Source organism: Maylandia zebra, linkage group LG3, assembly GCF_041146795.1.
Source record: "Maylandia zebra isolate NMK-2024a linkage group LG3, Mzebra_GT3a, whole genome shotgun sequence".
NCBI classification, from domain to species: Eukaryota; Metazoa; Chordata; class Actinopteri; order Cichliformes; family Cichlidae; genus Maylandia; species Maylandia zebra.
In genome coordinates, this window is record NC_135169.1 from 56,451,579 (window position 1) to 56,573,474 (window position 121,896).

Genomic DNA, 121,896 nt, shown 5'->3' on the forward strand with positions numbered 1-121,896 from the left:
TGTTTTCCCTTACATACTTTCTTTTCTCTTCCAGAGGCGTTCCTTTAAACTCTGGACAACTATGTAGGCGGTGTTTGTTATCATGACAGAATGTACAAGGGGGCTTTAAGCTTGTCTTGGATGGTACATTCTTCTCATTCTCTGTAAGTGTCTGTGTATGGAGAACAGTAGATTTATTTTTCCTTTCTTTCAGATGATGTTTCTCTGCAGGTAAGTCTGATAAACGTAATGCATGGAGGGAAGTTACTGGGTTACAGGCAATCTCTGCTTCTAATGACATGAAGTTGACAAAGTCCTGAAAGGCTGGAAATTCCTGTCTGTCCTTCATAAACTGGGTCACCTTGCGGTTCCACCTTGAAGCTGCCCACTCAGGTAACTTTTGGACCAGCTTTTGGTTCTCTTCACAGTCATTCAGAATGTCCAGCCCTTTAATATGAGGCATGGCTTGCTGACATGCATGTAGGAAGTCGGCGAATGCTCTGAGTTGTTCTGCATCCTTTGAGTGGATCTTTGGCCAGCTAGCTAGTTTTTCTCTGAAAGCTCTCTGCAAGACGAATGGTTGACCGTACCTGCTATTAAGGCGATCCCATGCATCCTTATACGCTTCATCATCCTCCCTGTAAAAGATACCATCAAGTGTCTTTCGTGCAGGACCTCCCACATATCTTCTCAAGTAATGCAGTTTGTCAGCTGAACATATGTTCCTTTTATCTATGAGGGATATGAATGAAGATTTCCATTCAATGAACTGGATTGGGTCGCCGGTGAATACAGGTGGCTCTGGCATTGGAAGTCTGTTCATGGCTATGCTGTCTTGTACTGCTTGAGCTAAGTGGGACACATCTGTCTGTGGAGGTGAAGCTGGAAATCTTATGAGATGCTGAACTGGAGCCAGAGACACAGCTTGATGTGGGTGCATATGTTCCTGGTTCCTTAGTTTGCTGTTAGCAGAGCACAAGCTGCCCTCCTGCATTACATCTTGGTTGTAAATTGACAATCTTGCTCGTGCTGCTCTTATATCCTTTTCAGCCCTTAGTCTTTCTAGTTCATGTTTTTGAGCTTCAAGATCCCTTTTCTGTCGCTCTACTAAGAGCTGGATCCTTTCCTTTTGTTTTCCTTCCGCCAATAACAACTCATATTCTGCTTCCTTTGCTGCTAATTCTGCTGCAGCATCTGCTCTTTTTACTGCGACAATGGAGTCTATAGTGTGTTGACTTGGAGGTGAAGCTGTGGATCCATATATGGAATGAGCATAGTCTCTGTTAAGGAGCTCACGAAGGCGTTCTTTGACTGCTTCACTATCATAGTCTTCGTCTATGCCTGATATTCTTTCATATGCAATTTTAATAATGTCCTTTGTTACGGCCTCACATGCATCAACACGACGTCTCGTTTCACTGGATGGTGTGAGGTGATCTCTGATTTGTACATAAATGTCCGTAATATCATTCATGCATTTCTCTAAGATATCAATGAGAGCTGCGATTTCACTTTCTGGAATGTCTAGCTTTAGCTGATTTCTTGCCTTACGTGCCTGGATCTTCCATTGATCATAAAGGTGCATGAGCCGCTTCTCCCTTTTGTATGCCTCCTCTCTCTGAAATGTAAGCATCTTCTCCGTGGGATTTCTTGGGCGATCAGATCTGCGAAGTTCCTCATCCTTGCTTGCTTAACAGATGTCTTTTATTTGATCTGAGCCTTCTGCTTCTGCAGTTAATATCTGAGATGCTTCCATTTTGAGCGAGTGTCACATTTAGACCATCAAAATGAATCCCTCTTCTTTCATCATAGACTTTGGCAGTCAGGTGAAACTCGTGAGGCTGAAGCTCTTACTGTAGCATCCCTGGCTGAATGATGGTCTCTTATACTGATGCTTCACAGAGGTTTTATTGGAAATGTTTTTATTGAAACATTCAGTGAAGACACCGTAAGAGCTAGGAGCAAAACAAAACCAGCAATATTAATACCATAACATCAAAGGAAACAAATTTCTCCTGCTCACATATAGCATATACATCAAATTTACATCACTCAATTCATTATATCACCTCACTAACTTACAACTACACATAAAGGTCAAGGTCAAGGTTAACAACATAAACTCTATTAAACGACATTTTGATTGCATGTAACTTATTCCGTTAAAGGAAACATTAACAAACCTTGTGCCACTGTCAGCCAGGTACTAATTGGCAAAGTAAACGTACATATTTTTCACTTTAAGGCACACTATTTTACCATATCCTAAAAGAAACGTTACTAACAGCCCTTTAACGGTTTTGTGCCAGTTTCCTGTTTCAAAATAAAAGCATGGATTTCAAAATAAAACCGAAGTGCCTTTCAAACAATCGTAAAAATATTTACAAATTTAAAGGTCATTTACAGTTGCCACTTCTCCACACCCGCCTCTCTGCTCCGTGCTCCATCAATTCTTACTTGTGATTGGACTGTTATTGCGTGTGCTTTCTAATGATGCACCATAAAGTTTCGTAAAGCTTGTCTTCTCGTCTTTCAGTAACCATTTGAAGTGTCTCTCTAGTCCAAATGGTCAAGGAGTTACATTAGTATGAAGCGCACATGGTAAAACCTAGGCTGTGTTGACTTGTCTTTTTTCAGACAGCAGTAGCTTGTGAACACTGTGTGCTACCATAATACACCAAAGATCCCTGTAAAGCACAGCTTCTCTTCTTTTTGAAACTTTTCAATAAATTTATATCTGCACATCCTCTAAGAAGAGAAAATAGTTTGTTTGAGGGGCACCTTGTGTCCTTTGTTGGGATATTTATATATTAAAGCTATTTGTATTGTTAGAGCTACTTTGTAATTACAATGAACATGTGTTACACTGGACATTAGGCACACAAAGAACTACAAAACACAGAAGCATGTGACCGATAATATTGTATAAGAGTAATATTTAGACTTAGACCGTATTAATTACTTAAAATTAGTAACAGATAATCTCAAATAAAAATATTGTATAAAATAATCAATTCAAATTATTCAGTGCAAAACAATACTGAAGGTAACACAGCTGATCAACTGCAAGTGAAAAGTCACACAAACAATGACTATATGGCTAAACACTGAGTACAAAGTCAGTCTGCCTTTACCTAACTTGTAACATCTACAAAATGTAGCCTAAATTCATCACAGAAGTTAAGGTCACATCAAACAAAAAGACAGTATTCACACCTAGTTATCAGCTACAAGTATCCATAATATTTTGGTGTGCATGTACATAACAACGATGAACAACTAGAACATATTTGATTCACTCAGAAAATGAAAGCTATACGCTTCAAAAAGTAAACTGTTGGATTAACAAGAAAAATTTATATGTACATCAGTTGCACACAATAAGTTTTGTTTAGTCAACATTAATGTTCTGATTTATAGCTGCACAACTCTTTTACATGCTAAATGAACATGATTTTTATATGATATTTATTATGTTTTTCAGTCATTTACAGTTATCGCATGTAAATATAACACAAAATGTTTGTTTATGTTTAACCTTTTGATGTTCAGTGTATTTAGTTATCTTATGTTAAACCAATATAATGACTTAATTTTAATAATTATTATATATATGTATTTGTCTTGCTAATCTCAAATTACAGATAAATATCAGTTGGTCTACAGGCTCACATCTGCAGATGATAAATACATTTTGTACATCATTTGGTTTAAATAAATAGCTCTGAGATATTAATTCTAAACACTTTAATAACAGCAAGGCAATGAACAAAAACATGTGTCTTTAACCAGTTATCTGTATTTTCTCAGTATTGCAGAATTACAAAACTGGACTTACACTTAACACTGTAAGCATGTGACACTCTTTTTTTGAACTGTAATACAACACAGCACTGAGAAAACCTGCTGCTCTCGAGCAAGAAAAGCTACAACAGGAAAATTACTAAATTGTCTCATAGCAAAGTAGTAAAGTGGGACGCGGCCCAAGACCAAGCTGCCATAGTACCTCAAAAGTAACTTTCAGCTCAGGAGAGTATCCAGAGCTACAAGGTAAGTGTTCAATACGCCAAATAACAGCAGCAGCTATTGCACTGACAGTTTACTGTAACTAGTCAGTCATTGTCAGTCACTGTCATTGTGTATAAACGGTGGAAGATGTAGGTCCAGCAAGAAGTGAGCAGTTTTCTAAATGCTGTGCGTGCTGTTGGTTGTCCCACAAACTGGGGTATGCCCAGTCTTGTCTATGGTGAACATGCAGCTAGCATGGAGCAAGCTTTCATTTAATTTGATTTAGTATATTTTCAGTGCTTGCAAACAGGATACACAACATTTGGATAACTGTTACACTACATCTGGGGTCTGTGTAGATTCCCCTGACCGCAGAAACTACAGGGTGGGCCATTTATATGGATACACCGTAATAACATGGGAATGGTTGGTGATGTTAAAGTTCTGTTTGTGGCACATTAGTATATGTGAGGGGGCAAACTCCTCAAGATGGGTGGTGACCATGGTGGCCATTTAGAAGTCGGCCATCTTGGATACAACTTTTGTTTCTTCAATAGGAAGAGGGCCATGTGACACATCAAACTTATTGGTAATGTCACAAGAAAAACAATGGTGTGCTTGGTTTCAACGTAACTTTATTCTTTCATGAGTTATTTACAAGTTTCTCTTTGTTCACAGCCATTGACATGTCAAAGAGGTTAACACATGAGGAGCGGATCGAAATTGTGTTGATATCTGGTGAACGCAGTAACCGGGTCATTGCAGCAGATTTCAATGCAAGACACCCTACGATACCACCCATCACCCATGCTACAGTTAGCAAACTGCTTGCTAAGTTTCGTGAAACTGGTTCAGTGTTGGATTTGCCAAAATGTGGACGCAAGAAAACTGTCACTAATGAAGAAACATCAGTGGCTGTCCTAGCTTCATTCAGCAAGAGCCCACAGCGTAGCACTCGCCACATGTCACTGGAGAGTGGCATTAGTCGAACATCCCTTTGGCGGATATTAGCTACTCACAAATGGCACCCTTACAAACTCCAGCTACTGCAGCATCTCAATGAGGCTGACCCAGATCGGCGCACAGAATTTGCAGAATGGGCAAAACAAAAATTGGAACAGGACCCTCAGTTCCCACATTGGATGGATCCCTCCAAGACTGTTGGAACAACAAAAGTGATGGTTTGGTGTGGTATATGGGGTACAACGATAGTGGGTCCATTCTTCATCAATGGAAACCTCAAGGCCACTGGATATTTGAAATTGCTACATGATGATGGCTTTGCAAGCTCCTTTGACTACGATGACCTGGATGACTGAGAACCTTCACAGACATACATGATGATGTGTTTCCCTCTTTATGCACTGAAGCTGGCACGTTCCCTGAGTTTTTACAGCAAGATGGTGCACCACCACATTATGGGTGCCAGTTCCGAGCATTCCTAGATGAACAGTTTCCTGGAAAGTGGATTGGTCGTCGTGGGCCAGTTGAATGGCCCCCAAGGTCTCCCGATCTGACCCCCTTAGACTTTTATCTTTGGGGTCATCTGAAGGCAATTGTCTACGGTGTGAAGATACGAGATGTGCAGCACCTGGAGCTACGGATACTGGATGCCTGTGCTGGCATTTCTCCTGCGGTGTTGCTATCAGTGTGTGAAGAGTGGGAGAAGAGGGTTGCATTGACAATCCAACACAATGGGCAGCACATTGGACACATTTTATAAGTGGTCAGAAACTTGTAAATAACTCATGAAAGAATAAAGTTACGTTGAAACCAAGCACACCATTGTTTTTCTTGTGACATTACCAACAAGTTTGATGTGTCACATGGCCCTCTTCCTATTGAAGAAACAAAAGTTGCATCCAAGATGGCCGACTTCTAAATGGCCACCATGGTCACCGCCCATCTTGAGGAGTTTGCCCCCTCACATATACTAATGTGCCACAAACAGGACTTTAATATCACCAACCATTCCCATGTTATTACGGTGTATCTATATAAGTGGCCCACCCTGTAGTTTCTGCAGTTCTGCATGTTTATCGTGCCCAAGGCTGTGTGTGGATATTGTTACTGCTGACACACTTTCAAAGGAGCAGCTACATTAATAATAATAATTTTGTAATTGTTGCTGGTAACACCAGACACTGATAAAAGTTTATAATGGTCTGTTAATTTAGCTTTAAAAATGTAAATAATCTTAACTCACATTATATTTGAATATTTCTGATTTGATTCTCACACCAATTGACATTGGTTAACATTAGCTAACTGGTGCCTTACGTTGCTCCTGACCAGCCAACATACTAGTAAAAAAAATGTTACCGCCAAATGTTACCTATATATAAAGGGTCTACGCTCTTTCTCATTGGTATTTTAGCTTTAAATTTGTATTTACCTGTAAAGTGTAGATCTCCAGACCACAATAAAGTTTCCAAACAATGGTGGACTGAGCTGCTGTCCAGGGGGCGGAGCTTCCAGAGAAAACGCATATATATGACAATTACAAGACTAAATTATGTTTAGATGACAAATTTAAGTTACTCATCTCGGATATATGATGTTCTTATATGCAGATTCAACAACCACGCAAAGCAGAGCTGGCAGCAGCCTGCTTTGTACACTGGTCTCCCATCAGTGAAAGACCAGAGGTTATGACAGCTGTGTTTGAGATGAAAGCAAACTGATCGCTTTATTTTGGTACATTTTATTTTGTCTCTTTTTCAGATTTGACAAGGTAAGCACATGAGTCGTATGTGTTGGGTTGATGTTACAGCAGAGATGAGAGACAGAAGGGCAGTTTAGGTGATTCTTGGTGCATGCAAATCACGATAAAGAGTAGTACGCGTGAACCTAGACTGAAGTCACAGCTGCTGTTGCATACCAAATAGCAACTTATAGGGCACAGGGAATGGGGATGACTGATTCAGTATCATGAAAAGCGAGACTTGAAATGTGAGTCGATAGCAGACAGAGAAACAGTAGTGTGGAAACTGATAGCTAAAGTAGAAATGCATAATTGATGTTGTCATTGAGTAGGTGTATATGTAAATGCTTCACCCCAGTGCAGATAAGAAATGGTTACTTGACAGAGATTAAATGTAAAAATGATCATCTATCGCACTTACAAAACTACAAAATGTAGAAAGTAAAGAAATGCTTCTTGCCTAACGATGCCAGATCATGAAGAAAAATGCAGACAAGAATTTACATTTTGTAATTTGCACTGATGTTGCTCTGTTATGTTAGTTTTCTATAAAACAGAATAACAGTTACACATTCTGACACAGAAAGATATTCAATATGATACAGATAAAATATAACAGATGATATAAAGTCAGAAATGTGAAATGTGCAGACCTGCATCCAGGTATTCTATCAGGTGTGTCTAAGAAGCTGTTAAAATGAAAAATTGTCATGTATGATGTGACAGTTGGACATAGTGCCGCTCCATGCAGCTCTACGTAGTTTATATACAGCAGCCAAAGTAAAAGGGAAAGGATGCCGGATTTAGCCCTACCTTTGCTGCATTGTTCCTTCCTGAGAGCTTGTTGTTTGAGGACCTCAGCCATAGTGTGGAGCTGACAGGCAGTGATACTGAGACTAGTGTTACTTGAGAGCCTTAAATGTGGCCCTCATTGTTCAGTGCCTCTTGGTCAGAAAGTGTTTGAGAAGTCGAACTGCGTTTGTGAAAACAGCGCTGTTGCATTTTTCAACTTATGACAAAGTATTCAAGACATCATTGGGGGACTCTTGAAAATATGTTCCTGCGTGCAAAAATTGTGCAACAGTGTTACAGTAGAGTCCTGATCAAAAGTTTAGACCACATGCCTTTAAAAGGTCAAATCTGTGCAAAAATAAGGATTTTTGTGGCTTTGGAGTGGATTGGATCAATCCTTTTTAGAGAGAGGGACTTACCATCAAATAGATGATTTTCTTCTAAGCCCATTTCATTTAATTTAGAGAGGCTCACCTTGTGCATGTTTAAAGGGATGTCGAAACCCAGGATGGGGGGCACGGCAGACCCACGACCAGGCCGGCAAGGCGAGGAGCTGGCCCGAATGGTGGCTGAAATGGCGACTACCCAGTGGAGTTGGTGCCTGTACGGGGAAGTCTGTGCGACCGAAGGCAAAGGTCGACGCGTGGTTGTGGTCTTGTCCTGCCTTCATTATTGTGGTTTATGTGCTCTTGGGTGGTGTTTTTCTGTTGGCTGTGTGCAGGAGGATGGAGGCTGGCCTGTGCTGGCAGACATAGGTACCAGGCTAGTAGTCTAGCTGCACCTAGGTGGGTCTGGGGCAGGCTTGGGGTTCTGTGTGTGCTCCACCTCCAGGCTGGGGCTCTGGCTGGGCCTTGGGGGCATGGGTCCGGGTTGGTGTGTGGCACTTGGCCCCAGCGTCTGTGGGGCTTGGCAGTACCCCTGGTCCAAGGGCAGGCTGTTGCCCTTGGTGGATTCCAGGGAACGGGAGTGCCTACCAGGGTCGGCGGGGTTGCTGGGTCCAGGGAGGGGGGACTTTACATAGAGTATGAGAATGTTGGTGTGTGTACAGTGTTCATTTCTGTTTGTCTCCATGTTGGGTGCGTGCTGAGTATTTGCATATGTGTGCATGAGGGTGGCAATGCATGTTTGTGTCTGTGTGTGCCTGTTTGTCTGTGTTTATTGATGGATGGATGGATGGATGGATGGATGGATGGATGGATGGATGGATGGATGGGCTGACTTTTATGGTTTCTTGACTGACATTATGCTTTATATGATGGTGTCCTCATTGTTAGGGATTTTAATGTTCACGTTCTATTAATGAGCCAGTGGCAAAGGACTTTGTAAACATCACGGACACTTTTAACCTTGTGTCTCATTCCACACATAAAGGCGGACACACTTGATCTTCATTTATGTTCTTTTCTCAACTTGTGATGCAGTGTTCTCTGATCATGTTCCTGTGTTATTTGAAGTTCCTCTTTCCTGTACCACAGTTTTTTTTAAATATGTTTGATTGTTTGTGCTTTTCTTATTTGTGCCTATACCACAGTTGAACCGCACTCTCCTGCTCGCTGTAGGCGCCAGTATACCCTCTGTATTGCTTCACGACATCATCACAGATTCAGCCACTACCTGCTGCTTCTGGCCATTTGCACTCTACTCCTGCACTCCGTAGACATTGAGGGTTCTTGGGAGGGGTTGAGCTGACACCAGCTGTTGTCTGGCAAACGGTCATTGGCATCATGCCCCCCACCCCCCTTCGCCTCTCTGGGGCTGCAGGCTGGCCCGGTCGGGGGTCTGGTGGGCTGCTCTGCTGCTGCGTAGGCTGGGGTAATTGTCATGCTTAGTACTGGCACAAGATGGTGCTAAACATATTCTAAAAATTCTAACTTTAAGCACTTATTCCCTAAATCCAGTTTTTGAGAGCAGGGCTCCACGCTTCAAATAGTCTTCACACATGTGGAGTTTCATGTCCACTTTAACCCTGCATTTCAACATACAACTACTTGTATAGATGCCCTTCTCCACGTTAAACAGATAAGGGCATCTATTGCATTTTAAAACAGAGAGGGTAGACAGATACTTTAATATTAACATATCAATGAAAAAACATCGTTGGCTAAATGTACAACATATAAACAGCTTTTTTGCTAATACATAATTCATTTTTAATCATCCTGTAGATATATACAGTGAACCATGTCACACAGTGCTCCCTTAATTTCAGATGTGCTTTTATTTTAAAGTAAAATTTACTTTTTAAAAATATGATGTAGGCCTGTGTTTCTGAGCTGATTAAAAGCTTTGAAAAGCGTTGTTAATCTGTAGAGCCAGCACCCCAATACTGGAAATCTGAATCGGCTCTTTGTTTAAGAAATCCTAATGTTTGCTCCTGTGAGTATTACCGGTACCCAATAGTCTTTGAAGAAGTTAGATGGAGCTGCTGGGTGAGGGGACTCCCCCAGTTCTAACTGCCTCTATCCTCCAGATGTCTACCCTGCCTACTCTGATAAAAACCCAGTGGTCATGAATAGCTTTGCAGGCCCAGTATTTCACCAGCCACACTGTTGCAGAAGCTCCCTTCTACATAGGTGGACTTGGTGGATTCAATTTAGTGGCTTGGAAAACTAAGCTCCAAGGTGATACTGTTTATTTAAAGGCTAATACTCAGATTTTTAAAAAGGGAATGTCCACAATTTAGACTTTCTGAAGATTGTTTTAGTAAAGCAATTTAGCAGGAGCAAAGCAAACAACAAACCAAGTAATAATAATAATCACATAATAATCAAATGACTTGAATTATACTTATCTAATTAACCTACTCTAAGCTAACACTGATTTTGTTCTGATCTTTGAGAGGAGAGAGACTGAGGAGAGAACAGGCACGCCTTGGCCACCGACGCACTTATGTGTCTTTCATGCTGATAACAATAATAATCCAACAGGAAAACAGCAAAACTTGTAAATTCAGTCCATCAATAATAACATTGATAGAGTCACTAGCGTTTTGTTTTTATAAGGTGTTGTTTTTATGTATCTAATGATATTAGGATTCAACTGTATTGTATAAATACACATGTATAAATACGGGATAGTAAAATACAGTTTGCATCTAATCAGAAGTGCAAGAGCAGTAAGTGCAACAGGAGCAGATTATACACAGAGTGGGGGGATAACAGGTGGGAATAGTTATGAACAGATTATGTACAAATAAGTATACAGATGTTTATATAGAGACAGCATATACAGATGCACTGATATGTCTTTTGTTTTCAAATAGATTTTATATGGTATAGTTATGTGTGAAATAAATATAAGATCAGTTCCATTCCTATTTTCACTGAGTGCAGTGCATTCGTTTCCTGGTGCATGCTTTTGGCTTATAGTAATTCATGTAAACTCTGATATTGCTGCAGCTCTGTTCTGTGTCTGTCAAGTACCACGTGTCGAAAACAATACTTCCATTCACTCATTTCGAAACAAAATGGGTAATGAGCCTACATCCAGACAGCTATTCGGCACGAAATGCTTTTATTTTGAAAATACATTTCCGGCAACAGTCACGTTAAGTGAGGCAAACCTAACAATCCGACCGTCTCTCAGCACCATCCAAACATTAGCTTGCTAAATAGCTTCCAGCTACCCAAACTGAAGAAAACCGAGCGCTCCATCCAAATAATCTATGAGTCGCAAACGAAACCACAGTTTCACTGAAGCGAGCCTGTCTCCTGAAGCCCACGGCGTCTTCATGGAGCCTCCCGGGTCAGTAAGTGCAGCTGACGGTGATTTCGTGGAGCTGGAACCCGACGAAGAGCTTCTCTGCTCGGTTAGCGACATCACTGAGCACCTCGGGAGAAACATCACCGTAGTGCTGGAGACTGCGTTGTCCGAGATCCGTAAAATGGTCAGCATCCGGATAAGAGTATTGAAAATGGAACTTCGCGAGAAAAGCGAAGAAATCGAAATGTTAAAAGCACAACTGGATACAGTTCAGCGGGATGGTAGGGACGCATTTCCTGGCGTGGCGAGCGTAGAGCCGCCTGCAGAGGCTGGCTTCAAGAAACATGACTTCAGCTCTGGAGCCAAGCACAACAATATCGACCCACGGAGAGCCAAAGCGCTCATGTCTGGTGTGAAGAAGGAAAATATAGACGCCATTTGTCACTATCTGATGAAAGACAAGAACTCGAGAGGATGTGCTGAAATGGACGGAGACCAGAGCGACCAGGCCGGTGACAGGGAGGTGCGCCAAGGGCCAGACCCGCATTCCCTTAACTTGTGGTCGGACAGCGGGATGGCCGGGACCGTGTCTATGCACGTAGATTCCGAGTCCACCACAGATGACATCTTCAGCATGCTCCCTTCCGGTAGCAAGCGAATGTATGAATATGAATGGATGGCACCAATGGAATACACTTCAGACCTGAAAGGTAAACACACATAGACGTAGTCATAAATAATGCTTATTTACTTATAACTTGATGACTAATATGACTACAGAGCCAAGTACGTGTTTACCACAATATAGAAACGTATAAGTGCTTGAAGTAGTTCTCCAGGCTTGTTGAAGGGCATCCAAGGCTCTCCAACTCCAAATGCGTCCTAAAGCATGACTGAGCATGCGTTTCACACGCGAACCTCTCATGAACTCTTCTGTGCACATAGTGACCATTTTTGGCACTTTTTTTTTGTAGTGTTAAAATGGGAACAAATTATGTGTTTTTGCAGTTTGCTGCTAAAACAAAATAACTAATGACATCACAAGCCCAGCACGTTCAGGGTGCATCCTCCTGTTGTCCACGTGGGGACAGTGTTTATATTGCAAACTGTCTTTGGTAGATTTTTTTACCAGCGTCTGTGACATTCAACAGTTGGCTCACTGTTTGGATGCACAAAAGAAAATAATGACTACACTACACACTAACTACACACTAACTACACACTCCAAATAAGCAGAGTGTCACAAAACTTTTACCATCACGCTCACTCTTCCCCTGGTTGGTGTGGTGCATTTTTCCTACAGAAATGGGGAGTGACATGTTTGTTTTTCCTTTGTTTTTCTCACAAGCACTTTGTTTGTGAGGGCTTTCTTTAGAAAATCCCATTTTTACCTTTTCTTATTGCACTAAATGTGACGATGCATTCATGGAAAGCATCGTGTAAATCATTTATCATAAGTCTTATTGTGCTTTACCTATCAGCAAAATAAAAAAACTGGTACATATTGGTTCACACTTTGGACAAAAGTTGAAACGAGACACTGCGAGGTTGTGTCATTTTAAATCAGTCATGTGATTTGGGGGCCACTTACTTACTAGGGGTGCAACGATATTCGTATCGATATTGAACCGTTCGATACAGTGCTTTCGGTTCGGTACGCATATGTATCGAACAATACAACATTTGTAATTTATTTTATCAACTTTCCTTCTGACGATGCTGTCTGTGTTGAGCGCTCAGTGAATCTGCGTTCGACTACTCCGCCTAGGCTGCACTGTCGAGCGCAGATCCACTGAGCGCTCAACACAGACAGCATCGTCAGAAGTATGAGCGCAGGGCAAGCTAGCGAGACAGAAGTTAAGCTCTCCTTGCAACATTCAGATCTGGCGTTTGGAATTATTTTGGTTTTCATGTGACGTATGACCCTGAAGGTAAGCGAGTCATGGACTAAAGTAAAACAGTATGTTGGATGTGCCATGCAATGCTCAATTACATGGGTGGGAACTAGTGTGTTAGCGCAGTTAGCTCGTTAACGTGTTGGCCGTCTAGCCCCATGCACGGAGCGATCGGCGGTAGCTCGTTAACGGAGATTTGCCGTGTTGTGGCGTTAAGGTTATTTCAACTAGATTAACCTGAAAGCACTAGTGGGAACACAACGAATATGACTGCACATTTACGCCGACATCATCCTAGTGCAAAGACAAAAACAACAAGCATGCTACTAACTTTAGCCGAGTCATTTAGACAGCTGTTAGCACATGATTCTCCTTATGCTGCTGAGAATATAGCCCAGAAGAAGCGGATAGTATAGCTTTTATTTTGGAAAGAGCCATTTCTCTGTAATAAACTCTCTTTTCCAAAGATGAGTGATTCCTCAATCAGATACAGGGCTTGCAATATCGCTAGCCCGACGTCCTGGAGCTAGCGATTTTTTCAGTCGGGCTACCAAAATCTATCTCTTCCCTGCCCGTCGGGCTATTGTAGGAAGGAAAAATATATGTCAATGCTTTTGCATTCTTTCAGAAATGTAGCTGGGTAATTATGTCATTGGCATCGGTGAGCCACTGTCAATATGTGACATATTGAAATCGCGTTTGAATTTGCGCTTGTTTTTTTGCTTTCACTTTGCAATCGTGCGAACTGTGTATAGAGAGCGACAGTACTGATCTGTGAGTGATGATAATTTGTGCACCAATTCCTCTGACATCGTCTTATTAATCGTTAGCTTACTATGCAAACATGACAAGTGAAATCTCCCGCAGCTTAAACATGTGAGAGGTTGATCGCGCAGAGAATCGCTGAGCTTATGTGAGTGCGTGTGTAAAAGCAGCAGCATATATATTTTAGTTCTGCTGAGCCAAATAAGACAGGTCGGGGTGAAGAAGTGACAGCCAAAGAAAAGCTTACCACAAAACGGAGAAGTTATGACAAATCAGACTATAAGGCAAAAAGAAAGTGCAGCTTTATGGTTTCATGGACAAAAGAATTTCTGTGGCTGCAATATGACACCTCTCAGGCAGGAGGCTCCGGTCCATTCGCACCAGAACCTCTCGCCACAAGAACAGTTTCTTCCCCTCTGCTGTTGGACACATGAACAATAACCACATGACTGTCCCCGCCACTCACACATGACCCTACGCTGTGTCACTGCATCATTTCATGTCTGGCACTGATCATCACCTGCACTCATGTATATATCCTTCTACGTAGCACTCTTAATTCTTATTCTCATGTATATATCTCATGTATATCTCATGCACATATCTTTCTTTCTACATAGCACTTTAATTCTTATTGTTTGCACTGAAGCACCGCAGCAAATTCCTAATGTTGTAAACCTCAACATCTGGCAATAAACCCATTCTGATTCTGATTCTGATGACGAGCTAAATAACCAGGGGTGCACATAAGTGGTCCGCAGGTGCGCATTCGCTGTCAAAATAAAAAACGCGCACAAGGGTTAGGGTTAAATTTAAAAACTGTACTTTTGAGTTAAAATATATATTTATAATTTTAATAAATGACAAATTAAAAAGGCATGAACATTTTTTTTGTATCGAAAAAATATCGAACCGTGACACCAAAGTATCGAACCGAACCGTGAATTTTGTGTATCGTTGCACCCCTACTATTTACCCTAACCCTATACAGGCCTCTATGGGGTTAGGTTAGTGGTGCTGGCAGACCACCTGACTCCAGGACATCACCATCAAGCACAATCATTACCTTTTTATGAACAGCATAAAAATGTAATACAATAATGTATTCATACACTTCATGATAAATTTGATTTCCATTGTTGACTTTTACTTTTCTGCAAATTCAAGTTTTGTATTTTAAACTTAATTGTTCAAAAATATCCAATAATATATCAACATTTTAGATCTGGACAGTTTTGCAAGTAATAAGTCTTTATATTGATTTGATCTGTTGTATCAGTCTATTTATATGGTGAGCACTGGCTTGTAGAACATTAATATTAACCCTGATTTTTCTGCTATTGTGCCACAGTTATAAAGGAGCCTGATCATGAGAACGCCTGCACCACTGAGACAGAGAATGATGGGAATGAAGATGACTCGACCACGAGGGAGGGGTCGATACCTGAGCAAGCACAGACTCCGCTGTCACGTGCCCAGCCTTGCGACTTCTCTATGGAGCCTCAGAGCTCTCCAGGGGAGGAAGGGAATCCTTTGGAGGACTGCACAGACAGGCCTGAGGCAGGTGCGAATGTAGCGAATTATTTTAAAACCCCGTACTTATTGCATACAATTACAAGTGGCATATTGCAATACCAGGTCAGTGTATACAGCTGAACTATAATACTGGTGGTGACACATAGATAGGTTGTCTGTCATCAGTGACAGAAACTTTGATAAGAAAATAACTTTCATTTTGTGCACACTAATAAATGCAGCTGCCTGGTTGCTGCGCTCGGCGATGAAATTTTGTTTAGTGTTTATGTCATAAATGTTATCGTGAATTTATTTGAAACACTGTGATTTAATTTCAAGGCTAAATCACCCACCTTTAAGTGCCAGTTCACAACAATAATCAACTCAAGGCATGTTGTGTGGTGGACGTTTCAAATAACGACTGAAACCGACAATTTCAAACTAAATATTTACTTGATGAAAATGCTGATGTTGACGAATAGCAAGGAATACATAACTTTCATATTCTGCACATAACCTTCATAACATCAGCAAGAGGCTAGCAGCAGCACTAGGATAATTCCCTGCATTTCAAAATAAAAACACTTCCTGTCTATACCTTTCACAATAAAGCAAAAATTATTGTCACTAGCAGTTTAAACATAGCTGCAGTTTATATATTCACTGTAATAAATGACAAGAAGAATAAGCTGAATCAGCTGAACCCAATATCATAAAGTGTCATTTAATTTCAATTCACAACATCCTCACCCCCCCATCAGCAGTTATTCATCAGTATCCAGCTACCTTACATCTCTAATGGATGTGATAGCCGAACAGGTCTCTTCAGCAAACTTCCTCACAAGTGCGAACATTACATGAACAAATGCGTTCATCACTCCCTGGGAATAAATGCTATTTTCCCGATCCTCCAGGTTTGGGAGGGTCAGATATTGTCTCCAGTCAAGACAACATCTCCCACTTTCAACACTTCAGAGCAAATCCAGAGCAGTTCACTTCAGAGCCGTCTGTCAAGTTGTCACTGCCAGTGGCTCCATAAGCTGGTTAAGAATCTCTACCCATACTTCGTCCTCGACCAATGACCCCCCCAGCTTACGTTGATCGTCTGAGATAGGGAAAGTGTAGTCTTTGGCAGAATAGAAGTGAGTCTCCCCCAAACGGACCTCTGATGCATCACTGTATATATAAGAAAGAGGTCGGGAATTCAACATGGCCTCTACCTCAAGTAAAGTAGTTAACACCTCAAAGTTCAGGACTCATCAAGAATGGATGCTCTCCGATGCATTCATCGCAGTATGACTGTGTATGACTGTTAGATAGTAGGCACTTAACGACTTAGAAAACGTGCTTGTGTGGTGTGGATGTGGGTTTGATTGGGTGAAAGAATTAGTTGTATAAAGCGCTTTGAGCTTTGAGTGCTTTTCTACTCTATCTGAGCACTCAGAGTAGAATGGCGCTATATAATAACCACTCCATTTACCAGATGTGGGGTTCAACACCTGGCCCTGTGGTGCAGTCAGAGTAACAGAACTGAATACGCTCAAAACTAGAGACGGTTGCGGATAGAGCAGGGTAGGACTGGGCGATATATCGAGTTTTTTTTAAAAATATTGATATATTTTCATACGACATATAAGATGTGACAATATCGTTTATATGGATATAGTGTATGTTACATTATAACTATTCTTGTGGCACCGTAAGTTTGCCTCTCTTTCATCCACTTTTGTCTCTACGCAACGTTACTCGGCCTCGCCTCTCCTTCACTGAACACCACTCCCCCTCCTCCCCCATAGCTTCGCCTGCAGGCAATGACAAGATGGACACGGCAAATCTCCGTTAACGAGTTACCGCGGATCGCCCCGTGCATGGGGGTGGACAGCGTCAACATGTTAGCGAGCTAACCGCCTAACACCATGGCCTAGCATGGCCTAAAATCCTTTCATTTTCTCATAAATTGACAGCGCGCCTTATGTATGAATTCTGGTAGTGCTTGATGACCGCAAACTGATTTTATGTGGTACACAGCGCTCAGCAATCTGTCAAATGTTTCAGTACGACTTTGCTAAGCTACGGAGCTGCACCGCTTGATGAATTGTTGGAGCATTACGGCTACCGAGGAGCCTCGCGGAGTGTTACGTACTGTGCTTCAACGTGATATTACCGTACTGTGTATAAGGACCATAAATGGCACCTGTTCAGAGACGTGGTTATGAAGCGGATTTCAAACTCAAGGCTGTCAGTCACGCAGTAGAACTTGGGAACAGAGCAGCTGTGAAATCTGTCTGTTATTACGCTCAGCGTCTGTCAGTTTACATTTTGACTGCACAATTGTGAGCTTTTTGTTATGCACAAAAACAGTTTTCTTTTATTTATGGAACATTATTATTTAATAAATGCTCATAATTTATTTTTGAGTAATTTCTTCATGTACATCTACGCTCTATGTTAATAAAAGTGCCTGTGTGACATCTGGGACACAGCAAAAAGAACTCTGTTTTTGTTCTTACCTTATGGCTTTAAAACTAAAATATCGAGATATGAATTTTGGGTCATATCGCCCAGTTCTAGAGCAGGGCACTATGACCAAAAATATTTATCACCATATACATTTGAAAATTTGCGATAACGATATAACTGACGATATGATTGACACTAAACAAAATACTTTACAACTCCACAACTTTATTAGTGCAAAAAAAAAACCATCAGTGTATTTTCACTTAAACAAGCAGCTGTTTTTTATGTGCATTAAAGTTATATAAACATTTAACATTGCAAATGCAAATTCCTTCTTGACAGTTTAACCAAAAGGCATTTCCAGTGGAAATTGGCCGACTTATCCTCAGCATAACCATGTATAATATCCACTAAAGTTAAAAAGAGGTTATGCACACACAATACGGTAACATTATGTTGAAGCACAGTACGTATCACTCCGCGAGGCTCCGCCTACGATAGCCGTAATGCTCCGACAGTCCATCAAGCAGTGCGGCTTCGTAGCTTAGCAAAGTCGTACTAAAACATTTGACAAAATAGTGCTTTGTTGTGTATCTGACGGATGAAAGCTTAACCAGTTCCACACCACTGAAGTTGCAGCATTTTTACAAACCAATTCTGGTTCATCCGTTTCATTCAACGATCCGCTTTCGCCCTTCTCATTTTCCATCGCCGCCATGCTTTTTCCGCCATGTGCGTATGAAAACAAAGGCACTGCACATGCGTCATTTTCTTATTTTTGCCCAACATTATACCGGTATTACCGTGAACGGTATGATATGGCCCAGCCCTAGTTGTGGACTCTCCATTATCCCCCCTCACCTTACTCAAAAGCACTGTGTCTGCTGTGGAAACCTTCAGGTTTCTGGGATCCACAGTCTCGCCTCAGGAACTGTTGATCCAGTCTATAATCCAGTCTGTTCTCTGCTCATCCATTATTGTAGGGCTTGGATCAGCCACCAAACAGGCCAAGACCAGACTACAACGGACAATGAGGTCTGCAGAAAAAGTCATTGGTGCTGGTAGGCGCTACAGAGCACTGTATGCCAAAACAAGAAGACAGCGTCTTTCTATAGGCCATCACTTTGATGAATACTTACTACATTCACATAGTCCTGTACCAGTCATAGTACAGGACCATACCTGCTGAAATCAAAGCGTACTGCATACACTGTTTTGTTCTTTTGTATGTAATTACTTATCCATCCCTTATTTATCCCATAATTTCATTCCAACATTTTTGCTCTCTGCACCATACGTGTTGTTGTTGTCTTTGTATACGCGCGCACATACGTGGTCAATAAAACTGATTCTGATTCTGACATTTCCACGACCACCTCATTTGTGTGCACTGTCTGTCCACATAACTCTCAGATCTGGTGATTTTGTCCCATTTGCACAGATTCATGGCTGCGTTTGACAGAATCTCCTTTGCTGTTGTGGTAACCAAAAAGGCCTTCTCCACAAATGGTAAATGGACTGATTCTTATATAGCGCTTTTCTACTCTCCCGGAGTACTCAAAGCACTCTATACAACATGTCACATTCACCCACTCACACCCATTCTCACAAGCACTGACTCTAAACTGAGTGCTTTTCTAACTACATTCACACTCCGATGGATGCATCGGAGAGCAACTTGGGGTGAGTATCTTACCCAAGGATACTTGGCATGCAGACTGGAGGAGCCAGGGATCTAACCACCAACCTTCCAATCAGTAGGTGACCTGCTCTACCTCAAGAGCTACAGCCACCACATTACATGAACTGCAACGGAAACGCTTCATACTGCCTGAGATGTTTTCTTATGGTTGCAGCTAACAGGAATAGGCCGGCTAACACACCAAATACCACTCATTCACATGTCTGTGAAGGTTCTCAGTCATCCAGGTCATTGTAGTCAAAGGAGCTTGCAAAGAAAAGCGTCTGGACTTCTTTAAGTTGCTTGAAGACGGGTGAGAGGTGAAACGTCTTCAAGCAACTTAAAGAAGTCCAGCCGCTTTTCTTTGTAAGCTCCTTTGAACACTCATTCACATAATGCACAACTCAGTTTTGCAGCCTTTGGTTGGAGGTCCATCAAGCCACAGAAACCAAACAGCATGTGTGTCCTGTTGTCCTAGAGCAGGGGTAGGCAACCTTTTTGATGACGAGTGCCATCTAAAATTTCCTCAGAAGTCAATGTGCCATATAATTGCATTAGCAATAAATTTAATAACACTATATTAACAGTTGCTGCGCTGAGCGGACAGCTCCTGAAACATTTGAAGTGTCAGAATGTGGAAATTTCAACATTGCTTGAAAAAACTGACAGCTAGCAACGTCCCTCTCACCAGTAGGCTAAGTGATTTTTAGCCAATTACAAGTTGAATCTGGTAGTTGGGGTTGTTAGCTAAGATACCGTCATTAAGAAGCGGTACAACTAATGTGTCTATGCGAGCTAATTTGCAATGTGCACCGCTGGCCCGGCCATTTATTTTTTAATTCACTGCATGAAAACAAACGCTGTGGTGACAGTGATGTACAGTCTTGTTGGTATATGTATGATTTCTATACATTTTACATCAGATAAAAACTTTGGTTTAAGCTTCAGATAATTATTTAATAAAAGCTAGATATTTTAAATGAAAATAAGAAAGTATGTCTTTGTGCCCCCCTCTCCCTGTTAATGCCCTACCTGGCCCCCTGGCAAAACTTTCCTAGACTCGCCCCTGCACAGTTACCAGCTGTCAGCTACTTAGAAAAGGATCCTGGTGTTATTTCTCAGAAACAGTTCATAACTTCCCTTCAACTCATTCATGTCACCTAAAAGGTAAACCTGTTTCTCCATCACCTGCTCAGCTCTGATGATTCAGTAAGGACATCTCCTGGTTTCATCCTCATGTTTCCCTCTCACCACATATCCAAACCGATATCATGACCAGCAGCTTTACAGCTGTGGCTCCAGCAAACATCAGCTGATACTAGAAATTAATATTAAATAAATTCTAACAACAGCTGATCAAGCTTAAACGTGCTGCTGTTGTTTAGCGCGACATCCGCTGGTTTCCTCTTTCTGGCGCAAAGTCAGAGATAAACAAAGGAGAGACGGGACTTGCATCAGAAATACCGATCAGCTGATCATTGATCAGTTTCATGATTGAATGAGAGAAGAAAAGGCAGCTGACAGCGTAAAGATTCAGAATGACTCCAGCTTTGTGTCTTTTTTTCATTCTAGCTAAAGTACAGGACAAACTGTGTTCCTTTTCAGCTCAATACGAAACGCTTGATATTTTCTCTGAATACGTGACGATTCCGTTTTATACGGCATGGTTGGCAACCCTACTAACTAACCTTATGAATAAAATAAAGTTCACTATTAGTAACATCATAGCACCACCCAGCTGTATAGAAACTCCGTCATGCTAGCTAGTATGCAGTACGAGTTATTGTAACTGACAGTAAAAAGTCAGCACAAGGAAAATAAACTCCACCTAAACTTGGTTTATATCTGACCCAGATAGACTGCAGGTCATAACTTCTTACCTGAAGTTCAGTTCATTGATCAATGGTCATGAAAATTTGCATAATTAAGATTAAGGAACTGACCTCCCAGCTCATTGTTCCTTCAGTGGGCTGGTTTCAGTCATCATGCAAATGTACTGTTTATAAGATTGAAAGCTGCAGTCAGCTGAGACTGAAAATGCTACGTCCAGATGAACAGAATCAACTTTTGGAGAACAATGGAAAATGCATAACATGAGGAAAGACGAGGAGAAAAAATAACTCAAACAGGGAGATCAGTTTGAGAACAGAAAAAAACACCTCAGCACATGAATCAGCACATCTCACTACATAGAAGACATAAGCTTCGAAGGCATTTGGAGGAGGGGGGTGATTGTAGGTCTGTGTCAGTGTACATGCATATGTGTGCGTATGAGTGTGTGTGTGTTCCGTGTTCAGCCGAGAGAAAGTGTCCCTTCACCCAGTTAGACAAAAGTCAACAATCTTCGGTCGACGCGGGTGGCCTTGAATGAGGAGGGAGAAAGTCACAACACAGTCTTGTTATCCAAAGGAGGATTGTTATTCCCGTCAGCTTTTGCCTTGAGCATCCAGCTGGCGCCATGAGATGAAGATGGTAGTTGTTTTGGTTAGTGCGAACAAACTGCTTCCAATTTTACAGTTGGTCTAATGTCTGTCACTGGTCACCAGGTCTCTCAATTCGTGTTGTTCTTCTTCAAGATGTTATCCATATAGCAGAGCCATGAGCTTCTCCAAGATCTTATCCATATAGCATTCAAAAACACAGTCTGAGTACTCACAGCCCTGTCCATCGTCTATCATGTCGGCCAGCCTTGTGGGATTTTGAACAGCTGTAGCCGCTTCTTGTTCTTCAGTAAGCCAGGTCCAATCAGCCAGAACTCTGTTATCGTGGTTCCGAATTGGTAGATGTCGTTCACTGTCCTCCATCGAGAGTGTCGCCAGACACACGACGCAACTTACCATCAAGTAGCCGTCAGCAAACGTCGCCGCAGGACAATCAGGCTCTCCCAAGCCCAGGAAGGTGTCAGTTTCATTAAGGGACCAGTTGATCAAATCCATAATTCTTCTTTAGGTTTTTAGAGAACCAGTCTGGGAGACTCTCTTAGGGTTAGAGAATAAGCGAGACTATACAATAGACATGAGAAGCCAAGCAGGAAAGACAAGGGAGAGGGAGAAGGAGAAAGTGTGACCGCCTCCATCAAGAGCCAAGAGAAGAAGAAGAATATAGAATAGGGCAAATTATTATAAACCTTGTTTGTAAGGAGCAGGATTTTCAATGTAATTCTAGATTTAACAGGGAGCCAATGAAGGGAAGCCAATATAGCAGAAAGCTGCTCTCTCTTTCTAGTCCCTGTCAGTGCTGTCACTGCAGTATTTTAGATCAACTGAAGGCTTTTTAGGGAGTTTTTGGGGGAACGTGATAATAATTCATTACAGTAGTGCATTGAGAATATCCTGTTAAAAAAATGACTCCTAAATTCCTCACACTATTAATGCAGGCCAAAGCAATGGCACCCAGGTTAAAGATCTGGTTAGATATCATATCTCTAACATTTTTAGTGCAATGACCTCAGTTTATCTGAATTTAGGAGCAGGAAGTTAGAGGACATCTAGGTCTTTGTTTTTAAGACTTTCCTGCAGTTTAAGTAACTGGTGTGTGTTATCTGGCTCCATGGATAGACAGAGCTCAGGATCATCACATGGCATTAGAAATCTTGGAGTCATTTTTGACTATGATATGTCCTTCAGTGCATATATGTAGGACTGCTTTCATCCATTTGTGCAAAATCTCTAAAATTAGAAATATTCTGTCTCAGAGTGACATGCATTTATTAGGCTGGACGACTGTAATTCGTTATTATCAGGATGTCCTAAAACTCCCTGAAAAGCCTTCAGTTAATCCAAAATGCTGCAGCAAGAGTACTGACAGGGACTAGAAAGAGAGCAGATTTCTCCTTTATTGGCTTCCCTTCATTGGCTCCCTGTTAAATCCAGAACCCTGCTCCTCACATACATCTCATCAGTCAGTGGACTGGTTCATTCACACAAGCACTTTTTCTATATTGTTTTTAACAGCATAGTTTGTGTCTAACGTTCACCCTTACTTAGTATCTTGCACAAGGATATTTGGCATGCAGACTGGATTGAACCAACAACCTTCTGGTTTGTAGGTGACCCGCTCTACCACCTGAGCTGCAGCCACCCACCTTATAGGACCATATCACCCCATTAGAGCACTTCTGATTTGAGACTTTCTTCTTAGAGTAGTTACGGTATCCAAAGTCATATCCAGTGAGGATGCAACACTATTAACAACTAGATCTGGGGGAGCTCAGGTAGCTGCTCTCCTCTATGTTGGAACATGTCATCGAAGACGATAACAGTGGAGGAATTATATCTGTAAACTTAGTTACAGCACTTTCAGACTGTAATGCAATTTATTCCCTACTGCTGTGTTATTCATCATTGTAAATTTAACTGTCTTTGTTTCAGACCAGCAGTTATCCAGTCACACCTACATCTGCTCAATGTGTGGAACCTTCTGCCCTGACTCTTTCTTTCTGGAGGAGCACATAAAACTAATACACTCAGACTCTGCTGGAGCCCTGGCTCTCCAGGCACTCCAGTCCACGTCCTCCACTACACCCTCCATGGGAGATAGCAGTGGTGATTCCAGGAGGGCTGGTGGGAGCCAAAATGAGGGAAGCACACAATTTGGGTCTGTTGCAAGCATCAGTCAAGGAGGGGGTCCTATAAAAAAGGAGATAAAAATTGAGGGGGGGTATGAATGTGGGGACTGTGGCCGCCGCTTCAACTACCTCGGCAACCTGCGGCAGCACCAGCGCATCCATACTGGAGAAAAACCCTTTGTGTGTCCAGAGTGCGGGGAGAGATTTCGCCATGCAGCCCGCTTAAAAAGCCACAGGCTAATTCACAGCGGTGCCCAGAGCCCGTTTCCTTGCCCTCAGTGTGGGAAAGGTTTCTCTGTGCTGTCAGGACTCAAGAGACACCAACGGGTGCACACTGGTGAGAGTCCATACGCATGTCCTCAGTGCGGACGGCGCTTTAAAGAACTGGGAAACTTGTACACCCACCAGAGGATTCACAGCGGGGCCACACCCTACCGCTGTCAGCAGTGTGGGCGCAGCTTCCGACATCTGGGCACCTACAAGAGTCACCGCTGCACCCCGGGACAGTAATCGGCCTCTGCTTCTGCTCTCCACACTCCTAATACTATGAAGTCTAAAATGTAGATCAAAGATAGATTGTGATCCAGAGTTTGACTCATAAGTCGTAATTTCAGTGTTCTCTGATGACACCGTGAGGACGCTGGACATGTGAAGATTCGGTTTTATGAGATGATGCCCCAATGTTCATGTTCTGTTATATTCATGATGGAGATGTGCTTAATGAGCCTCAGTGTCTTGAATAAACTGACCTCAAGGCAAATACATTGAATTGTTCTTTAGCTTTCAACAGTATTGCAACGCCTTCATCACCAGATGAAGTCTGAAATTCTCTGAGAATAATCGGAAACCACCGGCAAAATGATTATTAAGCAAACCACTGGTACAAGTTACCTGTCCTGCAGTGAGATTGGTAAAGTTTTTTTCAATGTGTATACATTGAGCTTGGAAGTCCTATGGTGTATAGTGTATAGTATGGTGCTTATAAACATGACGGCAGGTGTGTCATAGCTAAATTCTCAAGAACCTGCTGTCTCTAAAGTCACTTAACTACTTCCTGAAGTAAAGCACAACATATTTTTTAAATTTAAAACTGCTTGAACAGACACAGAAACTTGTCAGCTTCTATGTGTAACAGGTAAGGTCCTAGATTTCTTCCTTTCTAATGATAAGAATATCATATTCACAGCCACATTTCTAAATTATGGCAAAATATTATATTTTTAAACCGGGTTTCATTTTGTCTGTTGTTAGTATTGCATCCACAAGGTCACATATCAGGCAAGCCTTTGGCTAATTCTTTTATTTATTTATTTTTTGCCATAATGACAAGTTCACCTGACATTGAGAATTAAAGCTAGAGTATAATTTCTTTCTGGAGTAGCTGCTGGTTCGCAGGTTTTGCTTATCAGGACATAAGAAATCATCTGGTCCTTTGCAGAGGGTTTGATTTTAGATTTGAGAAGTGATTCTACTCTACCGGAGTTGCAGCTCATTGAACATTGTACACACATCAAGAATACCTCTTCAGTCATTAAAATAATTTCATTTTGATCTGCTGACAAATTAAGGCGATTTACACATCTCTTTTATTAGCGTATAGTTAATATAGTTAGTATTTAAATATGTCCAAATGAAATCTTCAGAGCTCCGATGTGCAGCTGTCAATGTCAATATAAAAAGCAGCACTAAGGGCGCAGTTAGAGCTAAAGTTACTAACTCGAATTAATATTAATTGAAGCACTCTGTGCAATAAAACACCACATTAATAACTTTCTGCAGCATTATTCTCTCATCATGTCAATAAAAATGTTGCGTTTAACTTACATTTTGTATATTCTTTATATTTATCATCATCATCTGGTAACATTTGTGATTCGATTGGGGAAAAACCCAAGAGATCACTTTATGCGGAAGAGTCATATGACGTGCAAAAGTCCCATGTTTATATGAGCGCACACAGAGCTCGGCTTAACAGAGACAGCTGTTAATCACTATTGTGATACCTGTTATTCCCAACTTGGGTTTTAGGTTTGTTGAACAAGCAAAGGCAAAAAAAAAAGAAAAGCCTGTGTGTGTTTGTTTCTGGAACACTGAACTTTCTGCACTTATTTCAAAAGATCCTGAAACAACAACGCATTTTAATAATTTACCAAAAACGATGCCAAACTGGAGTAATGGCGTATGAAAAGCTAAGTACACTCCATGAACTCAGTAACTTGGAGAACCACTTGAAGAAGATGTTTTCTGTGTGACTTTATCAGTCTCCTCATCACATTGTTGTGGAGGGACTTTGGCCTACTCTTGTTTACAGCGTTGGTTCAGTTCAGTGTTTATGTACAGGTCTGCTAAGGCCCACCACAGCTTTCACGACATGGTCTGGACTTCGACTGGGCCATTGCAACACTTTCTTTTCTGTTTTTTTAACCATTCTGTTTGATATTTTCTGTTTTGTGGTCATTGTCCTGCTGCAGTATTAGAAAAGCTCATGACTGCTTCAATGACTATGTGGCTGCAAAACAGAACAAGCAGACCAAATAATTTTTTGTTTTGTTTTTTTGTGTTTGTTTACAGTTCCTTCATGTGAATTTGCTGTGACATCAAACCCTGGCTCAGTGATTTTGAATATTATCCACTTGTGAATAATTGTTCTCACTGCAGAATGAGATGCAATTGTTGGAAATGGCCTTTAACCCTTCCCAGATTAATGGGCAGCTTCCCTGAGTTAATGGCTTTCCTCCTCAGCATTGTGTAGACTTTTTATCTCCTGAAAATATGAATAAAAATAAATCTAACTACAAGTATTGGCTCCTCTATTATACACTATGTTACTCCTCATATTATTTAAGTAATAAAATGATCTTTGTTACCAGGCCAGTAAAACACTGGTCTTTTTTTATGCATTCAGAAACTTGATGACATGCTGGGATATTTCAATCAGCATTTCTTATTTGACCAACATGGTTGAAGTATGTTTAAATCATGAATCTTTGATAACTAAAAAGTAACAGTTTGACTCTCGTAGGTTCATATTAACTGATTTGTTCTTAAACCCGCTGAATCTCCAGGATCCCTCTTACATGTGTAACTAAATGGACGGACCTGACGAAGCTTTTGGACAGCACCACCCACATGTAGACTGTTTGTGTAACACCAACAAAACTTGGCTTTTGTGATATGTTTGCTGTCCTGATGCTACTTTGTGTTTATATTTAAAACCTAATTCTACAGTTTGTGTGTTTGATGATACAAAATTGTGAATTGCAGAAAAGTCATTAGCCACTGAAAGAAAAAAAAAAGCACATAAGTGTCAAACATGAGTTTGACACTTATGTGCTAGAGGGTGTGGGAAGCCATAGCCCCGCCCCCCAGAGCATGGGACATATCAGGAAGGAACTTGGGGTTAGTAGTAGTTAGGATATTTGGCATTCTGACTGGGAGCAGCAGGGATCAAACCACCAACCGTCTGATTAGAGAAAGACCTGCTCTACCTTCTGAGGTACAGCTGCTCCAACTTAACATGTGTCTCATTGGACTGTGGAAGAGCCTATAAACTCCACAAATATGCTCTAGCTAACCAGTTAGTTTAAACACAAAGCCCTCTTGCTGTAGGGCATCAGTGCCTGTCACCTCACGATCTCAATGTCAGATTCTATTCCTGCATTTTGTGTTTTAAGACAGAGTATTTTATACACCATTAAAACTGCCTGAAAGATATCCATGCAGTTAGCTGTGCTCTGTGTCAGCCCAACTGAAATCATAATTTCATGTAGTAGCTTCTTTTCCCTGACTTCCATCCACAGACAGATGTGCACAGATGTTCAGACCTCGGTCAGATAGTGGACCAGCGTCGCTGACGAGAGAACACATCCACTGTGCCAAGACATTTATTGTATTTAACATTTCAAAGTTTGGCACACTTTTGCTCTTGTCTGCAAACATTAATAGCCTCTGCAGTCCAGCTGGCCCCGTTCCTTTTTATTATTCTGCACGGGCGTCTTCTTCAGCTACAGCTGCTGTGAAACATGAATGTGTGATTGAATGTGTTTTAAAATATATCAAGATACAAAAGTATTCTTGTCATTGATTAAGTTTATGGTGTTCTACCATCTTCAGTGTTTTAAGGTTTTAAAATAGGTTATAGATTTGTATGGATTATTTTTAGCCCACACATTGAATTTTAGCGGTGTTTCCATGTTTTTCTTAATTTGTTTTCTTCACTATTATCTATTATAGGATAATGTAAGAATGTTTTCTTTTTAAAGCAACGTTAGATGACGGTTTAACAGAGGTGCTACATCATTTCAGTGTAAAAACATTTCACCCTTTTTCTTGGTGTAATGTTGGCCCATCAGCACAACACAACCCCTGTCTGTAAGTGCTAAAAGACAGGTAAAATACAGTGCTAAGCAATGTAGAAACAACCTCTTTCCAATAAATAAACACATGTTTCTGCAACATAGGGACTACCTATGTAACAGAAACTACTACCTACCCTATCCCCATTATTGTACGATCTACTGTACAATATAAAGCACCTTGAGGCGACTGTTGTTGTGATTTGGTGCTATATAAATAAACTTGAATTGAATTGAATTACCACTACACACACAGTGAATATAGGTCGGCATACATCGCTGTGCGGTCTGGAAAAGGCCTAAGACACTACTACAAAACTTTAGACACTTTTATTCTCCTTGTACAGAGGTGTGCATGGTCATGAAATATACAAAGCAACAATTGGTCAAGAAGGAGGTTTTGCCTACCAGGTATTCATCAGTGCAATTCTGGTTTCTAGTTACTTTTGCTGTTATTTATACAACTGGAACTGGATCTGGAAGACTGCTAAAAGTACAGCAGTGGTGAGAAAGCACTGCTGCATGCTGCATGGAGGGATACACATGCTGACAAATATGGCAATAAAATCCTTTAGACCCACTGTTTCACCAACCTTCTACTTGCCTTTCACTAACCCCTGTCTTCATGACTAACGCACTACTTCCTGTTATATTTTTGGAAGGTTGAGTTGGAGCGTGAGAATGCCTTGGGGTATGGCTGTCTTGACCTAGTGGTATAAAAATAATATTTAAAAACAAACAAACACATAGTTTAAAAAAGATCTGATGGCAAACCTCGCCCTTTTGTGAGGCCATGAGGGCTGGTATGTATTAGGATGCTTTCTTTTTATCACGATTAGAGCGAAGAGTTAAGTTTGGGTGAGTCCCATGAGAGCCTGTGGTTTTTAAGTGGGTTGTAGCACTCTTGACTTGGGGAATGGCTTGGTTAAACATTGCCTCCCAGAAAGAAAATGTGAAAGGAAGTTATGGGAACAGGAGGTGGGGTTCCAAAGGAGGCCCTAGACTGACCAATTTAAACTTGTTATTAATGACTGCCTGAGTTTTTGCATGGCAAACATCTGGATTTCTCCCACAGTTGGGCTGATGCACCTCCAGAACTCCCACCACAAGTCTCTTCCACCCTCGGCTAAATATTATCTCACCTTACAACCTGTAGAACTCCCATAAAGTACACTGGTTTGGAGGTGTGCCACAGTCTGTTTCGATTAGTGGCTGTCAGTGTGACAGCAGCGCTGTGCTATCTTAGTGGCTGGAAGTGGTCGATCTCTGCTCTGTAATGTTTGGTTATCAGCTTGGTCACAAAAACATGTTGTTCTGTCAGAAACAATGCTTGGTGCATTTTGCTATGTCAGTCTAATGCAGTACAGTCCCAAAACAAAGCTGAAACAGTTGCAGAGACTATCCAAGTATCTTTGGTTTGTTTCCCTGTCACAATCCAAGCTGACCAGGACAAAGACACAACACAGTGGAACTGTTTCTGGCCTTTTCTATATTTATCAACAGTCCAAAGCAATCTTTGTCTTCTGAGCATGAAGCTGCTGCTGATCACTCCCTCTCTTCTCACCCTCGCTTCAACTACGTCCATCAGCTTTATGCCTGTGTAGTTACTATAGCTCGGCACTAGCACACTTCAGTATTCCTCAGACATCCTTCCATTTTCCAAGACTGTGTTAAACAATCCAGTCAAAAAGTCCACTGTCTGTCCACAGGTATGTTATCTGGTCTTTTCTATTCTTCATCCTCTTCATCCTCTTCATATCTGCTCTCACTTCTTCTTTAGTAATGCACTCCACTCTCTCATTTACTATCCTCCATCTGTCATCCCTCATCTCTTATTTTCAGCATTCATCAGCTCCATAAAGAACTCTTTCTCTCTTCTCTTAGCTTGTACATCTGAAAAGTAAACATACTTTTTCAAAATGTTAAAAAAAAAATGAGAGAAATCAGAAAGGTCTGAAGTGACTTGTGAAAATGCTCTATTCTAGTCACATTATTATGACTGAACCAAGTACAAGTACCAAGTATAGTTTTTATATTTTTACTAGTGTGTCACACAAACAGCAATATTGTCAAAAAAAGTAAGAAATCTTTGGGGGTGCTTTGATTCATTTTTAGGGGGGCTTCAGCACCCCCAGAAATGAGCTAAACCCCCCTTTCCTAGATTAAATAAAGTTGAGACCCTAGCTAAACCAAATTTATCTCATAAATACGCTATCTGTTCATCAACGTTGTCTTGTTGTTTCCAAGTGTTCCAGTGTGTAGGTCAGTACATATTAGCCAGTCAGTAGGTCAGAGGTGAATCATCTCCGCTGACTCCAATAAACAGCAATGGTGAGTCACAGAGGCTTGTAATAGTTACTGGAAGTTAACAGCATACACAATCTGTGCCAAGAGATATAGCAGCACAGATGTTTGAGATGCATTTTTTAATTGTAAGAAGTTAAACAAGACTCTGTCATCGGCACGCATCAATCAAATGAATTTGTTCCTGATGACCAGGCTTGGGCAATCCTGTTAGCAAACACGTAATACTACTCAGTACCACCAAACTAATTACAAATTCTGTTCTCTTAATGTTATTTTATCAAACATATTTAGTCTTCATCTTGTTCATGGGGGTTGTTAGCCTGTGTTCGGTTCATTCTTGGCTGATAGTAAAAGCAGAGTGAACACAGAGGACCAAATTGACTAAAGTCGCGCAGTCTAATTTCCTCATATGTCAATTAACATTTCTCAGTAGATTTCAAGAACCTCAAAGTATTCTGTCCATCTTTTGAAGAAGCAACTTCTTCAATGATATGTTTGTTTTTGCCTGAAGATATTAGAGGATATCTTGATGCATGCTCAGTCATCCGGACGTTTTCAGTGGGAGAAAAGTTTCGTCACTGATTCAGGTGACTTCTTCAGTCTCAGCTGACTGCAGGTTTCAATCTTATAAACAGTATTCACAGAGAGTTGGGGAATGGCTGCAATCACAGAATTGTAAGATGGTGAAAGATGTGCCCTCAGGCCCCCTCCATGATTCAGAGATGGTCTTTCCCTTTTCACGTAAATGGCCTCCTTGACTCCGCGCTCAAACCAGCATTCCTCCCTGTCCAGGATGTTACATCCTCATCATTGAAAGAGTGTCCACTGGCCTGTAGGAGTAAATAGACTGCAGAGTCCTGGCCTGACGAGGTGGCTCTTCTGTGTTGTAGCCAGAGGTTGTTTGGTTTCCCCAATATATAAATCCTGGCAATCCTCCTGCACTTAGCAGCTACACTATGTTACTCTGGTTGTGTCGGGGGACCCGATCCTTGGGGCGGACCCATTTTTGGCGCAGCGTGTTTTGGGGTTTTTGGGGAAACCTGCAGTCAGCTGAGACTGAAGAAGTCACCTGGATGAGTGACGAAACGTTTGTCCCACTGAAAACGTCCAGATGAACAGAATCAACTTCTGAAGATATTAGAGGATGGTGATCATTTATATCATCTGGCTCAAGTATTTCAATGTCACATTTTTTCAGACACCTTCTGGTTTCTGAAATGTTGACTACATTGCCAACAAAGCTTTCTGCAGAGCAAAGAGACATTCTTAATGGCAGGATTTATACAAACAGTAACCAGTTCAGAGTGCACTGACCTGCAGATAACATCAAGTCTTCATGGAAGAGGACTCCATGCAAAAGCAAGTGATAGCATTTCCAGATGTGGAGATTTTTCCCACTATATTTCTTTCTTTCCGAGCTACATGTGCTGACTGTTTTGATGTTTCGCACTAACAAGGAAATGAGGCTTGAACTAGGGCTGGGCGATATATCGAGTTTTTAAAAAATATCGATATATTTTCATACGAGATATAAGATGTGACAATATCGTTTATATCGATATAGTCTATGTTACGTTATAATTATACTTGTGGAGCCGCAGGTTTGCCTCTCTTTCGTCCACTTTTGTCTCTACGCAACGTTACTCGGCCTCGCCTCTCCTGCACTGAACACAACTCCCCCATAGCTTCACCTGCAGGCAATGACAAGATGAAAGCGGAAAATCTCCGTTAGCGAGTTACCGTGCGTGGGGCTGGATGGCGTCAACGTGTTAGCGAGCTAACCGCGCTAACGACATGCAGCCCAGAGGGGCTGCACGGCCTAAAATCCTTTCCTTTTCTCAAAAATCGACAGTGCGCCTTATGTATGAATTCTGGTTGTGCTTACTGACCGCGAACCGATTTTATGTGGTACACAGCGCTCAGCAATCTGTCAAAAAATGTTTTAATATGACTTTGCTAAGCTACGGAGCTGCACCGCTTGATGGATTGTCGGAGAATTACGGCTACAGAGGAGGAGCCTCGCGGAGTGATACGTACTGTGTGTGTATAAGGACCACAAATGGCACCTGTTCAGAGACGCGGTGCAGCTGTGAAATCTGTCTCTTTGTTATTATGCTCAGCGTCTATTAGTTTACATTTTGACTGCACAATTGTGAGCTTTTTGTTATGCACAAAAACAACATTGTTTTCTTTTATTTATGGACCATGATTATTTAATATATGCTGATAATTTATTTTTGAGTAATATCTACGCTGTATGTAAATAAAAGTGCCCGTGTGACATCTGGGACACAGTGTGACTAAGAACTCTCTTTTTGTTCTTAACTTATGGCTTAAAAAAAAAAAAATCGAGATATATATCTTATATCGCCATCCAGCTAAAAAATATCGAGATATGAATTTTGGGTCATATCGCCCAGCCCTAGCTTGAACCACCCAGGTAGCCATTATTAACTCATGTTTGTTGGTTGAAAGCTTTTTTGGAAGCAATCTAGAGCAACAGCTGCAAGATGATCAGCACATAAACATAAGACTATTCAATTTAAACGTGACTCTATTACAAATATATGCTGCGAATCCACGTAATAAAAACCTAATTATACACTAACTAAGAATCTCAGAGCTCATGAGACCCATTAAAGGAAGTGCACATCATGGATTTGACCCATTAGGACTGGGAATGTGGAGGATGCATGCTACTGGTGACCACAACATATTTGATTATAACTTAAAATCTATTTTATCAATGTAATAAAAAGTGTTTCTTCCACTTAAAACTGTAGTATGCTTCATGCCTAATGTGTCATTTGACTTCTTAGCAAAAGTGGTTTATGTTAATGTTAAAAAATAAAGAATTTGATCATTTTGTTAGTTAATACTCAAAACCAAGCCATGATGTCATTAGGACCTGCTTTTAAATAAAGCACAGGAGTGTTCTACACAGGGACAACGACTGTCACGTAGTAAAGTGCACTGTATGATTTAATTCTTTAAAACAAAGTGTTATTAGAGGGTTTTTTTCAGGTCTTCTATTAAAATTGATATATATCAGCACTACTTGGTCTGAGTCATACTGCTACATGGTTTGTGTCACAGTCTTATAATACACTTAAAACTTTGACAGACTCGGATTTTGTGGTAGAAACAATGAGCATTGCTAATTAAGTAAACACTACAGGGACTAATAAGAGTTCACATGCCTGACGCGTCCAACCGACTGTAATCTAATTTGTAGAAACAACACCAACTTACAAAAGAAACAAAAAACATTCTCCTGTGCAGTTAGTGAATAGCCTGGGTGTGTGTGCAGATGTCTGGGTGTGTGCGTGGCTGGGCCTGGGTCTGGCTGAACCGTGGCTCCTTTGGAACATGGTTATGGATGGTGGGGGTTGCCCCTCTGGGCACTGGCCAGTATCCACACCCTACTTAGTGCCCTGTGGACCTGTTCTCAGCCTCTGGCTCTGACTGGGTCGGCTACTCGTTGCCTCTGGTTCTCTGAGACTTTGGCCACAGTTGTCATTAAGGCGTCGGGCTTCAGGTCTTTTGGGGTCTGTGGATGGGCCATCCTACCCCCAGCATGGCTCTAACGTCTTAGTTCAAGAAAGAAAGCAGTTGGAGTCATAGGATAGCTCAACTTAAATATACTGAAGTTTCTTCATTAAAAAAAATATAAATAAGATAATCACAAAACATTAGTGAATACTTCACTGGGTTTTTAACAACAACAACATAGAAACACAACTGATAATGAAGGAAAATGTCTATGGGATGTTTGAAATTGCTTTACTTCATCCACTGTTTTGTAGCCCGTTAGCTCGCTTTGGTTACATAAGTTAGTATCCAGTCAGGTTCAGCTCCAAAGTGCTCCTGAATTCTAAGCAATTGTCCAGGTGTTGGGTCACATGCCTCCACACAAGTGTACTCGGCTGCAATGAAAGAAGCAGTGGATGGTGTACACCACAGTGAAACTCAGAGCTGCTCCTTTGTGTCAGGAGGTGATCCGGTGGCTCTGCGTCATCAAGGAGAAACCCGAATCAATCGGCATTCCCATGGGATCTTTGAATCCCCTGCCTGTAAAACAGGGATGTTACTGCATTAAATCAATAAATACTAATATTTCATTATCATCATGAAAATCAAATCAGGCCTCTCAAAATATGCCAATGCTTGTATATATGTCACACAGTGGAAATTTGTATTTATCTTGTATATTGTTTTTATTCTGATTTTTAGTGTTTATTTATGAGTGTCGTTTTATTTGCATGGTTTTATTCTGTTTCTATTGCATGGTTTTTAATCCACTGTGGACTGGCTGCACATGGGACAAATTAGCTGATAGGGACCACCTGCTGAGGCAGGGGTGTGTCCAGAGGTGGCCTATCAGCTGTGTAAAGACCTTTTAAAAGCAGGCTAGCTGAGCACTGAAGAAAACAAAAAGGCCCCAGACTGGAAGGTGAATGCGAGATGGCCGGCGTGACACAGCGACCCAGTCCTGACCTCATGGAACAGCAACAGTAGGAGACAGCGCGTGTGATTGGCAGCAGGGCAGAGGTTTAGGGTCTCTACTGTTGTTTCCTGGGTGCAGCTGGATTGGGAGAGGGTCGCCATGGCCATGACCCAGGGCCGTTTCTGGGAACATTGTTCTGGCCCCTATTTGTTATTTTACAGGACACCGACGCAAGGGGAGCTGTGGCGGTGGTCGCATGATGGATTCAGGTGCAGAGTGCAAGCTGGGCTGGGATATGATGGGCCCGTGGAAGGACAAGAAGATGGGAGGCGCTTCCTTGTCTGCCGAAGACGAGGCTGGCGTGGACTCTGCTCTAAAGCTGGAATTCCTGGCCTGCTGATGGACCCATAATGAACATGTGGCATAATTATAGCAGGGGTTTTTAGTGAATGCAGAAAATGGTGGTTTTTAGTAGATTGACAACATTTTATTACGTACATTTTAAGAGGTTTTTGTTTTTATATTTGTGCTCCAAGGCCGTAATAAACTGTTTCTGATCAGACCTGCTTCCTCTCTGTGCCCTGGGTGTCTGACTCGCTTGCTCCCCTTGTATTTTAAAGAATCTTTAGCAGGACATTCTGGCACGACTGCTTTAGTGTCCCTATGTGTTACATATACATGGCTTATCCACACAGCTGATTATTAAGGGTGAGCATTTGTTTTCTGTGCGTTTTCTGTGCTTGTACAGCATTTGTCTATTTGCTGGTGTTTTCTTAAGCTGCAGAGCATTTGGCCTCCCAGTACTACAATGTGAATAACAGCTGGAACCCTCAGCTTTGTGTTTACAGAAGGGAAGGAGCTAACCTGAGGGTTGCATAGCTCTCTGATTGTCTCTCTGCTTCTTTGTAGAGACAGCAACATGTTCCCAGATCCTTGCAGCAAATGTGTACACCGAGTTATATTCATGCTAAATAATGGACAAACTATGACTGCTTTTATTTATCATATGCATCAGAGTTGTAAGAAGTGAGTAGATTGTGTCTGTATACTGAGACCTGCAGAAAAGTCGGTGATTTTGATAATTGGACAGACAGTGAGAGAAGAGACCCCCTCTGAGAGCCAAGCAAATACATCAGCTGGTTCTAATCTGTAGACTCTATTAGTCAGTACAGTCACAATGTGAGGTCCTGAATCATCCTGCTGTATTTTCTGTAAAAACACATTCCAAGGAAGGACTCTGCTGATAATAGTTATTTTTCCAATCACAGCATCCTTTTTCCCCTTTTCTGAGCTAATGACAGCAAATACTTCTAGGATTTTGAATACAGTAGTAAATGACAAGAATATCACAGCAATGACTGAAATAAATGGAAACCCTTGCTGCATATTTAATCTGCTCAGCAGCTTTGAGTGTTCAAATGCATTTAACAGATGCCACTTCCTGTCTCAGGTGACGTGATTGCCACTGCTCAAAGAAAGCTCTCCTCTAACTGAACTGTTATTTCCAATAAACTTTCAAACTCAACACTTTAACTTACAAATTCTTAACACAACCTGTTCTCCTCCCTTCTGGTACAGAGCACTGTACACCAACATAAGCAGCCATCTACAGTTTCTCTCCACAGGCTGTCACGCTGATGAACACTGTATTTAAACACACCACACCTGCTGCTGTATCACAGCATACTGTACATATTATTTTTATTCTGTTGTACATCTTTCTCTCATGTATATGCATTCATAGTTAATCCTTCTGTATATAGTAGGTAAGAGCCCAATTCCTTGTATGTGTACACGTACTTTCTCTGAGTCTGACAAGTGAACATCAGATAATGTCGAGGTGACTGTTGTTGTGATTTAGCACTGTTTATAAATAAAAACGAATGAATGAACAGATTTAGCTATAAAAATCATACCACATTTCATTAGTTTGAGTCGATTACTATTATTATCTTTATTAGTATTTTTAGTACTCTATACAATCTTCTTTCCTCCCGTGTTAGTAGTCAGTTTTGAACGCAGGATACAAATCCCTTGAAATCTCATTGTCATTTGGGAATTTAAAAATCGAAGCTCCATCGGCAGCTGCACTGAAAGCAGTCTGTACACAGCTGGATTTCATCCAAGGTGGCCAGAAATGATTTCTTTAGTGCATTCAGGAATTAGCAGTACAAAGGGTGACTGATGGCCATTTCACAAACAAGGCCAGTGTCACAAAACAGCTGCTACAGCCACTCTCTGTGTAACAGTCACAGGGTTTATGGAGTGTGACATTATTTCAATGAACTATTACAAGCATTATACCTTTAAAATGGCAACAAGAAACAAACATGAAAGAGGGTTTTGTTCAATCGCAGCTCCACAATTCTGCTCCAACACAGCGAACTTGTGTTCAGCATTTTTCTGTGTCTCCTTCTGGACATTTATGTAGTTTCCCTTCATTCATTGCTGACTGAGGCAACCACACTTATAAAACACAGGTAACAGTTATGAGCAGAGATGTGAAACTGAGTCAAATTCCATTACAAAACAAAGACCTCTGTTACCTTTATAAGCAGGAATTACTTCATCTGGGACATGCTGAAACGAATAAACATGTCAATAATCAGGACGGTGTGTGTGTGTGTGCGTGTGTGTGTGTGTGTGTGTGTGTGTATTCTGTACCACATAGAAAACATATTCACAAAAAGACTTTCTCTGTACTTTCCCTCCTGTCACTATGAGTTTAGATTCAAGAGTTATTTAACTGTCCCGTAGTCCAGAGTCAGAGGGACCAGATGCATTCGTCACCATTCTTTCCCTCTGACACAGGGTTTGTTTATGTAAACGTCTTCACAGTTTTAAACACAGCTCTGCGCCCCTGCTGAGGGGTCAGGAGCTCCCTGTTTCTCATGAGACCCCGAGATCCAGTGGTAGCAGTCAGCGGCATTCTTATCGTGTGCCGTAACTCTATAGCGGTTGCAGTAGACAAAACCGAGTGCCACCATTACGACAATGAAGATGCAGATGGGTATGAAGAGTCCCACCATGAGCCAAGTGCTCCCCTTTGTCTGGACAGAATCCGAGCTGTCGTCACCTTCCTCGTCCTCTGTTAGGGGCGGCTGGGAAGAAGCCAGCCTGGTGGGAAAGGCCAGGTTTTGACTGGGGGTAGATTCCACAAAGGTCATTTCCTCTTTGCTTAACTCCGCCTCTGTGAACTGAAAGTTTTCCCTGAGGAGATTCGTCTGTGTTTCTCCTTCTGGCTCTTTGTGGTAACTGGACTCTTCAGGCATGTCTGTGACAGAACCCTGTGGAATCTTGCTTGAAGTAACGAGATCCGCCCCCCAGTTCCAAGCTCCTTCTACTGTTGAGGTGGGGTATAAGCGAAGAGCTGTAGTAGCTTCACCCTCATCTTCCTTGTACGGGTCTGGGGTAGCGCTGGAGCTAAGGACATGAGGAGTATTGGAGGCAGTTGCTGACAAAACCTTCAGCTCAGTCTGAAATCTCTGATCACCGTTTGACCAGTCAGCTCTGTCTACAGCTTCTTCTTCATCTTTATCAGTTCCCTGTGTCAGGGGGTCCAGCACCAGTGGGGGACTGGTGGCCCAAATTACATCAGAATTCAAAACTCTGGTGGACTCTGTCAGCCAGTCCAGAGATTCCTCCTCCTGTGTAGGCCAGTCAGTGTGGCGCTGCTCTGGGTTCCAGCCATAGTCCCACAGAGGTCCAGCCTGGCCTGTGACCCAAAGAGAAGGAGGAGTGACAGCATATTGGTCGTCTGCTTCCTCTCTCTTCTCACATGAATAGTTATCAGACATGAGTTCAAAGCCTTCACTGCAATAGCACTCAAAACCACCTTCATAATTCACACACATCTGCTCGCATGTTCCAGGAATCTCGCACTCATTGATATCCTGGCATTGCCTGGGATGCTCAGGCACTAAGGAATAGCCCAGATGGCAGTGGCAGATATGAGAGCCTGGGGTGTTCTCACAAGCATGTTCACATGGGTCATTTATACACTCGTCAGTATCCTCACACTCACCCCCATCGTTTATATCATAGCCCTCGTGACACTGACATTCAAATGTCCCCACGGTGTTCACACAGATCTGCTCGCAAGGACCTCCGAGACACTCGTCTACATCGAGGCAAGTGCGTTCATCTGGTGCAAGCGTGTATCCATCAGCACATTCACAGTAGACATGACCACCAGCTGCCATGCAGAAATGCCCACATCCACCATTATCCTGGTCACATAGGTTGTGTGATATAGAGGAATGAGAACAAAGAGGAGTTTCTTTGGTCCATCCCACTGAGCCATCTTCCCTCGTCATACATGAAGCCGTCTTTTCTTCTTTGGCGCCTGAAGGACAGCGTACGGTAGCAACAGATCCAACGGGTACATGAGTCAGCAGTGCGCTTAGAAGGTTAAACGGTGTGGTGTAGGTAACATTGCCTTCTCCCTCACTCCACAGGGGAGGGCACATGCCTGCGTAGGCATAATGGCACAGATACCCATCTGCAGAGACTGCACAAGCACTGTCTATCCATTTAAAATTATGATCCTGGTCTTCAGTGCTGTAGCCCATAAACACACAGCGAGGCACTGAACACGAGTCAGGGGAGTCCGGGTTCTGCCAGTCGGTGTACTCTGTGTCCTGGTCACCGGTAGTCCAAGAGAAACCTCGCAGTAGGCGCGTGGTAGTGCACTGGCGAGGCTGGCGCTGAAGGCCAATCCATACTTGGACAGTAGTGCGTGAGTGGCGCAGATCCACAGTGGAAAAGAGAGTGGCAATAGCGGTTGCGTCCACCTTCCGCTTGATGGTGGCCAGATTGCCACCTTTTTCTTTGCAGGCCCTCCATGACTCCAAAAAGGTTTTGCGTTGAAAATAGACAACAAAGCAGCCATCTGTGTTACAGAGTGCATCTCTTTGTCTCAGGTTCTGGGCCAAGACTGAAGAACATCCAAAAAGCAAAGCCAGCAGGGAGGTTAAGAGGAAAGCACTGCTCACCAGGGAGCCCATTCTTTATTTTAAACCGGCTTTATAGATCCTCTCTCTGCTTGCCTCTCACCCTGATTTTCTTTACACTTTTATCATCTGCCTTTAAAAGATTTTTCTTAATGTGATGTTTTAGTCTTGGTCTGAAATGTCCTCCCTGAATTTTAACTTCTTTTCCTCTGTGGTCTTCACTCTATACTGCTGAAACAGATCAGCACTGGAGTGTTTGCAGGCTCAAGACTTCAGGAAGCAGAGAGGGAGGAGAGAAGAGGAAATAGGAGTAAGAAGGAGGGAGTTATAGCAACAAGCAGGACGAGGAGAAGGGCAAAGAGGGAGGGAGTTAAAGGGAGATTAATATGTTATTGAAAGGGGAGGGGTGAGAGGGAACCCTGTGAATGTGTATGTCAGAGTTGGGGGAGGAATAGCAAACTGATTTCTTTTTCAGAGTATGTCATATGGTTTTCATAAGTTCCATCTGTGGACATAGTTGGTACTCTGCCATTTGGACAAGCAGACAGATATGTATGTGCTGATGCATCCAAACTCGTTCATATACAGAGATAAAATCGTGACACTTATCTCAAATGAAGATTAAATGATAGTTTGAATAAATATTCTTTCTAGAAAAACATCAAACATATTCTGTCTTCTCTTCTATATATTCCACCTTCTGAAACCTTTCAGTATGATTATGATAACACATTAACATGTATGCCACTCATGGCTTCCATTATGTCTCTTGCCTTTCAACATGTTTAGTGGTTATGATTGTCTTATCTTTCCTTTTCAGTTCTTCTGAAACTTTCCTTCTGTGCAAAGAGAGCGTTTTACCTACTTTTACTGAGGGCTTGCTCATAAGAAGTTAATCGTTTTCATTCTATGGAGCTGTGAGGTCCTGACTTTACAATGTAAATGTGCTGAGATGCCTGTTGTGTGAACTGGCTCTGAGTGAATCCAACCTGGAATCAAATTTGATTCCATAGAGTCCCATGCGTTTATTCATGTATTTTAATGTGCATGTGAGTTTGTTGATAATTAAATAATTCTCAGTTATTTATTCTTAATTATAATGTGGCAATGCTGACATCATGCAGCTCAATTCTGTTTTACTTACACAACAACATTCACCTCAAGGTGCTTTATACTGTAAGGTAGATCCTACAATAATACATAGAGAGAAAAACCCAACAATCACATGACCCCCTATGAGCAAGCACTTTGGCGACAGTGGGAAGGAAAAACTCCCTTTTAACAGGAAGAAACCTCTGACAGAACCAGGCTCAGGGAGGGGCGGGGCCATCTGCTGTGATTGGTTGGGGTGAGAGAAGGAGGACAGGATAAAGACATGCTGTGAAAGAGAGACAGAGGTTAATAACAGATATGATTCAATGCAGAGAGGTCTGTCAATGCATCACACAACCCTTGGACACAAAGAGGATACTTAGTCAGCACGAATTGTCTTTACCTACATGAAAACAACAGCGCTCTCCTCCATGCTAATAATGCCAGGGCAGTAAAATGGAGACTAGTGCTTTAAATAGGACCTTTTAGATGGAGAAGGCTCTGGTTGTGTGTGTCTGGGAGAGAGGGTTAGGAAGTAGAGAATGGCTGGGGGTTCACTACTGGAGCCCTGAGAGTCTGACATAAATCAAGTTGCCTGCTTCAGAGTCTATAATGTGTTGGATGCACTTCTAAAGACAGAGATGTGAGGAGGGAATATTAATGCACCTTTTTTTTCTGTACTACACAAAAGAGCAAATAAGGAGATAATACATTTGGATATTGGAAACTGCTTACTCAATGTAAACAGATGTGATGTGATCTAAGTTACGTTTTCTATCTATGTTCTGTTTTATTATCCAAAATTCAGAGACCTAGTGCTCAAGACACAGACAACTTTTTCTCCACTGTGTGAGTCAAGCTCCAAAAACACTAATCAACAATTGACCATAATTAAAAATCACTATGTATTACCATTAGAAGGTATATACATATATTTTGGGTAAATTACAAGTAAAGAATACATCTTTTAGCTATCAGCTTGAGTATCTCATCTAAAGATATTTGGCATAAATACTCCAGTGCTACTGTGGGACAAGAATGGAAAAAAATATAATAAAAATAAATAAATAAAACCAAAACATAAAGAGTAGTCTGCAAAGACGAAGGAACTGTCGACAGAACAAGCTGGTTGACCTGTATCCTGCATCAGAGCTTGCTTCATCCTGCTGCATTAACTAGTTACCTACATGAAGACTGCCATAAGTTTGACTTATCCGATTGCTTTGTTTCACTTAATGCGCCTTATAATCCGGAAAATATGGTAAATCTACCTTCCTTTAGCATGTCCAGAAGTCCAACTTTTTGTGCGATGGTTAGCATCTTCCTCTGCCTCCTGGATGCTACCGCAGGTGCCTTTGTGGTGCAAAACATTTCGTTGTGTTGGTTGGGGAGAAAACATACAAACATACAGTACAGCACTTCAGAGTCACACTGCTAGGATAGAAGATTTATGTAAATGTCTGTACTGTACAGGAGACACGGCACAAGATTGATTGACAGCGGTCTGGACGCAGAACACAATGTGCTGTTACACAAATTACACAAAAACATTCGCGAAACAGCAAAACCGTAAAAGGTGAGCCGTGTTATAGCGAGGGACCACTGCATTCTTAGAGCCCAGTGCTCTCAGTGTATCAAAATGTGTTCAAGTAAGACAACAGAGATGTGGACTAACAGGACTGTTTGTAGCTGTGCACTTTAGTCTACACACACTAGGAAACTTTCTCTAATGGTGCTTCTTCACTCTGCAGGATCTTTCCTTCCTGCTTCAACACAAGATTTTCAGGGTTGACTTGTCAGTTGGAGTTATGTGACTAAAGAATTGAAAGGTGTGGTGCAATGTAAAGAGTTCCCTAACTGATCCTATTTTTAAATGAAATCTGTAAATAACTGTTTAGGAGCTGAAACAAGCTTCAAAAATGAGCTTTATTGTGAAATCGGCTGTAATTATAATTAAAGTGCATTTGTACTGTTTGTTTAACACGTTGCCATGTGATGTTGTTGCTATGGAAATAACTGTGTCCGTGATGCCACACAGTTCTTTAATTTAAGAAACACAACAGAAAACGGTCCTTTCCCTCCTGCTGGTAGGACAGCCCTTTTGCTGCTTGGAGAGGCTGTCCAGCATTAGCTGGAAGGGCTACAATTCCAGTTCCAGCCCCCAGCCCCCTTCCAGGTTTTCTGCTGTCAACAGAACCTGAAACCCAAACCAAGTCTGGTTTTAGACTGCTGCATCCAAATATAAACAACAACACAGATTTCAATCCAGTAAAATAGGTTCACGTCAGGTCTGACCACTGAACAAAGTCCTCTGGTTCAGCTCGCCTCAGTCCAAGCTGGAAGACAGAAGATGGTTTGTAATACTCAGCTGATACCTACTGAAAAAAGAAAGGGCATTTTTTTCCCTTCGCTGCATGAACCCCCCTGCCTCTCCCAGTGTTTGGGAGGGTAGACCACTCACAGCTTGTCTTTCTCTGGCCGGCGTTGCCAGAGAGTGAAGAGTCTGTTTACCCTCTTATCAGCAAACCCCTGAAGGTTCCTGACTTCCACCAGGGCTTGGGCCAGCTTCAGGACATTTTGTCCTGACTAACCATCAGGACTTTGGACCTCATCCTGAGAGGACTCTTTGGTGCAGATGTGGATACTGGATTGTTCTTTCTTTGTGATATTTTATGTTTAACTCATTAGTTTGGTTTTTGCTTGTTTAGGGGCAGACAGTCTGCAAAGGGGATGGGATCTTCGGGGGATAACAGGAGGAGAGAAGCAGCAGAGTCGTGTAAGACTGCAACTGGCTAGTTACGGGTTTTATATCAGCTGCAGACACCAGATCCTGTAAGCTGGGTTTGAAGAGGGTACCACAATCGATTCTGTTCAATGATAAGCCGTGGTCTCCCTGAGCTGTCCCTGGGAAACAGCATCACCATCTGTCCAGCACCATGCAAAGATGGTGCTGGACAGATGGTACAATGTGCTCACCTTCTTTGGCAGGGAACAGAAGTGGTTGGAAACCAAGGGAGGCCTCGAAGGGAGGTGATCTGTTGCTGAAGAGGTGAGGCTGTTGCGGGTACACTCTATCCAGCGGAGCTGCTCACTCCAGATGGTCTGAGTTGGTGGATGCAGCACAATGGAGAGCAGCCTCCAGCTCCTGATGAGCCCGCTCTGTCTGACAATTTGTTTGCAGTTGAAAACTCGAGGAAAGACTGACCATAGTGCCCAGAGTGGGACAGAACTTTGGTGCTGCGTGACCCGGATCTTTGGTGTGCTGAGGAAGGCCGATTTGGCCTGTGGCGAGATCGTGAGGCGAGGCGAGCAGAGGACCAGTCCAAATATGATCAAAATGACACAGCTCTGGATGGCCCAGTTACCAGGGCATGGAAGGATGACAGACTTTTTTAAATGAGGAGAAGGAATTTTCTGGGATTGAAGGTGCTCTGGGTAAGTGGTTGACTAAAGCATGCATAAAATAAAAGCTATCATTTTGTTATTGATTGGTAATAGATGGATAATTTGCCACATTTACAGCTGTATTGACTTGTTGTAGATGCAGTCTACTTCATGTTTAAGGACTTTAATTAACAGATTGAAAACAGCGACATTAAGGGAAGAATATGCAGCGCCACACTATCAGATGCCTATCAGCACCTTTTGTTCCTCCTTCAATTAACTCTCAATCACAGAAAACGCGGAGCTCCGAAATAAAACTTACACCGTTAGTTCATCATTTTCACTCTGTACCACTTCTCCTCATCAGGCTGTGTGAAGCACAGTAAACAAAGAACCAGTAAAGAACCAAGGATAAAGGAGGACTAGTGCTGTGTCCCAATTCCTAGGCCCAATCCTTCAGAGGACCCAGCCTTCGTGGGCCGGGTCCTTCAAAGACCGATAAGGCCGCGAGGCTGTGAAATGGGACGGTCTAACCTTCTGATTTGCGTCACCGCTGTCTCGGTGGAGTTTAATAAACTCGGCCATGTCCATTAAATAACTCTACTTGGAATGTGACTCAGTAAACAAGTAAAAAATACAAAAGTCAGGTCCATATATATTTGGACACTGACACAACTGTGCACCCATTTTCTTACCTGAGCTTCATCATGAGCTTTGGGTACTACCAGGAAAAATGAAACCATGGATAGAAGCAGCTGCTGCTGTCACTACATCTCAATATATCCCGTCAAGGAAACGGATTTTGCCTTGACGGGGTGGCTGTAGTAGCTCAGGAGGTAGAGCAGGTCGTTGGATTTCTAGACATGCTAAAGAAAGGTAGAATTACCGTATTTTCCAGATTATAAGGCGCATTAAATGAAACAAAACTCATTCTTCTTACTTCCTCTACTTCCGTACCATTGATTCATTAATGTTGAGTTCTCTATTCCCATTTTGTGGACCTGAAAACAGGGTTTGATCTTTGGTTTCATTCTATAATACTGGACTTATGTTTCTACGAAGGTTTGAACTTTGAGAGTTTAAACAAGAGAGAAAAGTGTGAAAATGTTCGTGCCTGTATGAGAAAAGTCTATAAAGTGTGAGAAGTTTTACAGCCTTAAAACATCTATAATAGTTGTAAAGAATTAAGTTGGCTACTTCGTGGATTTCACCCATCGGATGTTATTTTTAGAACGAAACTCCCGCGATAAACGAGGGACCGCTGTGTAGGATACAGTACTTTGTCGTTGGATCAAAGGGACTGTCTTGCTTTAAAAAAAGACAAAGGACAAGATTACTTAACAGTCAATGTTTAAGAGACAAAAGCACAGACGCTGGCAGTTTTATAAAACGACATTCTTTATTTACAAATTTATATTTTGCAGTAAATGCAAAATTCCTGTAAAAGACTGTTGTACTAAAACATGGTTCTGTAGCCTCTAACTGTAAAACAAGTGGGACACAGTGAGCATAAAATACATGCACATATCTGTACACTGTCACCAAAATACATCTGATTACAAAATATAGTGCTCGATACAAATATCTGGAGTTTGGATTCAGCAGATGTCTCAGATTTCACATATGCACGTGTGAAACAATCGTCCTTTGCATTTCTGTATGAAAATAAGGAGCCGTTTAAGCAAAAATAGACTCTGCCTTCTGCCTATTCTTTCACATGTACAGGTTGTGCATCTTCAGTAGCAAATACTCACTATTGGCTGAGGAAGTATTTTTCTCCAACAACAGTAAAAAACAAACAAACCAAAACAAGAAGGAAAAACAAACAAAGAAAAGCCTCAAACCAGTGCTTCAGTCTGATCATCAATCCCACATCTTCAAGGTAATGTCAGTGGGAGGAAAGTGAAACACTTGCAGTCAAATGAAGACGAGGAGAAAATACTACGACTATTTGGTCTCAGAGAGAATAATTAGATGGAAACTGCTGCTTCCACCTGGTATGAAGGGTATATCTAGTCTCTGTGAGGTAACGTCAGAGGCAAGACAATGAATCAAACCAGGACAGGATCTGTACTCACACTACACATGCTCACAAAGAACTATAACTGATGCTACCGGCCCCCAGCATGCGTATGCATTTGTTGATTTGATGTGTGAGTGGCCACATAACTGAGCAGTTGCAGAAACCATGTTTCAGCTTTTATTTCAGGACGTGTCGCCTCATTTCATGGGTTGCATTTTCATTTTGGGTAAAGCCAGGAAATCTGGGATTCATTCAGTTGGGATTAGGAGAGTACTGATTATCAGTTTGCATATATAAATATATTCTTACAGCAGTCGATCTATACAGCACTTAAATCAAAATTTAAAAATAACTGCATGCTTTTCCTGATTTTAAACCCTAACTCTGAACATAACCTGGTCTTAATCAGTTTGCACTAAGATGCTAGTGATTTAACCCAGTAAAATAGATCCCCCATGTGTAAGTGTGACTCTGTATCTCAGGTCAGGTCATGCACCAACTGGAAGGTTGGTGGTTTGTTCCCGGGCCATCTCAGTCTGTATGCTTAGACATGACACTGAAAACCAATTTGTTCTCCAATAAATGATTGAACTGAATTTTAGAGCTGGTGTGAATGAGGCATGTTGTGCTCCAGTCGAGTGGAAAAGCACTATATAAGAACCAGTCTGTTAATGATGCCGGTATTACTGGAACATGTTTACATCCTCTGGGCTCAAGTAGTGCAAGCCAGCAAGACCAAATTTGTGCTGAGTTTTTCTTAAGATTCTGAAAGCTTCACAGTTTATTATATATTATTAATAATCCTATTTCTGCATAGAGGTAGGCCCAGAATTAGACAAGAGTTTTTGTAATGCTGCCTCTGTTTACTTCAGTGAATCAAGTGGATTTTAATCAAACAGTCAAGTTATAGATTTTCAGCTATAATTCAAAGGTCTTAACCAAAGTATCGCATCGTGTTTAGGAATGACAGACATGTTCACATGTAGCAGCTCATTCTTCTGTCAACGACAGAAACATGAAACACTTGATTTTATAGATGTTTTTCTAATGAACGCATTAAAGCCATACATCCAAAATAATAAATAATCAAGTATCTAACTCTCAGGCTGTTACTTTCATCCTCTGGGTTCGATCAAGTTAAACTAGCTGTAGAAGCAGTGGCTCATCTGGTGTGTTTGTGGCAGAAGGGAAACTGCATGCCTCTATCATACAGGATGTTAGCAAAATGGTAGCAAGCAAACTTGACGACTTAAACTTTAAAGCACCTTGAGGCAACTGTTGTTGTGATTTGGAGCCATATAAATAAAACTGAACTGAATTGAATCTACTTTTAGAAATATATTAAACACAGGATGGGATGTTCTGCATTGACACCCTTCCTTTCAATACTCAACATCTGGCTTGTTAGCCTTAATGTTCACTCTGCAGAGGTGTGGAGTGCAGCTTTAACTGTTCAGATATCTGTCTGTGACTGTTGTTGGCAACACATTTACATAAAGAATGTCATTTTATAGAGACACACAGATGAGGACAAAAATATTTTCAGTTTGTCTTTTTTGACAGAGCATTGGATTTTCAAAATAGCATTTTTAAATTCTTTAGAAAGCACATATTACTTCTATTTGCACATAAAAGCAGAATCAAAGTTCAATGTAGTTATCCCCCTGACAAACTGACTTTATTGGGCCCCTGCACAAAGCCCCGCTCTGCAAAGATGTGCTTTAACTTCTTATAAAACTGAGAGTCATCTTCTGACTTATACACAGACTTTAGCGAGGGCTCAAGTCGTCAAACATCACACCAAAATGAAAAGAAAGACTTGAGGAGAAGAATGGTTGATGCTCACAAAGCAGGAGATGGCTATACAAAGTTATCACTGGGTTTCAAAACTGGCATAAGAAGTATGATCGAGAAACTCAAGGAGAACCACACAGCGCACAAATAAAACACGGTAGACGAGGAGGTGAACCATTTCAAAGACTCTGGAAAGGAAACTAGTAAAAGATGTTCTCAAGACCGCGGAACAACTGCCAAGACTCTAGACTTAGCCAAGCTTGGAATCAGTAAAGGACTGCAGACCAAGAAAAAGCCAGACTGAAGTAATCGAAGGAGAACCCTGAGAAAAATGGTGCATGCTGCAAATATGCTCTTTGACCAGATTAGATGAAATTGGAGCGCTCTGGTCACAAAGACCACACACCCCAAGGGACACCATCCCTGCAGTCAAACATCATGCTGCGGGGCTGCTTCAGTGTGTCTGGAACTGGGAATCTTGTCAAGGAAGGAATCATGAAGAAGGATATGTGAAGATGATAAAGCACAACTCAAGCAGTCAGCAGCAAAACTGGACCTGGGTCATCGTTTCGTCTTCCAACACGACAGCCCAAACCATACAGTGCTCGTTGTGAAGACCAAAACAAATACTAACAAGCTGGGGACAATCGTTCCTGCCCTTATCTGTAAATGCAACTGAATTGACTGGCATGCATTGTTTGTGGATTGACTCTTGTAAATTGATATTACTAAAAGAATCGTGAGTAAATCACCCAGCACAGTGTGTGACTTGATTACCAGACTGGATCTAATTTGAATTAAGTCTTCCTTCACGAGGCTACTGGACTCTGCACACTATTTTGTATTACTGGAAAATAAAATAATAATATAATCTTCTAGACCTTTCAGTAAAATGTAAGAAAAACCCCATTAATAAAAAGTTCAGGCGCTGTGTTTTGGAACAGGGTGGATCATAACATCAATGTGAAACTGACGCCCAGGCCAGCACTGTTTCTATTCAGCAGTTATACAAATAAACTGGGGTAAGTAGTCAAATATTTCACCACACAGCCACATGGAAACTGGCAGACGGTGTGTCTAGTGGTGCCTCCTAAATATTGTAACTGGTTGTGTAGTACTGGGAGCAATAACTACACAACCAGAGTTGTTCACGTTGTTGTGGAGGAATTTCAGCCCATTCTTCTCTGCAAAATTGTTTTAATTCAGACACAATGAAAGGTTTTCGACCACCAACAGCGTCGTTACAGGTCATGTTGCTCACTCTGAAGCAACAAAGCAGCCCTGACAGTTACACCACCACCACCACCCATGTTTGACTGTTGGCATGATGTTATTTGTAGGAAATTAAGTGTTAGTTTTACACCTGATATACTGAGAGGGTAGTCTTCCAAAAGGCTTGACTTTTTGTCTCACAGGTGCACAAACTATTTTCCCAGAAGTATTTGTGGTTGTTTAGGTCAGCCCTCGTTTCCACCTCTGAACTTTCCCACAGAGGCCATTTTTTCCTCTTTTTGTATTCTTCAATGACGAACACTGACCTTAACTGAGGAAAGTCAGGCCTGCAATTCTTTAGATGTTGTTCTGGGTTCTTTTGTTTCCTCCCAGGTGAGTCATTGATGCACTCTTGGTCTAATATTAGTAGGCTGGCCACTCTGGGAAGGTTCACCACTGCTCCAAGTTTCTGCTATAATAGTGAATATCAGGTGTGCACGTCGCTTTTTACCTGCCTGGACTGAACAGAGCAATCAAGCACTTATGAGTCAAAGTAGGAAGCAGACAAGGAGATAAGTTCGAGGGAAATGATTTTTCAGTACCAGATGACTGATACCATCGGGATGATAAACAGAACTGAAAGGTCCTTTGTTCCTTACAATCAGTTCATTCTGCATTTCCCAAAGTGCTTCGCTGCCCTCGACTGACAGCTTCAGGGAGGTAAGGCCGAGACAAAACACGCCACATGAAAAATGTTTGGAATTAGATACGAACAAAAATGACATATTTCACTGACTGAAGATCAATCTACAAGCTTTTCCATACGTAGGACTTATTGCTGAAGGTCAGAGCAATCTACTTTGTCTTCACAGTAAGAGTGCAGCTTTGTGTCTTCAAGTTTTCTGGGTTTTTTGTTTAGTTGTTTGTTTTCTCCAGTCTCACATTAGCTTTAACCTGTGACTGGCTTACTAGTGGACATGAAGCAAGCAGAGACACTGGGCGACTGTACCAGTCTGTCACTAAGAAGAAGGGTCAGGGCACACTGTTGTGTCACAGAAGTCTGGTGCAAACAGCTAAAGCTTGAGTTTGATTGTTGTAACTATTCTCTCATGATTATTCTTAATCATGCACAGATCAGGTAATAGTTAAACCATAGTATCTAAACCACTTTGCACTTTAATGAAATGTACCTCTGTACATTGCACATTGTGCCGTTCAGGGTTCAATTCAGGAGTTTCCCAGTTGGGGCTTATCATCTTATTAGTCACTGACTGGTCACAGATGCTACCCTCTTTAAAAATACCAGCTGCTGCCAGAGCTACTTATAGATGCACATTTGCTATCAAACCTCCGACCCTGAGGTGAAGGTCACTGAGAATCAAACTCTTTCAGGATTTTTAGTAGACGCACCAACTGCATCAATTTGAAAATCCTAGACGACTTAGTTATGATATAGTTTTTGTGTTCACAAGAGTGTTAGAGAACCTGACCTCTGACCTTGAGGTCACTGAGATTTACTCAAAGCTTCCTGTTTACTTGGGTTTTATTCAGTTTTTGCTGAATGTATTTGTTTGGCTTCAATATGATGTAAAAATAAGTGGTTTACATAATCTGGTTTATTTAAGAGGGCGCCATCAACAGCGACAATCCTGAGTGCTTGTATTTCTGCCTGCTGATGGCGAACGATGGTTAAAACAGCGACAAACCTTTTGTCCTTTGGGCATGTACTGGTGACTAATTTCAGCAACACTGACTAGCTCTTGTTTGTAGTAAAGCGTGTTCACGTTGCTTGCTTCTCTCTTAAATTATGCCCAACGTGTTGGGGTTTTATTTAGTTGAAGCTGAATTAAATGAGTCCTACTCAGTCTGCACACATACGATGTAGGAAAGTCTAAGAAATCTCATTTTAAACAGAGACTAGATTACAAACTGGAACCTGCCGTGGAAAACTGGCACAAAAGTGAAAATAATTAGCAACTGACGTGAGCAACTTAGCAATCGCTCTGCACATACACAATATACAACGGACTATTTGTTGAAAATATAAATTAGTCATGTTTCTCACAAACAACGAGCCAGGTGAAAGGAGCAGGAAGTACGTTTGTTTCCAACCTGTCCTGTGATGTCAGTGAGGTGATTGCAGCCATCGTAATAATGAAAACATGAGGTGCAGCAAAGCAGACTCACAGGAAACGAGTCAGACCGAATGGAGTCCATCACAGAGTATACTGTGGTACCTTATCACAGAGATGTACCAGCATTCTAAGGACAACTTGCTCATCTGTGTTATGTCAGTTCTGCTGCACTATCCTGTATCTGTGTGGCAGTGTAGGACACATGAGCTGTCTTTGGAAATCGACTGTCCCAGTTTATTCTCAGCTTAGTCTCAGCAACGTGACTCTAACTTCTGCACACCATGAGAACCAGTTACAGGACTGGTGCCACATAAATACAGACAAACAAAGTGTCTACAGACCGAGGAACAGGTCTACAGAGTTCCTCCCCTCTCTGTGGCAACAGAGTCGTCACTGTTGGCCCAACAGACCTTAACTCTTAACGCTAATGAGGAAAAAAAAAAAAGTCAAAAAAGCAAAAACACCCTCAATTACTTCTTGACAACAGTAGAAATGTGAGGGTGGGACAAGGATCAGGAGAGGCAGGAGGAACTGGGAAAGGAGGTGAGGGTGCAGACTGGGAGGCTGTAATAGGAGGGGTCGGTGAAGGGGAACAGAAGGAGAAAGAAGAGGAGGACCCCCAGCAAATAGGAGGAGAGGACAGTGAGTCGGTAAGGGTGCTCCAGAGCTGTGCTGATGGCAGGGAAACCCATGTAGTTACAGAAGGAGTGGCAAAGTACCGGACCAATCAGGTGGCCTGTAACAGACAGAAAAAACAGCCATTTACTCCCACTGGTTGACAGCGTTACAGCTTCCGTCAGCTTCCCATTCAGCTGTGACAGGCGAAAAACAAATGCTTTGATTTAAAAATAATCCTTTAAATCCTGTAACTGAAAATATTAAAACTGTGTTTTAAAGACAGAAGAGAACATTTGGACAAAAGGAAAGAATTTTAGATAATCAGCTAGCGTGCAGCTTGGACACCAAACTGCTGAGTGATGAAGAGTATAGTTTATATACAGAAGAGAGCGCTCTCATCCAACTGCCGGCCTGTAACCTACCTCAGTACTACAGTACGATGAACAGGCACACTCAATACATGAGCTACTGGTAGACGGAGCAGTTGCTCCACACTGCAAGGCCACACTGGCCACCCTGTGCACTGTGTGACACTTTAAACACTCATCCAAGGCCAATGACACCAACGTCCAGCGCATAACTGCTACAGCAAATTAAATTACTTCATCACACTTATTAATGTCTCTAAATCCCGCACATATAACATTGCTGGAGACATAAGGATAAACTATGACGTAGGCTTGTAGAACAAGCTGCAGGCTGCAGTGTCCCGAACAGTTAACTACATATACCATAGGCCTTTATATACGACTGTTTAATATGGAAAACATTTTATTTTTAGGTTTTACTCAATTACAGTGGTACGCAAAAGTTAATTATAAGTTAATAAGTTAATAATTTTCATGTTTCTCCTTCATAAATCGCTGGTTGTTTGGATCAGCAGTTTCATTTAAACACAATATTTGAGAAGTGAAATGAAGTTTACAGGATTTACAGAAAGTTTGCAATAGTTACTTCAACTAAGTTAGGCACGTGCATAAATGTGGGCACCCGCGTTGTTTTATTGGTTTGGATGCCTTCAGCACTAATTATTGAAACATAAAATTTGTTTGGTAAGCTCATTGACCCTTGACCTACATACACAGATGAATCCAGTCATGAGGAAGCGTATTTAGGGTGGCCAGTTGCAAGTTTTTCTCCTCTTTGCATCTCCTCTCGAGAGCAGCAACCTGGGAGCCTCAGCTCTCAAATGACCTGAAAACAAACCATGTTCAACATCATGGTTTAGGGGAAGGATACAAAAAGCTATCACCTCCCCTGGGAGGAACATAGTGAGGAAATGGAAGACCACAGGCACAGTTCTAGTTAAGGCCGGAAGTGACAGGTCAAGGAAAACCTTAGATAAGCAGGCGATGGATGGTGAGAACAGTCAGAGTCAACCCACACACCAAATGGAGTCACTGTGCATCGTTCAACTATTCAGCGCACTTTGCACAGGAGATGCTGTATGGGAGAGTAAAGCAGAAGAAGCCTTTTCTGCACACATGACACAAACGGAGGTTTGAGGTTTGCTAAAGCACATTTGGACAAGCCAGCTTCATTTTGGAATAAAGTTGAGGGTCGCATGGATTCCACTCAGTATCAGCAGATTCTTGAGAACAATGTTCAAGAATCAGTGACAAAGTTGAAGTTGCACTCGTGCTGGATCTTTCAACAAGACAACGACCCGAAACACTGCTCAGAACCCACTAAGGCGTTCATGCAGAGGAACAAGTCCGACGCTCTGGAACGGCCATCTCAGCCCAGACCTGAATGTTATTGAAAATCTGTGGTGTGAGTTAAAGAGAGCTGTCCGTGCTCGGAAACCATCAAACCTGACTGAGCTGGAGACGTTTTGTAAAGACGAAAGGTCCAAAATACCTTCAACCAGAATCCAGGCTCTCATTGGAAGCTATAAGAAGTGGAGGCGGTATTTCTGCAAAGGTGGATCTCCTAAATATTGATGTATTTTTTCTGTTGGGGTGCCCAGATTTATGCACCTGCCTGATTTAGTTTAAGTAACTATTGCACACTTCCTGTAAATCCTAGAAACTTCGTCTCACTTCTCAAATATCACTGTGTTCGTCTGCTATATGATATATTTAAATGAAACTGCTGATCCAAACAACCAATCATTTATGAAGGAAAAGGGTGCCCAAACTTTTGCATGTCACCATATATGGCAAATCAAACTTGTCCATATTCAGTAAACCTTCAATTATTTTGTAACTGTAAAAAACATTCAGTGCACTTCAACGTTGAAAGCTATGCACAAATGATCTTAAATCCTCTTTCACATACAGCAGATATATTTTTCCCAGTAATGCACATCTGTTGGCTCATACGATGGCTGATCTGTGCATTTTATTTTAAAATGACGTACTGGTAAGTTTCTTTCATTTAGTTTATCTCAGGTTAATTGCTGCTTCAGGACTGATGACAGACAACATTTCTGTAAACGCTCTTAAGCCCAGGCTTGGACAGCCCGGCTCAGAAAACCCAAACTTAATCATACCACCCAGCGCCGGGCCGACGGGACGCTCCAAGAACAAGAATAGTGAAGGAAAGCCTCTTACCTGTTCTGATGAAGATGAAGGCTGTGTAGGCTCCAAACACTGCCGTGTAGGAAAACTGAAACACTGGTGCAAAACAGAAGAACAAAAGTGCATCTTCCTGCTATCCTGTGATGAAGTCACAATAAACGCAGTGAAAAAGATGTTCTCACCTGCAGAGACGAAAATACCCAACAGAGTGCCCTGTCTGAACCTCAGCAACTCAATCACATGGTGGAAGTGAGCTGGAAGAGAGGACAGAGCAGGCACTCAGACATGCTGCAACTTCAACACAGACATTATTGGAACACACTCTGTATTACTTATTATACACACTGCTACTTCCAATCAACACAAAAGTTAGGGGGAAAAAACTTTCCAAAAAGCACTCAAAGTTGTGGCTTCTTTGTTTGACTTGTGCTCTTTTGCAGCGATATTGTCTGAGTGGCGACACCATCGTTCAGAAGAAAACTGCAGGGCTTCCTGCGCTGTAATGGTGGGTATAAAGGCTAGTGTCCTGTAAACAGGGTAGCGACAGAGCTCAGATTTTGCCTGTAAGTCTGGAGAGGATGAACCAGGCAGTGATCAGACTACAGCAGATGGGGGACAGAGGTGCTTTTGTCCCTGGTGGACAGTTCATGTGCTGGCTGAATTCTCATGTCTGAAGAACAACGAGCAGGGAGTCCAGGTGTTGTCCTCAGTGTTCGGTATATGATGCTTTGCTAACACAGGCCTAACAAGGTGAACTCCTGTGGAGTATGAAATAGGGCTGAACGATTATGGAAAATAATCTAATTGCGATTTTTTGCCCCAATATTGCGATTGCGATGCGATATGCGATTATTTTTTAAGGTCTTTGTCTTCTGTATTATTAAACAAAGACAAGCAATACATCATATAGTATGGCCAATACTATATTACATTAATTTTAAACTGTTCTTTCCTGGAAGACAGACCTCTGTTATGATGACATGAGGTGATGCATGAATTGATGACTGACATTTTTATTTAACTTCTTCAATCACAACAGTATATTTGAACATACACAATAGTTTATTTTTAGCTTACAAACATCTGAGCATAAAGTGCTGACAAGGAACCCTGGTGTAAACATTAACATGAAAGTCAGTACAATGTGCAGATTGCAGAAATATACATAAACAAAATCAGTGGCTTTACCACACTCAGTTTTTCGACATCTGTGAACTACTAGACAGTCATTCAATTAAAAAATAATATTAAATAAATAAAACTAATAAATAAAAAATACACACATCTTACTGATCTCTGCAGTCAGTAACATTACACATAAAGTGCAAACATAATAGCAATTGTATAAACACACACACAAACACGCCTTTAAAATTTAAAGGCGTGAAATTGGACGGTCTAGTTCTGATTAGCGTCACCGCTGTCTCGGTGGAGTTTAATAAACTCGGCCGTCTGCTTCTTGCTATCTAAAATATAACCAGACACTGGTGTAAATTCTCGACTGTCTCATACTTCTGTTTAATAAGTTTTCTGTTTGACGTTTAGTCAGCTGTGTGAAAACCAAGGAGGAACCCACCCGGGGGATTAATAAAGTTTTATTTTATCTAATCTAATAACTTTAATCTCAGCCAAACCGATTTACTCACGAACAAACAAAACACTGAAAAAAGCCCAACAATAACATTTTTAGGTTGTCTAAGTGACTTATATATTACGTTTAACCCGAGCAGCGAAACTCCGCGGTGATCTGAAAATGATGTGCCGGGAGTTGTGCCGTTCTCGGCCACATCAGTAACCCTCGAGCTCCCGGCTAGCTGTCGAGCTGGTGGGTAGCAGACGCCTCTGAAAACGTCGAAGCACTTTTGCAAATATGGGATATCTTGATAAACCGAGCAGATATTTGATGTTTACACAACTACTTTCTCGCCTGAAAATATGTTAAAAGTTTATTTTGTGACCCAGAAAGATTAGTATGAGTAATTTTAAAACTTAGTAGCGGCCGCCATTGCTGGAAACTGGAGTTTGGCTGGGCCGCGCTATGAATTCTGGGATATGGTAGTAATTTGGACAGCCTTCGGCGCGTCGCTGTGACGTAATCGGTCTACAAATGCGGCCTCAGGAGGATGCAGCCCATGAATTTGGACATGTCCAGAGTATAATCGCAGCCTTTGCGGTTAGAAAATTGCACTTGATCATGTCGCGATATTATCGCAAATGCGATATATCGTTCAGCCCTAGTATGAAATGATTTAAACTCAGTGATAATGGTCTCTAGGTGAGGGACTGCATGTTTCTTTCCCAACACTGCGCCATCTAAACACCAACCTTTGTTTATATACAAACAGATTTCGCCTCCTCTTTCAGAAAGCTCCGTAACGATCCACAAGCAGCCGGGGATGTAGTCACCTATCTAGCTTTTACTGAAGCACAAAGTTGCAAATCTGGAAAAGTTGATTTTAAGCCTTTGAGTAGCTGCAGTTCATCCGTGTTGTTGGCAGTATATTTGCCAGGTGAATCGAAGCGTGCATCCCCGCCGAGTTTACGGACACTTTGTTTCGCTTCCCTCGTTAGTGTCTCTTGAGCCCGTTCAGAGCTGCTGCTCCTCCAGCTAAGAGCTAAACACTCTGGGTGGCACTGACTCGGCCTGCAGTAACAGCGAGGAATCCTGGAGTCATTTTTGAGAAGGACACATCTTTCAATATTAAACAAATATGCAGAACTGCTTTCTTCCATTGGTGCAATATTTTGTAAATTAGAAGCTCGTGTATTTATTTCTTCTTAGCTGGTTTTATTGTAATTCATAATTACAGTAAAACCAGTAAAAAAACAATTTAACACAATTAACGCATCTGGAGTGCAGAATGACTCAAAATCCCTGAAATGTTTCTGTAAACACATTTCGGGCAGTTTGTCCAAGCAGTTACCTTCGAACATGCAGGCGGCAGTTGATCTGGTAGTGACGGGCAGCTGAACCAGTCAACTCAATATGGAAGATGATAAACGCACATCGGCCCTCTCGATGGGACTTTTGAGTATTTATTTCAGCACATTGTGAAGTTTTTAAAACGGCTGAATAAAAACAGAAAAATAAATAAACAACTTGTGGCTAAGCTGGAAAAAACTTGCACTCACCCACTCCGAAAAAGAGGGGGCAGGTTATGATAGCGGTAGAAGGACCAGCACAGGGCACCAACATGGGCAACATGCATGCTCTGAACACCAGCTCCTCAGTTAGCGGCGCCACCACTTGATTCCTCAGCCACCGCATATCGTTGGCACACAACATCCAGAACCACGGGTCTAGAGGAAGAAGCGAGAGCAACAGGTGTAAACCAAATTTAGAAACAGATCTAAAATCATGAATCAAGAATAAAACACAGCACAGCTTGTTGGCTCACCAAAGGCCACCCGGATCCCATCGGTGAAGCTCCACGGACAATCCATGGCCAACTGCATGAGTGGGCCCAGAAACAGGACCTGCAGCACATGGCCAGACAAATAAAAGTACTTCCAAATATTTGAGATGTTGCTGCCATTACCAGAGCTGCATATAAAATGTATGTTTTCTCCTCTGTCCACATAATGTCATTCAGCAGTGAGCACTGACTGAATGACAGTAAAGGAAGCTGAATCTGAAAGTCAAACAAATCCGAGCATCTGTGTCTTTCTTGCATCTCGAGTTTCTCACCTGACTCAAACCATTGTTTTAGCATTCCTACTGCACACGTCACCACTGTCTCGCTGTCCTCATACTTCACTGGAACTCGTGATTTCCTCATGTGGGGCCACAGTTCCTTCTCATCATAAGCTTTCTATACATCCACAAAGACAGTACGACTCCTGACCTTCTTTATACTTCAACAACACTCTGAAAACAAACATCTGTCGTGTTATCTCTCAACACGAAGCCCTCGCCCTGATCATTGATCATCACCTCTCTTCATAACCGAACATCAATAATTTTTCCCATAGCTTCATGATATGGTTCATCAACTTTATCCCTCCATAGTTACAACAGCTCTGCACATCGCCCTTGTTCTTGAAAACCATCACTTCTCTATCTCTAGGTATCCTCCCACTTTCCAAGACTAAATACTTGTGTTAAAAGGTTCACTGAAATCTCTTCTAAACATCCACACACCCCCACAGACATGTCATCTAGACCAGCTGCCAGCGTTGCCCTCGCTGTCCTCCATCCATCCTCTTCACTCTCCTTTTTCTTTCCTCCAGCTCCTCAAGAGGTTCCACCTCTTCAGTACATTCGTTCAAGACTCTCTATGACTCTGTCTAGCCACATGGTAGAAGTCCTTTTCTCCTTCCTCAGTGTCAAGCCTCACATGTGAGTCACTATAAGCCTTTTTGTTTTTGCCACCAGCCTGTTTGTTGAACACATAGACTCTGGGTATTTCTGCCTCCTTTCTTCATCTCCCTGGCTACTTTTCTGTTGTGGTTGTAGGTGAATGTAAGTACGAATGAAAGCAACACTAAAATATTTAACTACAGATTCACAGTTCTCAGTATATTTGTATAAATATCACATTTGTGAATATTTTTAGGTTGAAAATAAGTGTGTGAGCATTAATAAAGTAACAATTTAAATTATTATTTGAAATTGTTTCTATACATTCTCATATTTTATTCTGAGTGACATTACAAGGACACAAAAGCGTGCATGTTTCCCACAACTGATGTTTTCATCATTTAAACTACAGAAAAATAAATGTTTTCTTTCCCAAAATATTCCAATCAAGCAGTTTAACGATGAACATGTACTAACCCAGTAGTAATGTTAGGTAAGCACACTGGCTGTTTCTTACCATGGTGAGGAGCAGAGGAAGTATAATGGCAGGAATGAGGCCTTCAAACCGGATTCCCATGAGAACCAGCAAAGACGGGCCATTCTGACACACAAATGAAAACAGAAACTGTGATACAACGCAGCACAAAATGTCCATCCTGAGGTACTGGAACACAGCACAGTTATCCAAGATCTCAACTCACCACGACGCCTGCAGATTCTCTCCATGCCCACACAAACAGGGGCGACAGCCCTGACACAATCAGGACGCTGGTGAAGCGTCTCTTTATGACAGCAGGATGGTCCCTGAGGACAGGGGACACGCACAGAACGTTATCCCAAGCACACAAGCAGGAGATACGAACAGCTTCTGTGTGCTGATAAGATGGAGGAGCTTTGGTTTAATAATGCACACATAGAGAAGCACATTAAAATCCTCCAACCAATAACAAATCTGCAAATGTAAAGTGATGCGTCGCAGACACACTCTGGTATCAATGTGAATGATAAAAGCTGCGCTGCATGGAGTCGTGCTGAAGACTGAAACAACCCAAAAGTTTTCAGGTTCATTTCAGCCCCATTCAGTCTTACTGATACATCTATAACTCACAACAGCAGTTGCCTGGCAGGATTTATATTGTAATAAAACTATTTAAACAGCGGGCTGTGAAACAGTTTTTTCATGCTTTAAAGTTGCCCATTTAAATGGTAACTGGTAAGTGGGCTGGTTCTTATACAGCGTTTTCTCCTCTGAGCACTCAAAAGACCGTCTGCAAGCGCCACAGTTTTCAGTGTCTAATTTAGTGGTCGTTGTGATCTGGGAGGTGATGTGAGCTGTGGAAGCATGCATCACACGGTCACTGCAATTTACATCCATTCAGTTGGTGCAAGAATGTTTTAAATATTTGGTCCTAATCAGATTTCAGGTTTCTCCACCACAGCCCCCCCTCCCTCCTTCTCCTTCCCCTCTCACACCTGTGTCATTAATCTGAGTACAAATGAAGCAGGTGTTGACATTGTGGAAAACATCCTGTACCAAAAATGAAGTGTCCAGCTGAACTGAACGCCTACAGAGCAGTGGCCCGCACATCGCACATCATGAAAACCTTGGAACAGCTGATTCTACACCGACTGTGACTTCAGGTCAACAACATACGAGACCCCCGTCCTCTACATGCTTCACCGTGCCCGAGCTCATCTGGAGAAATCTGGCACTCATGTGATCTTTGACAAGCTCACAGAGATTACAGACTACCTGACAGAAAGACCACAGTCAGGTTGGAAAACTGTGTTTCTGGAACATTAATGAGCAGCACGGGGGCAACACAGGGGACTGTCCTGGCTTTGTCCCCTTTCACATCGCGTACAGCAGACTTCAAATACCATTCGGAGTCCTGCCACATCCAGAAACACTCAGATGATACTGCCATTGTGGTTTTAACAATGGACAGAATTCTGAATATAAGGATCCTGTAAAAGTCACAAAAACGACCTCCTGTTGAACACCTGTAAGATGAAGGAACTGATAGTAGAATTTCAAAGATTCAGGCCTCCTCTCCAGCCTGTGAAAGTCTTTGGGCTGGACATAGAAATATCTAGGGTTACACATAGGTAACAAACCACACTACTCCCTAAATACAGAAAAAATATACAAAAAAGGGCAGAGTTGTCGCTTGTTGCTAAGGAAACTAAGATCTCTTAACATCTGCAGTACAGATGTTCCTTCAGTCTGTGGGGGCAGGTGTGCTGTTCTAGTCTGAGCAGGGATGGAAATCGAGAAGCGGTCCCTAGTAGTTCAAGTCTTTGTTAGTCTTCTTGTCAGTTCAGCTCATCGGTTCCACTGGCACTTACACTACAATCAGCTGATTTCAGTTGATTAGTGGTACAGTCTACATATTTTTATGGCACAAAAAGACAAGAGCACGATGTGTGGGACAGAAGCACCTCGTTATGCTGCTAACACAGCGTTGGCATCTTCACAGACGGCTCGCTGCGCCTAAGCTATCCAAGAAGACAGAGGAGTTAAAAAGCTGAGTGAATGCTGATCCGAGCCCAGCAGCCAGACCTTGACCTTCAACTGGTAGCAAAAGCAGTGATGAGCAGTCGGGCTCATGTTTGTAAATCACTGTGGTGATCGTTTTAAAGCAGCAGTGGGGAACTCCAGGCCTCGAGGGCCGCTGTCCTGCAGGTTTTAGGTCTCACCCTGGGTCAACACACCTGAATCAGAGGATTTGTTCATTACCAGGCCTCTGCAGAACTTCAAGGATCAAGGACACGTCTAAAACCTGCAGGACACCGGCCCTCGAGGCCTGGAGTTCCCCACTCGTGCTTTAAAGTCTCCTTTTTTGGTTGATGGTTTTCATCTTTGCTTTCTGGTCATACTTGCATTCTAAAGGATCTTTCTCTAATAGAGATTTGTGGTGGTGCCTGGGTCAGTTTACAGTTAAGTGGTAATTATCAGACAATTCATTTCAGATCATTTTACAGAGAAAGTAACACAGCAAAGAGTGTAAAAGTTACTATTACCTGGAGTACTTAAGTAATGTACTGCATTATCTCTAAGAGCAGTGTTCTGTGTGATAGATCGCTATTTTGAGTAATGACCCAAACACAACAAAGAGGGGAAATACCTCCAGCATGCACAAACCTCTGACCACAGCGTGCAGACTAACGCCCGTAAATGTCTCGAGGGAACCAGTGAGAATCATTAACACAATCAATAAGTGATATCTGTGAATCACTAAACACTTATCAGTTCCCATCACTATGAATGGAGTGGTGATGACGATGAGCTGCCACAGTCTCTGCTACATTAGTACCATCAAAGACAGCAGTGCTAAATGGCTGACGTTACTGTCAGTGCAACATTTTCCTCCCAGAAAAGTTGTTAAACCAAACAGGAGGGTGGAGGCCAGCGTTTTGGTGCATTAGCTTTGTGCCATCCACTTGTTATGACTCTGTGGGCAGGTGTAAGCAGCTGCTCTCTACACCTGTGCAAACACAGTAGATAAGAGGGGAAGAAACAGGAGAGTTTCTATTGTCTAAGGAGCTGGGAAACAAAGGCGTCTGGACTTCTTTAATCCCGTGCATCTTATGGTCCGAAAAATACATATTTGATTTTTTTATTTGGCACACTGCAGTTTAATGTTGCAGAGCAGCTCTTTTTAACTTCAGTGGATATTATACATGGTTATGCTCAGGATATGTCAGCACATTTCTACTGGAAATGCCTTTTGGTTAAACTGTCAGCAAGGAATTTGCATTTGCACTGTTACATGTTTATACAGCTTTAATGCACATAAAAAACAGCTGCTTGTTTAAGTGAAAATAAATGGATGATGGGGGGTTTTTGCGCGAGTAAAGTTGTGGAGTTTTACTTTGTCTCGCAGAAATTATATCGTCAGTTATAAGGTTATCGCAAATTTTCAAATATATATTGTGATATATATTTTTGGCCATGCCGCCCTGCTCTAGTAGCAAGGAGACTTATGGCGTAGCACTATACAGCTCATCTATCTTTGTACATTCTCACGACTGCTATGAACCACTCACCATTCAGTCCTGGAATAAACACTTTTCCCTAGGAACAAGCAGAGAGTCACTGACGGGTCTTAGGCCCATTTGACTGGCGCTTTAGTAATCAGCTTCACAACTACTACCAGAAACCACTCACAAGTGGTTAGAGAATCTGCATTTTCTTTCCCTATATGACTGGGGCCAGCTAATATGAACATCGCAGTATAGTCCTGTGGCGTTTGCTATTCACAATGATAGGTGACAGGATACATGCATCTTTACACACAGTGACACTTAAGAGACCATCTAGTCTCTGCCCTGGTCCATTTTGAGTGGCAACATAATCAACACAACTTCAAAGTAAAGCCTGAGCCAGGCGCTTGTGATATAGTGGAGCATGAACATTTTGTAGTACAAGTATCACTTAGCTGCAGAATGAACCAAGGACTCATTTTTCCTCACAGAAAGGAATCCATTATTTTTTGTGCAAACTTCTGCATTGTTAGATTTTTGCCTCGACTGCCATCAAGTCGTTGCCAAACAGGATTCCATAAATTTAGCAGCCCTATTTTGTAGCCATTCAAATTTCAAGATCCCCTGATACAAGCACAGGAACGAAAGAAAAACAATCAGAGTCAAGCAAAACAAAGAAAATATTGCTTTTGCAATTGGCCACTTTGTTATTAAATACTTGCTCTGGCCCAGAATCTGACAACTGTTGCATCCATATATGCCCTTGTCAGATGACAGGAAATTCTTTGTGCGTCTGTGAGTGAAAAACTGAACCAAGTTTTACTTCAAGTTTAAAAAACACCCTGAGAAAAGAAGCTGTCCTAGTCTACAGCGGGGGTGGAGAACTCCAGGCCTCTAGGGCCCATCTCCTGCAGGTTTTAGGTCTCACCCTGGGTCAACACACCTGAATCAAATGATTCATTCATTACCAGGCCTGGAGAACTTCAAGAGAGGTTGAAGAGTCGTTTAGCCACTTAAATCAGCTGTGTTCAAGGACACATGTAAAACCTGGTCTGCAGTGTGCCCAGGTGGAGGTAAAGTAGCAACAGCCCTGGAAGCTCCTCACAGGTTAATCCAGTCAGAAACAAGGAAGCTGTCATTGCTTCATTACTGCACTGGTAGCCACACTGTGACATGAGTACTGAAGATTATCATAGAAGATACATTTCCTCAATAAAACGAACGGAACCGCGTGAAAAAGCTCACTTGCAGATGCCACCAGCCTTTCTTCAGTGACTCTTTAACATGCTCCACAAACATGCAGACTGATCAATTATTTCTAATTAAATATTAATTCAAACTTGATGCAAACTTGAGTATGGGTAAATAATACAGGAATGAAAGCAGTTCACTGACTCTCCTTTCAAATAAGCCCCACTATAAAGCGTATGTAGCTCACCTCGGCAGGTGACTCCTCCACACATATAAGCTGCCAACATAAAAACAAGCCAGCATCAGACAGAACAGCACTGACAACCAACACAGGCCGTCGGGAGGGACCAGCTCTCCACTGCTGTGCTGCATCTTCTCTGTCAAAAAGTTGGCTGGTAAATCATCTTCCTCTGTCATAATGAAGGCGAGCCAGGACTAAACCAAACAGCTGCTAGGAACCAGAGGTGCTGCTGGGTCATTTACCAAGATAAAACATTGGCCCACACGACCTACGAAGCTGTCAGTAAGCTCCTTTCAAATTGCGGGCTAACGGAGCTAACTGGTTTGCTAACGTCTACGGCGCTTTCTGATTACGTCATCGTATCTCCTTTCCGATATTTGCTGGTGCTACCGTTAGCGTCCTCCTCGTCTTCTTCTGGGCCGTGGCCGTGTGGGATCTACGATGCGATTAATCTACGATGCAGGTGAGTTCCAAAAGTTCGCGATGACCAAATGAAGCTTTCTGAAGCTTGTATCGAAACAGGTTACTCGAAGCTTTTCAACACTGCTCTCTGTGGTGACATCTGCTGGCCAGAAATATGAAGAGCAGCTTCAATCTACAACTTGATATTAACTTCATTGAGCTTCATTCTGACTGCCCACTCTACAGAGGTGAATTGACAGTTTCGGTTTAATATCATGTAACAGTTCTGTGATATCGGGCCCATTTTTTTTTTTGGGGGGGGGGGGGGTGTTATTTGATTAATAAATACTTTGGATCATTTGCGCATGTGCCACACTGTTCTCCTCTTAGTTCCTCCACAGTGACATCTGCTGGCCCAATTTGGCTATGACTACATCTTCATAATGCTTTCCTGTGAAGCAATTCCAAACAAAGCTACTTATTACACCAGACTGTCAATAACGGTGATCAACACTGAGGATTTTGGAGAAATCCTCACACAATCAAGGCAAGAAACATATTGAGCCTGTTAAAGACAGCAGGCTGTGACTGTAACAATTAGTGTCTCCATTTGTTAACATTTGCGTTGCTCATAATAAATCAATTTATAAAGTCAAACATACAGAGAAAAGACTGCTGTGTTTGCTGTAATACACAGAAACGTTCCTGAACTTTATCACTGGGAGTCTGGACTTTTGGTCATAGTGTACCTGCATAACTGGGAAGAAAAGGGGGGATAGGAAAAAACACATCTGTCAGGAAATAGTTTTTCTAGCTTTTGTTTCTATATAAATATAAATATACTTTTTATGGCGGTGCAGTGTGTGAGTAACAGATCATAGTGAGGATGATGTCACTCAATGCTACAAATAACATCTTCTGTTGAAAGCAGGAAAAATTGAGAGCACAGACGGAGTCAGAGCTGACCTGCCTGTTTTATTTTCTCCTTGAAAGCAGACGTGGTTTTTATTAAGATATTTTAAGGATTTTACAGCCCAGTTGTTTTTATATCTATATAATGTATATTTGATTTTGCTTTGGGTTCCAGTGTTTAAGTGAATGGATAGGCTAGTCTTCACAATCACCCCAACACTCTTGGGGATTCTCCAGTTTTCCAGTGTTTGGTTCACTCGGGTACATTTGGACCTCCACTATCCACAGTGACATTTCACGTCCTCCCTGCAGGACATCTCTTCAGACTTTCAGCCATTGCTGTGGTCTCTGGAATTAGGATAATTCCCTTTTCTTCATCCTCCAGCATCATTAGATGGGCAGCGCTTTTAGACACGTGCAATAATTTCACACTGTTCTGATGAGAGTGGGCTAATGTCAGTGTGTAGGCCTGCCAAAGGTGCTCCTACAGGTTATCCGAGGTCATAAACACATTGGAGCATTTGGTATGTGCAATGTTTCAATGTGTATCCACCTCTTGAATTAGCTTCTGCACCCGTCCAAGGCGGGTGTTCAGTGCAGCCCAGGCTGATTTGCTCCTGCACCTCTGTCAGCCTCTATTACAAAATTAGCCAACAAAAAGTGATGAATTCAAGTGTCACTGCAGCAGCAACTTATACAATATGGTGCCATTTAGAATATTGGAATAAAATAAAGGAACTCTTCTTTTCAGTGGTACTGAAAACTGGTAACTGGTAACTTTGTAATTCCCCAATGAGTCAATTCAGCACTTTGTTACAGCGCTGAAGCTACAGGTGAAAGACTGTAACTATAGAAATAATGACCAAATGGTCAGGGACTGTATTGTATTTGGAACTTGCTCATCAATAGTAAGGGAAAAGCTGCCCAGCTAAGGAGCAGACCTAAACAGACATAGGCCCCTCCCATGAGTGAGCTCAGATGCAGCTAAAGGCTATGGCTAGCAACAGCCACGAGGTCCACTCAATACAACATAAACATGGAAGAAAGGGCACAGTAGGGCACGCTGATGGGTTACGAGAAAGGTTAGAAGCACCAGTTAAGGCACGTGAGACACCACAGTACACAAGCAGAATGCTTGACAGTGTCTGAAATACAAAAAATATTAGTTTGCAAAAGCCTATAGAACGAAGTTTCACATGAATCAGGTCGTAGAGAAGTGCGCTCCATCAAACTGTTTGTGGTTACTGTTACTGTAACTGAAGATGAGGCTGGCGCACATGCAGACAGAGAACTTGGATGTGAAAATGTAAAGACAATATTCAAGCTGGATACCAGTGCACAGACCAGCATCATCCCCTCATGGCAAATAAAGGGCACTCTTCTTCTTAAAACCATGGATTTTTTTGCACCCAGCATTTAACACAAGCTTCTTTTTTTGTCTTGTTGTGATACAGCCTGAGTTTATAATCGGTCTATAATCTTTAGTAATGTAATTGATCTTAGTTTCCCCAGTACCCTTGTGTCTTTACCCTGTTTGGGACGAGGATTATTGTGCCTGTTCTTTGTTTTCTATGTTTCAGAACTTGGTTTAAGTCCATCCAACCTTTCAGTGCAGGTTTTAGTCCAATTTCTCTGACTTTAGGTCAGAGACACAATATAAATAATTCATTCATTTTTGAATATGAAACCTTTTTTTTTCCCCCACAACTTGACTATATGCAGATGAATAAAGTATAACATTGCAAAGCCTCTTTGCTTTTCTGTTGTTTTACATGGTTGCATGGTCATAAATGGTTGCATCGCTTTGTCTCAATTTTTAACAGCTCATGGTTTTCCTGATACATTTATTTAACGCATCATATTTTGCCACACATACCTTATTGTAGAATTCTGTAACACAACCTTTTGTTTCAAATTGGCTTGAAAGGTTTTTTTTTTATTGAATAAATCATGCAAATAAAGCAAAACAATACTAGATTTCCTTGACAAACAATCAGCAGTGAACATCTAAATACATTTCATACTTTATTGGCCTCCTAAAATGGAAATCATTCAGTAAAGAACAGCTACTGTTACCATTTTTGTCCTGTAAATCTACATTTCAGTGACATTGCAAAACGGAAAATACTCCCAGGAGACACAGTGAATGATCTGAAATGACTATTGAAGCATATAATAAATTGAACTGTGTATTAATCTTTGTGTTATTTTATTGTATTTTTTTAATTACTTGTCTTTTATTATTTTATTCTATTATGATGTATGTGTTGTTGTTTTAAGAAACTGGCCGTATGGCACTTTTGAACTGAGCTGAGGAGAGAGAGGGGGAGACAGAGGTGACATCGCACTGTCTGCTGTTATTTGTGGGAGAATCGATTCTGGCGTAAGATGAACGGAAGAGAGATGATATTGCTTGTGATGCTCTGCGCTTCCTGTTCTTCTCCATCACTCCTCTTTACGCTTCCCAGGCCGTGCGGCGACTGAAGCCCCCGCAAATATTCCCTTCAACAGGAGGAATTCCACACAGATCCGAGCCGTCCTGGACCTCTGCTGGCAAACATCCGCGGGTACGGGCCTGTTTATCCCCATTTTCCATCACCTGTCTTTCTTACAGCTTTCCTCTTACAGCAGCTTCCTCTACAAAACATCAAATGTCAGGAGACGCCAGCCGGCCTGTCTTGTGCTTTATTCCTCCTCTGGAGAGGTGATGGGAATCCAAGTCGCCTTTTAATTCGTGGATTGTTGACTTTATCGCCTATTCAAGGCTGACGTGAGTCTTTATGAGGTAAAGAGATTTATGTGATGTCAGACTAATGTGAGTGATGAAGAACGGGTTTCGTTTGGTTGTTATATCGGCTACTGTGTACATGTCGTACACAGATATACGTGCTTCTGCATGGAGGGTGTGTGCTCGCAGTATGTAGCTTATGTTGTTCGTGCGGGGGAGTCACCTACGTAAATGTCTTATTTTTCTCTGTGTAGCCTGTTTGTGTGATCACATCTGCTCAGATTACTACACGTCCTCCGTGCACACACAAACATGGCCCGGAAAAAACGCAATTGGCTGCAATCCGCGCACACATAAGGAATAAGAAGAGGAGAAAGAAGCCATATTTGAATCATCTTGTATCACAAATCAAGCCTTTGTGGTGCATTAACACTTCCATGTGACACTTCCAGCTTCTAGACGTTTCCAGAGTGAATGAGGCGGAGGAGGATTTGGTGGGATGGTCCTTCAAAAAGGCTCAGAGCGTTAAAAGTAACAGTCCTTCGACGATATTCACGATGCAACAATAATTAGTCATTTGTAACTTGATGGGATGTGACCGTACACAAAACACACGTCTGTGTATTCTCAGTGCTGCTGAGGCTTTGTGCTGTGATTCGGCTGCTAGTGGCTACAGACGCGAAGCCAAACTATTCCAAAGCATATTACTGTCACCAACATCACTAATGAACATATGCAGTTCTGTGCTGTAGTGCTAAAAATAACACAAAACAATAGTCTCACCTTTACAGTTGTCCTAGGATAAAATACTCAAAACCATTTTTCAATATCACATGAAATTTTGGACCCCATTCTGCAACAACTCTGAACGAGAAGAAGCAATTCTATGAAAATGTAAACGATAATTATCAACCAGTTTTGTTAACCATAAGGTAGATTTAACAAAGTATTTAAGTTTAGAGGTTTTATTCGCTTTGCAGATGATTTAGCTCTTTTCGTATGCTGAAGACAATATATTTCAGAACCAACTAATGAAGGGTACAACAGTACACTACCTAACACATTTAAATAATTAAATTATTGTATAGGAAGAGAAATATGGAAATGTTAAAAATTAACTTTGGATCAGTGTGATTTCAGCTATGCTAAAATGAAGGCATCAAAAACAGAGCTTTCTTTGATCCAGCGACGGCCTGCATTTTAAAACTGACCTCACAGCGTGCTACAAAAAATAATCTCAGTTCAGCTACAGTTTTCCTGCTGCTCTGCACAGCCAGCAACCCACCTGGTTCTCCAGGCGTCTGTAATCCAGTCAGCCACAGCTCCATATCCCATCGGTGACCCATTCAGCCCAACAGCAATTATTGCTTTTCGGGGTTTTTAATCTAACGACTGCCTGCTAGTTTCTATGTTAATGATTAAAAACAGCTAACGTGACTGTTGAAAATTACTAATAGTTAATCTGCTATAATCATAAAGGACCAGTCGCACACGTCGTTGCAAGAAAAGTGTGTTTCTTCATGAGGTTTTCCACTACTTGCACAGCTTTTCAGCTGCTTCAGGTCCCAGTACTCGAGTAGAGAAGGCATGGTTAGGTTGTGCTTGCCGGCTGTGACCACCAGCCTTCCCTGACACGAAATCCTAATCCCACTGCTCCACCCCTCCTCTGCAGGTGAGCCACAAACCATACCCAACCACAACGGCAAACACTACTGTGTGTCCCAGCAAGATTAAATTATAACTGTTGAAACAGGAGCTTGACCTCTCAAAAATTCCTCCTAAAGTGTTGTTCAGTATTACCTACGTTGACTACTTCAGCTGTTAGTGAGAGGACAGGACCTGTGTGCTTGCCTGCCTGCAGCAGAGGTGTCTAAAGTTGTGTCGGCTTGAGGAGGCATTTATGAGACTGCTGATATTTGAAAGTGTGATTTAATATTCGCTTTAGCATTGATTATTATCTGAGTATGCTTTTTTTTAACTACTACCTTTACTACCTGGGTAACAGGCAGGGGTTACAGATATGGAATGTGGAGGACCTTTAAGGTCATGTGTAAGCGGTGCAATGGATACAGTGGTATGAAGGGATTTTGTCACTTTCCATAAGTCACACAATAATTTGTATTGTGCGTTCCCGTTGAGTCTTCTTTGTGTTTAGGCTGTGATCAGCTGATTTGTTTCTGCTGCTGCTCTGGGATTTTTTGCTCTTTGTGTATTTTTGTATCTAAATTGATTCCACCAGATATAAGTAAATGCAAAATGAGCTGTCATATAAAAGCAGCATGAAAGATAAGATAAGATAAGATAACCTTTATTAGTCCCACACGTGGGAAATTTGTTTTGTCACAGCAGGAAGTGGACAGTGCAAAAGTTATGAGGCAAAAATTAGAATACAATAAGAATAAATACAGTACACAGCTGTACAGAATAGAATAAAATAATATACTATATACAGTAGAATAAAATAGAATAAAAATATACAATAAGATAAAAATAGAATACGAATGCTATATACAACTGAGTAAAAATACAACGATGCCAGAAAAGATTATTGCACTTAGTGTTATTGCACATGTGTGGATGTGTGTGTTTGTTCAGTTAAAGTCTTTGTTGTGGAGTCTGACAGCAGTGGGGAGGAAAGACCTGCGAAATCTCTCCGTCCCACACCGTGGGTGCCGCAGTCTCCCACTGAAGGAGCTGCTCAGTGCTGTCACAGTCTGCTGCATGGGGTGGGAGATGTTGTCCATCAGGGATGACAGCTTAGCCGCCGTTCTCCTGTCACTCACCACCTCCACTGGGACCAGAGGGCATCCTAGAACAGAGCTGGCAATTAAGTGAGTAAATCTAATCATCTTAAACTTATTGATGTCTGCCATCCTTGATGTAACCTTACAGTGACACAAGCATCAGTCTGCTCTGCACCAGACTAACCAGTTGAGCCTGCATTAAGCTCTATTTAACTGCTTGGTATTTTTATGTAACTTTTAAATTACCCAAAATTTTATACTTTAGTTTGCTTTGCAAGATGCTTTACAAAATAGCAATACATGCATTGATCCAATACCTGACTTGAAAAAAAAAACCCAAAACAAACAATCAATCAGTCAATCAGAACTGAATGGATGGATGAATATTTCCGTCCATCCAGTCAGCCATCCATTTTGTGCTGCTTATCCAGGTTCAGGTAGTTAGGACAGCAGTCAGAGCAGAGAAGCCCAGGCTTCCCTCACCCCAGCCACCTGTTGGGGACACAGAGATGTACCTAAGCCAACCAAGAAATGTAATCTCTCTAGCAAGTCCTGTCCTAGAACCTCCTCACCAGTACGAGATCCCCGGAATACTTCAGCAGGCATCTTAGTCAGATTCCCGAACCACCTCAGCTGGCTCCTTTTGATGAGTAGGAGCAGTACCTCTACTCTGACTCCCTCTTTAATGACTGAGCTCCTCACCCGGGCGAGGCCAGCCACTCTTTGAAGAAAATTCACATATGCTGGTTGTATCCGTCACTCGACCCTTTTCCAGCTGAGAACCACAGTCTAGGACATAGGTGTCGAACTCCAGTCCTCGAGGGCCGGTGTCTTTAAACTTTTCCATGTGTCCCTGCTGTAACACACCTGTATTAGTAGGTCATTAGCAAGACTCTATAGAACTTGACTCCATGCTGAGGTGGCAATTCAGCCATTTGATTCATGTTACAGCAGCTCATGACTGAATGAACAACAATAAAAGTACTTTTAGAATTAGATTTTTTCACAAACTTAGATTTATTTACATTTACTTGAGGTTAGGGGTTGACACATCAGCATGCAGTCAGTTCTTACTAATGACCTACTAATTTTATTCAGGTGTGTTGCAGCAGGGACACATTTAAAAGTTTCAGGAGTCCTCAAGGACTGGAGTTCAACACCCGTGGTCAAAGTGCTAATTTTCATTCTCACGTTTCACAGCCAACAGAACCACATCCTCACCAAAGAGGAGACCCTCCCCGACTTGGCTACCCCTAGATATCCGATCCATGAAGAGAATCTGTGGCAAAGGCCAGCCACCAGAAAGGTGTTTGACTTACTTGCTACAGTTGTAGAGCTTGAATGGCCCATAACAACTGGCCAAACAGCCCCAACTCCTGAAACTCCCTCCACAGGATACCCCGAGGGACTTGGTTGAATGTTGTCTCCAAGTCCTGAAATTACATTAGTACATTGGTTGGCCAAATGCTCACAACCCCTTAAATATCTTCAAGAACATAAAGAGCTGGTTTAGTGTTCCACGACCAGGGCAAAAGTGGCTTTATTTCTCCTGAATCCAAGGGCTGACTAACGGATGGACTCTTCTCTCGAGTACCCTGTGATAGACTTTCCCTGGGAGGCTGAGGAGTATGATCCTCCGGTAGTTGGAGCACCCCCTCTGGTCCCCTTACTTATGGGGGAGTTCGCCTTGTAATAGGAAGGTTGCCGGTTCGAGTCCTGGCTTGGACAGTCTCAGTCGTTGTGTCCTTGTCCTTGGGCAAGACACTTCACCCGTTGCCTACTGGTGGTGGTCAGAGGGCCCGGTGGCGCCAGTGTCTGGCAGCCTCGCCTCTGTCAGTGCGCCCCAGGGTGGCTGTGGCTACAATGTAGCTGCCATCACCAGTGTGTGAATGTGTGTGAATGGGTGGATGACTGGATGTGTAAAGCGCTGTGGGGTCCTTAGGGACTAGTAAAGCGCTATATAAATACAGGCCATTTACCATTTACCTACTTAAACAGGGGAGTCAACAACCTAGTTTTCAAATCCAGAGGCACCCAAACCCCCAAACCCACCCAAAGACATGTCAGTCCTGACAGCCCTACATCATCCAGAATCTTCAGGAACTGAGGGGGAATCTCACCCACCCCAGGGGTCATGCCAGCGTGCGGTTGTTTAACAACATCAGTGTGAGAGCATTGAAGTCCCCAATAGAGTCTCTGTGTGGAGCACTCTCCAGCACCTCATCCAGGGATTCTGGCACTTAGGTACAAACGATAGTCAGGACCTGGGGCCTGAGGAAAACTCCAACGCACAGGCAGCGAGCCAGGGAGATACATTTGCACCACTGCCTCCCATTGGGAAACTCCAGGGTGGAGTCCACTCTCCAGAAACTGGTTCCAGAGCCTCTTGGCATGAGCCCAATTACATCTGGTTGGTATCTGCCAACCTCCAGCACCAGGTCAGGTTCCTTCCTCACCAGTGAGGCGGCATTCCAGGGATCAGAGCACCAGGTCCTCCACCTCTGACTGCCTCCCAGTCCACTAAGGACCGTAGAATATTACATTACAGAGCAATCCTTACCTTTGAAGAACACATCTTCAAAGGTAAAGATTATTTTAAGAGATAGAGATAGATCATGTCTTTTCTTTGGTAATACTTGCATATTAACACCCTCTTAGAATACTCTGGCTTTTAGAAAATGAAAATATTAAAGCGACTACAATGAAAAAACTGAGATGAGATCATCCCATAATAGCAGCACTCACGTCTGATGTGGAGAATTTGGACAAACCTGTAATAGCATAACATCCTGACCTTGACAAGTACATTTTATAATAGTTTAACAACTTAAAGATACCCAGTGCGGGCAGAAAGACACGTGCAGAGATCAGAGGCTGACTTTGTTACCGGGGGAGGGTAATCGTTCATGACACTGGCTTGTAGGATTTGTACATAATAAAGTGTTACATGATGCACAGTACACATGCTCTGTGGCTCTCTGCCCTGCTTTCAAAAAACAAAAATGTCCACATCGGAACTGATGTTTAATAAAGTTACATGTTTACAAATATATCTGCCCTTATTTTGACAACTAAACTGGATTTATGGGGAAAATAATACGTTTATTAATCTCAACCAGAGTGACTAAGAATTCGTCCAAGGACAGAAGTAGAACATCTTTATTTAAATAGATTGAAGAACACAACTAGTGAGGCAGTTTTGTCCTGAAGCCATATTTCAATGCAGAGTTCATTTGTCAGGGGAATATATTTAGCTCTCTGTTCATTTGTTTATAGAAGAGACAAATTTGGCTTTTCTGTCTCTTGGGCCTTCTTCCCTTTCTTCCACAGACAAACTTGCCCTGCCTCTTTTTCTTAACCATTTATGACATTTAATTGAAGTAAAAAATGACCTCTAAATTTACCTAAAGCCAAAATTGTCATCTCGATGTTTGTAGAAGCAACCTGATCTGTATTAAGTGATAATCAAGAAGAAAAAAACAAAAGTAAATATTGGGTCAGGTCTTCACAGTTGAATTAATTGAATACTTGCCTAATAAGCGAAAAGGTTTTTAGAAGTAATGTCTTACAAAATATGCTTTTCCATATTTCATAATGTCGTTCTCTACTCCTGAAAACTGTAGTGTGGCCCTTAAGGACAAATCACATGTCATAGTATAAGCACTAAAACTAAATCTGGAAATGCTACAAATAAAAAACAAAACATTTTAGGTCCTATTAGTTATTCACTTTAATAGTTACTCTCTCTCCCCCCCCCCCCCCCCCCCCCCCCGTCTCCCATGGAAGAAGGAGGAATTCATAATCTGTTAATTATTCACAATTTTTGAATATTTTTCAACAATGAGACAAATTATATATTATAAAAATCAGTATTTACTTACATACCTTCACAACTATGTCAATAAGCCTTCTGCTGCTTTACAGTCAAACTATTGTAACTAAGTACTTCTGGCTACAGTAGCTTAGCAAGTGTATCCACTCTGCTCAGAGCTGCATCCCTGTGTCTGCACACACAGGATGTGACTGTGGGTTTATTAGAAAATGTGTGGCTTAGAACAGGCAATTCATCACCCTGACACTTGTGCGCATGCACTTGCTGACACATATAATCAAACACACAAAAGCACCCTCCTCTCTTCTCCATCCACAGAAAGTAATTTAAGGTTTCTTGTGTCTTTTCTTTCTCCGTGCTCCACCTGTCCCTGTCATTTAAACCCCAGCTTCTTCTATTTTCTACATTGTTTCTCTCTTTCTGATCACCTTCTTCTTATAGTAGCTTTCATTCATTTCCTACATTATTTTTCATTTTCCATGGATTTGTATGGAGGACCAGAAGAGTCACATGCATCAAATTAAAGCATTTTGTGCTTCAGTAATGAATTGTGCAAAAATAATAATAATAACAATAATAATCCATTATTAAATTCATTTACAATTTCATTTTGCGATTCTTTTATTTATTTAGATATCATGCTAGTAATGTATTGTTTGATAATTTACTTTAAAATAAAAGGACTAATTATGTGTTAATATTTTAAAATGAATTATGAATCATTAATAAATATAAAGAGAATCAATAAGAAGTCCACATTTTTTGCTCTAAGGTCATCATTTTATGTTAAGAACGTAGCCATCGTTGTCAAAGATAAGAGAAGGAAACTTTGTGACCTGTGCAGATCCAAGTGTTTACCTGCTAACTGACCCACAGAGTTTTCAGTCAGGAGATTGTCTCAACCCCACTTTTAAACCCTCCTGGCACCACATTATTGACAGCAGGAACATAAAATAACACACTGTTGTGTAGAACAAGTCCTCGACACCCTCGCGTTCAAAACGTATTTTGATAGGAGGAACAGCAAATTTAGACACATTTGACAGGGATTTCCAGTTGGTGAATTTAAATGTATGTGAATGATAGAGCATTCTGATTGGCTAATTTTTTTTATTGGTGGATTGGGTAAAAAAAATAGTGCAGAAGATATCAGCCTCTTTGTCTCCTGCAGTGCAGATGATTGGATGAACCACAGGGATCAACTGCTGCCCAGACTGTGGACTTAAATTTCAACGCTCCAATTACAACTTCCAAGCAGTTCAGCTGTTTTCTTGTGGATTCTAACTCCTTAGATGAGTATAATTCAAGTGATTTGAGTCTGTGATTATCATTTGGCTTAATAAATTATCCTGCAGTCAAAAAGACTAACTCTTTGTGAAACACGTAAAAACCTGAGCATTAGTTTACATCTTATAAATAGCTCTTACAGGTTAGTCCAGCCTTTAACAGTAACAGATCTTTGGGGCTTCGTTTTCCACGTAGTTAGCAAGTGCATTGATATAGAGAGAAGCTGCCAAGGTGGGTGTGGCTGGTGAAATTGGTACTTTAAGCTATTCCAGAAATAAATTTACCCTGTCCTGCTCTCACATATCTGAGGGCTTCTTCTGTGACAAGCTCATTATGGTGGAGGTCATCCTCTCTTCATCCTCTCTTCTTCTAATTTATGTTTTCTGGTTGAGCTACGACCAAAGGCTCTCAGGTACTGGCCAGTTCTTAGTTGCTACCAAAAATCCCCTCTGGCATTTTCTCATACAGCCTTCATAGTAATTAAGACTTCACGGGACAATGGCTGGAACTGTTATAGAACTTATAGTCTTACATTTAGCAAAAACCTGACCGGTGGGATGTTGCCACCCTCAGGTTCTTGGTAGAAAAGGCTGGCCTCTGATGACGTGTGCTGTCTTACCTTGTTGTTGAACCTTTGCCACCAGGAGCCAAAGCATCATCCTCCTCTCTTCAATGGCAGGGAGAGGTCTCTGGAAAACCACCAAGTTTCTGTTTTGAAGGAAAATTGACTTTGCAGCATTCCAAACTGCATCTTGGTAAAAACAGGAAATGAACTGTGGAATAATCTGATCAGCCAAGGCGGTGCATTATATCCATTATATGTGAAAGGTTAGCATTAATGTGGCGCCAGTGTCCGGCAGCCTCGCCTCTGTCAGTGCGCCCCAGGGTGGCTGTGGCTACATGTAGCTGCCATCACCAGTGTGTGAATGTGTGTGTGAATGTGTGGATGACTGGATGTGTAAAGCGCTTTGGGGTCCTTAGGGAGTAGTAAAGCGCTATATAAATACAGGCCATTTACCATATGTGAAAGGTTAGCATTAAGTACTAAGGAGCCAAAGACTGGCAGATATGTGTCCCGTCTTTGTGGACGTCGAGGTCCTTATTGTCCGGAGCTGCGTTCTAATGCCAGAAGTAGCCTTCAAGCTCACAGGCTCACTTTTTGACATCTTGTATTTTACTTCTCGGATTTTAACAAAGGAAAAGTCAAAGGAAAGTTTGAAGATTAAGGCTTCAAACTTTCGTTTCGTTTATCGTTAGGGCTTATCAGATGTTCCCGTAATCCTCCTCTAGTTCCACTGCAATGGGTCTTGGCTGCCAGGGGCTTCTCATGGTTCTTCTTCATTCACCTTTTTACACACTACTCTGCATTTAATCCTGAGATATTATTCCTGTCTGGCTCTTTTGACCTGCCTTCCTCCGCTCACCTTCAGCCACATGGCTGCCCCCCCTGAGCCTGGTTCTACCAGAGCTTTCCTGATAAATGGAAGTTTTTCCTTTGCACTGTCACCAAGCGCTTGCTCGAAGGGGGTCGTTTGATTGTTGGGGTTGTTTCTATATTATCTCAGAATCTTTATCTTACAATATAAAGTGCGTTCTTGATATTTGACACTATATTAATAAAACTGAACTGAATTCCAGTGGGTGTGGACGCTTTAAGAGTAAATACAAATTTAAAACTGTAACACAGAGAGTTTCGATCCTTTGTAGACGCTCGACCCAGCTGGATTTTTACTGGGTGAGGTGGGTTTTGTTTTTTTAAATTTTGGGGTTTTAGTTTTTGCTGTATGTTATTGAGACAAGCATCAGGACCCTGTTATCTAATGTCAAATCTTTTCTTTAAATCAATGGTAAACAAATATAAGTGAATAAAATCTGAGAAATGATTTTTTGCAACTTTTGCTTGACTTTTTTCTGTGTATGACGACAGACAGTTACATACTTGCATCGGTCATGTAGTAAGGAAAGGTGCCTGCATTAAACAGGCTAATGTGGGCGGAGTTTCTTGCTTGTTGAAACATGTCTGCTGCCACAAAATGAGGAAATTCATGCTCATGTACTATTTTTAGGATTATATTTGTAGCTCCTTGCTGTTAATGTTGCTGCTCCGTTAAAGTGTGGAGCAGCAACATTACCACCACGTAGCAGCTGCCCCTGTACATGCTGATCTACATGGTAGCTGCTGCAGTCAGTAACTAAGCAGAAACCTGAGTTTCAGTAGAACAGTTTTTATATGAAATGAAAGCTTTGTGCTTTTAGCTAATGTTATGCCAGCCTAGCCATGAAGGGGAGTTAGTGAAAAGCTTTCCTTTCATTTGTTGGAATAGCGTGCACATCGATTGGAAAGCTGTTGGGCGTCTAGCACGGTGTCCCCGTTAGTTCAGATGCTGTTCTGTTTCACTAAAGAGTTCTAAAAATGTAAGAATAACTTGTAGAGAGAATTGTACTTAAGATTGAATCATAAATAAATAATATTCTAAATATAATTCCCATTTGTGTGTATAATATAATAATAATAGATGTTTAGTGTGTCTGTGATGTTACTTATCTGTGACTGATCTACATCTAACGTCTGAGTATGTTGTGACTGTAACCCAAAAGCCTTCTTCAGTTCATTTACACTGTGATGAGCTGCCTTAGATACCGTGAATGCTAACATGTGCTTATTTCTATATTTAGGATTGAACTGTGCTGAATGCTTTACCTCACTGTTGTGAAAATGGCTTTGAGACTAATGGATAGTTTTGTTATTTTACAGATACGTGATATTCTGCCTATGAAATGCAGTAGTTGGTTTCCATTTAGCTCTGTCATTGTAAAAGCTCGTTAGGATTGGTGAGTATTTCAAATGTGTTTGAATCACATTTGTTTTGTTTAAGAAATGCTCTGTACAATGATCACATGACAAATGTATTTAGTTTTTTCTTTCCCTCTCCTCTGTGAATGTGGATGAAAACAAGATAAAGAAAATTATAAATGTATGAAGCATGTGCAACAAATATTTTTCATTCTTTTAAACAGATTGAGACATGCACTGACCAAACGTAGACTTTGATATACAACAGACTTCCTCTGAACCTCTCATAGAACTTATCAGTAAGCTGCAAAGCTTAACGCCTTAACTTCAAGCTTCGGTCTACGGCTGCATTGCTGAATCTCTGTCTTCAGTGGATGAAATGCAGGACACTTACTCATCTCTTCCACTTTGGCTGTTGCTGTGTACCTTTACTTGCTGTGTGGCTGCACGTCAGAGCTTCAGTAAACAAATCAAAACCAATTCAACTTCAGGACAGAAGCATGGTTCATTTGTTTATACTGTGTTATAATCCAAAGGATTATTTAAGTTATATCTGACAATAATTAATATTATAAATAAAAATGTTAAAGCAGTAAAAAATACTTTTGGACCATTTTATAGATGAAAATGTAAAATAAAATAAATAATAACGTTATAATAAAACATTAGAATGATGGCTTGCACATATCTCATCAATCTCAAAACCCATCTTTTTCTCAGCAGAACATCGTCCATGTCTGCTCAGTGTTATAAATATATTTTAGGGCGTCATGATTTGAATTATTAATGTCGTGCGACTCACAGGGATATTTTTCTGTGGGGTCCCAAAACCTTGGCAGCACCCACGTGTGCAGCTGAGACAGTTTAGCTGCTTTACATCAAAGCGTCCACAGAGGAGACCACAGTGAGACACCAGAGGACATCAGGACTGTCCTTCAGTCTTGTGGAGTCATTTCACTCTGTCGTAGCTGCTGCTGTTATGTTAGACCGCTGCACACTGACTTTGTACTCCTGGATACTGTCCTGAGTTTCAGAATACTCTGGAGGAACTGCAAGTATCGTCTACTTTGTTTTGGGGCTTGAAGGCAGCAACTTTCAAAGAAAACACTGAAGAATCTGGGCCGTGTCCGGCTTTTACTAAATTACTATGAGAGATTAATATTTATGGACATTTTGGCTTTTCACAGAATATTTCCTGTAACAGACATTTTCTTTGTAATCCTCACAATCAATTTCTGTGCATGAACATGGTAATAGTCTTCTTTCAGACCACACTCAGGACTTGGTTAAGTCATTCACAAGTGTCTTGGCAGTTGTTCTGGGATCATTAGACACATTTCTAACTAGTTTTATTAAAAAGGCTCAGCAGAGGATATAATTCCTCCATCAGCTCAGGAAGAACAGATCGTAATAGACAGTGAGGCCTGCAGAAACCTTGGTGTTGTAATTTGGGACTTTAAAAATAAAAACAAATGTAATGAATGAGAACGAAACATCACTGCAAAGCTCTCGCACCCTGAACCCAATCTGTTCCAGGTCCTCCCCTGTGGTAGGCACTACACAGCACTGCACCCCACAGGCGGAAACCCTCTGAACACTTAAGTTTCTACATAAAAGACTCGTCACACCTGCTGCTGAATCAAAGAGTCCTTTTTGTTTTTGTCTGTCTGTTGCTATTGTCTGCATTGTGTGTGTCTAATCTGCCACATACACTGAAATCAAAGAAATACCCAAATACTCGGTCTGCATACTGGGACAGTGAAGCTGATTCTGACTGTCTTTCAGTCTTTGCTATGTCGACCTGGGTTGTTTTGTACTGAGTGGCTCTGAATTTCTCATCCCAGGACTTGAAAATTGGAAAAACAGGCTATGTTGGATATGACTTTTGGTTTCTCAGCATCAGAAATTACTTTTCTCATGTTTAACCTGATTTCTTCTGTTTTTGGCATCATTCTCCCTCAAGTGACGGCTCAGACCTGATGTTTTTATACTGTATGTGAATTAAAAGCTAACCCTCAGCTTTAACTTGAAAGTTTGAACAGCACATCATGGTTGGCTCTATGACTAAATCAAAGAGTCATTTTTTCTCAGGGTCATAATATTGATGATTGAAATTTATGTTTTTTTGCTGAAATAATTTTGTTATTTGTAAAAACAATTTCCAAAGAAAAGTATTATGTTCAGAAATACTATGATGAAAAATCTCTCGCTCTGTTAAAAAAGGACGTTCATACTGTGAGGCAACAGTGTTAACACCACCACATTGTTGCTTCGCAGCAAGAAGGTCCCAGGTTCGAATCCACCAGGGCCGGGCCCTTTCTGTGTGGAGCTTGTGTCTGTGTGGGCTCTCTCTGACTTCCTCCCACAGTCCACAGACATGCAGTTAGTGGGGTTAGGTTAACTGGTGAGTCTAAAGTGCACACAGGGGTGACTGTGAGTGCAAATGGTTGTCTGCTCTCTATATTAGCCTGTTGCCAAAACTGTTAAATTTAATAGTTCAAGTCACCAATTAACCCAACAACAAACGAATAACGAACTCAAATAGCTGAAAACTCATGTACACAAAGGAAAACATGCAACCTCCACACAGACGGGGCCACAGCCAACCAGAAGACTGGAACTGGGAATCTTCTCTGTGTGAGAAAACACTGCTCTGGTAGAGGTGGTAGAGTTCGAGGAAGCTATGAATACTTTTATATTGCAGCCTGTGTGCTAATGTTGACCTATAATTCATGCATGAGATTGTTTGCATTTTATCATCTGTCACACCATTGTGATATGATCAGATATTAAAGATGTGCTACACTACAACTTTAAATGTACGTTTCTCATTCAAACGCACAGGCTTTTATGATTTTCTTCTGACCTGTTCTCCCCAGCAGCGAGCCCCAGCTGTGGCCGGTGGGCATGGTTTTGGAGGGTAGCTCAGAGGCGTTGTGTCCCCCCCCATCTCTGGAGCTGCGCCCATCCTGCAACAAGAGCCAGCCCTCGCCTCCTTTGGGCTCAAGCTCACAACCCCACGATGGAGTCTTTCCTGAGGACAAGGAGCCTGTAAAGTATGGAGAGCTCGTCGTCTTGGGGTATGATATTAAAGTACTGTGTGCTCTGATGTACGTCTGATGTTAACTTCATGAATCTGCCTGATTATACAGGTGTGTTCATTCATGTTTGGAATTCTTTGTCTTCCTTAGCTCCAAGTCATTTATTAACTGAAACCGTCCCTAAAGTTGGACTTCCAGTTTAGAAAGTCCAACAAAAGCAGAGCATTGAACATGCTCTGTCTGTACACTGCGTACAGTGCACTGTGTTGCTAGCAACGCATGAATGGCTCAACCCTCTGCCAAGGAGCAAAACAAATTCTCTTTCTTTGCTTTTCCAGCTTTACTACTGAACAAATGTTTAAGCTGGGAATGATGTCACTCCCAGTTCTGACATTTGACCTTTGAGTGTCAAAAGTTCCACATTAAATGGAAACCGTGTTTTAGCCATGAGATGCATTTGATAGACAGATGAAAATATTAGTAAATAAGATAATAATTCCCATCTTATTAATTTCTGTACTCTCTAGATGTGCTGTAAAGATCTTGATGCACTATATATTTTCTTGATTAGAAACAGTAGGTCAGTGTAGGTCACATGCATGTATGGAGAAATGATGATTCAGGGAATAGGCTAATAACAGTCAAGCCCCAGATTTTCATTTGGCGTCGAGGTCAAGGATATCTTCCTGTCTGCTTCTGAGCCTCTTTCAGTGTGGGTTTGATTTTGAGATTGAAAGTCCAGTTATGACCAGTTGCACTTGCACATCTGGAATTTCACCAGGAAGCTTACTTACTAAAGAGCATAAACTTGCCAACTTGTCTTCAAACTGATTTGACGACTAGTTTTCAACCACTCGAGGTTTTGCAGACATGTAACCAATAACCATGTGACATTAACTTGACCCATAATTTCTCTGTATTAAGTTCTTCTTTTTTAAGTGCTCTGCAGGCTTCATGAAGCTATTTCAAAGTTGTTATTTGAACACTGCTGCTTTTCAAATCATTTTGAGTCTTGTCTTTGTACTTTAGATTGGAAAGTTATTTCAAGCTAAATGAAAGTGTATTAGTGTATTACCAGTTTTACCTTGGTAGATGTGCATGCGTGTATCACTCCTATCAGCTGTGTGGGCTACATTTTGTGGGGGCGGGTCAGGCTCTTTGGAATTATCAAACAACCTGACGCAGCACTAATGTTTTTGTCACTTTTTACAGAAACTCAAAGTAATGCGAGTACTTCCAAGCTTTAAACACTGAGTGGTCGTACTCTGTCCTGCACTCCATGTTATCCATTGTTGATCTGCACATGTCTGTTGCTGCCACGGAGTCGCACGCTCGTACGTCACTGTCATGAGACACTCTCACAAACAAAATCACAGTTTAGTAACACAGTGACGCAGCCTGCTTACGGGAAAGTACCGGTAATGTAATTACTTTTTTGGGAATATTATCCCTTATATAACGCAGGAATGACTTAAAGACATAAAGATCTGGATGCCATCTAATTTTCTGATTCTACATTCAGATCAAACCGAGGTTATTGGCCGTGACACTAATAATCGTAGAAATAGAAGGATCTAACCAGATTCTTACTCTGGACTGCACTGCCTCGGCCTTCACTGTGAGGAGCGTCGGAGTCATTTTCGGCCAGGATATGTCCTTTAGTGCACATATCCTTACTGACCGAACACAATCAGTCAGGCTTGCAACCAGAGACCATCCGCCCTGCCACTCAGCACTGGCTCACCACAGGGATGTGTGCTGAGTCCACTCCTGTACACCATCTACACCACTGACTGCACCCCCCTATCCCTGCAACATCATCATCAAATTTGCAGACGACAGCACGGGGCTCATCACCAACGATGATGACACCGCCTACAGAGATGAGGTCCAGCGTCTGACAGAATGGTGTGACTACAATTACCTCACCCTCAATACCAGGAAAACCAAGGAAGTGGTCATGGACTTGTGCAAGACAAAAGCTGATCCCCCTCCCCTGTCCATAAAAGGTGAGTATGTGGAGAGGGCGTCCTGAGATGAGTTGGAACAGGCTGCAAACCTACTAGTGTTCTTCTATCACGCCACAATCGAGAGTGTTGCCATCCCTGTGGTACGCTGGTTGCACAACAGCCGATAAGAAGAGACACCAGAGGGTCATCAGAACTGCAGCGAAGGTGATCGTCTGTCCACTCTCCCCCCTGGACTCCATTGTCAGCTCTAGATGTCTCTCTAGAGCCACGGCGATTATAACCACCACCTCTTCAACATCCTGCCCTCTGGCATCAGGAGCAAAACCAACAGACTAAAGAACAACTTGTCAGAACCATTAATGCAAATTAAGAGCATGAGCAGACCTCTGCCATACAGTCATTCTGTCGCTGCTATTGACTCTGTGCGATATTTTGGTCTTTCCTTTTTCTGTACAATATTCTGGCAGATGTGCAATTACCATCCTCATCCTTAATGACCACAGCCCTTAAACCCTTATTTACTTATTATATCATATATAATCCCCTTGTACACACACCCACAATGTTTCTGTAACTCATACACTGTGTATATAGTGTGCTTATAGTGTGCTCACGTGGTATCATGGGGTTATTTTAACAAACGAAGGACATTTTGCCTGATAATTATTTTCATCCTCCTGTAACTTTACTGTATAAAGAGCTAAAACCTCTTTCAGGAGTAGTTAGTCGTTATAAGAAGTGTTTGTGAACTAAAAATGAAGAATGTGGGATACTGTTTGTCCGTGATTAAAACTGTTGTGCAGGTGAAGCCAAAGGCAGGAATGCTTCATCATATTTTAGTCTTTGGCTTGGAAGGAAGTTGGTTTGGAAGCATATTTGGCGATGCTTCATCCTCTGCTTTGCGTTTGTGTGGGAGCCGCATCAAAAACCCGTCCGTTATGCTAGCAGTGTCCAAGCGTTCTTTTTTTTTTTTTTTTTTTTAATACCGTGCCCCCCCCCCCCCCCCCCCCCCTGCAATGGCCCTGCGCCCCTCCTGGGAGGCACACCCCCCATTTTGGGAACCACTGGGCTAAAGTTGTGTCTCGTTCCTGGAGTCTCTGCGTCATCACATCCTTATCTTCTCCATCCACCCTGAGAGTAGGTGAAGTTGTTCCAGAAATATTTGTTGTTAAGCAGTGTGCCAACATGCTTTCAGCACACTGAAATCTTTGGCAATGACTGAGCATGAATTTGACTGAGCCTGGTGTTCGCAGGTCTTGCTTTAGCTCAAAATGAACCAGAATCTGTCATTTTAAACAGATATGGTAAAAAATGTCTGATAATGATGAAAAAAGTCCAGCACTCTTGCAAAGTGTCATATGTAAGCAGACACTAATGAAAAAACAAAAATAGGACTGACCCAATGCTCAGCAATGGATGAGTCTTTAAAGCATACTTTTACTCGTGTTGTGCTTTTGCGGGGAGTTTTTCCAGCTCCTCGTGATTTGTCAGCGCTCCTCACTCCGGATGTTCCTGCTACCTCTCTCTCCTCTCTGGCCCCAGCAGCTAGCTCCTCAGCGACTGTAGGACTGTGTACGCTCGCTGCATCTGTTATCAGTTCCGTGAAGTTGCAAAGCCTTATTTTCCTCCTAAAGACCTGCAAAAACTTATTCATGCCTTCAACACCTCTTGATTGGACTACTGTGGTTCTCTTAGTCCAAAATGCTGCTGTATGTCTTCTAACAGGTGTTAGAAGGTACGATCACATCACTCCAGTTTTATCAAATTTACACTGGCTCCCTGTCCATTATCGTGCTTATTTTAAGATGCTTTTACCTACTTTCAGTTTTATGTTTTAAATAAACACCCAGCTATTGAAGCAATAGCAACTAAACAGCACTGAGATCATCTACCCAAATGTTTTTAGTACAGCCGAGGTCTCGATTAAAGCATAGAGGAGATCGAGCCTTCTCAGTTGCAGCGCCTAGACTCGATACTCATAGTTCAGAGTCTATACAGTCTTTCAAATGCTATCTTGAAACTCTGAAGACTCTGAAATTTTTTTTACATTGGCTTTTAATTCGAGTTCATTTTGAGTGACACCAGGTCCTCTTTTTGTGTGTTTTTATGTTAAATATATTGTATTTGCTTCTTGCTTCTTTCTATTCGCATGTCTTATTTTCCTGTATTTATTTTTTCTTTTGTTTTCTCTTGTTCATGAACTAACTTGTGAAGCACTTTGGTCAACTTTGTTGCTTTTAAATGTGCTACAGAAATAAAAATGGACGTTGATATTGACAGTAGCAGAGTTTTGCTAAACCAGACAGACTATCATTGGAAAATGTTGTTACTGCGTAGTGACAAAAATATTTATGTGACCCTGAAAGGGGATCCAGCTCGTGGTTACAGCAAGATGGTGATAGATTGTCTGACACAGCTAGAAAATGACAATCCTATGGACTGCAGGGGAAAGCTACACCAAGTCTGTACTGAAAACCCAAATGCCACCCAGCCATTGGCTCAGTTTTTTGGATAATACCAGGGTGGAAATAAACTCTCAGGACATACCACAAGTCACTGATCACATTAACTTGGTGGACAAACACATGACGTTCACCAGGGAGGATCTGAAAATTAAAGGCTAGATTTCTTAGACTGTGAAATTCAGTAATGGGCATTTAAAAGTTATCATGTAACATAACCAACACATACAGATGAGTAAATAAGGTTTGACTCTTATCCAGTGAAATACAAGTTTGACACAAATTGTGTTCATTCTGTGTTATGAAACACAATGAAAACCATCCTCACCCACAGATGCAGCAGCAAGAGCAGCAAAAGTACATGATATCAAAAAAGCATTGAGTGAATGTGAGGACGCTCCAGGTAATCCAGGAGAGAAGGATCACCGCTGCATAAACGAGAACCTTCAGTGGTCCCTTATATGTGAGCAGGCCCATTTTTTCAGAATGCCACCTCTCTGTGGCTTTCAAACCCCAAAACACTTTGCATTAAAAATAGGTCCACTCCCAAGGTCAGCTGCCCTGGGACAAACAGGTTGATGCAGTGCACTCTGTTAAGTTCCAGGAGGATTGCTGTAAATTACACATCAAGAAAACCAAACAACCTCTGATTGAATGGATGCACGATACAGAACAGCTACCATGTGAGGCTAGGATTATTTACACCTATAGGCCAGTAATAAGGGGTTCAAGGATTCAAGGAAGCTTTATTGTCTTTCTCATTGCATGTTTCCATGAGGTGGAACAAAATTACCCATGGTCCCAGTTTTCCATAAAAACAACAGAATGACAAGTAATAAAACAGTACCAAATAGAATAATACAAATAAGTGAAGTGCAACAACCTGAGTAACAGTATGGAGTATAGATATAGAAGTGTTTCAGTTTCAGTTTTATTTCTATAGCACATTTAAAAGTCTCAGGTACATCAAAGTGCTTCACAGACGAGCCGCATTTGCGGGGTTACAGCAGTAAAGGAGCAGGAAATACAATTATCAGCAAGAGAAATACAGTTATAAAATGGTGACGTGACAACAAGCATGAACCGGGGAAACGTTAAAAACTAAGTTGTTTGGAAGGCAAGCTTGAACAGGTGGGTTTTTAAACGTGATTTAAAGGATTGGATCAATCGGCAAGCTGTTCCAGAGTTTTGAGTGTAGGTATAAATATTTTAGCAGCAAAGTATCAGCTGATTAAGGTACTACAGTAGCAGTTTCTTGTCCATTATGCACTGAGAAGTCTCAGAGCTTCTGGAATGAAGCTGTTTCTCAGTCTGGTGGTTTTGCGTTTGATGCTCAGCCTCCTGCCTGAGGGGACAAAGAGTGAGTGTGCTGTGTGAGTGGGGTCCTGCATGATACAGGTGGCCCTCTTCCTGCATCTGGAGGTGTATATTTCTGTGACGGTTAAGAGGCTGCCTCCGACAACTCTCTGTGCAGCCATCATTTCAAACTAATCCCTCTTTCAAAGATGAGGGTGATGTGCACATCCTGGAGAAGGAGGAATGCTGGCTTGAGCACAGAGTCAATGAGGTCATTTATGTGAAAAGGGAAAGACCGTCTCTGAACCAAAGAGGGGCCAGGGCTGCATCTTTCACCATCTTACGGTGCAGTGTGCAGCCCTTCCTCAACTCCCCTTGAATGGTATTCATGACCATTGTTCAATATCAGTTTGCATATCACCACAGTCTGACCACACACCTCACTGTCAGTCAGCAGTGCTAGCTTTGGTCATTATGCAAATGCACTGTTTATAAGTCTATGGAAACCTGCAGTCTGCTGAGACTGAAGAGTTCATTTGAGTGAAAAGTGATGAAACGTTTCTTCCACTGAAAATGCAACGCTCAGATGACAAGCATCAGTTTTCTAGGATTCTAATTCATGTTATTTTTCATTCAGATGGTAGATCTGCACATGAGCTGTTGCTTAACAAACAGAATTATAATTAAATGTTATTCAGCGGTTACACGGGATGGTTAGTGTAGGCTAAAACTAGTCATTTGCAGTATTTTAAAAGATTTTTGTTGACCTTTTTTTCTTTAATCTGACTGCTGAGTATACTGACTTGCCTCTTGAAAGACTCATCAATTTGAATTTAAGTTGCTCATGTTTTTTAAACACTTGCCAAGTACTGCTTTTGTACAAGTTTCTTACTGGCTACAATTTGGAAAGCAGCCACAATGGCTCCTGTAACAGCTGTTTATATATTGTAGAATATAGTTGGTACAATTCACAAAGAGTAGTGAACTTCAGAGCCAGCAACATCAAGGGTCAGATAGCCCGTCGACAAAGAAAACATCTCCAAGAGCTACCAACAGATATGTGACTGACATGAGTCGTTGTTTTACCACCTGCCAAATCCCACTTTAAGCCGTGCACCTACGTAGTACACTTGAATACATGGTGCATGAAATAGTTTCTTTCTGAAACAGATTTCTTCCTCATCCCAGGTTGCCAGTGTTGATTTCAAAAGTCCACTGACCAGCCCAGCACTGATGCAGTTTTCCATTGGGAGCACCTTTGACTTATATAGAATAAAAAAAAAAGAAAAACTTGCTACGATGTTTGTTTTTCTGCTAAGGAATTATTTAAACTTAAGTCTTTATAGCCATTATAGTGAGGTACAATTGATTTTATTTTTCACAGGCACAACGGGTCACTGGCCAATGGGGACAAAGGTCGCAGAAGAAGTCGTCTGGCTCTTTACAAGAGACCCAAAGCCAACGGGGTCAAACCTGATGTTATCCACAATGTCTCAACTCCTTTGGTGTCAAAGGTAAGAAATCAGTTTGTTATACTATTAAGTAATTCATCATTGAATTGTCACTGATCTGAGCAAAAAATAAGTTACAATAAAAATATGTATATACTGCTCAAAACATTAACCTGATATTTTCAAACATCCACTCAGTTAAACTTCTGGGATATTGATCTAATCAGAGCAGAAGGGCTTATTGATCAGTTTCACCTTCTGCTGGTTAAATACACAAGGGATCATGAGGGAACGAGAAATGGGAGGGAAACACAGCTGGAGCTAATCAGACACGACGAGACAGAGGAGGCAAAAGAGAGGGAGAGGGGGCGAGAGAGGGCGAGAGAGGCAGAGGGGACGAGAGAGGGCAAGAGTGGGCGAGGGAGCACAAGAGAGGCAGAGGGGACGAGAGAGGACGAGAGAGGGCGAGGGAGCACAAGAGGGGGCGAGAGAGGGCGAGGGAGCACAAGAGAGGGAGCACAAGAGAGGCAGAGGGGACGAGAGAGGGTGAGAGAGAGAGGGGACGAGAGAGGGCAAGAGTGGGCGAGGGAGCACAAGAGAGGGAGCACAAGAGAGGCAGAGGGGACGAGAGAGGACGAGAGAGGGCGAGGGAGCACAAGAGAGGGAGCACAAGAGAGGCAGAGGGGACGAGAGAGGACGAGAGAGGGCGAGGGAGCACAAGAGGGGGCGAGAGAGGGCGAGGGAGCACAGGAGAGGGGGCGAGAGAGAGTGAGGGAGCACAAGGGAGCGAGAGAGGTTGAGGGAAAGAAATGATGGAAACATGGACAAAGTTTCCAGACAGTGGAGGCATGGAATGAACACGAGAAGAACAAGGGGTCAGAAAGGGGACACGAGACACAAGGACACACACAGGCACATAAACAAACACACAGAGAGGGACACAGAGGACAAAGACACAACGGGAACCTAAACGGACGAGGAAGTCAAACAGAATCAAGTCAAAACTAATAAATCAACCTGAAATAATAAAACAAGAAAACTCAAAACACTGGGTCAGAACCATGACAACATGAACGGTTTTAAAGGTGGAGCCCACTGATATTTACCTTCCCCCTCAGTTTTTGACCAGTGTCCTGCATTTGAGGTGTTTATTAATGGGACCATTATGCCCAAACACCATATTAGGCATGCTTTTTTATTTGAAAAGCCCGAAGAACCGCCTCCCCTCCTTTTTTGTCTTGGGATGCAGGCAGGCTGAAATGGCTGTTTTTCCATCTTTGCATCTTTGCATCTTTGCATCAGCCAGCCTCCAAAGTGGTACCCCAAACACTGTAACAACACTCCGTCCAACAGCGCACTTCTTTGGGTTGGCCGTGAGCCCTGCATGCGTCACGGACATCTAGGTAGGCAGCAGCAGCTCCAGTGTGTGGACGTAGCACCATGAGGTGCTAGAAAGTGGCTCAGAGCAAGCTGAACTGAAGAGTGAGGAATTGGCACGACCCATACCTCCAGTAGCCCTTGGTTAAATCCAGCATCATAAAACAAACAGCAGTGCCAAACCAGTCCAGGAGCTCATTGACCCGGGACATGGGATTGGCATCAAACTGTGAGACTTCGTTCACCTTGTGGTAGTCAGCACAGAACCATATAGACCCATCTCTCTTTATTACAGGAACTATGGGGCTTCTATTACTCCCAGCTTCAGCATTTCAGCCAATTCCTTTTACACAGTTTGTGTCTTGTGCTCAGGTAACCTGTGGGGCCGTGAACACACCGTCACACCAGGCTGCACACCAGATTCATACAGCCGGGCAAAGTAGAGAACACATCTGTAAATCACTGTTGCAACACAGCAACATCCACTCTCTGGGCCACAGCTGTCAGTCTATGCGTTTTTCGCTTATACCCTAATTTTCACCAGAACCAAGGGATGTTTATGAATGTCCCCACACACACACCTAACCTCCACCCGCTCTGTGCCCAGCAGTGCGCCTGGGGGAACCAGGGTTTAGTGGACCAGGGTCTGCCTACAGCCCAAAGCCACCATAGCATGGAGTATACCTGCCTTGGAACTAGTGTTGGTCAAGTTACTTGAAAAAGTAATCAGTAACTAATTACTGATTATTTCCCCCAAAAAGTAATCCCGTTACTTTGCTGATTACTTATTTTCAAAAGCAATTAGTTACTTAGTGACTTTTTAAAAATATGAATAGGTAATAAAGCAATTCTACTTTTTCTGCATAATCCATCATATAAAATGTAATCAAATGAAAACATTTAAAACTTGTTTTATTAGTTTTAATCTTTTAACTTTATGCATCAAGCAAAAATTAAATTATATGCAACATTCTCTGACTGGAATAAATTTGTTTACCATTTAAACCCATTTCCTGCATAAATAAAATATGTTGTTGTGTTTACACTCACTCTTTCAAATAGATGCAAGTAAAACACAGCAGAAAATAAATAAAATGAAAGACTCAGCGGTCCTGTTGCTCTATTTTCACCTGTTTAGCAGGAGTGGGGCAGGCGGAGGTTTGCCCTGGTGCAGGTGTGCCGCGGCGGTCATGTCGGTGGAGGGATCCGGGAGTTTCTCTGTGAATTTCACATTCCCGTGGCAGCACACTTGGTGCTTGCTCAAAAGTTTCTGTATTTTTTTGCTGTAAAAAGAAGTTTTCTTCCCACGCAGTGAACAGCAGACACTAATGTTTTTGTCACTTTTTACGGAATCAAACTCAAAGTAACATCAGTGCTTCCACGCTTTAAACGCTGCACGCTCATACTCTCTCCTGCACTCGTTACATTATCCATTTTTGAGCTGCACACAGCTGTTGCCACGAATGTCACACTCGCTTACGTCACTGTCATGAGACACTCTCGCAAACAAAATCAAGGTTTAGTAACGCAGTAACACCGTGTGCTAACGGGAAAGTAACAGTAATCTAATTACCTTTTTTGCAATAGTAATACCTTGCTTTACTCGTTATTTGAAAAAAGTAATCAGATTACAGTAACGCATTGCTTGTAACGCCTGACTGCCCATCTCTTCTTGGAACCTTACCGGCGACCCGGAACAGCGACGAAGTTTTCCTTGTCATAAGAGTTTGGTGGGCTCCACACCAGCTGTACATGGTATAAAAATATTAATAGTAGGACAGCAAGAATTAATAACAGACAAGAGGAGTATATACAAAACAGGAAGAAGGCGCACAACAGAGGACAGGACCACAGATTCCACCCATCACTGTGGCGCCTCCTGCGGGTGGTGGGCTTGCAGGACGATGGGCCTATGTCCCTTTAGGTGCGGCCACCAGATGCTCACCCTCGGGCATCCTCCCCAGGGCTGGCTCTAGGGCGGGGCTCCAGTCAACCTATCCCAGGCAGTGTTCCCTTGATCGTGCACTCATAGAGGTCTTCTGAATCGATTTTTGTCTGGTCCCTCAACCAGGACCAATTTGCCATGGGAGACCCTACCAGGGGGCAAAAGCCAGACAACATAGCCCCTGGGATCCCTGGGACACACAAGCCCCTCCACCACGATAAGATAGCGATTCGTGGAGGGGTACTGTTAAGACATTTATGTAATATAATTTTAAATAAAGTTATTCTAGTGTTCATTCCTTGTCAGGATTCAGACACTTTCTGCCAGGTACTGCAATAAATTCTGCATTGTTTATTACCAGCATTCAGGTTGGGAGGTCACATGACTGTAACCCATGTGAAATACAGGGCTACTAAACCCCTTGTAATTATTTTGAGTTATTGTTTAGTATTGTTATACAGTGGCGCTCTGAAACTATGTATGATGACCTTACATGTTGTGCAAAGGAAGCGCCGTCTGTGTCTTCCTGGTGAGCTCTTTCTAAGGAAACTGGACTCAAACTCTGAGCACAAAGAAACCAACATCTGTCAAGTTATTTGTGTTGGAAAATTTCATTTCATTTTCAAAAACCTCCTTCTCGACCCACCTAAATGTCTGGGTCTCTGTTGAAGCTGATATTGCACAGGTCTTGAGTAGAGGCGCTGCGTGATGATGATCATGCTTCGATTGCACAATCCTAAGAATATAGAAATAGATATAGAAAAGGACATAGATACAGCAAGATTACATCTCCCTCCCTTTTTTACAAAAAACTAGTCTCACTTAGTAGAGAATGAGTTTCTTAAATTGGGCAAAAGCTGGTTTTCAAATTGTTTTGCATTTTGAAATATGCGGGGTTTTTTGGTTATGTGTCTTGAGATTTAAAAGTGATTATTTTTACGTTTGGATTGCTTCTGTAAATGGTAGCTTAATGCATTAAGAACTAGCGAGCAATAATAGCAAACGTTGGCAAGATTTAATGTAACAATTATTGAGCAACACTAATGAGATCAATACAGTAACCTGGAGACCCCCAAATGGGAGTTATGTAACGTATGCACCACCTTGAAATTACATATTATCCGAGAAGTTGAAGCTCTTTTCTTTTCCCTCCTGCTTCAGTGAGGTGAGGTTTGGGGCCATTTCCCTGCTTTTCAAGTTTTCTCAACCAGTGCAATTCTTCTTTGATGGTCATCTGGGCACAGGTCTTCATTAAAGCACAGATGCTCCAGGTTTGGGAGCCCTATAGGCATAGGTCCTGGCATCTTTGATACATGATAATTCAAGTATCTTGCTTTCCATTTTTTTAGCTCAATGTTATTGCCTCTCTTGATAGTTTCATATTTTTTTTCACTTCTTTACTTTCATAGTGGATTAATTCCACTGACTCTTTCACGCGATTAATAGCTTACAGGTCATTGGCTCTTTCATTAAAAATATACAATTATTTATATACAATTAAAGTTTTTCATGTTCGGTCTTGTACAAACAGCAAACTACTACTTTAGGCCAAAAAGACCTCATTAGACTTGGACTCCTCATTAGCGAAGAGAAAGAAAAAAACTGTTTCTAGTTTTAACCTCATCACTCTGCCAAAGCCTTAAAACTTCAGCTGCCATGGCTACGGGCTATTTATTTAACAGTCTTTAATAACCTTACTAACCTGAGCTAACGGAGTCGTATTTCTCATCTGTGCAAGTAAAACTAAGAGGGAAGCTTTGAATGCTCAACTCTGTGATCAAAACCAAATAAGTTGCAAAAGCAAAATTTATATGTAATGGTTAATATTTAAATCTGCCTTTAGAACATGGTTAATGGCTGCATTAATAATGTAAAAAAAACACACCGTGCTGTCACATTGACAGTAAGACATTGAGGATAGATGCTGTCTGTGTTGTTGTTAATATTATGATTAGTATTTACAAAAAACACCTATATAAATCCAAGTGCTGTTGTTGTCTTTAAAAATAGAAAATGCTCTCCAAGTAGATTTTCTGGAGGTCAGTGATGTGATGTGGTTGATGTATAATCTGTTTTCCTTTGGCAGGCACTCAGCAACAAAAGCCAGCACAGCATCTCCTACACACTGTCACGGAGCCACTCTGTAATTGTGGAATACACCCATGACACCAACACAGATATGTTTCAGGTCAGTGTCTATACACACACACACACACACACACACACACACACACACACACACACACACACACACACACACACGCACGTGTGTGGTTGCCAATTCAACGTTTTAGTTTTGTTTCCTGTTGTGGAAAAAGACACTGGACAGTAAAAAATCGTGTAAAATATTGTAACAACGTACCACAAACAGAAGACAGAGCTGTACCACTGGACACTGGTCGGGGTGAAATCTGTTAGCTGTTGAACACCTACCCTCAGATAGTCTTAGCTCGAGGAAGAATATGAAAAGGAAAATAGTAACTGTAAAAACATAAGCTGAAATTTGATGATATTTATTTAAACTTGGACCTTTCATACCGAGTAACAGTATGACAAATCAAAGGATAATCGAGGTTTAATAATGGCTACAAGCCTTTATTCAAGCTTATTTATGTCTCTCAGGATGAAAAGGTTTAAAGATTACAACATTCTCCGATGTTCTTTGTCACTGATTGACCTAAATATCACATATTTACAAAATTAAACTAATATTTTGTGTTTTTCTGCTTCAGACTTTAAAGCAGTTGTTGTAGATCAACATAAAGCTGTAAAACCAGCAGCAGTTGTTTTCCAGTCTGCAGTCAGACCTGTGTGCCCTCAGCAGCTTGCAGTTGTTTTCCAGCCACCTTCTCGTATGAAGAAGACCCAAACAAAGCCAGGGCTCCACTGTTCTCTATTTAAGGGTCAGATCCATGAGTGGAGTCCCTGCTCCTGAATAACACACAAAAAAGTCTGCATGTTTGACCTTTTGTGTGGTACAGCCTGGTTCCAGTAACTATTAAAATACTGTTCCTGTCACACATTGTTCTTTTTATAATTAAAACATGCACAAGCCAGGCTCGAAAGCATTTTGTTCGTTGACTCTCACTTTGTTGATAGTCAAAATGCAGCACCACATAGTAAACACAGAGGCGTGTCCGTTGTACATGGACTTGATTGGTTCTCGTGTGGTGCTTTTCTACTCAGAGCGGTCAAAGTGAAATCACTAATCACAAGTGTTGTACTACTTTATGTATTTGGTCAAATGTTACTGAAAACTGGCTTCTGCCATTCAAAACGCATGGACCCATTCTTATTGGTTAATCCAGGTCTCACCATTTTTCAGAATAATCATCTTTGTGCTGGTGTTACACTTTCCACATCTGCCTGGCAACTAAGTAAATCAATTCAGTCTTGCTATTATTGTAGGGCCAGGTTGTTGGCCTGTTCTTCCTTTACACAGTGAGGTCTATAAAGTTTTACTAAAATCACACAGCTGACAGAAACTGAAGAAAGAAAAAATCAGCTGGAACATATGATTATCTTCTAGGATTCTTCACCCGACTGATGCTTGTATGCAAATAATTGCACATATTTCTAAAACATGCACAATAAGACTGCACTGGAGTGTTTGTGCTCAGCATGTCTTTGTATGGTCTCAGTGGGCCCTCTCTCTCTCGGTTCTCTCAGATTGGCCGGTCCACAGAAAGCATGATTGATTTTGTGGTGACGGACACAGCCGGCAGCAGTGGTCAAGTTGGGGGTGCGGTGGGGGAGGGCGGAGGCCAATCAGTTCAGAGCACCATCTCACGATACGCCTGCCGCATCATGTGTGAGCGCAGCGCTCCCTACACCGCTCGCATCTACGCCGCTGGCTTTGACTCTTCCAAGAACATCTTCCTGGGGGTGAGTGTTCCCTCCCACGTGGGTGACAGGCATCGCTTGGTACGCGCCACTGGTAACCATAGCAACCACGGTAGTTTGACAGAAGGGATGTGGTTGTTCCACCCACGTGTGACATCAGAGCTGCAAGAATGCATGTCTGTTCATGTGATGGAGCTGCATGAAAACGTGAAGGGGTGTGTGTGTGTGCGTGTGTGCGTGCGTGCGTGCGTGCGTGCGTGCGTGCGTGTGTGTGTGTGTGTGTGTGGGAGTTGTTACTCATGAGTTATGAAAGAGACTTTGGTCATGTGTTTAATCTTTAGTCAGTAAACAGATCACATATTATAACATTTCTGATCCAAATTAATATTCGGTGCTGTGTTTAGTGTCTTACAGCTGAGTTCATCACTCCCTGCAGACAACATCAGCAGACAGTGATGCAGGGCAGCAGCAGCATATTTTGCAGCATGAATGGTCTGACTATAATAGTGGGAAGTTTAAATCCTGCATTTAAAAGTGGAGAGGACGTCTTTCTCCTCTCCTGTGGCTGGTCTCATGGGACAGAGAGTTAAAGGCTCTGTCCCATGTAAAGTATTGAGAGCTGCAATAAGGTCTGTTGGGCCAAGCACAGATATCAGTCCACTGTCTGATACCAAGATCACTGTGTTGTTTCTGCGCTGTGAATCCAGACTGAAATTATGCAAACGATCACAGAGCCCATTTAGATCAACTTTTTCAAACAGCTTAATTATATCTACCTTATAAACCTGTGGTACCTAACTTATTAATAACAACAAACTCATCTCCGCTTTATTTAGAGGCAGAACTTTTTTAAAGAGTTTTACAGGGATGGGGTCTTGTGCATTTAGCGGCAGTCTGCATAAAGTAGCCCAGAGAGATCAACGGGAGAGAAGTGGTCTGTAAAGTATCAGCAGTTTCTGAAGCAGTTTGACTTGTTAACAGATGTGTGACTCGAGACAGCCGTGGTTACAAAGTTACTGAAGTCATCACTACTGCTAAAGCAAAACGATGCTCAAACGTGCTGCGACTCTTTGTCAGCCAGGCTAAAGTATTGAAAAGCAACATAGTGTCCTTCTGCTTTTCCCTTCATCAGTAACTAGTAACTAATACTAGGTTTAAAGGAGGTTTCTGAAACAGTTACAGTCTCTCTGCGCTATGTGAAATCCTGCATTTGAACACCATTTGTTTTCGGATGTGACAGGAAGAGACAGTATAGCAAGTAGTTTGCCTGAACTAGCTTGCAGGCTTTTCTTCATTTTTTATAATACTGTACTCACCAAATGAAATAATCTATACATGTTATGGTTACATACAACAGTTTTCTACTCCGGACTCATCAGACACTGGTGCCTTTGACTCCCTAAACACGTAGTCTGCAAACCTGTGGATAAGTTCACCAACTAAACCACTTTTTATATCTCTGGGTGTGTTCTCACCCTCAAAGATATGCATGTTAACTTAATTAATTCTAAATTAACTGCAAGTCTGAGACAGTTGGTGGGAAATCTGACTTCTACAATATATAAACCCAGATATGAGCTATCTGGGGATATTTTTTCAAATTAGCCTCCGGCTGTTAGTTCCCGTACGGTATTTGAAATATTCCTTCCTTTCTAAATGTTGATAATCTTAAGAACCGTAGCAGAAGCAGGGGGGGACAATTTAAAATGTGACACCTCTGTGCTAAGAGTACCGAGGAATGATAATAAGATTGACAGCCCTGACAAAGTGGCTATCAGAACTAAATTTCTGGACTGCTTTTCTACTCTGAGCACTCAAAGCGCTTTACACAACACAGATGTATAATATTGTACGGAGCAGATGTTGTCTTTTCATTCATATTTAGCAGCTTTGTTGTTTGTTACTGTTGCCTTTCCGTCAGATCAAAGCTGTGTGGTTAGTCCCGTCTGACCTCTGGCATCAACAAGATATTTTCAGCCAGTATTGCTGCTAACTGGATTTTTTCTCATTTCTCTGTAAGCGGAGATGGATGCGCAGGTCAGCAGTTTCAGAAATAATTAGACCAAACACTTCTGGCACCGACCAACGTGCCACATTCAAAGTCACTTAAAGCACCTTTTTAGCATTTAGCAAAGCCTGACCAGAGATTATAGCCCTGCACACTTCAGAATTCATCCTGCTTCTTTAATCAGCAGTAGCATAAACACTGAATCTAGTTTCACTGTCAGCCATACAATCCATGTTATGATGATGCACGCTCAATCATCCAGGTAAGTAAATCTCCAAAAGATCAGTGGTTGTTGATCAGTGGTCATGAGAATCTGCATAATTAAGATTAAGGAACTGACCTCCCAGCCCATTGTTCCTTCAGTGGGCTGGTTTCAGTCATTATGCAAATGTCCTGTTTATAAGATTGAAAGCTGCAGTCAGCTGAGACTGAAGGAGTCACCTGGTGATGACGAAACGTTTCTCCCACAAAACGCTACGTCCAGATGAACAGGATCAACCTTTGGAGACGATCCATGTCATAACACTGTCTCCACTGTGTTTGGCAGATGAAGATGTATGAATCTGAATCTACTTCCTATCCTTCTCCATCATTGTGGTACAAGTTTGTTTCATCTGTCCAAAGAATTTTTTTTCCAAGCCTAAGGAGGCTTTAAATGTTTTCTGGCAACGTCTATGTGGAGTGAATAAGGCACAGCGTGTCCAGGGATCAGTGTTTTGAGCTATTTTATTTACATCACAACACCCCAACCTGAGTCCCCGTGTTTTTAACTGGGCGTGATTAAGGATGCCGTGCAGGTGCGCCCGCCCTCCCTGCACGGCACCACAGGCCACGCCCCACCACAGTCTAATTTGGCCTTCCTGTTTTGAGTGTAACACCTAGTTTGCGCCTTGTTGTTGTGCATATTTACATTCATGAAGCGGCTGTTGATTGTGGACTTGAAAATATTATGAAGGAAAGAAATCTACAGTCATTTAATTTAGGTTGTATTGACTCGACCAGCTAGATAGAGAGAGAGAGTTTATTCATCCCACGGGGAAATTGTTGTGTTACAGCAGGTGATAAAGAATACAAATAAACAAGAAATAAACAACATAGTTAAAACAAAAGTGGCACAGACACCTGTTAATGGTCTCATATATGATGACAGTGTAGCAGAGGAACAGCAGCTCCTGTGGCAGGTTGAACTCCGAGTTGCAGTGCGTACAACCTCTGCTGGGCCTTCATCCCGACAGACTCTATATGTGAGGACCAGATTGTGTGTAAAGGCAGATCCCAGGAATCTGAAGTGAGAGTATTTTTGAGGATGATAAGACGATGATGGTGGGAAGGTTTCTCAGAAAGTCCATGGTCATCTCCACAGTCTTGAACAGGCTCAGCTCCAAGTACTTCTGACTAGGGATGGGTACCGGTGTCCGGTGCCATGATGGTACCAGTTCTGACATAAACGGTGGTAACCAGACCGAAAAGCAGCGCACATTTCGGTGCTTTATTTCGGTGCTTTTTTTTCCTGAGCTGTGATACACTTCTAGCCAATCATTTTACGTTTCCGAGGATAGTAGGCGGGGCCAGGTACGTACGTTCTGTTAGAGCAGAGCTACAGATTAAAAATGCCCAAGGCGAAGCGGTCAAAAGTCTGGCTGTACTTCACAGCAAAATATGCAAACTCAGCAGCAACAAGTGCTTTAAGCTGATACTGTGATACTGTCAAAGGAGGTAACACCAAGAATCCGATGAAACACCTGGCGACGCATAGCGTTTTTTTTAAAGCCCAGAAATGCGCCGTATTTGATAGCTTGCTGCGAGACCTCACACCGAGCACATCTACTGCGGGTGGGTTGCCTGTTATGCAACATCCCCCAAAAACACGAAGAGTCCTGGCCCCTAGCCCTGCCAGTGTAGCAGAAAGGATGACGGATGATGATGCAGCAGCAGCCGTTCTTCTCTGCGTGAGTAGCTTAATGTTGTTCGTGTGTAATTTACGTTGAGTAGGCTAACCACGTTATTACATTAATGCATGTAAGGTGAACTAGCAAACATCATCATAGCTACATGCGGCTGTCTTCTTGTTTGATGGCAGATACTCCCTTCACACTGGCCAAAAAGGCTAAAATGACCAAAGAAAAAGAGGAAAACAGTTAAACACGAGAGGTTTAGGACAAAGTTTGTGTTTTTTCCATTGTTTAAGCACTGCTTCCAGCCAAGAGTGATACCATATATGCCCCATAGCTGCAGAAAAGGCTAACATTGTTATCTTTTTACAAAAAACAGCTGAACATGAGAGGTTTTTGGACCAATTTTGTGTTCTCCATTCTTTAAGCACCAGTTTGAGCACCGGCACCGTTTCAAAAGTACCGATTTGGCACCGGTATCGGATAAAACCTAAACGATACCCATCCCTACTTCTGACTGCACCAGTCCACCTCCCATCGGTACACAGACTCGTCACCATTCTGGATCAGAACAATGATGCTGGCGTCAGCCACTAACTTCAGGAGAATGATAGATGGCTCTCCGGAGGCGCAGTCATTAGTGTAGAGGGAGAAGAGCAGCAGGGAGAGAGCACACCCCTGGGACAGGCTGAAATGCTCCTCAGCCTCACCTGCTGCTGCCTGTCCAACAGGAAGCTGGTGATCCACTGATAGGTGGAGACGGGCACAGTAAACTGGGGAGCTTTCAGTGGAGGATTAAAGGTTAACCTGAAGGCCAAGACATAATGGCTTATATCCCAGGTTGGTCGAGGTGTTGCAGGACATAGTCCTGCATCCTTGGCCAGTCTGTTTGCCCAGTAGGCAAACTGGACAAACAGGGGGTCTGTGATGTCCCTCAGGTGGCTCAACACCACTCTTTCAAAAGACTTCATAACCACAAACGTCAGGGCGCCAGGCCTGTAGTCATTTAATCGTATCATGGTGGATTTCTTTGGGATGATGGATACAAATCCAGAGACCAGTTAAAGATGCAGCTGAAAATGGTTGATCAGCACAGACTTTCAGGCAGGAGGGGGACACGCCCTCGGGTCCTGCAGGCTTCCTGGTCGTCTGTCTTTGGAAGAGCAGAAAGAGCAGACACAGGAGGAAAAAGGACAACGTAACATAATCTGACATCTACAATAATAAAAGTCACTTTTAATTAAAGATAACATTTGAGATATGATAAGATGAGATCAGGGATAACTAATATATTTAAACGGATGGACATAGTGTAGAATCTACATGGTAACTTACAACATCACAACCCTGCGTCCTGACCGTCCACTTAACCCGAAGTGCACTTCACCAGAACTGTAACTACAGGTTTGGTCGACGCAGCAACAACTGAAGGAAGGTTACATCATAAGTTACTAAGTAGATTTCCTGCAGAAGTCTAAGTCAGGCATAAATCAGGCCCTAAATGTTACTTTTTCTTTAAAATGCCATTTTATATTAAAGTAATATTTTTCACAGGCTGTTCTGTGTTTTATTTACCTCCATAAAACACTGTTGTTAGAACACGCTGTGGCAAGTGTGCACATTTTGTAGTCCACCTACTGTATCCCTGCCTGCACCCCCTAAGGAAACAAACCCCTCCAAACACCTGGGCCATTAAAACATGGCCATGCTCTCCTCCAGCTCTAGGACTGTGTTGATCTCACAGACTGGTCCATCTTTGGAGAGCAGGAACTGGAGACCTTCACTCAGGCTGTCCTGTGTGTACAGAATGTGACAGAGGCCAAAGCAACTGGTGTGGAGCACCCAATAAAGGCCTATTCTATTTTATTCTATTCTATATTTTACTTTCAACACAGCGGACATCTGGCGTAACATCTGGCTGTTCTCTTTTCCTAAGTCCATATTGATTCTCCTATCCACTAAAAGAGGTTAGGAATAGGACACAGGAGGTACTTTTGGAACGCACCCCTAGTTTCTGATGAGCTGTGAAACAAGCGCAGCTTTGACAACAGCCGACTGTGGCAGTGACGTAAAGGCTGGATGCCAATAGGTGAGGAGCTTTATGTAAGCGCTGTGTGGGGTGAAAGGAGAAAGAGCTTGATTTACTTTGGTACACTCTTCATTTCTGTCTGTTTTTAGCCAGATTATGCACTGTAAATATAAATGAGGCCCAATGACACTAACCTGTGTAAATAGAAAATTATGAAACTCCACGAAATATGAAACAGAGACCTGATCATAGTTTGCATTGGGATAAATTTACATTAGGTTAAACATGATCTACGACCTGTTTCATGCATCTTACTGTGATGTTTTTAGTGAAAAATAAACAGAAATATTTTGTTTTCAAGTCCACAAAAGCCTTTCTAAGCTGAATTACAGTCAGAATGAGGAACGCAGCCCTTTATGCTTAATAAAGGTTATTTTTATTGTATGTAAAATAGTTTTAAGTTAGGAACTCTTAGTGTGCTTTTCAAAGTCATCATCAAAGCCAGCATCTCTGTGCTTTAGTCAGTGCACTGGTCTACACTGAGCTAGCAGAAGGCAAACGCAGCCATAGCTGTTTCCTTACTAACCATCTCTAACAACGGCCTCCAGCACCTCACAGTCTTCACGTTAACCTGACTATCTGCCTGCTCTGTGTGTGTCCATGTGGGGAATCTAAGGAGCGGGCTGCCAAATGGAGAACATCAGACGGCCTGATGGATGGTCTGACTACCAATGGTGTGCTGGTCATGCACCCAGCGGGCGAGTTTGTGTCTGAGCCGGCTCCTGGGGTCTGGAGAGAAATCTCAGTCTGTGGCAATGTCTTTGCACTGAGGGAGACACGCTCAGCCCAGCAGAGAGGAAAACTGGTAAGAAAGCAGCTGATGTGTTTCATGCAGACTTCATGTGGATACAAGTGTCCAAACTACTGAGCCTGACTTAAAATTGCAGGGCTTTCTTTTGATGATTGATTCATCACAGACTGCAAAGCTAAACAATATCAAAAGCTACGAATAACTGTATTTAAAGAGTCTGTATTTAAAGAGTCTGTATTTAAAGATCCTGTTATGTTTTTTTTATTAATATTTCAAAAAGGAGGAAAGACGTCCTCTCAGCAGTATTAGCTCCTGATGTGTGTTTGAGTGCAATTCTTTAAATGGGATTCTGAGCTGCAGTTAAACTGCACACTATTCTTTAAACCGTGCAATAATGTAAAGCCCATGTAAAGGCCCGTGGCCACAAGGACCAAGCAAAAGAAAAGAAAAACGTCAGTATACTCAGTATACAGTCGTACAGCACAGTCTCTCTGACATTTAATTAGGAGGCAATGATTTGGTTGGTTTCTCTGTTATTACAGAAATATCGAGTCGAATAACGAACTCGACTTAAACTAAACTAAACTTAAATTTAGGTCTTGGTTGACTTTATACAAACATTTCTTGGCCCAGGATAAACATCCAGTTTTTCCCAGCATGTGGATGATTTTAACTCCAGTAACAGTTTCAGCTGATTTACAAAGAAAAACGTTCTGAGGAAATAGACCAAAGCTGGACGAACACAGTGTCATAATTCACCAGTACTTCCTTTGTTTGAAACATTCAAGCTGTTGGCTGCACACCATCCTGTAATGATGAATGAAATCTTATTTTTCAGTCCATTTCTGGGGCCTGCTGAATAATCTAAATAATCTAATATAAAAGCTAATCTAATAATCGAAATGATCACAGAAGGTGTACAAGTTAAGTAAAGCAGTCAAAGACGAACTGCAGCTTAAGGACGGTGACCTTAGAGCAGCATTAGAAATAATGGAAATAGTCAAACTAGGAAGTATTTATTCTTAGCGCATTGAAAGAAAGATGCAAATATAAAAACAATAAATGCATAAACACTGAGTTTTCTTTGTCTTTTGAGTAAATAAATTTAAATGTGACTGAATATTTTTTTCTGCCTGTGTTCAGACATCTGCTGACTTGTTGCTTCGTCGAGACATAAACAAACAAAGCTGCTGTCTGGTTCTACACATCAGCGGTCTCCAACCTTTTCTACGCCACGGTTTAATGTCAGACAATTTTTTTACGGAGCGGCCTTTAAGGTGTCGCGGATAAATGCAACAACATGATATGACCGAGACAAAAACTGTGGTACTTTGTAAATATAATAATAAATCTGAATTCACTGTGAAGCTGTGTAACTTTATTAGCTGCGTCCTCCTGAAATGCGGCAACAACACTGAGAGCAACATCATAATGCTTTTTGGTCGCTATGGTAACGTGTAAATATTTCTTTCAAAATAAGACACACAACTACAACACAGGAAAAGATGATAAAATCCCGAAAACCCTAAATTTTACACCCGAGCCTCAACTCTCACAGACCGGTACAAACAACTCACAGACCGGTACTGGTCCCCAACCCGGGGATTGGGGACCGCTGCTCCAATGCTGTACACTCCATAGATTGCTACATCCCTTGAACCTTGAACCCTTGAACCCATTGTGTGGTGGCATAGAAGTGTAAAAGTTTTTCTAGTTTAAGAAAATTCCCAAAATTCCAGGAATACGAAAAATGATTTTGCCTGGTTCAGTTTCTGATAATGATGCTTTCCTTGCTTCATATCTACACTCACATTTTCCTTTTTCTGTTCTGCTCTGAAGGTTGAAAATGAGTCAAACACACTCCAGGATGGTTCACTGATTGATCTGTGTGGAGCAACCTTGCTGTGGAGGACCCCCCCCGGATTGCGGCATACTCCTACTCTCAAACAGCTGGAGTGCCTTCGACAGGAGCTGAACGCTGCGAGGCCTCAGTGTCCTGTGGGCTTCAACACGCTGGCCTTCCCCAGCCTGGCCCAGCGCGAGATTGTTGACAAGAAGCAACCCTGGGTTTATGTCAACTGCGGTCACGTACACGGCTACCACAACTGGGGCTACCGGAAAGAAAAAGGGCCCCCCGGCCCCGGAGGCACAGCACCTGCCGGCACAGGTGAGAGGGAGTGCCCTATGTGTCGAAGAGTAGGCCCCTACGTGCCGTTGTGGTTGGGCTGTGAGGGGGGATTGTACCTGGACGCTGGGCCACCCACTCATGCTTTCTGCCCCTGTGGTCATGTTTGCTCAGAAAAGACAGTAGCAGGGTGGAGCCAAATCCCATTGCCCCACGGCACTCATGCCTTTCATGCTGCCTGCCCTTTCTGTGGTACCTGGTTGACAGGAGAGCAGGGCCACATCAAACTCATCTTCCAGGGGCCCGTTGATTGAAGCTGAGGGAATTCAGTGCGGGCAGATTGACTAAGGACCTGCTGACTAAAGACTGTGTGTGCTGACATGATAAGCTGAAAGCAACTTGCAATAGTACATACCAAGGCTTCACACGGAATATGAAGTGTATGGAGAGTATGTAAAATAAATTGTGTTGAAAACAACGTGTCTTTATCTTTTTTTTCCTGTGTCAGCCTTCTAATAGCCAGACTGCTGCTCGCATCCATGTAGGATGCAGCTGGTAAACAGTACAGCCAGGGGGCGCCAGAGGGAGAAAAGGGTCCATGATTGACAGGATCTCTAGAAAACAGCAGAACAATCTATTAGTCTTTTTTTTTAAGATTAAAAAAAAGACAGAAATGATTAACCTAAAAGAGACAACTGGACACTAGAAACGTGTCTAATTGCAGGCGGCCCCTTGGAAAATTACATTTTAAAAAGATATCCAAAGGATCATTTAAGTCATATTTGCCAATACTTAATTATTTCAATTATTTTGTCCTAAACGTTATGCAGCCGTCTGCCAGCAGTTAGCGCAGCATTGTTGAAAGCAAGATACATCTGTTAATCTAAGCCTGATCGTTTTGTAAACGCTACTGAAAAAGTTGCTGAAATGAAGGTGGACGGGCTTCTCCCTTAGAGTGTCAGGAGCTCAGCCATTCGGAGGGGGCAGAGTAGAGCCGCAACTCCCCTAAGTTCAAAGGACACTAGGCTGTCACCTCCTGGGTAAGGTCTTCCGACCAGGCATGTCCTACCCAGAGGAGGCCCCAGGATAGACCTGGGACGCACTGGAGAGATAACATCTATCGGCTGCCCTTGAACACCTCGATGTTTCCACAGATAACCTGGAGCCGATGGCTTCCCTGCTGCTGACCCACAACCTGAGAGGAAGAAAAAGGATGATTTATTGTTTTATTTTAGATTTTAAGTTTTGTTGAAGTAGTTATTAATTTTCAAACAGCTTGCATCATTCATGGTGCGCAAACTGCGCCACACTTTTCAATTGCAATTTATGAGTTTTTCAAATGTTAATTTGTCGTATTTTAGTAATCCGTGAACATCTTCTATAGCAACACGTTTTCATATTTAACATCAGGTTATTTAAGTGTTGTCTTCCCCGCTGTCTGGAGCATAACGTGTGATGTTGATAATGCACGATGCGAGGCGCCACACATTTATTTATTCTGTGATTAATGGTTTAAAATGCCACTACATATCTGAGTGTTAACTTAGTGTAACTTTTAATTTCTTTTTAATTTCTCTATATCTCTACATCATATATCTAATAATGTTATTATTAAAAACATTAAAATGTAAAAAAAAAAAAACAAGACTTGCAGATATCTCATCAGTTTTGCACAAAATCAAAACATCGAAGCAAAATTTTGATCAATTTCTGCACAGTATCATATTTTTAGAGTCAGCATGGTTTACAATATTAAAGTTCTGGGGCCCAAAGTTGGATGTTTTCCCCCACAGGGCCCCAAATCCTTGGCCTTGTGTCAAAAAGTAAGAAATTATAAATTAACTATGATTAACCATATTAGAGAAACTTGAAGGCCAATTACATCACAGCAAGGCGACAAAGGAATAATAAACACATAGATGAAAATAAAAATCTTAAGATTAAGCTCCAACAATCAATTAATATAGAAACCAGAGTAATAACAAAGTACAAACAAATATCAACAATTTTTTCATCAAATAATTAAGTAAGAAGAACAAACAACAAAATAATGTAGTAAGAAAGTAAAAAGAAGATAAAATAGTGATAATAATATAAAACAATAAATAAAAAAAACAAGGTTAAAGGTGAAGTTGAGATAAATAATGATAAATTAAAAGTAAGGAAACAAATACATAATAGCAAAATAAAAAAGTTCCATTTCAATACCTGGCATGATACATTTTACCAAAGGACTCGATTAAAGTGGCTTATTGGTCACAAAGTCAGTGAGAACGCAACAATATCAGCAGTGTTTAAACGCCTTATTAGGGGCAACAAACTGAGAAAGTCTGTTTTTGTTTGATTTTCTTTTAAAGCCACAGATTGCAATCCTGTGGTTTTATCTTAAAAACCTTCAGTTGCTGAATAGTAAATGACTTCCTGTTGTGAATCATGACCCCTGGCAGAGTATCTTAAACCTGTTGTTACAAACCTGGGTTTTAGGATGGACAGTGAAGTTGGACACTCAAATTAGGGCTACTGTCAAGTCCAGTTTTTATCATTTAAGGCGTTTGGCAAAGCTAAGACCTAATTTATCCAGGTCACATTTTGAACAGTAATCCATGCTTTTACTTCATCTCGTTTGGATTACTGTGACGTCTGTATTTTGGAGTTAGTCGGTGTCTTCTCTCTCATCTGCAGCTGCTCCAAAATGCTGCTGCACGACTTTTAACCAGAACTCGTAAAAGAGAGCTCATAACTCCCATCCTCGCGTCACTCCATCGGCTGCCTGTACATCGTAGAGTTCATTTTAAAATTCTTATGTTTGTTATTAAATGTTTAAACAGTCTTGCCCCACCTTACCTCTCTGAGCTTCTGCATCCTTACTCAGACCCCAGGTTTCTCAGGCCAGCTGACCAGCTGCTCCTGGAGGCACCCAGGTCCAAGAGGGGGCGGGGCCTTCTCTACTGCTGCTCCTAATCTGTGGAACAAGCTGCCCCAGCACATCAGAGAGGCCCCTTCACTGTCCACTTGTGAAACACGTCTTAAAACCCATTTTTACTCTTTGGCATATGACACAGCATGACCCTGATTTTGTCGTTTTAATCTAAAGTGCTCATTTTATTGTTTTAAATGTCATTTTAATTATCATCTTATTTTTTTATATTTTTATCTTTGTTTTATTTAATTAATTAATTTATTTTTACTTATTCAATGTATCATTTCTGTGTGAAGTGTACAGCACTTTGTGTTTAGCAGGGAGTCGTTCTGAAAGTGCTGTATAAATAAATGTTTGCTTGCTTCTAATTGTTTGCAGTTGTAAAAAACAAAAAAACACCAGCTATTCTACTTCATCATGTTCAGACACGGGGACTCAGCTCGCTGTGATCTCTGCTACAGTGGATGGATGCCATTTCTGTTCATCACCAGCCTATTTTTTAGGTCTCAACTCGTCATATTTCTTTTAACCTCAGTCATTCACAGCTCTGGTTTGTCACATTGTAACAACATGGCTGCTTTTTGATGTTGCCAAATTGTTGTTGAACATCACCAGCAAGTCCTGTTATCATCTTATTGAATGAAAACTTTATGTTTAAAGAATCACATGCACATGAGTCAAACCGTTACTAACTCTTCTGTTAGCTTAGCTTTTTGTTTCCAGTGGCGCCCAACTTGACCACACCCCCTGTCTTCATGCCAAAGGAGGTAATTACACATGTATAACTTGTTATGTCACGGAGCTAGCTGAGGTGTAGTCCACAGGGTGTAATGAAACTATAAATGTTACAACTTGTCTATGTCTCGTTCCTTCACAGTGTGTCTTGTGTAACTGAGTGGATGTCTCATGTTGTGAGACTCGTCTGCACACTCCACTCTTTGTGGTGGTGCGATGGGTGCTGCCACAGACTCTGTGGTGCTCCGGGGCGTTGACACGCTGGCCCCGGGCCGGCCTTCTCCCTGCTATCACGGGTTGTGGGGTATAAAGGGAGCCTACTGAACCAGTCGTTCACTGTACTCTACCTCCCAGTCTTACCTGTCCCAGCCCTCCCTCCTACCCATGCCTTCATGCAGCACGTCACTCACACACTCGTGGTTTTGACGGGGTTTCGTGCTTCACATGGGGTGTATGTAAGGCCACTCGTGGGTTTGCTGGCTGTTCTGCACAATGGCCCCCACTTCCTTTTTTAATTACACTCGAGCCATCATGGTTTCCAACACACACACAAATACAAATTGAGGTAACAGTGGTACTATAGTACTGTTCTCCTTGTAATTACAGCTCTTTATGGGGCATTAACTGCTGGGCCATTAGATTTGTCTGACAGATACAGAAATAACAGGAAATAACAAAAAGGTTAATTTCTCACAGGCAATACTACATTTGTTAAACAAGAGTCGTGCACAAAGAGTAAACCACTAAGAAGGACATAGTGATTGTCTTTTCAATATACTTTAAATCAATCAATAATGAATTCAGAAATATGACAAACATGAACATGTGCAGTAGTAATAAGGCCCATAAATAGGCCTAATAAAGCACATTGTCGTAAAATGCAATGTGAATGCTGTGAATGCCTGAAATGCTTAAAAATATTTGAACTATTCAAAGCTGAACTTGCTGAATGACCTGATGTTATCAGAATATCAGCCAGCTTAACAGTAAAAAGCAAAGTATCAAAATGGAAAATGTGCTAAACAAAACTAAAAAGCACAAAAACTGAGAACTAACTACAGATCGTCAAAACGAAGAAGAGCTGAAACAAATGCTTTACGAGAGAGAGAAACAAATTCAGTGTGAATTCATTTATTAACAGGAACACAGTAGAAAGTAATCATATTATTTGGATTGTCGAACTGATTGATGGTAGGAACTACTTCTTGTATCACCTCTCAAGCATAATGAATGTTTTTGTGTGCACAGTCAGATGCATGTACCCTACTAATCGCACAATTACAAGCTTAGCAGATAACCTCAGGTTTAATCATGGGTTTCAATGTCAAGGTGAAGGTAAAACAGTGCATCTAAGCCCTGTGGCTTACTGAGCTTACACAACATTTGCAAGATTACTTACTATTTAATTTGTTTTTTTAATTGTTGCTCTCACACCGCCACCAGGGCTGCGGCTTCATTATGTCTGACTCCTCTCATGTCGTAATGATAGACCTTTTATACTAAGAAGCACAGCAAGCCAACATTTACAGGACATGTAACACCCAGGCCACAGACTGCAGGTGTTGTTCCTGAGATATGCTGAAGCCACTCGCCTAGCTTGGGTCCACCAAGTGCAACAGTGCAATACTCCTGTTACCTTCATCCTCCACATCTTTTCAAGTTCTTCTTTCAACCCTTGGTACTTCTCAAGCTTCTCATGTTCCTTCTTCCTGATGTTGCTGTCATTTGGTATAGTTGCATCACTATGGGTACTACTGTCTGCTTGGTTAGCCATCACCAGTTTGCCCGTATCTGGAAGTCCCACCGGATCTTAACTCGGTCATTCTTGACAATCCTGTCACGTTTTTTACCTCGGGACATCCAGGCTACACTCAACGCAGATGTTCCTGTACTCTATGCCAGACACTTGGTTATGGCATACCACGTATGCCCTGGGTGCCTGCATCTTGCCTCCGCCTGTTTTGTTCTGGATTGTCTCAGGGGCATCTCTGCACAGCCTGCACCTAGGCTCTTACCTGGTGACTACCTATCCTCTCTTCACTACTATCCAACTCGACTTCTCCAATCCAGATGACATTCCAATGTCGCTGACCCTAGAATCAATCAATCCCATTCACTCTTGGCTTACAGATCGGTGTTAAGCATCTAGAGGTGGTGGCTAACGATTACTCTATTCTATGGTTACTATCCATAGCCAGTGATCTTACTGAGGGGGTTCAGGCAGAACAGCAATGGAGCTAGAGCATCTCCTAGGTAAATCCCACACTTCATGGTGACTTTTGTGCAACTGGCTTCAAACTGGCCTCTAGTGTTGTTCACCACATTCCAGACTCCTGCCAGAGAGAACACCACGGATGGTTCGGTGGAGCTGGTTCATCCTCCTGGCTTCCATCTTTTCCATCTCTTCAAGTTTATCTTAAAACCAAGCATCTGCCTGATCACAGCTGCCATGGTGGGCTAGCTGCTTGGTTGTGGTGATGGGCACAAGTAGGGATTGTCCACAATGTTGCATTCACATCTTCTTGTCATCCAGGTTTGCCATCTTTCAGGTCAGTCTTTGTGTGTGTGTGTGTGTGTGTGTGTGTGTGTGTGTGTGTGTGTGTGTGTGTGCGCGCGCGCGTGTGCGTGTGCTTAGCAGGGAGAGAGCACCAAAGTGAAAAAGACAGCAGGTGACAGCTGAGCACCTGCTTTTTATAAATAAACATCAAGTGTCTTTATTAAGCCACTAAGCAGCAATAAATGAGTCCAAATAACACAGGAAACAAAATGGGAAGTGAAATAAACAGAAATGTTTGACATGTATCACATTCAGAGACAAAGACGGCCTCCTTATATTTCCATGGACTACACAGCAGAGCAGGATTCAGTGTCTATAAATCAGAAGAATATTAAGACTTGATGAAAGAAAACATTTAATTAAAAAATTAATCAGTGCATCATCATCATCATGTTGATTATGACATGACTGCTTGTTCAGCATCTATTCAATTAAGACTAAATCACCTTCTGCAAATTGAGGCTTCTATGTTAGTTCCACACATGAAGCAACCATCACACCTGCTTTATTCAAATCTATGCAGAGCTAGAACTTTCTGAAAGCGCGCACACACACACACACACACACGACTCAACAAGTTTTGGGGGGGTATCTGCATTTTGTCATATTTTCGATGTTTGTCCTCATACATGTAGCAGTTGTGCTCACATGAGCTGGAAATGCTGCCAGGTTGAGAGAAGGGAGCCAGAATTTGGGGGGCTTCATTTTTTTTGACAGCAGGTCAGGACTGAACTGATCTTGAGGTTTACCAATTTTCTCTGACATCGTTGGCTAAAGGCCGTACTGGAAGTGCATATCTGGCCATAAAACCAAAAGCACTGGACATCCAGACACCCACAAACACAAGGCACAAGATGAAACTGGCTGCAGTATATAAGTACAGCTTTCTTAGGCATTCAAATTCCCATTCAAATGCAAACAAGACACAAAGAAGAGCACTAAAGAATTTGATGAAAAACCAGACATATTCGTGGACTGAAACAACGTGAGGTCCATAACAGACAAAGAACATCAGTTTCCTAAAACTGCCTCAACCAGCACATCTCTGCACCGGCTTCATCTGCAAACAAGAAGGAAATCTGCTGTTATGAAACCGGACAAGAGGCCTCAATTAGAAAATACAAAACGAAATATAAAACAAAATACCAACAGAAAATTTATTGTAAGATAATTGCAGGATATTGCCAGTGTTGTCAGAAGAAAGCCCTGTTTCTATCAGCAGAACCAGGTTCCTTTAGAGTTTCCACTGCAGGGATTAGTTTCCAATAAAATTATTTTACCCCTTAAAATCCACTTACAAAGAAACTCTAGAGAGATGCTGGTAATGCTTAACATTTCAATCTTGTGTTCATTACTCTTCAGTATTTCACTCCTCTGTAGCTCCTTTGTTATTGGACAGAAGTTTTTACTGTTTCCAATCAATTTGTTGATCAATTTGTTGGCAGTCAAATGAGGTGAGGGGTGATGTTTACCAAAAAATATTACTCTGAAAACAGTTTCACTGTGGTTATCCTAAAGTACGTGTCCAACCTCCCACACAAAAGAGTCCTGTGAAGGCTCTTTAATGCCCCGTTCACAGTGGCCTCTGTAGCTCAGCACTGACCAGTCAGACGCAGAGAGCAGTGATCACGACAGCAGAACATGGTTGCTCATCTTTATTGCATTCCAGTAGACTGACTGGCTCCAGACTGCAGTGGAAACACAGACGAACTCCAATCTAAAGGAACCTTTAAGATCCTGAAAAACATTTCCTGGGACAAAACGTTCTGCAGGCTTTGATGAAACGTGACTGAGTGAATCTCTTCACTCCAGCTCAGTCATCCTTCATCATCTATGTGCAGTGTCAGGGAAACACCTTCATGGCCCGAGTTCAGTTTATCATCCGATACAGAATGTAGCAAAAAGATGCTCGAGATAATTTAGAAATGGTGCGATCACAGTTTATCCAGCAGAGCAGCTCTGATTCTATTCAATACTTACATTCTGTATGTAGATAAATACAAATATTGGTGGTTTTATTGATATCTGAATTTTTGACTCAAATCAAAAACAACAACAAAACAACAGTAAGAGTCAGGCTCAGGTGACCCTGTGGTTCATCGTGCTAGCCTCTGCTACAAAGGCTTAGTTACTTTACTCTTACACTATAAAGAGACTGAGAGCAAGTTCTCCTTCTGCCATCTTTCACATCAACACTTTCCACCTCTCTACATGGATGAAACAGAGTGCAGCACTAAGGAGGCCGTAGCAGAGAGTCCCAGTCTGTTTGAGAAAGAGTGAGCGAGGCGTGTCCACACAGAACATGTGACTATATATTACACAATAAATGATACATGATGAAGCAAAGTCAGACCCGGGTGCTCGAGTTAAAAACTTTGGGGGGAAATGTAACCGTTCCAACACACAGACCAACAGAGAAAGCCGACTCTGGTCGACACAGTCAGTGGGGTCTGCTTCCTGCTGGCTCACAGCACACGTCTGCATGTTTAGTACACTGGCTGACTGAGGCGAAAGAACGCTGACTCCTCAAACAAGAGTTACATAATAAAAACATTCACCTTGCTTTTGTCTAAACACACTATAAAAAAGTGGCTCAGAAGAGGAAGGAAACAGATGAAGGAGAGGGGCTCCCTGATTGGGCTTTCCCTAGACCATCCATCCATCCTAGACCCTCCTCAGGAATAACAACGATGCGTCACAGTTAGACTGCTAGCATCCTACAGAGTTCAGGTCATCCACAGTGTGTAGCGTAGTGAGTGTGTGCAGAGCGAGTGAAGTTTGGGCTGAGATCAGTAAAAACAGACGGAGCCCAAGGACAAATGCATTTGGCCAAACGGCTTTAATTTTTGTAACTCGTGCCATCACTACTGTGTGTGTGTTTCGTAGCAATAACCTCATTTGAATTTGAACCTAATCTTTTATCTCCATGTCATTTTAAATTAATGCCAATCTCCTGCCGTATCTCATTTCCTTCTGCCTCCACGGCGAAAGATAAAATGGTCTCAGTGTGTTTCCTGGTTGCTTTCCTCTCTGTCTAATCAAACAGGTCTGAATTAACCCTCATACAGATTCAATCTGACTTTGCAGTTTAGACCTCTGTCCGAGCAGGTCACAGGGGGAAAGTCGGGAGTGGGAGTGGGTTATATGGTGGGGTGTGAGTTCTACGGGTGATGGGAGGGAACAGAGTAGAGAAATCACTGAGATGGTTGTAGGTCCTTTAACAGCAGCCCCCTCCAGACTGCCTGACGGGGGTGCTATCGATTTTTAAGTTGGGCTTGTCCCCGCCGGCTGTGGCCCCAGGGCCCATGCGTTTCTTGATCTCGGCTGCCATGGTCATGAAAGCCTGCTCTACGTTTGTGGCATTCTTGGCACTGGTCTCCAGAAAGGGGATCACCAAAGAGTCCGCAAACTCCTGAAAAGATAAGAAGAAAATTCAAGTGCAAACAGTCAGAAATCTGCAGTCAGAATATTTCAGCCCATTAGGTGTCTGTGTGGGTTCTCAGTCATCCAGGTAGTCTAAGGAGTTTAGAAAGAAAGTTTCTTTAAGTTTCTTGAAGATGTTTCACCTCTCATCTGAGAAGCTTCTCCAGTTCTAAAACCAAATGTTGGAGAGTCCCAGGTGTTTAATCCCTGGTGGGAGTTGTCCCGTAAGACGGTAGTTGACCCACTCTTGATCAGGGTCACCCTTTCAAGTGAGATCACCGGATGCAAGATGTGAGTGGCAGTTGAGGCAGCACGATCTCAAAAATGCAACTTCCACTAGGGATTAAATACCTGGGACTCTCCAACATTTGGTTTAAGAACTGAAGACGTTTTCTAAGCTCCTTAGACGATCCCCCGACACTACTCAGTGCAGCACTCTGATCAACTGAAGGCTTTTGAGGCAGGTTTTAAGAGAACAGGCTAACAGTGATTTACAACAGTCCAACAATAACATGAACTAGTTATATATCCATCCAGATATGCCTTCATGTTTGATATGAACAATCAGGTCCCATCAAAATGACCTCGAGAGAGAGAGAGAGAGAGAGAGAGACACAGTTATTCATAAGCAGCCACACCTTAGCAGTTGTGTAGTCCACTACTTTCTTAGTCGTCAAGTCACACTTGTTGCCCACCAGAAGTTTATTGACATTTTCACTGGCATATCGGTCAATTTCCTGAAGCCACTGCTTGACATTGTTATAGGACTCCTGTGCAATGAGAATGAATATGAACAAAAAGCCGTCTCTATACATGAATACAAAGTATCTTCAAAAATCAGGGCAAATCTTCCTCCAAACCCTGAGGAGAACATAGCAAGACAAGACTGTCATTTGTTACCAAGTTAACACTCCTTCAGATAAAAGTAGCAAGTATTGGCAAATATTTATTTATTAATTAAATAGACCATAACTCCATAAAAATGCTCACTCACTTGGTCTGTCACATCATACACAACTATGATGCCATGGGCTCCACGATAGTAACTGGAGGTGATAGTACGAAACCTCTCCTGGCCTGCAGTGTCCCACTGGAGGGATGAAGAGAGAGAAAGAGGAGCAAAGGGGAGGATATATTAATATATTACAATGATAACAAGCATATTATGATAGAAAACCAATTGTGTTTGTGAAAAATGAAACATTCATGAAGCCACCAGTTAAGCAGTGTCAACTGTTGCTTTTACCATTTAACACTGCAGATGTAAATGTCCATAACTGACCCTAAATCCATGATACACTTAATAATAGACCAAAGTTAACCTGCACCGTCGTTGTTTTAAGTTTCTGTAGTCTGATTTCTGACAAAGGTAACATTTCTATAAAGTTGCCAGTAGACTGAATATTTCTGTTTTCCAGATGACTCTAGCCTTTTAATGACTTGGTAAATTAGAAAGCTTTGAGGAAACACATCTACCTTGAGTAGACACGCCTCAGGGCAGAGTCAAGAATACACTATACTGCCAAAAGTATTCACTCGCCGATCCAAATCCCTGAACCCAGGTATTCCGATCACTTCCATAGCCACAGGTGTATAACATCAAGCACCTAGGCATGCAAACTGCTTCTACAAATGAGTCCCTGTCAGGGGTTAAAGCCAGCGTGATATTGCTATAGGCTGCCACCTGTGCAACAAGTACAGTCACCAAATTACCTTCATACTAAATATTCCAATAACAAAGTGGAAGCAATTGTGAAGGACAGCAACTCAGACGTGACGTGGTAGGCTATGTAGACACGTTCTGTTGGGTAACTTCTCCTGGCGATCTGATGGACATATCTGAGTTTGGCGGTTGCCAGAACAGTACTTGTCTGAGTTTCAAAGTGTAAAGCTTGTTGCAGGAGGTTTATGATGTAGGGCTGTTTCTCAGGAGTTGCCCAGTGGTTACAATGAAATCGTCCAATGTACATGTAGTATAAAAAGTTCAGCAAGGATTTGACCTGTCACTTCACAAACGATCAAAACAAACATCAGTTTGGACTTGAGGAAAAAGAGTTGTTGATTCTCACAAAGCAGGAGATGGATATGCAAAGTTATCACAGCATTTCCAAGTATCAAGAGCTGGAGTGATTGCATCATGAAGCAGTCAGAGCAAAAACGGATTTGCATCATCGCTGTGTCTCCCAAAATGACAACGATCTAAAACATATTTCTCTAATAGTGAAAAACTACCTTCAGAAAACTAACAACAACTTTACTGACTGGCCTGCACAGAGCCAACTAAAAATCAGTAGGGTTAACTGAAGATCGAGCTCCTTATCAGAGGATTATTAAATCTGGAGGAACTTGAGCTGGGATAGCTGGGAGGGAGAGACATCGGTGTGACTTGTCAAAAACTAAAGTTCACTCACTCCAGGTTCACCAGTCATGGCGTCAGGTCTGCTGTGTAAATATAAATATAAACTATTGACCCCCATGTTCAGTCCACCAAATGTAACCAAGCAAACAATCCACTTTCTAAAAGCTGACATCTCACAGATTACAGAATTGTAAGTTTTGTCACACTCTGGCCAAATTTCCCTCAACCAGCCCCAAAAGAAGACCATAAATGTGGTGCTCTGTGTGTACATGTGCCCTCACAATCTGCAATTTGATGGTCTTGCCATCCAGCTCGATGGTGCGAATCTTAAAGTCCACTCCAATGGTGCTGATGTAGCTCTCTGTGTAGGTGTCATCCTACAGAAAGAGGAGGGACAGCATGATTCAGGCCAGCAGCAAAACCAGTTAAAAACAGTCATTCAGTCCAACAGAAGTGAAAAACATCTTACGGTGAGGAAGTACTACTTACAGCAAAACGCAGTAGAAGACAAGACTTTCCTACACCAGAGTCTCCAATGAGCAGGAGCTTGAACAGATAGTCACTGAAATACAAAGAACAAGGCTGAAAAATTACCATTGCAATAAAAAACAAAAACAGTGGGAAACATTTTATAATACGACCCGACTAAGTGCAAATCCCCCTTTAATTAAATGGAACCATTGTTCTTTTAATTTGAAGTAGGGATGCTCAAACAAATGTGTACCAAGTCACAACAAAAACATAAATATACTATAATATACACAATATTACCTCATCTTACAACAATCAGACTTTATAACAATGGACAATGCAACTTTTTTTCCTTTTACAATTACTGTTCAAACACAACTGTCAAAAGGAGCGTGCAGATAAACGTTAGCTAAGGTTAAGCTGATACGACTCGACCCCTGAAAAGTGCCGCGTTCTTCAAATCAGGGGTGGGCGATATATCGCATAGACTCGATAAAGGTATGGCAAGTGTTTCCACATACAATGGTTAAAATGGCTTTACTGAAACAAACCAGTATAAATTACCACGGCAACATTCACTTTTTTTCTTCCGCACACTGTGAATGCATCATTTATCGCCCCCTCCCAACTGGAGAATATTCTACCCGGCACACTGCAGTGAGCATGTGTGTTTGTATCCTACCAGACATGGAATAACAGCGCCAGGAGGAGCTTCAGGTGACGGTGAACAAAATGCAGTAATTTGCAAAACATGCTGTTAAACTATTGCTGCAAAAGGTAGCACGAAGAATTTATTCCACCAGCGGAAAAGTCGAGCTGCAAGATGAAAGATGAATCACAGAATCATTACTAGTTAACGTTAAAGGGATGGTTGGCTCAACAGAGCTCTGACTGTTTGTCAGCCTGGCTACAGAGCTGAAGAGAAACCTGGGGTTGTTCTTATTTTCTTCAATCAGTGATGAATAGTAAGATGTTCTGGCTTTGTGGAGGGCTTTCTTATAAAGCAACAAACTATTTCTCCAGGCTAAATGATGATCCTCTGAATTAGTGAGACATGTTTGAGAGTTCAGTCAGTCAAGCACTTCTGACGTGAGACTTTCTTTTTCAGAAGACCTACAGAGTTTTACGCAGTGGAGAAGTGAAAGAAGAAGAGGGAGGGACGTTTGTGGAAAAAACTTTGCAAATAAATAAACGCTGCAGAGTCTTTGCTTTCGATTTGCACTTCTTCCCCTTATATGTTAACACTTTTATACCAATATTGTCTGAGTGGCAACACCCATCATTCAGAAGAATACTGCAGCCACTTCCTGTGCCTAACGGTGAGTATACTGGGGCCTTTACTCCTCCCAATTTATTTGCATATAGCTGCAGCAGACAAAACAACTCTGACTCTGAGTGTAGGCCTTCAGTGTTTTGTGTGTTAGAGAAGATGAGACTTAAAGAAGAAAGAGAGGACACTTTTTTCAGATGCCGGTTGTTACTTTGCATCGTGTTTTCACATCCCAGGTGAAGGGGACCCCTTCTCAGATGACAAAACTTAGCTATGACCCTTAATATCGAGACTCTGAAGGTGCGAACATGAAATTAAATTTGCCTCCACAGCCTGTGATGCCTACGAGTTCTCTGTCCTCTACCTTTGGTGTACTGCCACAAACTTAATGGATTAATTCTAAGTCTATGAAAATGTATCAAATGTAATTACACACTAATGGATGTATATTTACAAAAGAGTACAAACCTCACATTGTTGTAAATATTTTATAATATCTTTTCATGGGACAACGCTGAAGCTATGACACTTTGATGCAATGTGAAGCAGTCAGTGTACAGCTTGTATAACAGTGTAAATTTACCTCTGCTGAAAATAACTCAACACACAGCAATTAATATCTAAACCTGGCAACAAAAGTGAGAACACCTTCAAGTGCAAATGTCCAAATTGTGCCCAGTTAGCTATTTATTCCTACTCAGCGTCATGTTACGAGGTCTCAGGTGAGAAGCTGGTGTTATTGCTCCCCCACTCTCTCATTCTGGAAGTTCAACATAGCACCTCATGGAAAGAAGAACTGTCTGATAAAAAGAATTGCTGCTCTACATAAAGTTGCCCTGGTTATAAGAAGACTGACAGCACCCTGAAACTGAGGTGCAGGTCCAAGAACACACAGCGGTTTAACAGGACTCACTGGAGTGCACAGGCAGATTATGAGTGTACGATTAATCAGTCATAATCCCTTGTACATTCCTTAAACATATAAATATTTATATCACGTGTGTGTGTGTGTGTGTGTTTGTAGATAGATAGACAGATAGATATGAACACATTCAGGGTAATTAATGTAACAAGTTCCATGGGGTGACATTCAAGAATTTCGAACTAAAGTGTGGACACTATGTTTTTGGTTAGCAACAGCCTACACAAACAACACAAATGAGCTGCCTTTGCATACATCTAAAAAGCATTGCTATGGAAATAGTAAAGTTTAAATGCAAGTGGGACTAAAAACGTATTTTTGTCGAGTGTTCCATACTGTGGCCGTCTCCATGGAGAAAGGGGAAACAGTGGGCGGAGCCTGTTCGCCCAGGCTACAGGTCAGCCATAACACGCCAGTACAGCCCAATCACCAGCTGGTAACGTTACACGTTTTGGCTCTGGTATCTGAAACGAACAATAACCGCGTTTCTTTCTTTGTTACTACATTAGTGTTTCTCTCTACACTGCACTGTTTTGTTAGGGGGTCGTGGTTAAAGGTCCGCGGTCACGGGGGAAACGGGAGACACGAGCAAGCAAAGTATTTGTTGATGTGTGGAGAAACCGCACTGGGAAAGCTGACACGTTAAAGAAGCTGTTCGCACCCTGTTTACAGAAGCCGAGCCGCTGTTCTCCATTAGCACAACCAGCCTGGTGTGATGTAGCAGAAAGCTAGCCAAACACAATGATACTTCCTGGAAGAAGACAATAACAACAGCCGTGCAGCTGATTGTGTTTAATGTGAAACTCACTATTCGGGATTCATGCTTGCAGTCTGGATGTTTCTCTGTCGGCGACTCGTCTCTTCCTACTCAGGAAAAAAAGATGACTTGTATGTCCGGATATCAGAGGCACATCGACGGTTGTTTACCGTCCCCGTCACTGCTCTGACTCCTCCGCTGTAGTCGGCTTCTATCGGCTCTTATAGCTTTAATCCTTACGGACATAAAATCGTTTCCTCCGGTTAGGTTAGTGTATTTTCTCTCTTTCTGCCTTTCTGTGACCGTTCTTTGCTAAATGTATACGACGACTGCGCAGGTGCGGTAGTGACGAAAGGTGACGTGTAATTACGAAGCGTAAACCTTTTTTTTAAATACAGAAATGGTGGCTCGTGGAGCTTGCCAGTAGCTCCCGGTGTTTCACGTTAAATGACTTTTACACCGGATTAGATTTTTTACATATTCTCCGTGTTCCACGTGCTGCATCCGCCGATTGGACGGCTTCGCTGACGGGTCTCCCTGTGTGTCACGCGGATGACAACCAGCTGTTTAACACCTGCTGCTTGTTTAGGAATCACGCCCACGCTAACCTGTGCTGGTCAGGTTAACGTGGACATCTGTGTGGTCAACATAACGTCATCGCAGCCAGTGTGCCTTGCTTTGTTAGCGCAGAGCTGCTGGAGCTTGCGTTTACTCTCAGTGTGACTTTTCTGATCTCAAATTATAAAACGTGATTTAAATTTAAAGGCATCATACAGTTTATTGGCGAACCTGTGTGTGAGCAGGCTTTTTGGTTTAGAAATAAATATATTTAATGACGCACATCGATTAGATTAGCGACCGTTTACCTCATAGTTCTTCCACCGATCTCCTTAAATACTATTATA

At 41.9% G+C, this 121,896-nt stretch overlaps 5 protein-coding genes across 15 annotated transcripts; 2 read left to right on the forward strand and 3 right to left on the reverse strand.

The window, feature by feature from the left end:
• The first annotated feature begins 11,029 nt into the window (after positions 1-11,029).
• Positions 11,030-24,828, forward strand: LOC143416598 (zinc finger protein 16-like). The gene is made up of 3 exons (XM_076882016.1): positions 11,030-11,895; positions 15,197-15,409; positions 23,872-24,828. Exons 1-3 carry the CDS (start codon positions 11,148-11,150, stop codon positions 24,576-24,578), a joined length of 1,668 nt encoding a protein of 555 aa, XP_076738131.1. The 5' UTR covers positions 11,030-11,147; the 3' UTR covers positions 24,579-24,828.
• A 12,025-nt stretch (positions 24,829-36,853) lies between these two features.
• On the reverse strand, positions 36,854-40,549 carry cd248a (CD248 molecule, endosialin a). Its single transcript, XM_004574806.5, has one exon. The coding sequence runs from the start codon at positions 40,181-40,183 to the stop codon at positions 38,018-38,020; it is 2,166 nt and encodes a 721-aa protein (XP_004574863.3). The 5' UTR covers positions 40,184-40,549; the 3' UTR covers positions 36,854-38,017.
• A 5,436-nt stretch (positions 40,550-45,985) lies between these two features.
• rce1a (Ras converting CAAX endopeptidase 1a) lies at positions 45,986-65,225 on the reverse strand. 2 transcript variants are annotated; one of them, XM_012915925.4, is made up of 8 exons: positions 65,019-65,225; positions 59,911-60,013; positions 59,727-59,810; positions 58,308-58,386; positions 58,042-58,209; positions 55,092-55,163; positions 54,943-55,005; positions 45,986-52,505 (listed from the first exon to the last, which is right to left on the reverse strand). In XM_012915925.4, the coding sequence occupies exons 3-8, from the start codon at positions 59,784-59,786 to the stop codon at positions 52,282-52,284; spliced, it is 666 nt and encodes a 221-aa protein (XP_012771379.1). In that variant the 5' UTR covers positions 59,787-59,810; positions 59,911-60,013; positions 65,019-65,225; the 3' UTR covers positions 45,986-52,281. The 2 variants fall into 2 exon arrangements, with proteins under 2 accessions (XP_012771379.1, XP_004574861.1); XM_004574804.5 differs by lacking the exon at positions 65,019-65,225 and adding an exon at positions 64,635-64,998.
• peli3 (pellino E3 ubiquitin protein ligase family member 3) lies at positions 65,074-106,055 on the forward strand. Of its 10 annotated transcripts, none has more exons than XM_014411811.4 (9): positions 68,239-68,325; positions 68,411-68,509; positions 68,574-68,727; positions 82,207-82,407; positions 89,481-89,610; positions 94,956-95,057; positions 96,539-96,754; positions 103,318-103,506; positions 105,292-106,055. In XM_014411811.4, exons 3-9 carry the CDS (start codon positions 68,723-68,725, stop codon positions 105,889-105,891), a joined length of 1,443 nt encoding a protein of 480 aa, XP_014267297.1. In that variant the 5' UTR covers positions 68,239-68,325; positions 68,411-68,509; positions 68,574-68,722; the 3' UTR covers positions 105,892-106,055. The 10 variants fall into 10 exon arrangements, with proteins under 10 accessions (XP_076738136.1, XP_014267297.1, XP_076738132.1 ...); XM_076882019.1 differs by lacking the exons at positions 68,239-68,325; positions 68,411-68,509 and adding exons at positions 71,266-71,501; positions 79,289-79,365; XM_076882017.1 differs by having other exon boundaries at positions 68,253-68,509.
• Positions 106,056-112,120: 6,065 nt separating this feature from the next.
• rab1ba (zRAB1B, member RAS oncogene family a) lies at positions 112,121-121,539 on the reverse strand. Its single transcript, XM_004574803.6, has 6 exons — positions 121,043-121,539; positions 118,061-118,133; positions 117,853-117,948; positions 116,207-116,302; positions 115,851-115,982; positions 112,121-115,201 (listed from the first exon to the last, which is right to left on the reverse strand). The coding sequence occupies exons 1-6, from the start codon at positions 121,054-121,056 to the stop codon at positions 115,007-115,009; spliced, it is 606 nt and encodes a 201-aa protein (XP_004574860.1). The 5' UTR covers positions 121,057-121,539; the 3' UTR covers positions 112,121-115,006.
• Positions 121,540-121,896: the final 357 nt, after the last annotated feature.

Excerpts from the sequence above, each read along its gene's own strand:
- LOC143416598 (XM_076882016.1), top strand. The coding sequence starts at position 11,148 with ATGAGTCGCAAACGAAACCACAGTTTCACTGAAGCGAGCCTGTCTCCT. Across the intron at positions 11,896-15,196 it reads ATACACTTCAGACCTGAAAG|TTATAAAGGAGCCTGATCAT; the intron begins GTAAACACACAT and ends ATTGTGCCACAG. Across the intron at positions 15,410-23,871 it reads CACAGACAGGCCTGAGGCAG|ACCAGCAGTTATCCAGTCAC; the intron begins GTGCGAATGTAG and ends TCTTTGTTTCAG.
- cd248a (XM_004574806.5), bottom strand. The coding sequence starts at position 40,183 with ATGGGCTCCCTGGTGAGCAGTGCTTTCCTCTTAACCTCCCTGCTGGCT.
- rce1a (XM_004574804.5), bottom strand. The coding sequence starts at position 64,804 with ATGACAGAGGAAGATGATTTACCAGCCAACTTTTTGACAGAGAAGATG. Across the intron at positions 60,014-64,634 it reads TGGAGGAGTCACCTGCCGAG|GGACCATCCTGCTGTCATAA; the intron begins GTGAGCTACATA and ends CCCTGTCCTCAG. Across the intron at positions 52,506-54,942 it reads CTTCATCTTCATCAGAACAG|GCCACCTGATTGGTCCGGTA; the intron begins GTAAGAGGCTTT and ends TGTCTGTTACAG.
- peli3 (XM_014411811.4), top strand. Across the intron at positions 82,408-89,480 it reads GGAGAGCTCGTCGTCTTGGG|GCACAACGGGTCACTGGCCA; the intron begins GTATGATATTAA and ends TATTTTTCACAG. Across the intron at positions 103,507-105,291 it reads CCCAGCAGAGAGGAAAACTG|GTTGAAAATGAGTCAAACAC; the intron begins GTAAGAAAGCAG and ends TCTGCTCTGAAG.
- rab1ba (XM_004574803.6), bottom strand. Across the intron at positions 117,949-118,060 it reads GTCTTCTACTGCGTTTTGCT|GATGACACCTACACAGAGAG; the intron begins GTAAGTAGTACT and ends CTCTTTCTGTAG. Across the intron at positions 116,303-117,852 it reads AGACCATCAAATTGCAGATT|TGGGACACTGCAGGCCAGGA; the intron begins GTGAGGGCACAT and ends TCATCCCTCCAG.